This window comes from Bufo gargarizans, chromosome 6, assembly GCF_014858855.1.
Source record: "Bufo gargarizans isolate SCDJY-AF-19 chromosome 6, ASM1485885v1, whole genome shotgun sequence".
In the NCBI taxonomy this organism is placed as follows: domain Eukaryota; kingdom Metazoa; phylum Chordata; class Amphibia; order Anura; family Bufonidae; genus Bufo; species Bufo gargarizans.
Genome location: NC_058085.1, coordinates 310,339,505 through 310,483,683, shown reverse-complemented (window position 1 = coordinate 310,483,683; position 144,179 = coordinate 310,339,505).

The following is a 144,179-nucleotide window of genomic DNA, read 5'->3' as shown; positions in this document are numbered from 1 at the left end:
TTCGGCTTTGTCCAAGGATTTCTTCTTTGTCGCATGATGTGAACGAACACCAGAATCACAAGGTGACTGTTTTCCTCGAAGCAGACTTTTTGTTTTGTCATTTACTTAATGTGTGAATAATCACCGAACTGTTTAATGCAAAGACTTTGTTGTTGCCTCTATACTGCGTCCGCTAACCTGCCTACCAGAGTGAATCCCCACACCTCCTACAGTATTTTTCCAATTTTTGTAAATTTGCATTTTTGATAGAGATCTTCTTTAATTTAATCTACCTGATTATAAAATGTTTAGCCCCACATTCATGTCTCTAGTTTTCTCCTTCCATTTGGTCTTGTTTTTTGTGTGCTGTATTTATAAACTAAATAATTTTAAGCTATATATACTTTAGCATTTGATTTTTGATTGATTATTGTAATTTTTTTTATGGAGTGATTCTAAAAAAGTCTAACATTGTGTTTGTTTTTCTTATATCCTTCGCCATAGACATGTTTAATTGACTGTATTGTGGATTACAGGGATACCAAAAAGGGATAGCTTTTATATTTGGACACTTTTATTCTATAAAAATAATTTAATGGGAAAAAAAAATTTGCTAAATAACTTTAAAAAAAAACATTTTATTTTCTGTTTCCACTAGGGTGATTTGTAGTGTTAAAAATATTGCTTTAATATATGTTTACTTTTTAATTACGAGTTTCTTAATGTCTTAATTCTTAGTCTTTAAAATTATTTTCAGAAGAAACAATTACAAACACAGTTACTGTTACTATTTGGTACAACAGCATAGAAAAGGCATACCGGACATAATATGCATCTGGAGAATAGAATCAATTTTTGTACAATCCCATACAAGGAAATAAACAACGACTAATTGCAATCATCAGATGAGTTTAATCAGAACGACAGAGAAACAATCATCTGTAAATGGAATAAAAACAGATAAGAACAAATACTCGACAACAGTATGTATAAAAATATTACACAAACTAAAATAAATTTCTATAAAGTCCACTGTGTATGTAGATTTCTTTCCTTGGCGTCGCTGATCAGCTGTGCGAAGTTGGTTAATTTCACAAATATTCCCAATCCATTAAAAAGGAGATCGCGCTGCCTTCCGCGGACTCCAGTCTCCAAGTGTAGAAAGGGATGGTAACAGCTCTTTTTTCTGCAGCCCCAACACAGAACTCCAACAAAAAAAAAGATCTCAACCACGGATATTCCTTCTGCGGATTAAAAGGTTTCGGGGCACATAGTGAAGCTCCACCAGTTAACGTATCAATTTTTCTTTTATTTGCTCACAAGGGGAATAAAATAACAGGCATCAAATGCAAATGTCTGAATAACACTGCAACACCACCCGACCTGGGTTTCGCCAAACAAGCTTCGTCAGGGGTGAATGCTCCACCCTTCCTTGGGTGTCTTCTTATACAGGTAAAAAAAACTAATAAAAAACTGCAAGGCACACCCCTCCCTCATTGCCTCCAGTTTCATTTCTAAAACTCTTTTCCATATATTTTCCATAAAAAAACCTCTTACATACTAAAATATACAATCTATAATAAATAAAATATATGAATATCTCACGTAAAATTTCACTTATCCTTCTCATATCGTAATCCGTAATGGACCTCTAAATTCTTCCATTTATTTCATCCCATACCTATCATCATATAAACAGACACAATTTTCCTATTTAAACCAAACAAAGTTTTTTCATATACTAAAAATCACACAGTATGTACAACTTCACTTCCTCTATTCCTATTCAATTAGACAGATCAAAGTCCACATTTAAACCGCTGGGCTGCAGAGAATCCATCCTATTTGTTTTTTACCTGTATAAGAAGACGCCCAAAGAAGGGTGGAGCATTCGCCCCTGACGAAGCTTGTTTGGCGAAACCCGGGTCGGGCGGTGTTGCAGACATTTGCATTTGATGCCTGTTATTTTGTTCCCCTTGTGAGTATAATAAAAGAAAAATTAATACGTTAACTGGTGGAGCTTCACTATGTGCCCTGAAACCTTTTAATCCGCAGAAGGAATATCCGTGGTGGAGATCTTCTTTTTGTTGGAGTTCTGCAGGAAAAAGAGCTGTTTCCATCCCTTTCTACACTTAGAGGCTGGAGTCCATGGAAGGCAGCGCGATCACCTTTTTAATGAACTCGACAACAGTATATTATCTCATAGTAGAGTTAGGCAAACTTATATGAGCTGCCAATCCAAGCTCTCTGATCTATGGAAAATTTTGGATAGGAGTGTTGTTTTCAGGCAAAGAACTTTTCACATGCACGGGTTGAGTTAACCTGACCTATAGCTTCATTTATTTCGTACTGTGCAAAAGTTTTAGGTAGGTTTGGGGAAAAGCCTGCAAAGTAAGAATGCTTTCAAAAATAGAAGCACAAATGCAAAGGTGAAAGAACAAATGAGTATCTGGATCAAATCAATTATTTGGTGTGGTCACCTTTTGCCTTCAAAACAGCATCAATTCTTCTAGGTACACTTACACACAGTTTTTAAAGCAACTCGGCAGGTAGGTTGCTCCAAACATCTTGGAGAACTAACCACAGCTCTTCTCTGGATATAGGCTTGCTCAGATCCTTCTGTCTCTTCAAGTAATCTACGACAAAGTGGATGATGTTGAGATCAGGGCTCTGTGGGGGCCATATCATCACTTACAGGATTCCTTGTTATTTTTTACGCTGAAGATAGTTCATAAAGACATTAGCTGTATATTAGGACGGTTGTCCTGCTGCATAATATATTTAAATAATTTTTTAAAGCATTTTTCACCACTTCCCTAAATCTTTTGCACAGTACTGTATTTGGTTGCAACAAAGTTTTCCAGTGTCTGATAATCACTAATTTGGCTGACATAAGTATATAGGTGGGAAAACACCATTCTACAAGCAGGAACAATAAATAAATTATTAATAGGAGTTTAATTTAAACCACCTATTATACCACAGTCCACAGAAAATCTACTACTAAACGAGATAGACGAGGCAGCAAATCATAATGAGGTGGTTATTATGGGGGACTTCAACTACCCGGATATAGACTGGGAAACTGAAAGCTGTACATCTCATAAAGGAAACAGGTTCTTGGCAATAACCAAAGACAATTACCTTACCCAACTTGTTCAGGACCCAACTAGAGGGACAGCCATACTGGACTTAGTATTAACCAATCGACCTGACAGAACAACAGATGTGCAGGTTGGGAGACACCTGGGAAATAGTGACCATAAAGTAATAACCTTCCAATTATCCTTCACGCAAGCGTTTCTACGGGGAGGAACAAAAATACCAAACTTCAAAAAATCTAAATTTAGCCAACTAAGAGAGGCTATAGGCCTAACTAACTGGAACAAAGTCCTCAAAAATAAAGATACCACCACAAAATGGGATATTTTTAAAAGCATCCTGAAATCTAATTGTGAGAGGTAAATACCTTATAGGAATAAAGGGTTAAGGAACAACAAGAAACCAATGTTTTTCAATTATATAAATGGTAAAAAGTATAAATCTGAAGGTGTCGGCCCCCTACAGAGCAATGAGGGGGAAGTTGCAGAGAGCGACGAGGAGAAAGAAAAGCTAATAAATATTTTTTTTCTCCACTGTATTCACTGAGGAAATGCAGAATGTGAAAGTAAATTCCCTATTAAAAGTGACCTGTCTGACCCAGGAAAAAGTACAACAGCGACTTAAAAAGATTAAAATAGACAAATCGCCAGGACCAGATGGCATACACCCCCGTATCCTAAGAGAATTAAGTAATGTCATAGCCAGACCCTTATTTCTGATATTTACAGACTTTATACTGACAGGGAGTGTTCCACAGAATTGGCACATAGCAAATGTGGTGCCAATATTCAAAAAGGGTGCAAAAACAGACCCCGGAAAATATAGGCCGGTAAGTTTAACATGTGTTGTGGGTAAACAGTTTGAAGGTTTTCTAAGAGATGCTATCTTGGAGGATCTCAATGAAAACAAGCAAATAACATCATATCTGTCACGGAAGGTGTACAGAAAACTAGAAGACACAAAATGAAGATCCGACTGACTGGATCCAAAACTAAGGAACAAAAGGGAGAGCCCTGCATCAGACCTGGCTCTCTCCCTAACTGCTCAGCCTATGCGAAAATCCCAATGGTAGATGATCGCATATCCTCGTACCTCGACTGTATAACACCTGAACACCCTATAATAGTGAGGGGACATGACCACCGGCTCCCTACACTTGATACAGAGGGAGTCAGGGTCACCTGGGATCCAGCAAACAGGAAAACACAAATGAACGAACAAAACTTATCTGTAGAAGACTCAGTAGTAGCATCAGCATGCACACACTCCAGGAAGTAATATAAACCGCACAGTGATGCAGTATGGGGAGGGATTTAAAGGCATGCAATCAGTGCAACTACATGACAGCTGAGAGAGGCTAACGAGATGAGAAAATGAAAGCAAAACAAAAGGAACCTCAAGGAGGAGGTTCTGAAGGACGTCTGTCAGAGCTTCTCAAATGTCTGGTGGTGACAGTACCCCTCCTTCTACGAGTGGACTCCGGACACTCAGAGCCCACCTTCTCGGGATGGGACCTATGGAAAGCCCTGATGAGACGAGTGGCCTTAATGTCCGTCACTGGGACCCACATCCTCTCCTCAGGACCATAACCCTCCCAATGAACGAGGTACTGGAGAGAACCACGGACAACACGAGAATCCACAATCCTAGAGACCTGAAATTCAAGATTACCATCAACCACAATCGGAGGAGGAGGCAAAGACGGGGGTACAATGGGTTGGACATAAGGTTTTAATAAGGACTTATGAAAAACATTATGGATCTTCCAAGTCTGAGGAAGATCAAGACGGTAGGCAACAGGATTGATGACGGACAAGATTTTGTAAGGCCCAATAAACTTAGGACCCAACTTCCAGGAGGGAACCTTCAATTTGATATTCTTAGTAGACAACCACACCAGATCACCAACATTCAGGTCCGGACCAGGCACACGTCTCTGATCCGCCACACGCTTATATCTCTCACTCATGATCTTTAGATTATCCTGAATCTTTTGCCAAATAGATGACAAAGACAAGGAGAATCTGTCCTCATCAGGTAAACCAGAAGACCCCTCTCCAGAGAATGTCCCAAACTGCGGATGAAACCCATATGCACCAAAAAATGGTGACTTATCAGAGGACTCCTGATGACGGTTATTTAAAGCAAACTCAGCAAGGGACAAAAAAGAACACCAATCCTCCTGATTCTCCGCCACAAAACAGCACAGATATGTCTCCAGATTCTGATTGATGCGCTCTGTCTGACCATTCGACTGTGGGTAGAAAGCAGAAGAGAATGACAACCGAACCCCCAAGCGAGAACAGAAAGCCTTCCAGAATCTGGAAACAAACTGTGTGCCCCTATCAGAGACTACGTCCGAAGGAATACCATGCAATTTGAAAATGTGATCAATAAATGCCTGCGCCAGCGTCTTAGCATTGGGCAACCCAGGAAAAGGAATGAAATGCACCATTTTGCTTAAACGGTCCACCACCACCAGAATCACAGTCTTCCCCGAGGAACGAGGCAGGTCCGTAATGAAGTCCATGGACAGATGTGTCCAAGGACGGGAACGAATGGCTAACGGAAGGAGAGGACCTGATGGCCGTGAATGAGGGACTTTGGCACGAGCGCAGGTCTCGCAGGCTGCCACAAACACCCTTTTTTGGCAAAATACTAAATTTGCGGCCTTTGCTGCATCTGTCAGTGCGAAATACAAGCTTGAAATACTGCAATAATATTCTGTTATAAAAAAAACACCCATTTTGGGCAATAACCCACATCTGGGGCCTTTGCTGCATCTGTCATTGTGAAATACAAGCTTGAAATACTGCAATAATATTCTGGGTTTAAAAACACAAATTTCTGACAATACCCTACATCTGGGGCCTTTGCTGCATCTATCAGTGTGAAATACAAGCTTGAAATACTGCAATAAAATTCTGGGTTTAAAAAAAACACCAATTTTTGGCAATATCCTACATCAGGAGCCTTTGCTACATTTGTCAGTGTGAAATACAAGCTTAAAATACTGCAATAATATTCTGTTATTAAAAAAACACCCATTTTGGGCAATACCCTACATCTGGGGCCTTTGCTGCATCTGTCAGTGTGAAATATGAGCTTGAAATACTGCAATAATATTCTGGGTTTAAAAAAAACACCCATTTTTGGCAATACCCAACATCTGGGGCCTTTGCTGCATTTGTCAGTGTGAAATACAAGCGTTAGATACTGCTGTTATATTCTATTATAAAAAAAACACCCATTTTCGGCAAAATACATAATTTGAGGCCTTTACTGCATCTGTCTGTGTGAAATACAAACGTTAGATACTGCTGTTATATTCTGTTATTAAAAAACACCCATTTTTGGCAATGCCCTACATCTGGGGCCTTTGCTGCATTTTTCAGTGTGAAATACAAGCTTGACATACTGCAATAATATTCTGGGTTAAAAAAAACACCCATTTTTGGCAATATCCTACATCAGGAGCCTTTGCTGCATTTGTCAGTGTGAAATAGAAGCTTGAAATACTGCAATTATATTCTGTTATTAAAAAAAAAAAAAAAAAAAACATTTTGGGCAAAATACATAGTTTGCAGCCTTTGCTGCATCTGTCAGTGTGAAATCCAAGCTTGAAATACTGCAATAATATTCTGGGTTTAAAAAAACACCCATTTTGGGCAATACCCTACATCTGGGGCCTTTGCTGCATTTGTCAGTGTAAAATACAAGCTAGAAATACTGAAATAATATTCTGGGTTAAAACACACCCATTTTTGGCAATATCCTACATCTGGGGCCTTTGCTACATTTTTCAGTGTGAAATACAAGCTTGAAATACTGCCGTAATATTCTGGGTTTAAAAAAATACAAATTTTTGGCAATACCCTACATCTGGGGCCTTTGCTGCATTTTTCAGTGTGAAATACGAGCTTGAAATACTGCCATAATATTCTGAGTTTAAAAAAACACCAATTTTTGGCAATATCCTACATCAGGAGCCTTTGCTACATTTGTCAGTGTGAAATACAAGCTTAAAATACTGCAATAATATTCTGTTATTAAAAAAACACCAATTTTGGGCAATACCCTACATCTGGGGCCTTTGCTGCATCTGTCAGTGTGAAATATGAGCTTGAAATACTGCAATAATATTCTGGGTTTAAAAAAAAACACCCATTTTGGGCAATACCCTACATCTGGGGCCTTTGCTGCATTTTTCATTGTGAAATACAAGCTTGAAATTTAAATGTCCGGCGTCACGCACAGGGAGGGAAAAGGGAAAGCCCTGCCCAAGGGAGAGGGAAAGGTGGTGATCCCTGACTCACCTTGCGGCTGGCACCTGACTGCCCTGACGTCCCTAGATGGGTTCCTCACCCGTGCGGCGATCACGTGCCTAAACCCTGGCTTTCCCTAAACTGAGCCTTAGATAGTGAACGGGCCAGTGGGATCGCTAGTCTGCACCACTGACACTAAGAGGGAAACACCAGGGAGAGGACAGACAATACAGACAAACATATAAACCCAGGTGGGCGACCACAGCAGACCACAAAGGTCCAACAGGGATCCGGAGGGAAACGTTCTGGACCAACAACTAGAGAACGCAGCAACACAGCTCCAGTGGGTCAGTATAGAAGTCCAGGCAGGAAGCTCTATATCTGGCAACCAGAGAAGTGTGAGAGGGGAATATAAGGAGATTGGGACTGCTGGACAAGGAACAGCTGAGGAGAAGGAGCTACGGATCCCTGAGTGAGCCAAAAAGGGTTGCAAAGCAAACCCAGAAAGCTACCATAAGGAAACAGCCCTATCTTACATAGAGCGCGCAGCCAACCGCTGCGCGACTTCCTGACCCCGGGTATAACGGAGTCAGGCGTGGGTCTTGACACCCTCGTTACAGAAATACTGCAATAATATTCTGAATTAAAAAAACACCCATTTTTGGCAATACCCTACATCTGGGGCCTTTGCTGCATTTTTCATTGTGAAATACAAGCTTGAAATTTAAATGTCCGGCGTCACGCACAGGGAGGGAAAAGGGAAAGCCCTGCCCAAGGGAGAGGGAAAGGTGGTGATCCCTGACTCACCTTGCGGCTGGCACCTGACTGCCCTGACGTCCCTAGATGGGTTCCTCACCCGTGCGGCGATCACGTGCCTAAACCCTGGCTTTCCCTAAACTGAGCCTTAGATAGTGAACGGGCCAGTGGGATCGCTAGTCTGCACCACTGACACTAAGAGGGAAACACCAGGGAGAGGACAGACAATACAGACAAACATATAAACCCAGGTGGGCGACCACAGCAGACCACAAAGGTCCAACAGGGATCCGGAGGGAAACGTTCTGGACCAACAACTAGAGAACGCAGCAACACAGCTCCAGTGGGTCAGTATAGAAGTCCAGGCAGGAAGCTCTATATCTGGCAACCAGAGAAGTGTGAGAGGGGAATATAAGGAGATTGGGACTGCTGGACAAGGAACAGCTGAGGAGAAGGAGCTACGGATCCCTGAGTGAGCCAAAAAGGGTTGCAAAGCAAACCCAGAAAGCTACCATAAGGAAACAGCCCTATCTTACATAGAGCGCGCAGCCAACCGCTGCGCGACTTCCTGACCCCGGGTATAACGGAGTCAGGCGTGGGTCTTGACACCCTCGTTACAGAAATACTGCAATAATATTCTGAATTAAAAAAACACCCATTTTTGGCAATACCCTACATCAGGAGCCTTTACTGCATTTATCAGTGTTAAATACAAGTGTTAGATACTGCTGTTATATTTGATTATTAAAAAACCACCCATTTTGGGCAAAATACATAATTTGAGACCTTTACTGCATCTGTCTGTGTGAAATACAAGCGTTAGATACTGCTGTTATATTCTGTTATTAAAAAAACACCCATTTTGGAAAATTTGAATCAACGTATTTTTCCTTTAAAATGATACATTTACTCGGATTAAACGTTTGATCTGTCATCTACGTTCTATTACAAATAAAATATTGACATTTGCCATCTCCACATCATTGCATTCAGTTTTTATTCACAATTTGTTTAGTGTCTTAACATTTTTGCAATCCGTTTTGTAATATAAGAAAAAACATTTCCGAATCTAGATCGGAGGAGTCATCTGAGGGGGATCCTCATACTGGAGATGAGGAGAAGCAAGTGGAAAACTCCTCTCCACTAGAGGAGATTTTATTGATTGTTAAAAATAATAGAAAAGCGATACAAGATATTGCTGTTCAACTGGGGTCAGTACAGTCAGACGTACTTATTAAAAAAGATGATTTAATAAAGATTTCCGATAAAATTAAGGAATTAGAAAATACAGTGAATAATTTGGAGCAAGAAGTAAAAGTACTAAAGGCTGAGAACACTACAGTAAAAAAGGACTACAACTATCTGAAGAAAAAAACGGTGGACCTGGAGGATAGGTCAAGAAGATGTGGGTTGCGATGCGTCTTCCATTGAGGTGGGGAACGGAGTGAGGCTTGAGGAGTGTAGTATTTGGGTACTTTAGGATTAATTAATGACTATAAGAATACTTACATGGAATGTTCGGGGCCTTGGGGGGAAGGTAAAAAGACAGGCGGTTTTAGATTTGATACGGAGACATCTACCAGCTATTGTTAGTTTGGTTTAAACTCATTTTTCACAGGATACGATCCCCCGACTTGGCGGGAGATGGGCTACACAGGTTTATAATTCCACGTATATGAGTTACAGTATTGATTCACAAACAGATTAATTTTTTATGTTTGGCATCCTCTATGGATAAACAGGGGAGATATGTTTTTCTTCATGGTAGGCTTGATGGGAAGTTATGTATCTTGGCTTTTATTTATATTCCCCCCCCCCCCCCCCCCCATTTTCTAGCCAGGTACTGAAGCGTTTGATGACCTTTGTGGATCAGTGGCCTGATTGTTTGGTGATAGTCAATGGGGATTTCAATTGTGTGATGAACCCAGAGGTAGATAGGATCTCTATGGGAGTGAATAGGTGTTCCCGGCCCAGGGGTCTCCCTTGGCTAGGTTTTGCCAAGAGGTGCACCTCGTGGATGCTTGGGAATACCTATTCAAGGGAAAAAGAGCTTATTCTTGCGTTAGTAAATCTGGAAGCTCCATGTCTAGAATTGACCTGGCCTTGATAAATAAAGATTACTTAAACTGTATTAAATGGATGAAATATGAGGCCAGATCCGTTTCAGATCATGTTCCCCTTCTAATAGAGTTATATATGGTTGGTAATGACCCTAGAGTGAAACCCTCATTTAGATTGAATCCCCATTGGCTATCAATAATTGAAAATCATAATCAGATAGAAAAGGAGATTACTTCCTTTTAGGATAAGAATTATGCCTCAGCTAAATCTCCCTATGTATAGGATGCTTTTAAAGCGGTTATGAGAGGGATTTTTATCAGTACAATTGCAAATTTGAGTACACGCTATGCCATGAAGGAGTAAGAACTAGAGGAAGCAGCCGCTGCAGGAATGGCTAGATATGCCAAGGGAGAAAACAGAGGAAGGTAGGGAGGTTATGCAGAGGACAAGTCAGGCCCTTGCTGACTTTCTTCTGGACAAAGCTCAACAGAAACTATTCTTTAGAGGACAGAAATATTTATCCGAGGCAGGTCATCCTGGGAAGATGCTGGCTAGGGTAATAGCTAGCCAGGATCCAAAGAAAGAGATTCATAGTATCTCTACACCTGATGGTACTATTGTGGAAGATAAGGAGGGAATAATAGAAATATTCAAAAAGTATTTTTGTGAATTATATGAATCAGAGGGTGCTCTCTCGGAGGCCACGAGTAACTCATATTTGGACTCTATTTCCCTTCCAGTTCTTACAGACAGTAAAAAAGAAAGTCTGGAGATGGATTTGTGGCCCCAAGAGATAGAGGATGCAATGAAGGCCTATTCAGGTAATTCTTCCCCTGGATTGGATGGACTCCCATATGAGTTTTAGTTCTCCCCATCTGTGGAGAACACTTTCTGATTCAATAAAGGAGGGAGCCCTTCCAGAAACAATCACAGAGGCCGTGATTACAGTAATATTAAAGAAGGGCAAAGACCCTAATAACCTGGGGTTTTATAGACCTATTTCTCTCCTTAACACAGATGTTAAACTCTTCTCTAAAATTCTGACTATGAGGCTATCTAGCGTTATGACATTATATCTTACATAGTCTTTTTTCTAACCTACAGACGTTTGGAGGGCCTTCACGATCTATTTTGTCTATAGATGCGTCTAAGGCCTTTGATAGAGTTGAGTGTTTTTTTTTTTTTTTTTATGGAGAGTGCTTCATAGGATGGGCTTTGGCCTTAGGTTTATTAACATGATTAACATGATTACATTTCTTCCCACCGCAAGACTTAATATAAATGGCCACCTTACAAGAAGCTTCCCTATGTCAAGAGGCACTCGCCAGGGATGTCCACTCTCTCCCCTTTTGTTTGATATTTATATTGAACCCCTGGCTGCTAGGGTTAGACAATATTCTAGGATTTTAGGGTTCGGGTATTGGGAACGGAAGACTATATTTCTTTATACGCCGATGATATTTTATTTTATGTCCAACAGACACAACCTACCTTGTAAAATATTATTCAAACGATAAACTCCTTTGGAGAAGTTTCAGGCCTGGATGTAAATTGGGATAAAACTACGCTTATGCCATTAGAATTGCCACCATGCCCTTAGATAAATTGATACTCCCCAATAGGAGCCCTTTGAACACCTTGAAAATTTCCGAGACCTTTGAGTATCTAGGTATCACAGTCTCCCCTAGGGTGGAAGATTTTATTCCGCTTAATTTGACTCCACTGATAAATAAGCTAAGGTAAAAAATAACAACGTGGCTTCACCTACCTTTATCTAAGGCTGACAGAATATCTCTAGTTAAGATGGTGATTCTCCCCCAGTTACTTTATGTCTTTAGGAATTCTCCAGTTTAGATTGCGGATAGGTTTTTTAAAGTAATCGAAAGAATTATCAACGATTTACTCTGGGGGAGGAAACGTGTAAGACTTAAATTAGAGCACGGGTACAAGCCCTTGGAGAGGGGAGGAGTTCATCTCCCTTGTTTCAGGGGCTATTTTTTAGCTGCACAGTTTTGTTTTTTTCGCGACTAGAATGATAGTCCACTCTGTAGGGAATTGGCGAATAGATCTTCATACGATATTTTTTTTTACTTTATTGGAGTCTGATCAATTGACCAACCCTGATAGAGAATTTAGATCTGCCAGAAATCTTTTTATAAAGTCATGGTATTCTTTTAGACTTTGGTGTGGAGTGAAGGGTTCACTGGGATGCAGGCCTCAGTGGTATAATCAGCACTTACAAACTTTAGATGAATTAGCTAGGGATCAATACTGGCAAAAAAGTAATATTTTATATGTGACACAGGTACTAAGTAATGGAGATATTGTTTCCTTTATAAAATTGTCACAAAGAGAAAAATCACAGAAATTAATATGGTTTGACTATTTACAGTTAAGATCGGCACTATTGAGTATAAAAAAAATAATAAAAAATTAGGCTTGAAATACACACTTTAATGAGTGGATAGGGAACTTGGATCAAAAGATGAAGATTTCTCAACTTTATAAAAATTTACTTGTAGCTCGATTTGGAGTTCTTTCCTCCTCTGGCCAGAGGGCTTGGCAAAATGAATGTCCAATGCTCCATTTGGATGACCAGGAGAATGTAACTTTGAATTTAAAATTGGTTTCACACAATGCTAATCACGTTTTGGTACAGTTTAATATTTTACATAGACTTTATGTTACACCTCTATGGCTTAATAGATGTGGTATTAGGAATGACTCCAATTGTCCTAGGTGTGACGCTCCTGAAGCGGATTATTTACATATGTTCTGGTCATGTGCAGAACTGAAACAATATTGGGGGGGGGGGGGCGATTCATAAATATATTGAGGGAAAATTGAATGTGCAGATTCCCTTTACCGCGGAATGTTGGGTATAAAAAAAAAAAATTCTCTTGTTTAACCCTTTCATGACCAAGGGTCATTGATGCCCTAGTGTCCAGGTCAAAATTTACAAATCTGACATGCGTCACTTTATGTGGTAATAGCTTTGGAACACTTTTACTTATCCAAGCCATTCAGAGATTGTTTTCTCGTGACACACTGTACTTCATGATAGTCATATATTTGAGTCAATATATTTCACCTTTATTTATGAAAAAATCCAAAATGTACCCAAAATTTAGAATAATTCACAATTTTCCAAATTTAAATTTCTCTGCTTCTAAAACAGAAAGTGATACCTCATAAAATATTTATTACTTAACATTCCCCATATGTCTACTTTATGTTGGCATCATTTTGGAAATGTCATTTTATTTTGTTAGGACGTTATAAGGCTTAGAAGTTTAGAAGCAATTCTTACATTTTTAAGAAAATTGCCAAAACCCACTTTTTAAGGACCAGTTCAGGTCTGAAGTCACTTTGTGGGGCCTACATAGTGGATACCCCCATAAATGACCCCATTGTCGAAACTACACCCCTCAAGTTACTCAAAACTGATTTTACAAACTTTGTTAACCCATTAGGTGTTCCACAAGAATTAAAGGAAAATGGAGATGACATTTCTACCGTAAATTTCACTTTTTTGGCAGATTTTCCATTTTATTACATTTTTTTCTTTAACACATTGAGGGTTAACAGCCAAGCAAAACTCAATATTTATTACCCTGATTCCGCGGTTTACAGAAACACCTCACATGTGGTCGTAAACTTCTGTACGAGCACACGGCAGGGCGCAGAAGGAAAGGAATGCCATACGGTTTTTGGAAGGCAGGTTTTGCTGGATTGGTTTTCTGTACGCCATATGTTTTTTATTTTTCTGCAGATCGTCTTGTGCAGGGGCTTGTTTTTTGCAGAAAGTGTTGAGGTTTATATTGGTACCATTTTTGGGTACATAGGTTTTTTTGATCATTCATTATTACACTTTATGGGGCAAGATGACCAAAAAATTGTCTGTTTTGGAAAAGTTTTCATTTATTTAGTTTTACAGCGTTGATATGAGGAGTTAGGTCATGAGATAGTTTTATAGAGAAGATCGTTACGGATGTGGCAATACCTAATATGTATACTTTTTCTTATTTATTTAAGTTTTACACAATAATAGCATTTCTGAAACCAAAAAAAATTATGTTTTAGTGTCTAGAGAGCCATAGCCTTTTTATTTTTTGGGCGATTGTCTTAAATAGGGTATCATTTTTTGTGGAAGGGGGTGACGGTTTAATTGGTACTATTTTTTTGGCACGGTTTAAATTTTTTTTATGGTGTTTATCGGACGGGGTCTATCATGTGATATATTTATAGAAACGGTCCTTATGGACGCAGTGACACCTAATATCTGTATTTAATTTTTCATTTTTTTATAGGAAAAGGCCCTTTTTTATTTTTTTTACATTTTTTTAATTTTTATTATTCATTTTTATTATTTTCACTTTCTTATTTATCAAGTCCCTCTTGGATCATGAAGATCCAGTGGGGCTGATGGCTTTACTATACTTTGAAATGCTCTTGCATTGCAAAGTATAATACTATTAGATGCCCTGTAGGTGGCAACAGCGGACGCCATGGCAACCATCGGGCAATGCCATCACAGCGCGGCAGTCCCGATGGTTGAGAGAGGGAGCTCCCTCTATTAACCCCATGGATGCCGCAACCGCGGTATCCATGGGGTTACAGCAGAGTGTCAGCATAGAGCTGACACTCGCTGCTGATGGCGGCGGCTCAGGAATGGAGCCGTCGCCATCACACACAGCAGGGGGACCGGTGGCAGCACTGGAAAGGGGGGGTACGGCCACAAACATTGAGGGAGGCTGGGGCAGGAGGGGCGGGGAGATTGGAGGGGGCTGACCGCATCAGGGGCAGCCCGGGCAGACTACATGAATATGGATGGGGCATGCGCAGACAGGGGGGTGTTGGAGGCGCAAGATCGGGGGGCACAGATCGGGGGGGCACAGAGACACTACCTGATTTCAGGCTGTGATCTGCAGAGCGCAGATCAGAGCCTGAAGCCAGCATTGTTTTCACTGCCGCGATCCGATTGGTTAGTATGCACAGACTAACCAATCGGATCGATTGCCGGCAAGGGGCTACTCTGATTGGTCCCTTGCCGACATTACTGCACTGTATGCTGTCCGTGACAGCAGCAGTGCAGGGGCAGAAGCTTTAATCCAAGCGCTTTGCAGCGCTTGGATTAAAGAGCTGGTTTGACGTTTATAGAAGTGATAGCTGCACGGGGCATGTGCAAATATCACGTATATAAACGTATTGCAGTCGTGAAGGGGTTAAGATAATGTTTTTGTCAAGACTTCTGGTTGCACGTTCTTGGTTTTCGCTAAATAGCCCTACTATGAATACTTAGTTAAATCTGGTGAATATTGCTAAGATATATGAATATATTTTGTACAAGCAGAGAAATACTGAGAAAAAATGGATTAGAACTTGGGGAGACTGGAACTCTTAGAGCCTCCTCCTTTTTTCTCCACCCTTTCCCACCACTCCTCGGTCTTGCGACGGAGGGGTGGTGATGAAGGGAGGACGCATTGCAGGGGGGGGGGGAGGCATCTGGGGGCCGATAATTAAGGTGACATTTAAAAAAAAAATAATGTTATGTTTTATAAATTTGTTATCAATAGAAGTCTAATAAACTTTGTAAAAAAAAATAAAAAAAAATAAAGGTTATGCGAGTGACCTGTGTAGTTCGGAGGAAGAGGCAGTGGTCGCACAGAGCCACCAGCACAGTAGAAGAGGGAGCAGGGTGCAAAAGCGGAGTGGCCGTCCCCTAGAAAGTACGCCTGCTACAGCCCACTGCACCAAGGGACTGAGCACACCAAAGCCAATGTGCTGAGTGGTTTGCACACTGTGAAATTAGAGCCTGAAGCGAGGCATAAACATTCTCAACCTGAGTACAACCTGCATGACCAGGCATTTAAGTGCAAAGCATGAGCTGCAGTGGAGTAGACACCTCAAAAACAAAGAAATGTCTCTGGCTCCTCCTGCTTCCTCTTCTGCTAGAGTGTCGGCCTCTTCATCCACCTCTGGAGTGACAGTGGCACGTGCCACCCCGCAAACAGAGGCTCTGCCAGCAACACCACCACCTGGGTCACCAAGCATCTCCAAGCATGTCACACGGGAGTAAATGAGGAAGTACCCCCCTTACCCACCCACGATCCCTGGCCCTGAATGCCAGCATTTCAAAATGACTGGCCTTTTAAATGCTGTCATTCCATCTGGTGGAGATGGAGAGTTTTAAAAGCCTTATGGCTGTGGCTGTCCCACAGTACGTCGAGCTCAGCCGCCACTACTTTTCCAGGCAAGCCATCCCTTCCCTGCACAACCAAGTGGGGGACAAAATCAGGTGTGCACTGCTCAACGCCATCTGTGGCAAGGTCCACCTAACTACAGATACGTGGACCAGTAAGCAAAGGTCAGGGACGTTATATATATCCCTAACAGCACACTGGGTAAATGCAGTGGTGGCTGGGTCTGAGGCGTATAGCAGTTTGACGCATGTCCTTCCACCACCGAGGATTGCAGGGCGCTTCAGTTTGCCTCCTGTTGCTTCCTCCTCCTACTCTGCTTCCTCATCCTCTACCACCTCCTCATCCGGTCAGCGTAATACCTTCACCACCAACTTCAGCACAACCAGGGGTAAACGACAGCAGGCAGTTTTAAAACTTATCTGTTTGGGGAACAAACCCCACACCGCGCAGGAGCTGTGGACGGGCATGGAACAGACCGATAAGTGGTTGGTGCCAGTTAACCTCAAGCCCGGCCTGGCGCATGTGCTGAATTTGGTGGTGCAGAGGTTCCTTAAAAATGACCCCGATATGTCAAAGCTGCTGCATAAAGTGCGGGCCGTCATTACGATCTTTCGGCGTTCTCACCCTGCTGCTGCTCGCCTGTCAGTGCTGCAGCGTAACTCATATGCGACGTGCCCACAAGGTGGAACTTCACCTTGCACATGCTTGCCAGACTGTGCAAGCAGCAGCAGGCGATAGTGGAGTTTCAGCTGCAGCACGCATGTGTGAGTCGCTCTGCGGAACAGCACCACTTCACCACCAATAAGTGGGCCTCCATGCGAGACCTGTGTGCCTTGTTGCGCTGTTTCGAGTACTCCACCAACATGGTCAGTGCCGATGACGCCATTCTCAGTGTTACTATCCCACTTTTATGCCTCCTTGAAAAAACGCTTCAGGCGATGATGGAAGAGGTTGTGGCACAGGAGGAGGAAGAGGGATCATTTAATTGGATTTCATGCCATTCATTCAGAAGTGTCTCCGAGGGTGGGTTCCTGCACCCACAAACGCCAGGTACAAAATTGTCCAGCCAGGGCACAGTTCTGGAGAATGACGAGGTGGAGGATGAGGAGGAACCGTGTTCACAGCAGGGTGGCACCCAAACCAGCTCATGTCCATCACTGGTGCGTGGCTGGGGGGATACAGAGGACACAGACAATACACCTCCCACAGAGGACAGCTTTCGTTGCCTCTGGGCAGCCTGGCACACATTAGCGATTACATGCTGCAGTGTTTCCACAACGATCGCCGAGTTGCCCACATTCTAACTTGTGCTGATTACTGGGTGGCCACACTGCTGGATCCCCATTACAAGGACAACGTACCGCCCTTAATTCCATCACTCGAGTGTGATCGTAAGATGCGCGAGTACAAGCGCATGCTGGTTGACGCCCTGCTGGTGGCATTCCCACCTGACAGTGGGGGCACAGTGGAAGCACAAGGCGAAGGCATAGGAGGAGGAAGAGGTCGTCAATGCAGCTGGGGCACCGCCAGCACCTCAGAAGGCAGGGTTAGCATGGCCAAAATGTGGAAAAGCTTCAACCAACGCCACCAGCCGATAAGGAAAGTCTTAGCAGGTGGCAGCATTTCAGCAACATGGTGGAGCAGTATGTGTGCACACGCCTACACATACTGAATGATGGGTCTGCCCCCTTCAACTTCTGGGTCTCCAAATTAGGCACATGGCCTGAGCTTGCCCTTTACACCTTTGAGGTGCTGGCCTGCCCTGCAGCCAGTGTATTGTTTGAACGTTGGTTTAGCATGGCTGGAGGGGGTTATCACAGGTTATGTTTCCCAATATTTTGGGGTGTACCGTAATAAAAAAATAAAAAATAAAACTAAAAAGCAGTGTAGGCTACCTTCTCCTCCTCCACTGCCGCTTCCACCTACACCACCACATCCACAGCCTCCTCAACCTCCTACTCCATATGGACCTTGTCCTCCAAGATCAAGATTATTATTTTCTATTTTTACGTATTTCATGTTATTTTAAGTAATTTCCATATCCATTTGTTTGCAGAGCACTTGCCATGCTCTTAACCACATTTTGCAACCCTCTAGCCCTTTCCATGACTTTTTTAGCATCATTTTAGTGCTCCAAAGTTCGGGTCCCCATTGACTTCAATAGGGTTCGGGGTCAAGTTCGGGTCCCAAACTCGAACTTTTTTGTGAAGTTCGGCCGAACCCGTCGAACCCAAACATTCAGGTGTCTGTTCAACTCTAGCTTTTACCTCACAAGGGTTCTTTTTGCCTTCCTCTGGAACAACTTGCAGGATAACAGGCCGAACTGGATGGACAAATGTCTTTTTTCGGCCTTATATACTATGTTACTATGACATGGAAAAAAAATAAGTCAGTGTGCAGGAGCCCTAAGGTGGGCCCCCAGAATCAGTTACACTGGTGGGCCCTAAGTACTCCAGTTCAACACTACTTGTAAGCCAGGCTGATGTTCTCCCACCTGCCCAGTACGCCTCATGTATTTCTTGTATAATGACAGGCCTTTCATGTATACATGTATGCAGCAGCCTACAATGGAACAGGATCATCAAATGACAGGATCTTCCACACCCCATTTAAACTTCTCCTCCAGTGGCTGAAATCATTCCAAATGCAGGGTCCAGCAAATTGAGCCCCTCACTTAGTTTCTTTTCTTGAAGGTGAACCATTCCCTTTTGACATGACCAGCATCTTGTTTAGTAGCAGAGCTCGCCAGACTTGGGTGGTATCTACTACTACTGTACCGAGAAGGAGGAAGGCAGGAGCTGTGAGATCGCTTACTAGGTCTAACACTAATAATAAAAAAGATAAATGTATTGCAAGGGAATAATAGATGTATTATTTTATAAAGAAAGGTATTTTCATAAATCAAAGCCAAGCATAAAATTCAAAATTTGGGAGCAATAAGAATGGTTTTATAAGTGCTATTAAGTAGAATAAGTAGAATAAAAAGTCATCTGGCACAAAGTAAACTAATTACTTTCTGATCAGTTTTACATCTTGTTTTCACTTATAAATGAGCTAAATATGTAGGCCCTGATTAATCATCAACTGGCAGCGCGTTGCGGTCTATAAAAACCGCTGTCACTTCTGGAGGCTAATTTATGATGCCCAGTATTCTGCAGTCCATGCACATGAACTGAAATCTACACCTGCCCCTGGCTGGCATTGTTTTCAGTATCCTTCTACTCCAAGAAGCTGGTTTAAAAGAAGATAAATGTTGTAGTGCCACTGGCGTTGTTCCCTTTCCGTCCCCACCATTTTCCCAAAAAGGGGGTATGGTGAGGATTGGAAGGGGGGCAGAGAAACAAGTGGTGTTGCGACTTGCAACTTTTTCACACCAGAAAACTGGCAAAAATATATGATAAATAAAACCCATAGTGTATGCATTGTGATATTTTTAGATACTATGTATTATTAACCTATAGATGCTTTACGTTGTCCACAGAGACTTTTTTGTAGGAATAATTTATTTAGCTGTTAAAAGAACTTTTCTGCAGGGATTAAAGTTAATTAGAGTCACTGATATTGTTAATGGATTAAAAGCCTAACACATGAATGCCCTGAAAGAGTAAATTAACAGCTGCGCTACAAAACAATAGAAAAGACTGTTCACTCAATAGATGCAAATTCCCTTCTAAGTAAAATACATTTTTGTTTTTCATTTTATATAGCTTCCATGAGTTAAAATAACATACAATACAATAACAACATTTCTAATCTTTTTATAGCTGTTGTTTATCCTTGGTTTATCATATGGCATAAAATGTGATAACCAAAATGGCCCTATACATTTGTAATATTTTTTAGCTCATGAGCTCTTAATTTTGTGCATATGTGCTAACGCATCTATAGCCAAAATGCCATAGAATGACAACAAAACACTGACGCACTTTTACCGGTGATTTAGAGGTGCTGGCAACTTGCTTAAATCTATGCTGGTGTAGATTTAAGTAATTTTCTACGCCAAAAACAGACATAGGAAATGATGAGGACCCCACAGAATAGGGTCAATTAATTTCTAGGATAGGTTTCATTAAGAGCCAAAATTTTGTTCCTAAACAGAAGGACATTAGTTATACTACTCTCACCTAAAGAATTATTATGAACACCATACTAATACGGTATTGGACCCCCTTTTGCCTTCAGAACTGCTCAGGTAGCCCGTGGCATTTTAACGATGGCTAATTGGCACTAAAGGGCCTAAAGTGTGCCCAGAAAACATCCCCCACACCATTACACCACCACCACCAGCCTGCACAGTGGTAACAAGGCATGATGGATGCATGTTCTCATTCTGTTTTCAAATTTGGACTCTACCATTTGAATGTCTCAACAGAAATTGAGACTCATCAGACCAGGCAACATTTTTCCAGTCTTCAACAGTCCAATTTTGGTGAGCCTCTTTTTCCTATTTGTAGTGGAGATGAGTGGTACCCGGTGGGGTCTTCTGCTGTTGTAGCCCATCCGCCTCAATGTTGTGCGTGTTGTGGCTTCACAAATGCTTTGCTGCATACCTCGGTTATAACGAGTGGTTATTTCAGTCAACGTTGCTCTTCTATCAGCTTGAATCAGTCGGCCCATTCTCCTCTGACCTCTAGCATCAACAAGGCATTTTCGCCCACAGGACTGCCGCATACTGGATGTTTTTCCCTTTTCACACCATTCTTTGTATACCCTAGAAATGCGTGTGCGTGAAAATCCCAGTAACTGAGCAGATTGTGAAATACTCAGACCGGCCCAAATGGCACCAACAACGATGCCACGCTCAAAATTGCTTAAATCACCTTTCTTTCCCATTCTGACATTCAGTTTGGAGTTCAGGAGATTGTCTTGACCAGGACCACAACCCTATATGCATTGAAGCAACTGCCATGTGATTGGTTGACTAGATAATCGCATTAATTGAGAAATAGAACAGGTGTTCCTAATAATTCTTTAGGTGAGTGTATATCTTCTGCTACTGTAACAAATATATATATATATATATATATATATACACACACATATATACGCCAAATGGGCAAATGACAATTTCCTGACTATTAAGATGGTGGTCATCCCAAAGCAATTAATTCACCCAGATAGGACTCCTTGCAAGCCAGAATAGATAGTCTAGATATATACTGTATGCACTCATTACCATATGTACTGTATGCCCCACAGCCAGAGATACAGACCAGAGATACAGAACAATATGATTATATATATATATTTATATATATATATATATATATATATACACACACACATACATACACTTACATGGACTGAGGTCAATATACGTGAAGGATAAACTGAGGGTACTAACTACCAATTATCTATCATTGTCCCTTGCCAGAAACTAATAAATCAAAGTCAAGTAAACTCTAATTATCCATACCACATGGACTGTAAGGCACAAACCAACATTCTAGTTCTTACAGATGTAACTGTCAGATGGATAACCAGCACAAGCTGGTAGCAATAGTAACAACAAGGATAAAAGGTAATTTAACTATAAAGTAGATGGTCGAAAATGGTAAGCTTAGGCTAATACCAAGGTTAACAATATAGAATATTAGTAATCATGCTATGCAAATGATAAAATGCCATAATAAAAAATGAAGCTGCTAGGAGGCATATAGAATAGAAAAACGCCAGAGATATATAATATACTCACTAGATAAGAAAAGACAGTATGGATGCAATGCAGTAGCCACAATGGTTCTGGCATATACATGCCAACTCAAGCACAGTACCATTGTTACAACTGTAGGTAGGGACAGACAAAGACAGTGAGCTCTCAGGCTAGAACCCAGCCCACTTTCCCTACCTATTTGCAGTACAAATCCTAGATAGCTATGATCACAAATGGTCGAAGGTCCCTACGTTACTTAAGTGCAGAGACGGACTAACAAACAAGGACAGACAAACACAATATCAGAGATGTACAAAAATGGGTAAGAACCAGACACGCTATGCAGTACCAAAGGAGAGACAGAGAGTGGTCAGAAAATAAGCTGAGATCAGAACCAGATGGATTCCACAGTACCAAACAAACGACAAAGAGTGGTCAGAAGACAAGACGGTGTCAGAAGCACGAGCAATACAATTAAGCACAGGAGAAAGAACCAGGAACACAACTAGTGAGTCAAAGACTATCACTGGCAATAGTGTATGGTCAGGAAGGGATTTAAATAGCCCGTCGTCCCTGGATCCGAACCTGATAGGTCCATTGACTCGGCACTCCATTCGTCAGACAAACTAGACACAGTAATAAAGCAGTTAAACTCATCAGCCCACTGCTAGTATCCTACAGAGAAACAGAGCATTGCATTCTGTTACCAAGGATGCTGTCATGACACCAGGGAGTGGCTCAGCATCACGTCTCTCCATGCCAGGAGCTTGGATAGGTATGGTTGTTACAACCATTCTCATGATAATTATATAGCACGCCAACTCATACACTGTGCATACTCTCGCAATACTAAATTCCCTAAAATAGAATGTTTTGTTGGTAGTCGAACAATTAAAGGACTTAGAAAACCTCCAAAAATCACAAGCCTTACAGCCACTACATTTAAAGCAGCCGAAAAGGTCTCCAATCCAAGTGCCTATATTCCTAGGTCTGGAATAAGGGGTATATAATAGACAATCCTGTAAACTAAAGGTAACCTAGGGGCAAGAAGGGATCCCAGTCTGCTGTAAGTACTTATGTATTTAGATAGAACTTGTGTGACCTCTCATAGATTGCGACCTCTCTTCTGCCTTGCTGCTAATAGTTTGCTATTGGACATTACAGGGAGGAAGTGGGAACAGGAAAGGACTACAACTACCAGCATGTCCAGACTGTTATGTGATATCAGAGGACAATACAGAGGGGAAATACAGTTAGGTCCATAAATATTAGGACATCGACACAATTCAATTTTTTTGGGCTCTATACACAACCACAATGGATTTGAAATTCAACTAACAAGATGTGTTTTAACTGCAGACTGTCAGCTTTAATTTGAGGGTATTTACATCCAAATCAGGTCAACGTTGTAGGAATTACAACAGTTTTCATATGTGCCTCCCACTTGTTATGGGACCAAAAGTAATGGGACATAATACTAATCATAAATCAAACTTTCACTTTTTAATAATTGGTTGCAAATCCTTTGCAGTCAATTACAGCCTGAAGTCTGGAATGTGTAGACATCACCAGATGCTGGGTTTCATCCCTGATGATGCTCTGCCAGGCCTCTACTGCAACTGTCTCCAGTTCCTGCTTGTTCTTGGGGCATTTTCCCTTCAATTTTGTCTTCAGCAAGTGAAATGCATGTTCAATCGGATTCAGGTCAGGTGATTGATAGTGATGAGCGGCAGGTGCCATATTCGATTTCGACGAAATTCGCGAATATTCGATAGAATATTCGTTTTATATTCGTCGAAATCGAATATTCGTCATTATTCTTGTTATCGCGATTAATATGCGATTTAAATAATCGAATTTCGATTTTAACTTAAAGGCTACTCTCCTATTGAAATAGCAATGCGATTAATTCAAGTTATAAAAATCTAATTTCGATTTTAACAGCACTGCTATATTCCATATTCGTTAATTCTAGCCTAATATGGCATATAGCAGTGCTAAGTTAAAATCGAAATTCGATTATTATAACTTGAAAAAATCGAATTGCGATTTCAACGTAACTCTCAAATCCGATAGTACATTCTAGTATATGGAGTCGTTCCCATGGTGATGGGGACGCTCCATAAGCATGGAATATGGCTTCAATGGCTTGGTAGAATTAGCGAATTGACGAATATATTCGTTATATTCCACAAAACGAATATAACGAATGTATTCGTCATATTCCACAAAACGAAGATAACGAAGTATTCTGCATCTTCGTTTTAGCTACCTATTCATCAATTTCGCTAATTCTAGCAATGATATAGGAAAGTTGACTATAGAGACAGCTAAGTATAATTCGCTATGCGATTATATGACTGCTTTTTTTTATAAATAGTATAATTATAATAATTATCAGGTATTATAATTATTCTATTTATTTAAAAAAAAAGCAGTAATATAATCGCATAGCGAATTAAACTTAGCTGTCTCTATAGTCAACTTTCCTATATCATTGCTAGAATTAGCGAAATTGATGAATAGGTAACTTAAACGAAGATGCAGAATACTTCGTTATCTTCGTTTTGTGGAATATGACGAATATATTCGTTATATTCGTTTTGTGGAATATAACGAATATATTCGTCAATTCGCTAATTCTACCAAGCCATTGAAGCCAACCATATAGTAAACCAGGTCCAAGTTGGAATCGCAATTCGATTAATTCAAGTTATAATAATCGAATTTCGATTTTAACTTAGCACTGCTATAGACCATATCAGGCTAGAATTAACGAATATGGAATATAGCAGTGCTAAGTTAAAATCGAAATTCGATTATTATAACTTGAAAAAATCGAATTGCGATTTCAACGTAATTCTCAAATCCGACAGTACATTCTAGTATATGGAGTCGTTCCCATGGTGATGGGGACGCTCCATAAGCATGGAATATGGCTTCAATGGTTTGGTAGAATTAGCGAATTGACGAATATATTCGTTATATTCCACAAAACGAATATAACGAATGTATTCGTCATATTCCACAAAACGAAGATAACGAAGTATTCTGCATCTTCGTTTTAGCTACCTATTCGTCAATTTCGCTAATTCTAGCAATGATATAGGAAAGTTGACTATAGAGACAGCTAAGTTTAATTCGCTATGCGATTATATTACTGCTTTTTTTAAATAAATAGAATAATTATAATACCTGATAATTATTATAATTATACTATTTATAAAAAAAAGCAGTCATATAATCGCATAGCGAATTATACTTAGCTGTCTCTATAGTCAACTTTCCTATATCATTGCTAGAATTAGCGAAATTGACAAATAGGTAGCTAAAACGAAGATGCAGAATACTTCGTTATCTTCGTTTTGTGGAATATGACGAATACATTCGTTATATTCGTTTTGTGGAATATAACGAATATATTCGTCAATTCGCTAATTCTACCAAGCCATTGAAGCCATATTCCATGCTTATGGAGCGTCCCCATCACCATGGGAACGACTCCATATACTAGAATGTACTGTCGGATTTGAGAATTACGTTGAAATCGCAATTCGATTATTTCAAGTTATAATAATCGAATTTCGATTTTAACTTAGCACTGCTATATTCCATATTCGTTAATTCTAGCCTAATATGGTCTATAGCAGTGCTAAGTTAAAATCGAAATTCGATTATTATAACTTGAAATAATCGAATTGCGATTTCAACGTAATTCTCAAATCCGACAGTACATTCTAGTATATGGAGATGTTCCCATGGCGATGGGGACGCTCCATGAGCATGGAAGTCGGCAGAAGCGGCAACGGGCACTGACTGGAGCAGCCAGGAAGCCAGGAATCCAAAGGACAGGTAAGAACAACTTTAGGGAAGTGGGAAAGAAAAAAATATAACAATAAAAAAAAAAAAAAAAAAAAAAAAGAATATTCGAAATATCGAATTTATATCACTATATTCGAAATATTCGCGAATTAGCGAAGTGCCGATATTCGCGAAAAAAATTCGATATTCGAATATTCGCGCTCAACACTAGTGATTGACTTGGCCATTGAATAACATTCCACTTCTTTCCCTTAAAAAACTCTTTGGTTGCTTTTGCAGTATGCTTTGGATCATTGTCCATCTGCACTGTGAAGCACCGTCCAGTGAGTTCTGAAGCATTTGGCTAATATGAGCAGACAATATTGCCCGAAACACTTCAGAATTCATCCTGCTGCTTTTGTCAGCAGTCACATCATCAATAAATACAAGAGAACCAGGTCCATTGGCAGCCATACATGCCCACGCCATGACACTGCCACCACCATGCTTCACTGATGAGGTGGTATGCTTAGGATCATGAGCAGTTCCTTTCCTTCTCCATACTCTTCTCTTCCCATCACTCTGGTACAAGTTGATCTTGGTCTCAACTGTCCATAGGATGTTGTTACAGAACTGTGAAGGCTTTTTTAGATGTCGTTTGGCAAACTCTAATCTGACCTTCCTGTTTTTGAGGCTCACCAATGGTTTACATCTTGTGGTGAACCCTCTGTATTCACTCTGGTGAAGTCTTCTCTTGATTGTTGACTTTGACACACATACACCTACCTCCTGGAGAGTGTTCTTTATCTTGCCAACTGTTGTGAAGGGTGTTTCTTCACCAGGGAAATAATTCTTCGGTCATATACCACAGTTGTTTTCCGTGGTCTTCCTGGTCTTTTGGTGTTGCTGAGTTCACCGGTGCTTTCCTTCTTTTTAAGAATTCCAAACAGTTGTTTTGGCCTGGAGATGATCATCAAATGACCATCAAGTATGGTTGGTGGCAAAGGCTCCTTAGACCTTTAAGACGGTGGATGATCCAGTGATTGTGTTCCACATGCCCTCCCCATAATCCATCCCTTCTGATAAATGGCCCCCTTCAAACCTGTCACTAGAACAGGCTTCCCAAGTTCTGTGTTCCCCAAATATCAGAACCCCATTAGAAATGTGTGTATATATATATATATATATATATATATATATATACGGTGCTGCCCATAATTATTCATACCCCAGGCAAATTTTTACTTAAAGTTACTTTTTTTCACTACTTTTTTTTACTATTTTTTGACGGGAAATGACATAGGTGTCTCCCAAAAGATAATAAGACGATGTACAAGAAGCATTTTTGTGGGGGAAAAAAAAAAAAACATTTCTCAGCTTTTATTTACATCTGAGCAAAAATGATAAGATGTTCCGCACTGTGGAAAATCTCAGAGGACATGGTCTGGAGCCAAAAGTGACACCTGTGCTGGCCAGGAGGATAGTTAGCGAGGTGAAAAAGAATCCAAGGATCACCACCAAGGCCATCCTGGTGAATCTGGGCTCTGCTGGTGGCAATGTCTCAAGGCAGACAATCCAACGGACACTGCACACTGCTGGGTTCCACTTCTCCAGATAAGGCACACAAAAGCTTGCTTGGCCTTTGCAAAAGCTCATCTGGACAAAGAAGAAGACTTCTGGTCTTCTGTGTTATGGTCAGATGAAACTAAAATTGAATTGTTTGGTCACAATGATGTTTCCTTCATTTGGCGTAAAAAAGGAGAAGCCTTCAACCCAAAGAACACCACCCCCACTGTTAAACATGGTGGTGGGAACCTAATGCTTTGGGGGTGTTTTTCAGCCAATGGATGAGGGAACCTGATCACAGTAAACGGCACCATGAAAAAAGAGCAATACATGAGGATTCTCAACGACAACATCAGGCAGTCAGCAGAGAAACTTGGCCTTGGGCACCAGTGGACATTTCAGCATAACAATGACCCAAAACACACAGCAAAAGTGGTGAAGAAAGGGTTAGCAGACAACAACATTAACGTTTTGGAGTGGCCCAGCCAGAGTCCAGACCTGAATCCAATCGAGAATCTGTGGAGGGAGCTAAAGATCAGGGTGATGGCAAGAAGACCCTCCAACCTGAAAGATTTGGAGCTCATTGCTAAAGATGAATGGGCAAAAATGGAGACATGCAAAAAGCTGGTCTGCAATTATAGGAAGAATATGATTGCTTTAATAGCCAATAAAGGCTTTTCTATTGATTATTGAGAAGGGTATGAATAATTTTGGACTGGACACTTTTTGCTCAAATGTAAATAAAAGCTGCAATTTTATTTTTTTTCGCAATAATGCCTCTTGTACATCGTCTTATTATCTTTTGGGAGACACCTATGTCATTTCCCGTTAAAGTTACTTTTATTCAACCAGCAAGTAATTTTTTAAGTCAAAATTTGCCTGGGGTATGAATAATTATGGACAGCACTGTATTTCTGATTAAGATACCGTAAACCTTTCTGCACCAAGACATGACATAATTTCTGTGAAAAGAACATTCAGTCCACAGGTAAATTGTTAATCTCCATTCCTTGTTCTTTTGTGGAGGATTTAGTTGTCATTTTGAATCAGGTTTATATGGGTTTATTCTAAAACTATAAGCATAATCTGATGAAAATGTGTAAGAAATAGGTTAGTTTTTAATAAACAAAATATATCTCAGATATTTCCTTTAACTGGTTTAGGACTTTTGTGCAGTGTGTTAGTGCTCTGGGTAAATAAAAGATCTGAGCAAGATGTGCATTTCCACAGTGTGATTTGTACTTGTTCAGAATGTAATAATAGTATCTGGTACATTAGCAATGCACAATCCAGCAACAGTCAAAACAAAAATCGAAATGATAAATCAGCTTGGAGGGGATTTATTTTTAGAAAATAATTATTCTTTTATTCCTCCTCATAACGGCATGTTGCCAGATACTCGGATTCTTGGATACCTGGAGCGCAGCTGTGCTATTTTTAACTGCTTTGCTTTTCCTTTAAGAAAACAGGGGAAATTATTTGTTCAAGTACCTTCTTCAGCGGTACACAGAGAACGCAATCATATATGTTCCCAACCACAGGGACGTACAAGGACGAACATGGAAAAATTCTAAACACTTCAATTAGCATTAGAACTTCGCACTGTAAAACTCGCAAATATACCAGGTGCACACAGTAATTTGAGTCCATGCATAAATATGATTATATATTTTATTTTTAGATTTATTATGTTATATTTATTAAATCAGATACATCTGATTTTTGGTGTAAAAAGCAGATGAGCAGATAATATTGCCCGAAACACTTCAGAATTTCTCCTGCTGCTTTTGTCAGCAGTCACATCAATAAATACAAGAGAACCAGTTCCATTGGCAGCCATACATGCCCATGCCGTGACACTACCACTGCCATGCTTCACTGATAGGGGTGGTATGCTTAGGATCATGAGCAGTTTCTTTCCTTCTCTATACTCTTCTCTTCCCATCACTCTGGTACAAGTTGATCTTGGGTTTATCTGTCCAAAGGATGTTGTTCCAGACCTGTGAAGGCTTTTTTAGATGTTGTTTGGCAAACTCTAATCTGGCCTTCCTGTTTTTGAGGCTCACAAATGGTTTATATCTTGTAGTGAACCCTCTGTATTCACTCTGGTGAAGTCTTCTCTTGATTGTTGACTTTGACACATATACACCTACCTCCTGGAGAGTGTTCTTGATCTGGATCTTGATCTTGTTCTTTATCTTTATCAACTGTTGTGAAGGGTGTTTTTTTCACCAGGGAAAGAATTCTTCGGTCATCCACCACAGTTGTTTTCTGTTGTCTTCCGGGTCTTTTGGTGTTGCTGAGCTAATCGTTTTTTTTCCTTATTTTTAAGAATGTTCCAAACAGTTGTTTTGGCCACGCCTAATGTTTTTGCTATCTCTCTGATGTTTTTTTTTTTTCCAGCCTAATCATGGCTTTCTTCACTGATAGTGACAGCTCTTTGGATCTCTTCTTGAGCGTTGACAGCAACAGATTCCAAATGTAAATAGCACGCTTGAAATGAACTCTGGACCTTTTATCTGCTCATTGTAATTGGGATAATGAGGGAATAACACACACCTGGCCATGGAACAGCTGAGAAGCCAATTACTTTTCCCATTACTTTTGGTTCCTTACCAAGTGGGAGGCACATATGCAAACTGTTGCAATTCCTACACCGTTCACCTGATTTTGATGTAAATACCCTCAGAAAAAGCTGACAGTCTGCAGTTAAAGCACATCTTGTTAGTTTCATTTCAAATCCATTGTGGTGGTGTATAGCTCCAAAAATGTTAGAATTGTGTCGATGTCTCAATATTTAAGGACCTGACTGTACATGAAAACTGTGCACTATCTCATAAATTTGGTGTCACCACACAATGCAAGATAATTGTAGTGGATGGTACTCCTTGTGTGTCGCTGTCGGTGCTCAGTGGAGAAGATCAATCAAAATATGTAGAAACCATGGCACTCGATATTGGATATTCAAAATTAATTCATTTATTAATTGTCCATCCCAGGTAGGATCATTTATATTGCAAATGGCCAATGTTTCAGTCCAGCAGGACCTTGGTCTCGGCCTAGAATAGGTACATCATATTTTAGTACATCATAGTTAAGGACATATCCCATAACATAGATGGGCAATATATAGTATAGCAAACTGTCAAAATGTCAAGGTAAAAAGATGCCAAACATATGTATATAGACTACAGTATCATAGACGGAGCAGATAAGATGACACTTGGCAAGACATGGATGTCACGGGGTTCCAAGATCATTGTCTTCGTATTTCAACTAGGATTATTGTGAAGCCTGTATATAGGAAAATAGTCATAGGATATGCAATGAGTACAGGCTACCATGTAAGGACGAAACTATATGGTTCTTATATAGTCAGGTTACTATGCTTGGACAAAATATATATGGTTCTTATATAATCACAGAATAAGACTATTGACAAAACTATAGAGATAGTATAGTATAATATAATAGTGGCAGAAATTGTCACAGGTAGAACTTATCAAAATTACAGCTATGTCAATGCAATATACTATCTCCGTGTAGTGTTTTGGCACTATATAGGTAGAGAATCATTTGTCAAAGAATACAATCTTGTTGGCTGAGTGAATAAAAAAAAAAGTATAGGAAGTCAAAGCCAATCTAAGCAAGAGGTAAGACAAAATCATATTCATATTGTTCACAAAGTCGCTGCTAATTGGTAGTGGAGTTAAATGACAGGCAACAAATAGAGTCAGATCTGTAAGGGATAGCAAACTAGAGTTCCTGATACTTGATAGCAGGAACGAGCGGCAGTCAGAGTTGTGGGCAATGCGCACATAGTATAAGAGTTGGCAGTATCGAGCATAGGCTGAGATGGTGCCGTATTGAGCGCTGGTTACCAACCTTATTGCAGGAGATCTGGAGGCATCGGTAGGACTCATTGTGGACGCGCAACTTCCGGGTTTACATAGGGAGCCGGGGCGGTTTTGCGCATGCGCCGGCCCTTCGGCAATTGCCGAGGTGTCGCGAGAGCTATTACGTCACTCGCGCATGTGTATTCGCTCACAGTGCCGGACACAGAATGTCCGGAGATAGAGGTCTATTGTGCATGCGCTATCAGTTAGAAGATTGCGCATTATTCAAAATCACTGCATCATGGAGTTATACAAGGCATGGATAATGCTCCATATGTCATATATATTATATTATACTATTGGCTCAGTAATTCATTCTATGTATAGGAATCTATAGAGAGAAAAAAAACACTAATAATACTAGTAATGACTCTATTTTTATGTGATGGTATACTACCTGTAGTGGTGCGACTATGGGGGTCATTTTGTCTGTGAAGATAGGAGAAAAAGGAGGATTAGTATGGACGACATACATATAAGTAAACATATATCTCTATGATCCATATAAGACTACAATACTGCCAACTAGTAATAAAGATTGACAAATGGAAATCGACATAACGATATCAACCTGTGAAGGTCAATTGTGAGAAGTATGGTCCCAGTTCGTTCCTTGGGAATAAGGGTTATTCACAATGGTTACATATGAAAATCAAAGTCCCTGTTCATTCCATAGGGAGAAAGAGTCTTTAACTCAAAGATCCAAAAGGCCTCACGTTCCTTTAGGCGTGCAATCCGATTACCTCCTCTTCTTGTTTGTGGCACATGTTCTAATACCTGAAATTTGAGCTGATTGATTTGATGTTTGTTGGATAAAAAGTGGTGTGGAACCGGAAGCTCTGTTCTATTGCATCGAATGTCAGATTTATGTTTAGATATACGATCACGGACACACTGCGTCGTTTCGCCTACATAGGCCAAACCACACGGGCATTTGATAAGGTATATCACGAAGGACGATTTGCATGTGTAGAAGTCTCTTGCTTGATAGATTTTGCCCGAGTGGGGATGTGTAATCCTATTACCCTTAATAACATTAGTGCACTGGGCGCAATGGAGACATGGATTAGTGCCTGTCTTACGGGGAGCCAGAGTGGTTTGTCGCAATTGTGGTGTGGCTGGGCCAATGTCGGCGTGTACTAGGTGATCTTTGAGATTGGTGGGGCGTTTGTAGCACATACGAATCGGGTTTCTGAATTTGGACACTTTGGGATATGATCGTGCTAGTATGGACCAGTGTTTTTTTACTATATTTTGAATCTTTGATGCAAAAGGATGGTACGTGGTAACAAAGGGAATACGTGCGGAGGGTGAGACTCTAGTGGGACGTGGAGGAATCTGTTGTGCTAGGGTCAGCTCTTCTTCCAGTAACTTAGAGGGGTAGCCCCTATCAGTGAATTTGCTTGCCATTTCATGGAGGCGTTGTTCGCAGAGGGAAGGGTCTGCTACTATTCTAGTTACTCGTGTGAATTGAGATTGTGGTAAAGAGTGCTTGGTATTACGGGGGTGACAGCTGGAGTAGTGTAGCAGTGTGTTACGGTCCGTAGGTTTTCTAAAAAGATCAGTGGTTAGTGAGCCGGTTGAAGTTTTAAGTACCAGTGTGTCTAAGAAGATTATCCTGTCTGGATCTGTGTGGGAGGTAAAAGAGAGGTCCGGATCCTGTTTGTTGATATGATCAATGAAGTGGGAAAAGGAATTGCTGTCGCCAGTCCAGACGCAGAAGATGTCATCGATATATTGATGCCAGGTTAACGCAAACTGTTGAAAAAGGTGGTTGGGATAGATGTTGTCCTCCTCGAATTTTGCCATAAAGGCATTTGCATATGGTGGCGCCACATTTGCCCCCATTGCTGTACCCAGTTTCTGAATGTAAAATTCGTCGCCAAACATAAAGTAATTATTGTGTAAGACTAGTCGCAAAAGTGTAAGGCAAAAAGTTTGTGCATTGGGTGAATAATTGGAGGTTGAGAGAAGAGAGGAAACGGCTTCAATGCCCTTCTCATGGGCAATGGAGGTATATAAGCTATTTACATCCAGTGTCACTAGTATGCTGTCGCCTGGGATATTTTGTAACGAGGAAATGGTAGATAGAAAATGGGTCGTATCAAGTAAAAAGGAGCGAGTATTTTTGATTAGTGGCGTAAGTATTCTTTCTAGGAAGATGGAAAGTGGAGAGAGAATGGAGTCTGTTGATGCGACTATGGGTCTGCCTGGGGGATTTGTTAAATTTTTGTGAATCTTTGGTAATATGTAGAGGACGGGAGTGAAGGGATGCTCATTGAAGAGGAAAGTGTAGGTCGGTTTGTCGATGGTACCTAATTGGAGGTGGGAATCGAGTAGAGAGATAATTTATTTTCTCATGTGGAAGATGGGATTATGGGGCACCTTGCAATAGGTTGCAACGTCTGATAGTCGTCGTTTTATCTCCCTGACATAAGCTGTGGTATCCATAACTACGATGGCTCCACATTTATCGGCTGGTTTTATCGTAATATTTTTATCCTCCTTCAGTGTGTTGAGCGCAATCCGTTCCTCACTTTTAAGATTGTGGGGTATGTACAGAGATTTATCTTTTGATTCTTTTAGAGTACTGTCTATATCTTTTTTGACCAGGTCAATAAAGGCCTCAGCCGCATGGTAGTTTTTGGGGGGCATAAATGAGCTCTTAATCTTCAGGTTGAGGGATTTAATTGATAGATCCGGGGCTGTGGTCATTATTTGGGATGTTGGCTCTTGTGATTGCTGTTCAAAATGTGCCTTTAATCGGATGGATCTATAGAACCGTTGTAAGTCCTGTTCTAGGGAAAAGGAATGGAAAGAACCGGACGGGCAAAAGGAGAGCCCCTTAGATAATGTGTTTAATTCTGCGGGGGATAGTGTACGGGATGAAATATTAACTACTATGTCCGTACTGGTGAATGTGTCTGTATCCCTGATGGATTTCGATTGGCGTTTTCCCCTTCCTCGGCGTATGCGGCTGTTCTTCTCCTTTCTGGCAGATATCCGCGCTTGTGAAAAAAATGCCGATTCCGATACCCCGTTGATCGTTCGCTCCCCGAGAAGGATGAAGAGTAGCCGGTGAAGGTAGAGTAGTCGTTTCCCGTCGAAGTACTTTGCCACTGCCATCTATAGACTCGTTGTAGTTGGTAATCCTCTGAATCACGGAAGAACTTGTTGCGTTTGGTAGTTTCAAGGTATTTTTGAGGATTCGTTCCATCTTCTGTTTAAGATCAGCCCACTCTTCTGTCGGAATTGTGGAAACCAGTTGCTTCTCGATTGCTGTTAATTTTTCTTTGGAGTCGATGATGGATTTCTGTAAGAATTCTATGCTTAAGACAATAATGTCTAAAGAGCACTAGTTAATAATGGATTCGAACTTATTGCAGTATTCGCTGTTATTAGGAAATAGAGTTGGACGAAGATGCACCCGAAGGCCCCTCAGAATTTTCTTTTGTTTATAATATTCTGCCAAGGTGGTGCAGTGCAGTTCCGTAGCGATGAGTTTCTTTGAGTCACGTTCCCAATCCCATGACCGGAATTCACTAGGTAATATATGTAGAAAATCGCTTGACGTGTGCACTAGTAACACCATTTCCTCTGCGGTAGAATTTTCGTATGAGAAGGTGGATGTCGACATCTGGAGGGTGCTCAATCACACAGGAAACAAATCCAGAATATATGATAATTGTAGTGGATGGCACTCCTTGTGTGTCGCTGCTGTCGGTGCTCACTGGAGATCAATCAAAATATGTAGAAACCACGGCACTCGATATTGGATATTCAAAATTAATTCATTTATTAATTGTCCATCCCAGGTAGGATCATTTATATTGCAAATGGCCAACGTTTCGGTCCAGCAGGACCTTGGTCACGGCCTAGAATAGGTACATCATATTTTAGTACATCATAGTTAAGGACATATCCCATAACATAGATGGGCAATATATAGTATAGCAAACTGTCAAAATGTCAAGGTAAAAAGATGCCAAACATATGTATATAGACTACGGTATCTTAAATGATAAATGTCTCCCATAATCCCTGCTTTAGATGTTCCAATTGATGTGAATTATTGACAAGGCTAGGCGATATTTTTTAGGCCCAGATTAACTAATCCTATAATTGGCATGATAGAGCTGCACCAGATTTATCACAGGGGCTCAGTTTGGACAATAAATCTGATGCAGAGATGGACACTTTCTTCTGACTATGTACCACTAGTGTTGAGCGAGAATGCTCGGCCGAATACCTGTTCGGCTCGAGCATCATTATGCTCGGCACATGGCGGTACTCGACCGATTACTGCATGTGCTCGAGCTCCATGCTCGAGTCTCCTCCCCGCACGTTTTGCGGCTGCTAAGCAGCCAATAAACGTGCAGGTAAGTACTGCCATCACTGTAATGCCAGTAGCCATGTTGGCTACTAGCATTACAGTCATTGGCAGGCAGGAACGCGTCATCGGGTGCTATATAGCACCCGATGACGTAGGCTCGGCTCATTGTGAGTCAGGGAGAGCAGTGCTTAGGAAGGGACAGATAGTGTAGGTAGTGTGGTCGCAATATATTTAATAGAAAAATGTTTCAAAGACCCAAAAGTCCTTATAAGGACTATTGCGTGTGGTGGCAGGCTGACAGCAATATAATTTAGAAAGCATTTTTTTTTCCATACTATGCAATACTTTATCAATAGAGGGTGCCTGCAGTGACTTGTGACATCTATGCTTCAATACCTTCTGTGTGTCAGGGCCAGATATTGGGAAAAAATATTATTAACAACTAATATTTTTTTTTTCCCAAAATGTATCCACACTTTGCCTATAAACGGTGTCTGCAGTGAATTGTCACATCTGCGCTGCAATAGCGTGTGTGTGTGTCAGGGCCAGATATTAGGAAAAATATTTGCGAAAACAATTATATTTTTTCCATAATTTATCCACACTTTGCCTATAAACGGTGTCTGCAGTAAATTGTCACATCTGCGCTACAATAGCGTGTGTATGTGAACCAGATATTGAGAATATTTTTACTGACAACAAAATATTATTAACAACTAATATATTTTTTTTTTCCATAATGTATCCACACTTTGCCTATAAACGGTGTCTGCAGTAAATTGTCCCAGATATTGGGAAAAATATTACCGAAAACAATAATTTTTTTTCCATAATTTATCCACACTTTGCCTATAAACGGTGTCTTCAGTGAATTGTCACACCTGCGCTGCAATAGCGTGTGTGTGCCAGGGCCAGATATTGGGAAAATATTACTGACGACAAATATATTTTTTCCATAATTTATCCACACTTTGCCTATAAAGGGTGTCTGCAGTGAACTGTCACATCTGCGCTGCAATAGCGCATGTGTTTGTTAGTGCCAAATATTGGGAAAAATACTACTGACAACAAATATATTTTTTCCATACTTTATCCACACTTTGCCTATAAATGGTGTCTGCAGTGAATTGTCACATCTGCGCTGCAATAGCACATGTGTGTGTGTGTCAGGGCCAGGCATTGGGACAAATATTACTGACAACAAATATATTTTTTCCATAATTTATGCACATTTTCTATCAATGGTGTCTGCAGTGAATTGTGTGTCAGTGCCAGATATTTGGACAAATATTAGCGAAAACAATTATATTTTATCCATAATTTATCAACACATTTCCTATAAAGGGTGTCTGCAGTCAACTGTCACATCTGCAATGCAATAGCGTGTGTGTGTGTGTCAGCACCAGATACTGGGAAAATATTAGCGAAAACAATTATATTTTTTTCATAATTTATCCACACTTTGCCTATAAATGGTGTCTGCAGTGAATTGTCACATCTGCGCTGCAGTAGCACATGTGTGTGTGTCAGTGCCAGATATTGGGACAAATATTACTGACAACAAATATATTTTTTCCATTATTTATCCACACTTTGCCTATAAAAGGTGTCTGCAGTGAACTGTCACATCTGCGCTACAATAGCGCATGTGTGTCAGGGCCAGATATTTGGAAAAATATTAGCGAAAAGAATTATATTTTTTCAATAATTTATCCACACTTTGCCTATAAATGGTGTCTGCAGTGAATTGTCACATCTGCGCTGAAATAGCGTGTGTGTGTCAGGGCCAGATATTGGGAAAAATATTACTGATAACAAATATATATTTTTTTATAATTTATCCAACCTTTGCCTATAAATGGTGTCTGCAGTGCATTGTCACATGCAATAGCGTGTGTGTGTGTCAGGGCCAAAAATTGGTGAATGTCACCCAACAATGTAACAGACGAATTAGTGAAATGTATTTTCCTGTCCACTATGTAGAGCAGCGGTATATCACAGTCAAAAATTGTTTAATGTCACCCAGAAATGTAGCAGACGAATTAGTGAAATTTATTTCCCTGTTCGCTATGTAGAGCAGGGGTATATCACAGCCATAAATTTGTGAATTTCTCCCAACAATGTAACAGACAAATTTTTGTAAGTTATTTCCCTGTCCGCTATGTAGAGCAGTGGTATATCACAGCCAAATATGCAAATATGTCAACCCCTGAACTCAGAGATGGATTAACTATATTATTGTCCCTGGCACATATGCAGGGGCAGGTGTACTTCACAAAAAAATTGTTTTGTCGCCCACCGAACTAACAGACGGATTAAGTATTAAATTATTTAGATTTATTTTACATGTTGCATTGCGGAAATGTGGAAATGTCACCCCACACACAAAGAGATGGATTTGCTGAATTTATTGGCCTGGCTGTCACATATGCAGTGCAGGCCGCAGGGTTAGTTGAAAGACCAAACTGTGAATATGTCACCCCACAATCCAACAGATGAATTTAGTGTATTTATTTGCCGGGCTGTCACATATAATTTTCAATGAAACAGATGAATTTAACATTTTTTTTTCACCAACACAAATACAGCGCAGGCCGCAAAGGTACTTTATGGCAAAAAAGGTTCACTGGCACCAATCACTCATCGGTCTGTTCCATGCCCGTCCATATCTCCTGCGCGGTGTGGGGTTTGTCCCCCAAAAGGAAAAGTTTTAAAACCGCCTGCTGTCGTTTACCACTGGCTGTGCTGAAGTTGGTGGTGAAGGTGTTACGCTGAGTTGATGAGGAAGCAAAAAGAGCCAAAGAGAAATGCCCTACAATCCTCGGTCGTGGAAGGACAAGCACCAAACTGCTATCTGCCTCAGGCCCATCCGCCACTGCATTTACCCAGTGTGCTGTTAGGGAGATATAACATCCCTGACCATGCTTACTGGTCAACGTATCCGTATGGACCTTGCCACAGATGGCATTGCGCAGTGCACACCTGATTTTGTCCCCACTTAGTTGTGCATGGAAGGGATGGGTTGCCTGGAAAAGTAGTGGCAGCTAGGCACAATGTACTGTGGGACAGCCACCTCCATCAAATTCTTAAAACTGTCCGTGTTTACCAGACGGAATGACAGCATTTCAAAGGCCAGGAATTTGGAAATGCTGGCATTCAGGGCCAGGGATCGCGGGTGGGTAGGGGGGTACTTCCTCTTTCGCTCCAGTGTTTGGGAGATAGACATATGAACGCTTCCATGGGACATTGTGGAGATGCTTGGTGACCCAGGTGGTAGCGTTGCTGGCACATCCTCTGTTTGCAGGGTGGCAGGTGCCACTGTCACTCCAGAGGTGGATGAAGAGACTGAGACTGCAGCAGAAGAGGAAGCAGGAGGAGCCAGAAACCTTTCTTGGTTTTTGAGGTGTCTAGTTCACTGCAGCTCGTGCTTTGCACTTAGATGCCTTGTGCTCAGGTTTAGAACGTTTATGCCTCGCTTCAGGCTCTGATTGCAGGGGGTCAAGTCCTGGGAAAAAAAGTGTGGGAACTCACCCAAGATCCACTACCACCCCAAAATTCAGTGCAACATAAAACGTAAACAAAAACTGGAATTTGCGCTATATGTCTGTTCAGGCGTAATTCGTTGCTTTCATATTATAAGCTCCCCTCATATATAATTTACTTACAGTTCTGAAGACTCGGGGGTGCTGGCTGGCTTGGCCTCAGGAGTGCTGGCAGGCTTGGCCTCAGGGGTGCTGGCAGGATTGGCCTCAGGGGTGCTGGCAGGCTTGGCCTCAGGGGTGCTGGCAGGCTTGGCCTCAGGGGTGCTGACAGGCTTGGCCTCAGGGGTGCTGACAGGCTTGGCCTCAGGGGTGCTGGCAGGCTTGGCCTTTAGGGGTGCTGGCAGGCTTGGCCTCAGGGGTGCTGGCAGGCTTGGCCGGGCAGAAGGAGTGTGGGAGACTGAGGCCTTTTGTCTCCAAGCTGCTCCGGAAAAAAAATAATTTAATTACACCTCAGGTCAGACCACCAATCAGACCCCCAATGTTAATCAGACCTCAGCTAACAGCCCCAATAAGATCCCCAATGTTAATAAGACCCCAATAAGACCTCAGATCACACCTCAGCTCAGACCCCAATATGAATGACCCCCAATCAGACCTCAGATAAGAGCCCCATAGCAGCCACTAGTAGCCATATATCAGCCCCCAGTAGCCTCATAGCAGCCCCCAGTAGCCTCTCCATCAGCCCCTAGTGCCCCTCCATCAGCCCCCAGTGCCTCTCCATCAGCCCCCAGTGCCTCTCCATCAGCCCCCAGTGCCTCTCACCAGCGCCCCCCCAGTGCCTCTCCATTAGCCCCCAGGCCCCCCAGTCAGTGCCTCTCCATCAGCCCCTAGGCCCCCAAGTCAGTGCCTCTCCATCAGCCCCTAGGCCCCCCAGTCAGTGCCTCTCCATCAGCCCCCAGGTCCCCAGTCAGTGCCTCTCCATCAGCCCCCAGGCCCCCTAGTCAGTGCCTCTCCACCAGCCTCATAAAATAAAAAAAAACACTTACCCTCTCCTGCTCTTGGCCGCCGCTCCTCTCCTCCTAGGCGATGATCCTGCTGTCGGCTGTGCTGTGAAGGCTGCGCACAGTGTGACGTCACAGAGCGCCTCAGCCCTTATGCCTGTGCGCAGTCCTGCACAGCCGACAGATGAGGACTAGTGGAGTGGTGAAGTTCGGGTTTGCCGGGTTCGGCTGAACTTCAGGTCAAAGTTTGGTTCAGGACCCGAATTTGACCTGAACTTGACACTGAACCTGGACCCCATTAAAGTCAATGGGGACCCGCAGCTCCTTGTCAGAGGTCGGGTGCCAGGAATGTTTCTACAATGTTTGCATTGGTGGGCAGTGCGCCCTCCCCCCGTATTAAAATCATTGGTGGGCAGTGCACCCCCCACGGTATTAAAATCATTGGTGGGCACTGCACCCTTCCCAGTATTAAAATCATTGGTGTGCAGTGTGCCCCCCCCCCCCTCCCCAGTATTAAAATCATTGGTGGGCAGTGCGCCCTCCCCCCGCTCCCCAGTATTAACATCATTGGTGGGCAGCGTGCCCTCCCCCCCCCAGTATTATAATCATTGGTGGGGGGACGGAGCTAGCTGAGCATGGTGGTGGATGCTTATCCTTGAGCTCCTTATCACACCGCTCGGCCACATAGCTTTTTACAGCATATAACCTACTCGAAACATGGGCAAACTGTCCAAGGAGAGAGGCAAAGACTCAGAGGGTACACTGAGACCCCAGAAATCACAAAGGGTCTCACAAAATGCCGCGAAGGCGCTACTAACACACTGCTGATTACAAGATCCTACCTGGAACACTCTCTGTCGCAGGTCCTGTCTCCGGTGATGAAGGAGCTGGCGGACATAAAGATGGAGGTACACCAAATGGGGTCCCGAGTTGAGTCGCTCAAAAATTCCCAGCTTGCTATTACAGAGCATAGCAGAGGGCTGCAAACTCAAATGAAGTCGTTACGCACACAGCTGAATAATTCCTACCTTAGCCTGGAAGGCCAGGAGAATATGAGATGGCAAAAGAACGTAAGAATTAGGGGGATCCCAGAGTCTATCCCTGCTGAGGAACTTTTAGAGTGCATGCGCCAAATCTTTTCAACGCTGATGGGTCAGACACATGCGGACGCCATTGCTATCGAACAGGCCCATATAGCTCTTAGGCCCAAGCCTGCAGATGGAGACCCGCCAAGAGACACAGTCTGTGCACTCCTAAATTACCTGGACACAGCGGAGATCCTCAAAAAGGCAAGAGAAAAAGAGGACATTCTACTGGATACCCACAAAATCCAGATTTTCCAGGATTTAGCGGCTAACACACTTGCTAAACGGAGGGCCTTACGTCCCTTGACAGCGGAGCTGAGAGCAAAAAAATTGCCTATGAGATGGCTCTTTCCCTTTGGCCTGAGTACTTCAATTAAGGGCCGACAATACACAGTGCGTCACCCGGACGACTTGCCGAAGATCTGGGAGGCTCTTGAGATCTCCCATAGACATACCATCGTGGTTGCCAATAACTACCGCAGAAGACCTCCCTCATCTGCCCTCACCTGAGCCTTGGGCACTTTAATCTAAGGCCAAATCAACAAGGAAGAAACAGGCCTCTATGGACGGAAATTTAGCTCTATAGGGCAACAAAGCTACCAGTTGTAGCGTTTTGATCTCATTTTGGTCTTATAATCCACATATTTGCATACTGTTGGGTTCATGTTATAGTTGTTATAAGTGGCGTTGCCTTACCTGGACAGGCATTATGTAAAACCAGGTATGGAATGTAGAACAGGCTGAGGACCGAGATTGCTGGACGGGAGGGAGAGACTGCCTAAGTTGGCAAAACCCTCCTAAAAGCCTCCTTTATCCATCACTTGGAGGCGGTTCTCTCCCTCTGGACCTGCACTAGTCCATACCTATGTTTTCTGATTCGAGTAGGCCTGGAAATGCCCTCATACAGGTCGGATGTGTGTGGAGTCCCTGGTAATATCGGGCTCTACCACTGATGCCCCCCCCCCCCCCCCCCCCGGCCCTATACTATTTGATTGTTATTGCACTATTGCGCAGACATGAGCCGTTAGAGCCTCAGTGCTCTTCTTTTTCTGTTTATATCAATGTTTACCCCTGTCTCCCATCCGATGTCGACCTGCAAGCTAGTATCCCTGAGGCGGGTGTGCTAGATATTAACTGTTTAATAATATGGCTGAAGTAACTGTTTGCACACTTAATGTTAATAGTATGAATATCCCTCAGAAGAGAAGTCAAGTGTACCACACCCTTAAAAGAGAAAACGCTGACATACTCTTTTTACAAGAGACTCACTTTAGGCATCAACGTGTCCCTAATATGAGTAGTAAGTGCTTTCCTGTCTGGTACCATTCTACATATTCCTCGGCTGCTAGAGGAGTTTCTATTGGCATTAGCAAATATATACCATTTACCTTAACGGCTAAAATGGAGGACCCTCTTGGAAGGTATTTGTTTGTTAAGTCCTTAATAGCACTATAACCATGGCAAATGTATATGCCCCGAATGTTAAACCGATCCAGTGGTTTATACAGATGTTAGGCACCCTCCGGGAGTTCGTGGAAGGCTTATTGATACTAGGGGGTGATTTCAACTTAGCCTTAGATCACAGCATAGATTCCACCTCAAAAACCCCACTCCTCTCTAAGAAACAAGTACGTAGAATCCAATTGTCCCTCTCGAACTTGCGAATCTCAGATGTCTGGAGGGTCCTCAATCCAGAAGGGAGGGATTACACGTTCTTCTCGCAGGTACATGGTACCTACCAGAGGTTAGACTACATCTATATGTCCAATAGCTCACTCACTTCTGTTACAAAAGCAGAAATTGCACTGTCTCTGACCATGCTCCGGTCAAAGTTCAGTGGAAACTGAAAGACTTGCTCTCAAAAGTCTGAACGTGGCGACTCAACACCACGCTTTTAGAGGATGAGGTTAACAAGACCCAGATAGAGCAGAAGATCCAAGACTACTTTAAAGAAAATGACAGACCTCAAACCCCCATGCCCATGTTTTGGGAGGCCAATAAGGCAGTTATTGGAGGAGAACTGATTAGCCTAGGCTCCAGAGTAAAGCAAAGATCCCAACAGTTAAACTCCCTGCTGACACAGATCTCTACTCTAGAAACCTTACATAAAATAAAACAGACTGACGAAGTACAATGTACACTTAAGGCGCTGTGCCACCAGGTTAAAGACCTGTTAAATATTAAAACAGCCAAAATACTGCAATCTCTACGATTCAAGTATTTCAGTCATGGGGACAAGGGATCTAGAGTAATGATTAATCTCTTAAGAGCTCAAAAGAGCAAAACTTTTATCCAAGCTATTAAAACTAGAGTTGAGCGAACACCTGGAGGTTCGGGTTCGAGAAGTTCGGCCGAACATCCCGGAAATGTTCGGGTTCGTCCCGAACTTCGTCCCGAACCCGAACCCCATTGAAGTCAATGGGGACCCGAACTTTTCGGCACTAAAAAGGCTGTAAAACAGCCCAGGAAAGAGCTAGAGGGCTGCAAAAGGCAGCAACATGTAGGTAAATCCCCTGCAAACAAATGTGTATAGGGAAATGAATTAAAATAAAAATTAAATAAATAAAAATTAACCAAAATCAATTGGAGAGAGGTCCCATAGCAGAGAATGAGGCTTCACGTCAGCCACCACTGCAACAGTCCATTGGCATATATTTAGGCCCAGCACCCAGGCAGAGGAGGGAGGTCCCGTAACAGAGAATCTGTCTTCATGTCAGCAGAGAATCAGTCTGCATGTCATAGCAGAGAATGAGGCTTCACGTCAGCCACCACTGCAACAGTCCATTGGCATATATTTAGGCCCAGCACACACACAGGCAGAGGAGAGAGGTCCCGTAACAGAGAATCTGTCTTCATGTCAGGAGAGAATTAGTCTGCATGTCATAGCAGAGAATGAGGCTTCACGTCAGCCACCACTGCAACAGTCCATTGGCATATATTTAGGCCCAGCACACACACAGGCAGAGGAGAGAGGTCCCGTAACAGACAATCTGGCTTCATGTCAGCAGAGAATCAGTCTGCATGTCATAGCAGAGAATGAGGCTTCACGTCAGCCACCACTGCAACAGTCCATTGGCATATATTTAGGCCCAGCACACACACAGGCAGAGGAGAGAGGTCCCGTAACAGAGAATCTGGCTTCATGTCAGCAGAGAATTAGTCTGCATGTCATAGCAGAGAATGAGGCTTCACGTCAGCCACCACTGCAACAGTCCATTGGCATATATTTAGGCCCAGCACACACACAGGCAGAGGAGAGAGGTCCCGTAACAGACAATCTGGCTTCATGTCAGCAGAGAATCAGTCTGCATGTCATAGCAGAGAATGAGGCTTCACGTCAGCCACCACTGCAACAGTCCATTGGCATATATTTAGGCCCAGCACACACACAGGCAGAGGAGAGAGGTCCCGTAACAGAGAATCTGTCTTCATGTCAGCAGAGAATTAGTCTGCATGTCATAGCAGAGAATGAGGCTTCACGTCAGCCACCACTGCAACAGTCCATTGGCATATATTTAGGCCCAGCACACACACAGGCAGAGGAGAGAGGTCCCGTAACAGACAATCTGGCTTCATGTCAGCAGAGAATCAGTCTGCATGTCATAGCAGAGAATGAGGCTTCACGTCAGCCACCACTGCAACAGTCCATTGGCATATATTTAGGCCCAGCACACACACAGGCAGAGGAGAGAGGTCCCGTAACAGAGAATCTGGCTTCATGTCAGCAGAGAATCAGTCTGCATGTCATAGCAGAGAATGAGGCTTCACGTCAGCCACCACTGCAACAGTCCATTGGCATATATTTAGGCCCAGCACACACACAGGCAGAGGAGAGAGGTCCCGTAACAGACAATCTGGCTTCATGTCAGCAGAGAATCAGTCTGCATGTCATAGCAGAGAATGAGGCTTCACGTCAGCCACCACTGCAACAGTCCATTGGCATATATTTAGGCCCAGCACACACACAGGCAGAGGAGAGAGATCCCGTAACAGAGAATCTGTCTTCATGTCAGCAGAGAATTAGTCTGCATGTAATAGCAGAGAATGAGGCTTCACGTCAGCCACCACTGCAACAGTCCATTGGCATATATTTAGGCCCAGCACACAGGCAGAGGAGAGAGGTCCCGTAACAGACAATCTGGCTTCATGTCAGCAGAGAATCATTCTGCATGTCATAGCAGAGAATCAGGCTTCACGTCACCCAACATTGGAACAGTCCATTGGCATATATTTAGGCCCCGGCACCCAGACACAGGAGAGGTTCATTCAACTTTGGGTAGCCTCGCAATATAATGGTAAAATGAAAATAAAAATAGGATTGAATGAGGAAGTGCCCTGGAGTCCAATAATATATGGTTAAGGGGAGGTAGTTAATGTCTAATCTGGACAAGGGACGGACAGATCCTGTGGGATCCATGCCTGGTTCATTTTTATGAACGTCAGCTTGTCCACATTGGCTGTAGACAGACGGCTGCGTTTGTCTGTAATGACGCCCCCTGCCGTGCTGAATACACGTTCAGACAAAACGCTGGCCGCCGGGCAGGCCAGCACCTCCAAGGCATAAAAGGCTAGCTCTGGCCACGTGGACAATTTAGAGACCCAGAAGTTGAATGGGGCCGAACCATCAGTCAGTACGTGGAGGGGTGTGCACACGTACTGTTCCACCATGTTAGTGAAATGTTGCCTCCTGCTAACACGTTGCGTATCAGGTGGTGGTGCAGTTAGCTGTGGCGTGTTGACAAAAGTTTTCCACATCTCTGCCATGCTAACCCTGCCCTCAAAGGAGCTGGCATTGACACAGCTGCCTTGGCGACCTCTTGCTCCTCCTCTGCCTTGGTCTTGGGCTTCCACTTGTTCCCCTGTGACATTTGGGAATGCTCTCAGTAGCGCGTCTACCAACGTGCGCTTGTACTGGCGCATCTTCCTATCACGCTCCAGTGCAGGAAGTAAGGTGGGCACATTGTCTTTGTAGCGTGGATCCAGCAGGGTGGCAACCCAGTAGTCCGCACAGGTTAAAATGTGGGCAACTCTGCTGTCGTTGCGCAGGCACTGCAGCATGTAGTCGCTCATGTGTGCCAGGCTGCCCAGGGGTAAGGACAAGCTGTCCTCTGTGGGAGGCGTATCGTCATCGTCCTGCCTTTCCCCCCAGCCACGCACCAGTGATGGACCCGAGCTGCGTTGGGTGCCACCCCGCTGTGACCATGCTTCATCCTCATCCTCCTCCACCTCCTCCTCATCCTCGTCCTCCTCGTCCTCCAGTAGTGGGCCCTGTCTGGCCACATTTGTACCTGGCCTCTGCTGTTGCCAAAAACCTCCCTCTGAGTCACTTCGAAGAGACTGGCCTGAAAGTGCTAAAAATGACCCCTCTTCCTCCTCCTCCTCCTCCTCCTCCTGGGCCACCTCCTCTTGCATCATCGCCCTAAGTGTTTTCTCAAGGAGACATAGAAGTGGTATTGTAACGCTGATAACAGCGTCATCGCCACTGGCCATGTTGGTGGAGTACTCGAAACAGCGCAACAGGGCACACAGGTCTCGCATGGAGGCCCAGTCATTGGTGGTGAAGTGGTGCTGTTCTGTAGTGCGACTGACCCGTGCGTGCTGCAGCTGAAACTCCACTATGGCCTGCTGCTGCTCGCACAGTCTGTCCAGCATGTGCAAGGTGGAGTTCCACCTGGTGGGCACGTCGCATATGAGGCGGTGAGCGGGAAGGCCGAAGTTACGCTGTAGCGCAGACAGGCGAGCAGCAGCAGGATGTGAACGCCGGAAGCGCGAACAGACGGCCCGCACTTTATGCAGCAGCTCTGACATGTCGGGGTAGTTGTGAATGAACTTCTGCACCACCAAATTCAGCACATGCGCCAAGCAAGGGATGTGCGTCAAATTGGCTAGTCCCAGAGCTGCAACGAGATTTCGCCCATTATCGCACACCACCAGGCCGGGCTTGAGGCTCACCGGCAGCAACCACTCGTCGGTCTGTTGTTCTATACCCCGCCACAACTCCTGTGCGGTGTGGGGCCTGTCCCCCAAACATATGAGTTTCAGAATGGCCTGCTGACGTTTACCCCGGGCTGTGCTGAAGTTGGTGGTGAAGGTGTGTGGCTGACTGGATGAGCAGGTGGAAGAAGAGGAGGAGGAAGCCGAGAAGGAGGAGGTGGCAACAGGAGGCAAAGAATGTTGCCCTGCGATCCTTGGCGGCGGAAGGACGTGCGCCAAACAGCTCTCCGCCTGGGGCCCAGCTGCCACTACATTTACCCAGTGTGCAGTTAGGGAGATATAGCGTCCCTGGCCGTGCTTACTGGTCCACGTATCTGTGGTTAGGTGGACCTTGCCACAGATGGCGTTGCGCAGTGCACACTTGATTTTATCGGATACTTGGTTGTGCAGGGAAGGCACGGCTCTCTTGGAGAAGTAGTGGCGGCTGGGAACAACATACTGTGGGACAGCAAGCGACATGAGCTGTTTGAAGCTGTCTGTGTCCACCAGCCTAAATTACAGCATTTCATAGGCCAGTAGTTTAGAAATGCTGGCATTCAGGGCCAGGGATCGAGGGTGGCTAGGTGGGAATTTACGCTTTCTCTCAAATGTTTGTGAGATGGAGAGCTGAACGCTGCCGTGTGACATGGTTGAGACGCTTGGTGACGGAGGTGGTGGTGGTGGTGTTGGTGGTACATCCCCTGTTTGCTGGGCGGCAGGTGCCAACGTTCCTCCAGAGGCGGAGGAAGAGGCCGAGGCGGCAGCAGCAGAAGAGGCCGAGGCGGCAGCAGCAGAAGAGGTAGCAGGGGGAGCCTGAGTGACTTCCTTGGTTTTAAGGTGTTTACTCCACTGCAGTTCATGCTTTGCATGCAGGTGCCTGGTCATGCAGGTTGTGCTCAGGTTCAGAACGTTAATGCCTCGCTTAAGGCTCTGATGGCACAGCGTGCAAACCACTCGGGTCTTGTCGTCAGCACATTGTTTGAAGAAGTGCCATGCCAGGGAACTCCTTGAAGCTGCCTTTGGGGTGCTCGGTCCTAGATGGCGGCGGGCAGTAGCAGGCGGAGTCTCTTGGCGGCGGGTGTTCTGCTTTTGCCCACTGCTCCCTCTTTTGCTACGCTGTTGGCTCGGTCTCACCACTGCCTCTTCCTCCGAACTGTGAAAGTCAGTGGCACGACCTTCATTCCATGTGGGGTCTAGGACCTCATCATCCCCTGCATCGTCTTCCACCCAGTCTTGATCCCTGACCTCCTGTTCAGTCTGCACACTGCAGAAAGACCCAGCAGTTGGCACCTGTGTTTCGTCATCATCAGAGACATGCTGAGGTGGTATTCCCATGTCCTCATCATCAGGAAACATAAGTGGTTGTGCGTCAGTGCATTCTATATCTTTCACCGCTGGGGAAGGGCTAGGTGGATGCCCTTGGGAAACCCTGCCAGCGGAGTCTTCAAACAGCATAAGAGACTGCTGCATAACTTGAGGCTGAGACAGTTTCCCTGGTATGCATGGGGGTGATGTGACAGACTGATGGGGTTGGTTTTCAGGCGCCATCTGTGCGCTTTCTGCAGAAGACTGGGTGGGAGATAATGTGAACGTGCTGGATCCACTGTCGGCCACCCAATTGACTAATGCCTGTACCTGCTCAGGCCTTACCATCCTTAGAACGGCATTGGGCCCCACCATATATCGCTGTAAATTCTGGCGGCTACTGGGACCTGAGGTAGTTGGTACACTAGGACGTGTGGATGTGGCAGAACGGCCACGTCCTCTCCCAGCACCAGAGGGTCCACTAACACCACCACGACCATGTCCACGTCCGCGTCCCTTACTAGATGTTTTTCTCATTGTTATGGTTCACCACAACAACAAAAATATTATTTGGCCCAATGTATTGTATTCAAATTCAGCGGGATATAAATTTGAGGCCTAGTATTTAGGCGCTGGGTGACCGGTATGGATTTACTAACAGAATTAGACTTGGAAATGCACAGTAGCGTGTGTGAAGTTATTCTGAATGACCCTATGTGCACCTTGAATATTATATACCCTTTTAGGGATAGATTTCAAATAGCTCTGATACAGCAGAAACCACTAAATTTTTAAATTGCTAAATTGGGAATTGTATTTCAACCCAGAACAAAAAATGTGCTTTGACGGACACTAAATAACTTTCCCAGCCACAACAGGACAGCGGTAACGAGAGATTTAGCGGGATATAAATTTGAGGCCTAGTATTTAGGCGCTGGGTGACAGGTATGGGTTTAGTGACAGAATTAGACTTGGAAATGCACAGTAGCGGGTGTGTGTGAAGTTATTCTGAATGACCCTATGTGCACCTTGAATATTATATACCCTTTTAGGGATAGATTTCAAATAGCTCTGATATAGCAGAAACCACTAAATTATGAAATTGCTAAATTGGGAATTGTATTTCAACCCAGAACAAAAAATGTGCTTTGACGGACACTAAATAACTTTCCCAGCCACAACAGGACAGCGGTAACGAGAGATTTAGCAGGATATAAATTTGAGGCCTAGTATTTAGGCGCTGGGTGACAGGTATGGGTTTAGTGACAGAATTAGACTTGGAAATACACAGTAGCGGGTGTGTGTGAAGTTATTCTGAATGACCCAATGTGCACCTTGAATATTATATACCCTTTTAGGGATAGATTTCAAATAGCTCTGATATAGCAGAAACCACTAAATTATGAAATTGCTAAATTGGGAATTGTATTTCAACCCAGAACAAAAAATGTGCTTTGACGGACACTAAATAACTTTCCCAGCCACAACAGGACAGCGGTAACGAGAGATTTAGCAGGATATAAATTTGAGGCCTAGTATTTAGGCGCTGGGTGACAGGTATGGGTTTAGTGACAGAATTAGACTTGGAAATACACAGTAGCGGGTGTGTGTGAAGTTATTCTGAATGACCCAATGTGCACCTTGAATATTATATACCCTTTTAGGGATAGATTTCAAATAGCTCTGATATAGCAGAAACCACTAAATTATGAAATTGCTAAATTGGGAATTGTATTTCAACCCAGAACAAAAAATGTGCTTTGACGGACACTAAATAACTTTCCCAGCCACAACAGGACAGCGGTAACGAGAGATTTAGCAGGATATAAATTTGAGGCCTAGTATTTAGGCGCTGGGTGACAGGTATGGGTTTAGTGACAGAATTAGACTTGGAAATACACAGTAGCGGGTGTGTGTGAAGTTATTCTGAATGACCCAATGTGCACCTTGAATATTATATACCCTTTTAGGGATAGATTTCAAATAGCTCTGATATAGCAGAAACCACTAAATTATGAAATTGCTAAATTGGGAATTGTATTTCAACCCAGAACAAAAAATGTGCTTTGACGGACACTAAATAACTTTCCCAGCCACAACAGGACAGCGGTAACGAGAGATTTAGCGGGATATAAATTTGAGGCCTAGTATTTAGGCGCTGGGTGACAGGTATGGGTTTAGTGACAGAATTAGACTTGGAAATGCACAGTAGCGGGTGTGTGTGAAGTTATTCTGAATGACCCTATGTGCACCTTGAATATTATATACCCTTTTAGGGATAGATTTCAAATAGCTCTGATATAGCAGAAACCACTAAATTATGAAATTGCTAAATTGGGAATTGTATTTCAACCCAGAACAAAAAATGTGCTTTGACGGACACTAAATAACTTTCCCAGCCACAACAGGACAGCGGTAACGAGAGATTTAGCGGGATATAAATTTGAGGCCTAGTATTTAGGCGCTGGGTGACAGGTATGGGTTTAGTGACAGAATTAGACTTGGAAATGCACAGTAGCGGGTGTGTGTGAAGTTATTCTGAATGACCCTATGTGCACCTTGAATATTATATACCCTTTTAGGGATAGATTTCAAATAGCTCTGATATAGCAGGAACCACTAAATTATGAAATTGCTAAATTGGGAATTGTACTTCAACCCAGAACCAAAAATGTGCTTTGACGGACACTAAATAACTTTCCCAGCCACAACAGGACAGCGGTATTGAGAGATTTAGCGGGATATAAATTTGAGGCCTAGTATTTAGGCGCTGGGTGACCGGTATGGATTTAGTGACAGAATTAGACTGGGATATGGCCAAAAAATAACCACACTATTGCTGGTTAAATGCACTTGGTGACGGGCGCAGCTTGCCCCTGATGTAGTATATGGCCAAAAAATGAACAGACTATTGCTGGTTAAATGCACTTGGTGTCACAGCTTGACCAACCACACTACTGAGGGTTAAATGCACTTGGTGACGGGCGCAGCTTGCCCCTGATGTAGTATATGGCCAAAAAATAAACAGACTATTGCTGGTTAAATGCACTTGGTGTGACAGCTTCACCCTGATGTAGGCTTTAGCCAAAAAACAACCACACCATTGAGGGTTAAATGCACTTGGTGACAGGCGCAGCTTGCCCCTGATTTAGTATATGGCCAAAAAATGAACAGACTATTGCTGGTTAAATGCACTTGGTGTGACAGCTTCACCCTGATGTAGGCTTTAGCCAAAAAACAACCACACCATTGAGGGTTAAATGCACTTGGTGACAGGCGCAGCTTGCCCCTGATTTAGTATATGGCCAAAAAATGAACAGACTATTGCTGGTTAAATGCACTTGGTGTGACAGCTTCACCCTGATGTAGGCTTTAGCCAAAAAACAACCACACCATTGAGGGTTAAATGCACTTGGTGACAGGCGCAGCTTGCCCCTGATTTAGTATATGGCCAAAAAATGAACAGACTATTGCTGGTTAAATGCACTTGGTGTGACAGCTTCACCCTGATGTAGGCTTTAGCCAAAAAACAACCACACCATTGAGGGTTAAATGCACTTGGTCGCAGCTTGGATGCACTTGGTCGCAGCACCGCACAAGACACAAAATGGCCGCCGATCACCCCAGAAAAAAGTGACTGACAAACGGTCTGGGCAGCCTAAAAACAGTGAGTGAGCATTTGAATTTCAGCAGCTCAATGATGCACAGCTGCAGATCGATCGATTAATCAAGTGAAGTCCTTTGGAGGAGTTAATCTGCCTAATCTCGCCCTACTGTCGCATCCGCAACCTCTCCCTACGCTAATCAGAGCAGAGTGACGGGCGGCGCTATGTGACTCCAGCTTAAATAGAGGCTGGGTCACATGGTGCTCTGGCTAATCACAGCCATGCCAATAGTAGGCATGGCTGTGACGGCCTCTTGGGGCAAGTAGTATGACGCTTGTTGATTGGCTGCTTTGCAGCCTTTCAAAAAGCGCCAAGAAAGCGTCACAAAAGCGCCAAGAAAGCGACGAACACCGATCCCGAACCCGGACTTTTACGAAAATGTCCGGGTTCGGGTCCGTGTCACGGACACCCCAAAATTCGGTACGAACCCGAACTATACAGTTCGAGTTCGCTCATCCCTAATTAAAACTAAGGAGGGTAAGAAACTCATCACAACACCCGATATAGCGAGAGAGTTCTGTAGCTTTTACTCGTCACTATATAGCCTAGAAAAAGAGAAACTGACAGCAGATTCTGACCAACGCCACTTAGGTGAATGCATCGATTCCTTCCTTAAATCCATCACAATACCCACTTTATCACTCAGTAGACAATAGGTCCACACAGCTGCGGCCCTTTACAAATGTGGAGGTAGATAAGATGCTCGGCTCTATACCAACAGGCAAAAGCCCAGGCCCAGATGGTTACCCTATTTATTACTATAAGAAATTTAAACATATCCTGACCCCATACTTTGTGAGACTCTGTAATGACCTGCTACAAGGCTCCACCCTCCCTGCCCAAGCACAAGAAGCGCATATTACCATCATCCACAAGGAAGGGAAAGATCAGGAGCTGTGCGGTAGCTACAGACCCATATCTCTCCTAAACACAGATTTGAAGTGGTGGGCTAAGCTGCTAAGCCACAGGATTGCCTCCTTGCTTCCTAGCCTGCTTGGTGAGGAGCAGGTGGGATTTGTATTGGGCAGGGAGGGTAGACATAATGTTAGTAGAGTCTTACATGTGGCTTCTCATGCTCACGCTAAAAGAACGCCCCTAGTTCTGCTGGGAACAGACGCAGAAAAAGATTTTGACAGAGTGGCTGGAAATTTATGCGGAAAACTCTGGAAGCCTTTGGGTTCCCGGATAGATTTGTACAGGCAATATTCACGATGTACTCTTCCTCCTTGGCCCGTATATTGGTGAATAATACACTGTCAGACTCCTTTAGCATTGGAAATGGTACCAAAGAGGGATGCCCACTATCTCCTTCACTCTTCATATTAGCCATGGAAAGCCATAAAATTTAGACAGACCCCTCATATTAGAGGTTTGAGAATAAACAAAATTGAGCACAAAATGGCAGCGTTTGCCGACGATTTGTTAATGTTTATCTCAAACCCGGAAGAAGCCATGCCATATGCAATGGATATTTTTGAGGCATTTGGGAAAGCATCTAATTTCAAGATTAACTTTGACAAATCAGAGGCTCTAGGGATTTCTGTCTCTCCTCCCCAGATGAGAAGAATAAGAGACATGACCCCCTTTAAATGGCCTGCTAAAGCAATCAAATATCTAGGGATCATGATACCTGCCAATTTGAACCTACTATATCAACTCAACTACGCCCCCTAATTGGCTAAGATACAGACTACCTTAGCAGGATTCTCAAAGAAAATGCTTTCTTGGCTAGGAAGGAAAAATGCACTAGTCACATTCATCCTCCCCCAACTGTTATATTTATTTCGATCTCTCCCGATCTCCATACCTGGCGCATTTCAAACCAAATTGAAGTCTGTTTTTAGTAAGTTTCTGTGGGATGGTAAAAAAGCAAGACTACCCTACCCGCTTCTTACTAGGAAAAAGAAACAAAGTGGCATCTCTTTACCAGATGTTAACTTGTATCTACAGGCCATACACTCAGAAAGATGGTTAGCATTGACACAACCTGAGCCGGTCCCTATACATGTTGATATGGAAAAATCCCTGTTGGGGAGACTTATAGAATTCCTGCTTTGGTATAAAGCGCCCTTACCGAGTAAACAGGATTTACCATATGATCTAATCAGAAGCACAATCTATAGATGCCAAAATTCAAATGAGCTGAATATGGGGAAGAATAAATGGTCACCCCTGGCCCCCCTTCATATACTACCACAGATACTTGCAAAACGCCCTCTAGAGGTCACGAAAGTTTGGTCATCTGTAGCCCATCTTAGCATAGGGGATCTGTATAGCTCCAAAGATAGTAGGGATTTTTAAAAAGACATCACAGGCAATGTTAACATGCCGGGAGATATCCTACAAATTTGGGACTTTGAGAAATCCTGTACTAGATTTAAGAGATCCAATCATCTACCTCTGCCCGACCCTACATGGTTGGAGAAGTACATACTATTACCCGCCCTACCAGCTAAATACCTATCCATGGTATACAGACAGGTGTTAAGAATTGGGAACCCCCAAAGCCCCAACTATCTAAATAACTGGGAACGGGAGTTGAACATACAACTAGATGATAGTAGTAGAGCCTCCATTCTGAACAACTCTCATGGGTTCTCTAATTGCATCAAAATACAGGAAAATTCATTTAAATAATATCTAGGTGGTATAGAACTCCAGAATTCATACACCGAATAAACTTGTCTCCCTCAGACAAATGTTGGCAATACTCATCAGATATTGGTAACATCTCACACATTTGGTGGTTTTGCCCCAAAATGAGAGGGTTCTGGTCAGGGATTGAAGGTATAATTAATAAAATATGCCCTGGAAGGGTAAAGCTCTCTGCCCCATTAGTACTGTTTTGGTTACCAGAAGCAGATTTTAGACCAAGTAAATAAGACTTGGCCACCCATATGATCACTGCAGCAAAACTACTCATTCCGATACAGTGGAAAGAGGAGAATCCCCCGACTCTATCAATGTGGTATGAAAAGATGACGCACCTATGTCGCATGGAAGAATTAATTGGTTGGGAGAACAAAACTAGAAAGGCTTTCCTACAAGTATGGCAACCATGGTTAACAGATATAAAAGAGAAAATGGAGCTTGACGCAAAGGGATGAGTCATGATGCGAATAAGGGGTGTCCAAAGACTTATATGCTTCTATAGGGATTACTAACACATTTCAAATGCGGGTAAGAACTTGGTCGACAAGTAAAACTACCAATGATCTTAATACTGGGGAGGGCACACTGCCCACCAATGATTTTAATACCGGGGAGGTGCACTGCCCACCAATTCAAACATTGTAGAAACATTCCCGGCACCCGACCTCTAACAGAGAGCTGCCATCCATGCAATTAACCCCTCAGGTGCCACGAATGCCAGCACCCTGTCAGAGGTGCGTCCCCATCACCATAGAAACACCTCGGGTTTAGAATATACCATCGGATCAGAGTTTTCTCTAATCTGATAGTATATTTTAACTTTAAGCGTTACCTACCGAGGACCAGGAAGCGGTGAGTACAAATCCTTCACCGCTTCCTGGTCCTTTTGCCTGACGTTAAAGATGGACAGCCCTGAAATGGAACGGCGTTCCTGCTATGAAAAAAGTGCAGAAACGCAGTTCCCACACGTTCCCGCAGGACTCGAGCCCTGTTGCAAACCATTTGTGTCTTGTCGTCAGCACATTGTTGAAGAACTGCCATGCCAGGGAACTTCATGGAGCTGGCTTTGGTGTGCTCAGTCCCTTGGTGCAGTGGGCAGTAGCAGGCGTACTGTCTAGGGGACGGCCGCACCTCTTTTGCACCCTGCTCCCTTTTTTGCTGTGCTGGTGGCTCTGTGCGACCACCGCTTCTTCCTCTAAACTACACAGGTCACTCACATGACCTTGATTTCATGTGAGGTTGAGGACCTCATCGTCCTCCACATCATCTTCCACCCAGTCATCACCCCTGCCCTCCTTGTTAGTCTGCACACTGCAGAAAGCCACAGCAGTTGGCACCTGTGTTTCGTCATCATTCGAGACGTGGTCCTCCCATGTACTTATCCTGAAACATAAGTGGTTGGGCATCAGTTCACTTCTGGGGCAGGGCTAGGTGAATGGCCCTGGGAAACCCTACTAGCAGAGTCATCAAAAAGCAGAAGAGACTGGTGCATGACTTGGGGCTCAGACTGCTTGGCTGATTTGCAAGGGGGTTAGGTAAAAGACTGATGGCCATGGGCTGCAGGTGCCAACTCTGATCTTTCAGCAGGGGACTGGGTGGGAGACAATGTGAAGGAACTTGAGGCACTGTCAGCCACCCAATCGCCTGTACTTGTTCTGGCCTCACCATTCGTAGAGCGGCATTCAGGCCTACCAAATAACATTGAAGGTTCTGTCGCTTACTCGCACCTGAGGAAGGTGTTTCACTTGTGCGTGTAGCTGGCACAGATCGACCGCGTCCTCTCCCTGCAACCGGAGCTCCACCAACACCAGCAGCACCACAACTAGGGCCACGTCCCTTATTTGACGCTCTCCTCATTCTTTGCGTTCACCCACCAAACTAACAGATGGTTTATGTCAGGCGACAATGTAACCGACAATTGTCAACAATTAAGTTCACTGACAGTAAGGCTGTGCCGGTGTCATAAAGCGAGAAAATTTGTTGAGGTCACACAACAGTGTGACAGGTGAATTTAATACAATTACTTCATGGTCAGAAAAAATGTGAATTTGTCAACCAACAATGTAACAGAAGTATTGACTGGTTTTATTGGACTGTAAGAAATGCAGCGCAGGCCGCAAATGTACTATCTAGCACAAAAAGTGAGGGTTTTTTTCAGACGACAATGTAACAGCAGTATATAACGGTTTTATTGGACTGTCAGAAATGCAGCGCAGGCTGCAAGTGTACTTTCTAGCACAAAAAGTGAGTTTTTTTTCAAACAACAATGTAACAGCAGTATTTCACTGTTTTATTAGACTGTCAGAAATGCAGCGCAGGCCGAAAAGGTACTTTATGGAAAAAAAATATGATTTTTTCACCCACAGTCAAACAGATGGATTTACTGATTTTATTTCACTACCAGATTTGCAGTGCAGGCCGCAAAGGTACTTTATGGCCCCAAAAAAGTGTTTTTTTTTACCCACAGTGAAACAGATGGATTTACTGATTATATTTCACTATCAGATTTGCAGCACAGGCCGTAAAGGTACTTTATGGAAAAAAATATATGATTTTTTCACCCACAAATGAGATGGATTTACCAGATTTTTTTTCACTATCACAAATGCAGTGCAGGGCGCAAATGTACTTTTTAGTAAACAAAAATTTAATTTGTTCCCCCCTAGAATCAGGTCCTGTAGAAAGAGGAGGATGCCGGCTGTGCGATCAAGTGGATGAGGTGAGTTTTATTTTATTATTTTTAACCCCCCAGGGGAGGGAGGATGAAGGGGCCCACACACCTACCTGAACAGAGGGAAAACAGGGCCCGGGACGGAAGACAAGTGGGCAGCCTCAATGCCCATTATGACTATAATAAAGATGTAATACATGCGCTCTGCCCCCCCCCCCCCCCCCCCGTCATGGGCCCCATAGCAGCTGCGTGGTCTGCATATATGGGCAGTACGCCGTGGACCTCAGCTGATGCAGAACTTCCTAATACATACCTCAGCTGCTGCAGAACCTCTTAATACACACCTCAGCTGCTGCAAAACTTCATAATACACATCTCAGCTGCTGCAGAACCTCCAAATACACAACTCAGCTGCTGCAGAACCTCATAATACACAGCTCTGCTGCTGCAGAACTTCATAATACACACCTTAACTGCTGCAGAATCCCATAATACACACCTCAGCTGCTGCAGAACCTCATAATACACACCTCAGCTGCTGCAGAACCTCCTAATACACACCTCAGCTGCTGCAGAACCTCCTAATACACACCTCAGCTGCTGTAGAACATCATAATCTGATGCTAGAGAACATAAAAGGCTTTGATCACATTTGTGTTGGGGCCTCAGTCACAGATCAGGTCATAAATGCTGGACACAATTTTAAAGCCTGGCAGATGGAAACCCGTCAGATCTCATCATAGTCAGCGGGATCCGTCGGGTGTTGTCGTCCATGAAGCGCCAGATCCGGAACTCAAGATTATTATTGGAAATCAGGGAGCAACACAGGAAGAGGTAAAATTGATAGAACTACAACTCCCTGCATGTCCAGGCTGTTATTATCGAATACAAGTAGATATTACACAGAGAGAGTATAAGGCTGGGTTCATATCACCGTTTAGTTTTCCATTCTTCTGATCCGTCAGATGAACAAAAAAAAAGAAAAAACGGATCCTGCATTTTAAGCATCAGTTCTGCACATTTAGCATCTGTTTATGCCATTTCTGTCGGAGATCCGTTATTTTAGACAGAAAAAAGTCCTGCACACAAAACGGAAAACTAAACGGTGATGAGAACCCAGCCTAAGAAGAAAGAACTACAACTCTCATCATGTCCAGATTATTATAGGACATCATCTAGTTGTACCAGGTGATAGCTTTAAAAAGAAATAACTATAACCCCCAGTATGACCAGACTTATTATGGGGCATCAGTATACATTACAGAGAGGGAGTATGAGGAGAAAACTACAACTCCCAGCATTGCCAAACTGTACTAGGGCATACATTTAAATTACATGGAGAAGGATATAATAGGACAGAACCACAACTCCCAGCTTTTCTAGGATGTTATGGGTTATCCCAGAACACCACTAACCTCTCCTCCAGGCACCATACAGAGAGAGGGATACAATAGGACAGAAGAACTACAACTCCCAGCATTACCAGACTATACTAGGGCATACGTTTAAATTACATGGAGAAGGATATAATAGGACAGAACCACAACTCCCAGCTTTTCTAGGATGTTATGGGTTATCCCAGAACACCACTAACCTCTCCTCCAGGCACCATACAGAAGCTCCGCCCCTTCACAGGGATATGCCACAGGTCTAGGTCTCTGCACTGGTCACATAATGATGACATCACCAAAGGTCCTTTAGACTTCTTTTGCTCTGCTATTCCTTGGCTTCCTGCACTGGTCACATGGTTTTTGACATCGCCTAAGGTCCTTCTCCACCTCTTACATTCTCAGGTACCATACAAGTGTAATTAGTGGGCGAGGCCTATCCTCCACTGCGGGGCCCCCCTCCCCCAGGGGCCCCATAGCAGCTGCGTGGTCTGCCTCTATTGGAGGTACGCCACTGCCCAGAATCTAACAGATGGATTTACTGAATTGATTACACTCACATATGCAGCACAGGGGTACTTTACAGAAAGAAAAACGTGAATATGTCACCACCTGGGTCCCTGAACTCACAGAGGGATTTCCTATATTATTTTCCCTTCCCCTGGCACATATGCAGTGCAGATGCACTTAAAGAATGGGTATATGTTGCCCACTGAACTAAAAGAACAGGATTAAATTATTGCCCCTTGCACATATGCTGTGCTGGTGCACTGAACTTGCACAAAATGGCTGCCGCCGCCCACCTAACTAACAGAAGGATAAAACTTATTTTTCTATGTCACTGGGCTCAGGGCAGGGTACAAAAATATTGCATTGCACCCGCAAAAATCGCTGTAGAGAGTTTACAAGTTCTGATATCAGATTCTTTCCTATTCTCTCCCTCACAGCAGCAGCATCCTATCTCTACACTAGTAAGAGCAGAGTGACGTGCAGCGCGATGTGACTCCAGCTTATATAGAGGCTGGGTCACATGCTGCACTGGCCAATCACAGCCATGCCATTAGTAGGCATGGCTGTGATGGCTTCAAAGGGCACACGAGTTAAACACTCATTGATTGGCTGTCCTGCAGCCTTTCAAAAAGCGCCATTAAATCGCCAAACTCGAACCCGAACTTTTACTGAAATGTTCGGGTTTGGGTCCGGGGTAAAAAAATTGTAAAGTTCTGTACGAACCCGAACTTTAGAGTTCGGGTTTGCTCAACCCTAGTGATGACAGCTATCTCTGTATACAAATCCACAATGCTATCAGTCACTGATAGCACTTCCCACATAAACAATGAAGTCAGAAAAAGTTGAGATTTAAATGTATAAATTACTTTTATACTTTTATATTTAGATGTGCGTGAGCTGGCCCTTTAAGAGGCCGAGTGCACACACACGCTAGCCCTATTGTAAAAGCCAGGAGGCCTAACAGAAGATGTGCAAGCTGCATGCTGGCGGCTGGGAGAGATTTATATTTTATAATGGTTATTATGGAGTTTATATTTGAGTTATTATATAAAGGCAGGTGTAACGAACAATGTTATTTCTAGTTAGGGCTAAACAATAGGAACCTGTGATGAAGTCTGCGCTTGATTTCGTGTGACAAAGTTTATTTTATTGTGAGCGAAGAAATGACTGCCCCAGATTCTGTACAAAGCGTGCCCTGCCAAACGTTAATTGACCAAGAAAATAAAATGAAGTGTATTTCATATTGCATCTGGAGTAACATGCTGCGTTTCAGGGCTGGAACGTGACTTTTATTTCACAATGTGTATTGCCAGAAGGACTTTGGGGGGAATTTATCACTCATAGTGGTTTTGGTGTCAGTTTTATGTCTGTCTTTGCTTTGAGAGATTGAGCCAAATTTATGAAATGGCGCACAGAATAATACATTTGGCTCAAGTGAAATGTCTGTAAAAGTACACCAGGGGGTTCCCTGGTGTGGAGATGGCACTTTATTGCAATAAAAAAAAAAAAAAGTCTTGCATCATAATCGAGACTTAAATCAACCAATCACTTCGCTCTACTTCTAAAAGTGGCGAGGCTCACCAAATGTTGCAATTAGAGATAAGTGAATGAAAGTTGACGACGTGGAATTCGATCAGAATTTCCTCACGCTTCATGGTAACGAATCGCAGTTTTTCCTAAAATGGCTGCTCCACATGTTAGGACATGGACGAGGGATCACCCACAATGCTATGCATGCAGCCAATCAGCAGCCAGACAGCTCTGTGATGTCACAGCCCTATAAAAAGCCTCAGCCATCTTGGATTCAAACATTTTCCAGTGTACTTAGTGCAGGGAGAGACGTCAGCAGGCGCTAGGGACAGTGCTAGAAAATACTTTAAAACTTTTATTTTGCTGAATAGAAGTTCAGGGAAAGATCATTAGAAGTGTAGGGAAAGGATAAGGAGCAATTATCCCACACTATAAAAGGAGAACAGGGTTCAGTTGGGAAAGTTACAGCCTGGGTAATAGGAAAAAATCATATAACACCTTGCTGCACTTACTGGGGATCCAAATTGCCATTATACAGCTTCCTTCAGGTTTGAAATAGATGATACCTCTGTAATTCCAGCAAACCTTTCTTGTTATTGGGGATCAAGTGCTGTGTTATACAGCCATTAACAAGGTGTATTACTAGGAAATATTTATATTTCTTATGAGCCCTTGTGTGGTGCAGTTATAAGTTCTAAAGCCTTTTTTGGCGTGTATAAGTGGGGGGGGGGGAAGGTCTTATTAGCCGTGTGGTGAAGTGAGAAAATTACAGCCCTTTTTGGGGTGTATTAGTGGAAAAAAAGTATTATGTAACGAGGGGACACGTGCTTCCTTTGCAGCGCCGCTGGCGCCCTGCACAAGGAGAAGGTCAGGAACGCAGCCTACGTCCTCGTCTCCATGGCAGCAGCAGAAGAACTGAGCGCCGAGCTGAGTTGGGCTGTGTACTGTGAGTCACGTGACGCTGACCATGTCATGTGACTCACCAGCCAGGGCTATTTAAACAGGGACCTGCTGGCCACAGGTTGCCTGTGATTGGTCTTATTTCATTCACCAGAATATCGTCTGTTAGTGTTTGCTGTGTTTTGACCTCGGCTCTGTATTTTGACCTCGCTCTTGCTACCTCCTGCATTTGACGTGACCTCTTGGCTTTGACCCTGGCGTGAGTTTGACTTGATCTTGCTTTCCCCTTTTGTATTGTTGTTCCTCCTGGCTCTTGAACACGGCTCGTATTGACTTTGATATTTGATTAACCCCTCAGTGCCTACCTGTCACTTTGTTGGTTTCTTCTTTATTGAATTCTTACCTTTAAGGCCCTGCACGTACTCAGATTAGGGACCGCCATCAAGTTGTACACCGTCGCCAAGGGCGGACCATGCAAGTAGGCAGGGACAGAGGTGAGGGTGGAGCTCAGGTACGTGACAGAATCACAGGCCTTACCTTCATTATGGACCCGATGCGAGTGCTTACTGATTAGGTCCATAACATTGCTCAAATGGTGCAGGAGTTGGCGGAAAGGTTACAGCAGCAGGAATCGGTACAGACCCCATCTGTAGCTACCTCCTCCCTGCAGAATATCGAGCCCCATGTTAAGCTGCCGGATCATTTTTCAGGGGATCATAGATCTTTTCTTGCATATAGGGAAAGCTGTAAATTGTAGTTTCGTTCACACCCTCATTCTTCAGGGTCTGAACAACAAAGAGTAGGGATTATTATCTCTTTGTTGCAAGGCGACCCACAAGAATGGGCATACTCCCTCCCCACGGACTCCCCTTGTCTAGCTTCAGTGGAATCGTTCTTTCAGGCCTTAGGTATACTTTATGATGAACCTGATAGGGCGACTGTGGCAGAATTTTTGTTGAAGTCTCTTACTCAGGGGGACAGACCAGTAGAGGAGTACTGTACCCAATTCCGCAAGTGGTGTGTTCCCTCTGGCTGGAATTAGCCAGAACTCAAGTGTCAGTTTAGATCAGGGCTATATGAAAGTCTCAAAGACATGTTGGTCAGCTATCCCTGTCCTGACACATTAGAGCAGACTATGACCCTACCCGTTAGACTGGACCGACGCATCAGAGAAAGGCAGCGAGAACATCTGTTCTTTCCACAGGCGGTGGGCAAACCAGACTCCTTACCTATGAGAGTCAAGGTAAAAAATCATCTTGAAGAACCTATGCAACTTGGGATGACCAGAAGAGATCAATGACACCAAAGGGTTACATGCTTCTACTGTGGAGACTCTGGCCACTGGGTACGACTATGCCCCAAGGTCCCTTCCTCCGGGAGATCATCCAAATAGGACGTCCCGAAAGATAAGGTACTCCCAGCAGTGGGAAAAAAGAAATTACTAGTACCAGTGGTTATTTCTTTGGGTTCTTGTAAGGGTTACTGGGAGGCCTTTATTGATTCAGGCTCCGCCTCTAATTTTCTTGATCATAATTTTGCTCTCTCTATTGGGGTACCCATTTTGTCTCTCCCTAACCCAATCTACATTGTTGCTATTGATTCTACTTCTTTGGTGGACGGGACAGTCAAACTTTGTACTCCTGAGGTAACCTTGACAGTGGGGGCTTGTCATAATTAAATTTGTTCTTTTTTATATTAGAGAATTTACCCGTGGAGGTGGTTTTGGGCATGCCTTGGCTCCACATTCATAACCCTGTCATTAATTGGTCCACGGGTGAAATGGAGAAATGGGGACCTAAATGTAATTCATATTGTCTACCGTTTATTCAGGCTGGAATCACTAGTCAAAAACTCTTCTCCCATACATTTATGACTTTGCTGATGTTTTTTCCATATCTGATCCTGAGAACATTCCATCCCATAGATCATATGATTGTGCCATCAATCTCATTGCAGGATCCAAATACCCGAAGGGTCGTAGTTATAACTTGTCCGGTCCTGAACGAGCCTCTATGAGGGAATATCTGAAGAAAAGTTTAATAAAATGTCATATTAGACCCTCGGTATCACCTATTTGGGGCAGGGTTCTTTTTTGTGGAAAAAAAAAGATGGGGGTCTGAGACCCTGTATTGATTATAGAGAATTTAACAAAATTACTATTAAAAATCAGTACTCTTTGCGGTTGATTCCAGACCTGTTCAATCAGGTGCTTGGGGCCTATTCATTTAAGGGGGGCTTATAATCTGATTCGAATTAGGGAGGGAGACGAGTAGAAAACTGCCTTTAACACTCCTGAGGGTCATTTTGAATATTTGGCCATGCCGTTTGGTCTGAGTAATGCTCCGGCGGTTTTTCAAAATTTTGTTAATGATATTTTCAGGCAGTTTATTGGAAATTTTATCATTGTATATTTGGACGATATCCAGATTTTTTCACCGAATTGGGATTCCCATGTCACTCACACCAGACAGGTTCTGGAGGTCCTTAGAAAAAAACAATTATTTGCCAAAGAGGAGAAATGTAAATTTGGTGTACAAGAAATTTTGTTTTTGAGATATATCCTTATTCCTCAATCTTTTTTAAGATGGATGCGGGGAAGGTGCAAGCCATTCAGGAATGGGTGAGAACCTCTTCCCTTAAAGCGTTGCAACGTTTTTTGGGGTTTTCCAATTATTATCAAAAATGTATTAAACATTTTTCAGTGGTCGCTAAACCTCTTACCGACCTTACCAGGAAGAGGACGGATCAAGTGAATTGCCCATCTGAGGCCATAAAAGCCTTTGAAACTCTCAAGAAGTGTTTTGTTAACACCCCAATCCTGGTTCAGCTGGATCAAGAAAAGCCTTTTGTAGTTGAGGTCGATGCATCTGAAGATGAAGTAGGAGCGGTTCTCTCTCAGGGGTAATCAAATCTCACGAATCTGAGACCTTGTGAGTTCTTCTCTCATAAGTTCTCTCCCACTGAGAGAAATTACGACATTGTGAACCAAGAGTTACTCGCTATTAAATGGGCCTTTGAGGAATGGTGTCATTTTTTGGAGGGGGCTCAACATTGTGTTACAATTCTTACTGATCACAAAAATGTATTGTATTTGGAATCTGCTAAACATTTGAATCCCAGACAAGTAAGATTGGCATTGTTCTTTACACATTTAAATTTTGTATTACTTTCAGGCCAGGAAGTAAAAATGTTAAAGTATTGTCCCGAAGTTTTTGTGCTTTTAGACCTCCTGATACTCCTCCAGAACCAATATTGCCAGCAGGTATTATTGTGGCTTCGGTGTCCTCCGATCTAACTACTGAAATTGAGTCAGGGCAACACCTAGATAGCTCCGGTACAATCCTCTACAGATAAATTGTTTGTCCCAGGTCATTTACGCCTCCGACTGTTGGGTGAGTACCATAATTCAGTGTTTAGTGGACATCCGGGTATTAATGCCACCAAGGAGCTCATCTCCAGGTCCTACTGGTGGCCCACGTTATCTAGAGATGTCCACTCTTATGTGTCTTCATGTGAAGTGTGTGCCAGGTCCAAAACTCCCAGATCCCATCTGGCAGGTGCGTTACGACCACTACCCATCCCTAGTAGACCTTGGTCTCATATTTCCATGGATTTTATCACCGACTTGCCAGTCTCTGAGGGTAAGTCAGTGGTTATGGGTAGTGGTTGATAGGTTTAGTAAGATGGTGCATTTTGTTCCACTGGCAAAGCTGCCCAATGCTAAGACTCTGGTTTCTCTGTTTATAGATCATGTAGTATGTCTACACGGGATTCCAGAAAATGTGGTCTCGGATAGAGGCGTTCAGTTCGTCTCTAGGCTTTGGAGAGCTTTTTGTCTTAAGTGTGATATTTCTTTGTCTTTTTCTTCGGCATTCACCCTGAAACTAACGGTCAAACGGAATGTTTGAATCATAGTTACATAGTTAATACGGTTGAAAAAAGACAAACGTCCATCAAGTTCAACCAAGGGATAGGTGGGGATGCGAATCCCAGAAGGAAGTGAGACTCAGATTTCTACACGTTTTCATAAGCATTTATGTTTTTTACTTTTAAGAATTCGTCTAAACCCTTTCTGAATCAGTCTTTGGAGCAGTTTTTGAGATGTTATGTGCAATGAGCAGGACGGTTACACGGACGCCAAATTATGCAGTGGGTCAGGATATGATTATAGTAGTCTATAGTTAGTTTGTGACGCCAATAGCAGCGGGCGCAGGGTACTGTCACAGGGCCCAGGTTAGGAATGCCAGAGTGGTGTAATGTGTCTGTATGGTAGTGGTAATGGTGTCAACGGTGTCTCCTACCTGGGTACGGCTGGACTCCTGGATCCTGGCTCACTTGCAATAAATTGTGTGGTGCTAGTAGGAGTAATAGAGGAATTTGCAGCAGTAATTGAGATCCAGACCCTTGGATAAAGTTCAAACTTGTCTTTACTGGTTGTAGCTTTCATCCAAGCAAGATACAGCATTAGTCTTTGGTCCCAGCAGGTATTGGCAATGTGTGGCAGGAATGTATCTTCTGCTCTATCATGTACCTGGAGCTTTTGCAGGAAAGGCACGTCTGCTTAGTAGTTCTGTAATGTGGCAGGAATTTATCTTTTGCACTATCTTCTGCTGTCTTAGGGACTGACTTGATGAGGAGGAATTTAGCTTCTCCTGGGGTCTATGGACGTTACTCACAGCTATTGTCTCAGGGTATGCTTCTTCCTGTAACTGGAGGTGGCTTCTTGCTTTCTTCCAGCTGAGGCTGCAAGGCTCAGGCTGGGGATAATGATCAATTGTCTCAACCGAGACAAGATCCTGGCTTTGGATCCCTATAACTGGGAGCTCCTACAAACACACCCTACCCCTAGCAGGGGGTGGGTTACACTAACATTAACTTCCTTCTCTCCCCATGAGGCAGGATGTGGGTGCAGCCACTCTGCTCACAGAGGGGGGAGCTAAACTGGAATGAACTATTCCAGGCTAGAAACACTAAACTGTCACTAAGTCCCTGCTAACACATTGCTGCCACCTGCTGGTGAACATGGAAATTACAGCAATATATATGTAACAAGGTTTACAATGCACATTTGTGAAGGTATTATGTGAAATTACATTAGATGACAATGTAAATGCTCTTAACAGGTAAAAGAGTTTAGTAACACAACTCTGGGGTGTTACATGTTTCTGACAACCAATAGTACCCTTGGCCAAGTTCGCCATTAACAATCAGGTGAACTTATCCACTGGGGTGTCTCCTTTTTTTTGTAACCTTGGTTTCCATCCACGGTTTAATTCTTTTTCACTATCTTCCTCGCAAATTCCAGAGGCGGATAGGTTGGCTAGAGAACTGTGCACAGTCTGGGCCCAGGTTCAGTCGAACCTGAAAAAAGCTCAGGAGGTTCAAAAGATCAAGGCTAATAAAAAGCGCTCTAGTGGGGTGGATTTTAGGGTGGGTGAGAAGGTATGGTTATCCACCAAAAATCTATCTCTAAAAGTACCTTCAAATAAGTTTGCACCGCGATTTATTTGGCTTCATGAGATTGTGAATATTATTAATCCTGTATCTTTTAAACTAAGACTGCCTGACTCCTTTTGCATCCATAATGTGTTTCACAAATCTTTACAAAAAATATGTGTCACCTGTTTCTCCTTCACAAGAATTTCCGCCACCAGTGGAGGTTGCCAGGCAACTCGAATATGAGATCTCTAGGATTATCGATGTAAGAAAGGTCCAGAATTCTTGCCAGTATTAAGTCCATTGGAAGGGTTTCGGTCCTGAAGAGAGCTCTTGGGTACCGGCGAGTAAGATGCATGCTGCCAGATTGGTAAAAAAATTCCATCTTGCCCATCCAGAGGAGCCCACTCCAGTGACTATAGGTCTGGTGGCCCCTCGTACTGTAACTAGGGCCCTGCGACGCGTGCTTCCTTTGCAGCGCCGCCGGCGCCCTGTGCAAGGAGAGGGTCAAGAATGCAGCCTACGTCCTCGTCTCCATGGCAGCAGGCAAGCAGCAGAGGAGCTGAGCGCCGATAATGATGATCAGTTCTCAGCTGTGTTGGGCTGTTTACTGTGAGTCACATAAAGCTAGCCGCATCATGTGACTCACCAGCCAGGGCTATTTAAAAAGGCAGCCTGCTGGCCACAGGTTGCCTGTGATTGGTCTTATTTCATTCACCAGCATATCATCTGTTAGTGTTTGTTGTGTTTTGACCTCGGCTCCATATTTTGACCTCGTTCTTGCTACCTCCAGCATTTGGTGTGACCTCTTGGCTTTGACCCCAACATGAGTTTGACTTGATCTTGCTTTCCCCTTTTGGCGTGGGAGCTGGTGTTGTGAGCGGTCAGGCTCCTGGCTCAGAGTCCTTTGAGGAGGACATCCATGACGTGCCGACAGTACTCAATGATGACGTAGACAATCACAATTGGGAGCTAGGTGACAAAGGGGCTTCATCATCATTGGGAGAAAAGGGTGGCAGCTTGCGCGTGAGGCAGAAGCAGAGCCAGCAAGTCAGTAACGTGGCTGGGAGTCTGCAGGGTGCCAGCAGTGGGAGGTCGGGAGACAAACGTGCCGTGGGGTAGACCACCTGCTTCACAGGAGCCTACCGCCGCGGAAAGTACTGGTGCAGGGGTTCACGTAGGCAGCGGCGGTGGCAGTCAGTTAGTGCGGAGTGTTGGAGGTAAAATCACCTACTTGGGAATGAGGCAGTTTTTTCTTCAGCCGCCGGAGGAGGTGAACACGGCCATATGTAGAATCTGTGGGCAAAAGGTGAAGCGTGGCCCTGCATCAACATATGCAGTGTCACCATAAAGTGGCCTGGGAGAACCATGGTTCCGATGTGGTGGTCCAGCCTGCAGCAGCAACCGCTGCATCACCCAGTGTCACGGCTGTTTAAGGGTAACCAGAGCATACACAGTAAGAAGAGCTACTGACCGGACCCAAACTAGGGAAGAGAAAGGGTGACCCCTGTCAGACCCTCAACACTCTCCCTATGCTGCTAAAGCACATGCCCGGATCCAAATGGTGGAACGAGGCATGCCCGCGTACCTTAGACTGATGAGCCCTGTAACCCCTACAATAGTGGAAGGGGCACGGCCACCGATGCCCTGCTCAGAATATGGAGGGAACCGTGGCCACCTCAGATCCAGTCAGGAAATCACCAGGTACACAACAAAGTCTGCACACTTAGCTGATGGAGCTGTAGCCGCAGAGAAGACGGATCCAAGGGCCGCTGGCAATATCCAGAGTGCTTGCAGCGGCAGAACACAGGTCCAGAGAACTAGTAGCTTAAGAAGTGAAGATACTCAAGGTAGAGCTACAACTGAAAAGAGAAGTATAATCCACGCCCTGCAATAGGAGGAGGGGTGATTTAAAGGCAGGGAAATCAAACGCAGGAGAGACAGCTGGGAGTAAAGACCTCATCACAGGGGTGGAGAAACAGAACAGTGAGAACACCTCCAAACTCTAAGTGACATCATCACAGGGGTGGAGACACAGAGCTGTGAGAACGTCTCAAAGCTCTGGTAGTGACACCCAGTGGCATGCACCCGGTTTCAGGCAGTCAAGGCTCCACCACCACAGCCGAAGGAAGCTGTCTGTCCTTCCCATTATCTGCTGGTCCTGATGCTCCTGCTTCTCCTACTCCTTGTCAGTCATTCCATCAGCAATCGATCACTGAAGCGATTTCCAAGAGACAACAGTATGCGTGCACTCATCCAACGGCGTAGAAGCTGAACATTCTTCTGGCCAAGTTGCTGGTGCTGCAGTCACCCCCTTTCCAAATGGTGGACTCTGCACCTTTCAGAGAACTCATGGCTTGTGCCGAGCCGAGGTGGAGAGTCCCAAGCCGTCATTTCTTTGTCAAAAAGGCAGTACCAGCCCTGCTCAAATATGTAGAAGAGAAGGTGGGCCAGTCCTTGTGTCTGTCGGTGTCTGCCAAAGTGCACAGCAGTGTCGATGTGTGGAGCTGTAACTATGGTCAAGGACAAAATATGTCCTTTACGCCGTTGGTTCTGTGACAATATCCACCTCTGCCTCCTTATCCTCCATTGTGCCCTCAGCCTCCACTGCAGGGACAATTCACAGTGCTCCTCCAGCATACCACATGTGCAGGGCACGGCGGTGTCACGCTGTTCTACACCTCGTTTGCCTGGGTGAACGGAGTCATACAGATGAGGAACTGCTCCATGTCCTTCATCAAAATTTTTTATCCTGGCTTTCTCTGTGACAACTCAAAATCGGAACCATGGTGACCGACAACAGGAAGAACATGGTGTTGGCGCTGTGTCAAGGAGGGCTGAGCCATGAGCCCTGCATGGCACATGTGTTCAATCTGGTTGTCAAGCAGTTCCTAAAGTCTTCCACCCATCTGTAAGACATCCTAAAAATGCCCAGGTAACTGTGCATGCACTTCAGCCACTCTACACCACCAAGCACACCCTCTTTGAGCTTCAGCGACACAAATGGGGTCCCCCAACATAGGCTTATATGCGACGTTTCCACCTGTTGGAATTCCACTCTCCATATGTTGGACCGACTATACGAACAGAGAAAGGCCATAAACAATTTCTTGATGATCCAAGCAGACAGGAGTACTACCCTGTGTAACTTTGATGTCAGCCAGTGGCAGCTCATGCTTGACACCTGCCTTTTGCTCAGTCAGTCGCCAGGACTACGGGATGAACAACATCATTCCACTGCTTCATATACTGGAACAGATGCGGATACATCTGGCTGGTCAGGGGACTGGAGACATGGCGCCTACATCTCACTGCCACATTAGCCCTGTGGAGGATGAACTGGAGGAGGAGGAGGACATTGGAGCACAAGCAATGTGTAGCAAAATGGATGTTTTTTCTACACAGGTGACAGGATAAGAGCAGCAGGAGCAGCCGGAGGAGCAAGCGGGAGACGAGGCAGATGACCCAGACACACCGTGGCAGTATGAAGTGCAGATGGAGGTAGGGAGTCCCTCCGAGTCACTTGCACAAATGGCCTGATGCATGCTCACTTGCTTGGATAGTGACAGTCGAATTGTCACCATTCAGCAGAGGGATGACTTCTGGCTCTCCACCATGTTGGACCCTCAATACCGGTCCAAAATGGGGGCCTTTATTACACCCGCAGAGAGGGAGGACAAACTGAACTACTATTATTATTATTTATTATTAAAGCTCCATTTATTCCATAGCGCTGTACATATGATAAGGGGTGCACATACATAATACAGATAATTGCACTAATCATAAACAAGATGAGTTACAAACTGGTACAGAAGGAGAGAGGGCCCTGCCCGTGAGGGCTTACAATCTACATGGTATGGGAGAAGGAGACAGTAGGTGCGGGTTAAGTTGGTCATGGCGGTATAGTGGCAGCAGGGTCACTGGTTGTAGGCTTGTCTGAAGAGGTGGGTTTTCAGGTTTCTTTTGAAGGATTCCACTGTAGGTGAGAGTCTGATATGTTGGGGTAGCGAGTTCCAAAGTATGGGGGATGCACGGGAGAAATCTTGGAGTCGATTGTGGGAAGAGGCGATAAGAGGAGAGGAAAGAAGGAGGTCTTGTGAGGATCGGAGAGTGCGTGTGAGGGTGTATCGGGAAAGTAGCTCAGAGATGTAGGGAGGGGACAGGTTATGGACGGCCTTGTATGTATTTGTTAGTACTTTGAAGTGAATTTGTTGGGCAATGGGGAGCCAGTGAAGGGATTGGCAGAGGGGAGAGGCAGAGGAGTAAAAGGGTGAGAGGTGGATTAGTCGGGCAGCAGAGTTGAGGATAGATTGGAGGGGTGCGAGAGTGCTAGATGGAAGGCCACAGAGGAGAATGTTGCAGTAGTCTAGGCGGGAGATAATGAGGGCATGTACAAGCATTTTTGCAGATTCAAAGTTAAAGGGCTTCTGTCACCCCACTAAAGTGATATTTTTTTTTGGGCTAGTGAAATTAGTTATATTGCGATATATGACAATATAATTGTGTTACTTACTTTGATCCAGCAGTTTCTGCAAAAAACGAAGTTTTAATATATGTAAATTCAGTCTCTACCAGCAAGTAGGGCGGCTACTTGCTGGTAGCTGCTGCAGAAATCCGCCCCCTCGTCGTGTTGATTGACAGGGCCAGCCGGGATCTCCTCCTCCGGCCAGCCCTGTCGGCATTTCAAAAATCGCGCGCCTGTGTTGATTCGGCGCAGGCGCTCTGAGATGAGGAGGCACCAATGGCATCACCGAAATAGAAGACGTCATCGGCAACTCACAAGCCACACCCCCTTTCATTAAGAACAAAATTATATCACAAACCACATGACCCCTCCCAACCAATCATTACCCCTTTTCATCCTACTCTCAAAGGTCCTAGAACACAAACCTGTATTCATACGAGGCATGGTTTAAGATCAAAATCCACATTCATACCTCTCGGTTGTAGTGTGTCCAACCTGTAAATCCACTCAACCTATTTTTGGTTGATCTGTTTGATATTACCACCTCGCCAATGCAGCTTGACAAGTTCGACACCTACAAAATGCAAACCCCTAGGATCCTTATTGTGCGCTATCTTAAAATGCATAGATACACTGTGAGTTTCCAGCCCCTTTTTGATATTCATCACGTGTTCTTGGATCCTCACTTTAAGTTTCCTCAGAGTTCGACCCACATATTGGAGGCCACAAGGGCACTCCAACATGTACACAACCCCCACACACTCGCAGGACATAGACCCTTTAACCTTACACTCTAACTCTTTCTTGTTCAAATGCACACTCTGTGTGTACCTCCTTCTATTTTCCTTCTTCCTATTCCTACAAGGTAAACAAAAACTACACCAGGTGAACTTATTTCCAGCTTTCTGAGGATCTTGGTGGACAAAACTATGGACTAATTTGGTACGTAAATTTGCGGCTTTCCTGAAAATCATCTGTGGCTGTTCCGGAATTTCTAATCCAAGCACAGGATAATTCTTCAGGACAGCCCAATTTTTCTTGATTGCATTCTTAAGCATACAAATAATGATCAGCCGGCACTCCGTAATGAATGGCGTGGTGCTCGCGTCCGAGATAACGATCCCAGGATAATAGCAAAAAGAGACCGGCACTCACTGTTTCTTGAAGAAAGAAAATCTTTATTGTCACATTAGATCGTGACGCGTTTCGACTCTCGTCTGGAGCCTTTCTCAAACGTGAAGGATATAATACAAGCATTGGTGAACACACGGCATTTAAATAGCCCGCCTAGGCGGAAGTGACATCACATTACCATAGTTACAGAAATCAACATGGGACAGCTGTCCAATTACAATTCAAGGTAATGGAGTTAAATGAAACAAACAGGAAAAAAGGAAAGAAAAGATCCCAGCCGCAATCAATTAGCGATTCCTCTAATAGAAGTTACATAGCAATAGTAAGATTAATTGTAGAGAAGAATTAATGACATAATGATGCTGCTGGGATGTCTTCAAGTTTTCTAAAAGACAAGAGAAAACAAAATAAATAATGTGTTGATTTGCAATTATGGTAGAAACAACATATTACATTAAAGAATAACACACTGACAAGAAGGTAGAGAATTACAGGAAACTGTGGAGATCATACTCGCGGTTCAGGCCTTTGGGCTCTAATGTCTGCAAAGTGTGAATCCAATAGGACTCACGCTTCTTCAACATCTTAACCCTATCACCACCTCTACGTGGTTGTGGCACATGTTCTATGATCTGAAACCGCAACTGCGAGATGTTGTGGTTGTGATGCTCAAAATGATGCGGTATTGGTAAAAGTAAATTCTTTTTACGTATAGTAGACTTATGTTTAGAAAAGCGATCTTTCATACGCATAGAAGTTTCGCCTATATAAAGTAAGCCGCAGGGACACTTAAGTAGATATACAATGAAATTACTATTGCAAGTATAGAAACCCCGGATGGGAAATTGTTTCCCTGTATGTGGGTGTGAGAAAAATTCACCTTTAATCACACTAGAACAGTGTATGCAGCCTAGGCAGGGAAAAGTACCCTTTTTAGGTGTAGATAAGGTGGTTTGACGTTGTGCCATATGGGCACTACCAATATCAGCCCGCACCACCATATCACGTAAATTTTTATTACGTTTATAACAAATAAGTGGCCGGTTTTGGAATTCTTCAACAGAGGGATAAGCTCTAGATAAAATATTCCAATGACGGTTAATGATCAATCTGCATTTTTGGATCCAGGGATGAAATTTTGAGATAAAAGGGATACGGGATCTCTTTACATTTTTAACTGTAGGAGTGGCTTTATCTCTTTCCTGATTCAGTAAAGAGATAGGATATCCGCGATGTCTGAACCTGTCACTCATTTCTTCAAGGCGAGTTTCCTTGATGGTGGCTTCTGAGACAATTCGACGAACCCTCTGAAACTGTGAGTGGGGTAATGCCTTTTTAAGAGCAGGAGGATGGTTACTTGAATAATGTAAAAGTGAATTCCTATCAGTATGTTTGATATGTAAATCTGTAACCAACAATCCATCCAATCCTTTCATAATCACAGTGTCAAGGAAACTGATTCTATGATCATCATGATGTAGTGTAAACTGTAGTTCACTCCACACTGAGTTGAGGTAATCAGCAAACTCTAGAAGGGATCCAATGCCGCCGCGCCATACACAAAACACATCGTCAACGAATCTTCGCCAAAAAATGCAGTGTAAATAAAATAGACTATTAGAGTAAATGTGCTGGTCCTCAAACCACGCCATATATGTGTTTGCGTACGGCGGTGCGGCATTGGAACCCATCGCGGTCCCACAGCATTGTTTGTAAAATGTATCTTGAAACAAAAAATAGTTCTCATGTAAAATAATATCCAATAGATCCAAAAAGAACTTTTTTTTCACGTATAGTGTAAGAAGAGAGAGACAATAACCAATCAACCGCACGTATGCCTTTAGAGTGAACAATGGAAGTATATAATGAACATACGTCAAACGTTACCAATAAGTCATCATCCTGTAATGCCAATGTAGCAATCTGTTTTAGAAAATCATTAGTGTCAAGGATAAAGGAGGGCATGGTTTTAGTCAATGGTGTCAAAACTTTGTCTAATAAGATAGCTGGGGGAGACAAAATAGAGTCTGTTAAAGCCACAATTGGTCGACCAGGGGGCTGATCCAAAGATTTGTGTATCTTCGGAAGTGTGTAAAACACCGGCGTGACAGGATGATGATTAATCAAAAAACGGCCCAATTTTGGGTCTATCGTTTTATCTTGTAGATACATATCAACCAAGGCACAAAGCCTATTTTTAATGGAAAAAACAGGATCCCCTAGTAATGGTTGATAAACCGCAGTAACTGGCCCAGAATCTCAGCAGTATAATAATTTTTGTCCATAAGGACAAGAGCCCCACCTTTATCAGCAGGTTTAAGAATCAGAGTGTTGTCATGAATAAGATCATCAATAGCTTGTTTCTCAACCAATGAGAGATTATGGGTTAAATGACAACCACTTTGTCTTAAATCCTGCAAGGCACATGCGAGATCACGTTGGACAAGGGAGACAAAGGTCTCAACAGGATGATAAGACTTGGGCGGTTGAAAAGTACTTTTCAATCTTAAACCAAAGTCATGTAAATTAAGTGAATATTCATTATCATTAACATCTACATTAGCAGTTTTATCAGCATCTGCAAAATGTGCCTTCAGCCTGATGTTTCGGAAAAACCTTTGGCCGTCCATGTTTAATGAAAAACTGTCAAGTGAGGCTGTAGGACAAAAAGACAGACCCTTTTCAAGTACATTAAGTTGCACCACACTCAGGTTTTTGGATGAAATATTGAAAACTAAAGTTTGATGTGAGTCTGTACCTGAGAGCGCGTTGTCCTGGGAGCATCGAGACCGCCGATAATGACGTCCTGCTCGTCTGGTATTCTTCTTGGTGGGGGTCGCTGTCGGCGTCTTCCTAAAAAAAAAGGTCGTTGGGTTCCAGTGATGGAGTCGCTGCCAGACCCAGAAGACATGGAGCCTGTTCGACGCTGAGAACGAGGAAATAATGGAGTTGCTGTGCCTGATAGATCCTGCCATCTGTAGATGCGTTTACTTTGATAGTCCTCAGAGTCTCTGATAAACTTTTGCCGCTTAGTTGTTTCGATGTCCCTTTTGAGATCCGTGCAGATTTTATCAACCTTTGTCTTCAAGGTAGTTAATTCATCCGCTGGTAATGCGTCTTTTAACTGGGCTTCAATAGACACAATTTTTTGTTTGCTAGTAGCAATAGCCTCCGTGAGGAATTCAATGGTTAATACCATAAGATCTGTAGAACATTTGTTGAGGATATTTGCGAAGTGGGTGCATGCTGCATTCTTAAGCATGTCGGCATGTAAATTAAACTGTGTAATAAAAGAAAAACGAGAGTCTCTATATTGTGTCTGGGACTTTTTAAGATCTACTTCTCGACTCCCCTGTTCCTCTATTTCTTTCCCGCACCTATCCAAATATTCCTTACAATAGCCTTTCTCCAAGAAACGTCCCTTGATGACCTCAATTTTTGAACAATTCCAAAAAATCCTTTTTATTTTTCCCTTCGGTATGTTTCTTATCCAAGGGGTATAGTGACAACTGGAAGTGTCTATATAACCATTGATGTCCGTCTCCTTGAAAAAGGTTTTAGTTCTGAGCTGATGGTTCTCCACAAAAATCGTCAAGTCCAAAAAATTGACAGAGACATCACTGACCGTACTGGTAAAGGAAAGATTCCATTGATTCACATTGAGCTGATCAATAATATCCAGGAGACCCTGTTTCTCTCCTGTCCAGATAATCAGTCGTCGATATATCTCTTCCAACTTAAAAGCTCACCATGAGATGTAACTTTCCCAAGGACGGGCTCAATGGTCAAACGCTCCAGTACCTCATAAATATATTGGCGAAACTGCGGCCGAATTTCGCCCCCATCGCCGTCCCAGTTCGCTGGAGGTAGTAGTTCTCCTTATACCAGAAATAATTGTGACAGAGGCAAAAATCCACACATTCTAGGATAAAATCCCCTTGCTTCACTGTCATCACAGGATCATTCCTCAGCTCCTCATTAATGGCCTTAAGTCCCAGCGCTTTAGGAATAATGGCATACAACGATGCCACATCGATCGTGGCTAACCACATATTGACAGGGCAATTTTTAAGCTTTAAATGAATTCAACAACACTTCTGGAGTCTTTGAGGAAGGAGGGAATCAAAGGGACGTATTTCTGGAGATATAAGTCAACATATTCTCCCAGCCTACTTGTCAGGGAGTTGATCCCTGACACAATCGGTCTCCCGGGGGGGTTATTCAGGCTTTTATGTATCTTGGACAAAAAATATATTGCTGGGGTAACTGTAAACTTATTATTAAGATAGTCAAACTCTTTTTTACATAAAATACCATGTTTAAAACCCCTCTTCAAAAGTAGTTCTAATTTCCCTCTATAGTCTAATGTGGGATTCTTTCTCAATAGCTGATACGTCTCCCCATCTGCCAATAGCCTGAACATCTCTGCCTCATAGTTGTCAAGGTCCATAACGACAACTCCCTCCCCCCCCCCCCCCTTATCTGCCGGTTTAATAACAATTGCTTTATTATTCTCCAGATTTTTTAAAGCGATCCTCTCTTCTGGTGTAAAAATTTGTCTACCTGGTTTTGATCCCATTCTTTCTATCTCCTTCATAGCCCCTCTCTTAAAAGCTTCCAAACAATCATTGTCCTTATTTTTCAGAAAAAAAGATTTTTCCTTCAACTGTGAATGAACAAAACTACCCCTCCTTCTACATTTCTCAAAGGGGCCTGATTACTCAAAAAGTATTTAGCGATATTCAACCTGCGTACAAACTTATGAACATCAAGAAAAGCTTCAAACGTGTTAATACCGTGGGTGGGAGCAAATTTCAAGCCCTTCCCCAGAACCTCTTTCTCAGGTTCAGTGAGGACATAAGAACTTAAATTAAAAATCCCCATCAGGTTCCCCTGGTTAGCCACGATCGATGTGGCATCGTTGTATACCATTATTCCTAAAGCGCCGGGGCTTAAGGCCATTAATGAGGAGCTGAGGAATGATCCTGTGATGACAGAGAAGCAAGGGAATTTTATCATAGAATGTGTGGATTTTTGCCCTTTGTCACAATTATTTCTGATATAAGGAGAACTACTACCTCCAGTGAACTGGGACGGCGATGGAGGCGAAATTCGCCTCCAGTTTCGCCAATATATTTATGGGGTACTGGGAGCGTTTGACCATTGAGCCCGTCCTTGGGAAAGTTACATCTCATGGTGAGCTTTTAAGTTGGAAGAGATATATTGACGACTGTTTGATTATCTGGAGAGGAGAGAAACAGGGTCTCCTGGATTTCATTGATCAGCTCAATGTGAATCAATGGAATCTTTCCTTTACCAGTACGGTCAGCGATGTCTCTGTCAATTTTTTGGACGTGACGATTTTTGCGGAGAACCATCAGCGCAGAACTAAAACCTTTTTCAAGGAGAAGGACATCAATAGTTATATAGACAGTGCCAGTTGTCACTATACCCCTTGGATAAGAAACATACCGAAGGGACAAATAAAAAGGATTTTTGGGAATTGTTCAAAAATTTAGGATTTTAGAACACAGAGTGATGTCATCAAGAGACGTTTCTTGGAGAAAGGCTATTTAAGGAAGATTTGGATAGGTGTGGGAAAGAAATAGAGGAACAGGGAGTCGAGAAGTAGATCTTAAAAAGTCCCAGACACAAAAAAGAGACTCTCGTTTTTCTTTTATTACACAGTTTAATTTACATGCCGCCATGATTAAGGATGCAATCAAGAAAAATTGGGCTGTCCTGAAGAATGATCCTGTGCTTGGATTCGAAATTCCGGAACAGCCATAGATGATTTTCAGAAAAGCCGCAAATTTACGTACCAAATTAGTCCATAGTTTTGTCCACCAAGATCCTCAGAAAGCTGGAAATAAGTTCACCTGGTGTAGTTTTTGTTTACCTTGTAGGAATAGGAAGAAGGAAAATAGAAGGAGGTACACACAGAGTGTGCATTCGAACCAGAAAGAGTTAGAGTGTAAGGTTAAAGGGTCTATGTCCTGCGAGAGTGTGGGGGTTGTGTACATGTTGGAGTGCCCTTGTGGCCTCCAATATGTGGGTCAAACTCTGAGGAAACTTAAAGTGAGGATCCAAGAACACGTGAGGAATATCAAAAAGGGGCTGGAAACTCACAGTGTATCTATACATTTTAAGATAGCGCACAATAAGGATCCTAGGGGTTTGCATTTTGTAGGTGTCGAACTTGTCAAGCCGCATTGGTGAGGTGGTAATAATATCAAACAGATCAACCAAAAAGAGGTTGAGTGGATTTATAGGTTGGACACACTACAACCGAGAGGTATGAATGTGGATTTTGATCTTAAACCATGCTTCGTATGAATACAGGTTTGTGTTCTAGGACCTTTGAGAGTAGGATGAAAAGGGGTAATGATTAGTTGGGAGGAGTCATGTGGTTAGTGATGTAATATTGTTCTGAATGAAAGGGGGTGTGGCTTGTGAGTTAGCGGTCTATGATTGGTCTCTTTTCTTAGGTTGTAACGATTTATGGGAGTGGCTATGTATATGAATGTAAAACTATTACAGAGTTTTTAAAATAACATTATGTTTTTTTTTTTAGTTTTTAAAATAACATTTTATAATAATTTTATGGCTTATGATGTAATGTGGAACCACTTGTTTTTTGTATGTAATGTATTTATTTCTATTTTAATATATTTATTGTGGATTTGAGAGGTGGAGTATACACCCTCCTGTGGTTTAAATAGACCGCCCCGGAATGGGCGGATCAGATGCCCCTGACGAAGCTTTACGGAGCGAAACCCGGGTCGGATGTATGGGATTGGATATTATATACTGCCTGTTTTTTATTCACCTTTGTGAGTATAATAAATTCCTATCATTTCATATATGTGATGGTGCTTCACTATTGTGGTTACCCTTTGGTCCCTGACAGAGGCGAATGAGGGGATGTTTTGTGGCTTTCTGTGGCCTTACTGCTTCCCTATATCCACAGAGTATTGGAATTAGTCTAGAGTGGTGATTTTCCTGCCTTCTGGAGCAGCGCGGTCTAACTGGAAAAGGATTGAGAATTATGTGAATTGTACCCACTTCACAATTGGGACCTGCGACGCAAAATTAGGCAACGTACTAGAGACTTTTTATCTATTTTTTTTTTACCCAAACCTTGACAAAAGAGACTGGTATCTTCTGGCTACCTGCCTCAGCTACTATTCTGATGCTGCCACCCGTCTGATGCCACACAACTGATGCCAAGTGCTCATTCTTACACCCACCATTGTCAGCGGGTACTGTTATTGCCACCCACCTCCCCACTCTGTCACCTGGTCACTCTGTGGTCTCCTGATGCTTCTGCCACCTCACCACTCAGGTATCCTCATGCTAGTGATGCTAAATCCACACTCTGTCATTGTGCCACCCTGTAGCCTCCTCATGTTGCTGCCACCTCCACACTATGTCACCTTGCCATTCTGTAGCCTCCTCATGCTGCTGCTGCCACCTCCACACTATGTCACCTTGCCACTCTGTGGTCTCCTCAAGCTGCAGTTTTTTGGGGGGTTATTGTTCTGACAGATCAGAGGAAGGGTAAAATAATCAGTGACGTCAACACAAACTTACTGCTGACACCCTCTCCACTCTGTCAGGGGTGCTCTACTTGTATAAGCGTTGAATAGAACAGGTTCTGTAGACATCTTTATGGAATCAGCTGACGACGGTGTAACAGGAGTGCACTCTTTCACACTACAGTAGGATCTTGGGCCTCTGCACTGTTCATTATACCTGGCGCAAACATCGACCTGTAAGGCTGAGTTCACATTTGAGTTATATGGTCAGTTTGGGCAAATAAGTGAAGTGTGCAGTGATTCTAAGAGCGACGCCTGTCATGTGCGTGTCATACTGACTAACAGTATTGTTTCACTATTACAGCAGACTCCCTATGCGTGTTGCTGCAAGGGACAGTGTTCTACACCACTATACAGGAACACCAGCCAGCCAGGAAATAGCTGGGTTTTTTTTTTACGTGATTTACCGCAAATAAATTTGGATCTAATCAAATCTTTTCATAGAATTCGGCGAACCGGCCGAATCGAATTTTTGAGAAATCCTCTCATCTCTAGTTGCAATATTTGACCAAATGTCTCAAAAATGTGTACCAAATGTCTCACGCTAGCATTACTTACAGTATTTTTATGCCACAAAGCTGGCATAGCACGTTTGATAAATGTCCCTCTAAGGCCTCATGCACACGACAGTATTTTTTCACGGTCCACAAAAACGGGGTCCGTAGGTCCGTGATCCGTGACCGTTTTTTCGTCCGTGGGTCTTCCTTGATTTTTGGAGGATCCACGGACATGAAAAAAAAGTCGTTTTGGTGTCCGCCTGGCCGTGCGGAGCCAAACGGATCCGTCCTGAATTACAATGCAAGTCAATGGGGACGGATCCGTTTGACGTTGACACAATATGGTGCCATTTCAAACGGATCCGTCCCCATTGACTTTCAATATAAAGTCTGGAGTTCTTTTATACCATCGGATTGGAGTTTTCTCCAATCCGATGGTATATTTTAACTTGAAGCGTCCCCATCACCATGGGAACGCCTCTATGTTAGAATATACTGTCGGATATGAGCTACATCGTGAAACTCAGATCCGACAGTATATTTTAACACAGAGGCGTTCCCATGGTGATGGGGACGCTTCAGGTTAGAATATACAAAAAAAACTGTGTACATGACTGCCCCCTGCCGCCTGGCAGGTGCTGCCAGGCAGCAGGGGGCAGACCCCCCCCCCCCTGTTTTTAACTCATTGGTGGCCAGTGGGCCCCCCCTCCCTCCCCTGTAGTTAACTCGTTGGCGACCACGGATCACGGACACGGATGCCAATCTTGTGTGCATCCGTGTTCTTTCACGGACCCATTGACTTGAATGGGTCCGTGAACCGTTGTCCGTCAAAAAAATAGGACAGGTCCTATTTTTTTGACGGACAGGATACACGGATCACGGTCTCGGCTGCAAAACGGTGCATTTTCCGGTTTTTCCACGGACCCATTGAAAGTCAATGGGTCCGCGAAAAAAAAACGGAAAACGGCACAACGGCCACGGATGCACACAACGGTCGTGTGCATGAGGCCTTAGAGTCACACAATTTTTTTTTTCCTACAGAAGTCTGCACAAATGTAGCACTTTTCCAATTTTAATTGACCTCTGTTTTTTATTACACCACAGTTGTAAAACTCGATGAATATGCAGCAAACCCGAGAGGAGCCAGAGCGGAGGATGGGAGTGATAGTGGCTCTGGTTGTCACAATCATTCACGGTGGCTTTCCTCACAGCATTGCTCCCTAGGGCTTTGCAGTGAAAGTTCTGGGGTTCTTGCCTGATGGTAGTTGGGGTACCCGTGATGTTAAGTGTTTGTATGGGTGCAAGGCAGGGTGTGTAGAGTGCAAGGGCCAGCGTATGGTGCAAGACTCAGAAAATCAGGCAGAAGAATAAATGTCGTTGTTTACTCAAGTGTAAAATAGGAGTTGTAGTATATCCAACAATAGCAGTCACAATTCTAACTGGTCAAAGGAAAGAGGTTTGGTACTGTGTTAGCCAGTAGTAAGCAGTTTGATGCTCTCAAAAAGAGAAATGGTATACAATATTGTAGTTTCATACCTTTTAATGACTAACCAAAATAAATGATGTTATAAGGCAAGCTTTCAAGACTCTCAGGTGAAAATATTTCTAAAGAAAGATTGATATACACAGGAAAGAACAGAGAGGTGGAGTTCTAACTGTACATAGTGGAAATCTCTCCCAGATAGTGATGATTTAGGCAAAAATGGGAGTAACATAGTAACATAGTACATAAGGCCGAAAAAAGACATTTGTCCATCCAGTTCGGTCTGTTATCCTGCAAGTTGATCCAGCGGAAGGCAAAAAAAAAACTGTGAGGTAGAAGCCAATTTTACCCATTCCTTCCCGACTCCAATCAGGCAATCAGAATAACTCCCTGGATCACCGATCTCTCTCTAGTAGCTATAGCCTGTAATATTATTACACTCCAGAAATACATCCAGGGCCCTCTTGAATTCCTTTATTGTACTCACCATCACCACCTCCTCAGGCAGAGAGTTCCATAGTCTCACTGCTCTTACCGTAAAGAATCCTTTTCTATGTTTTTGTAGAAACCTTCTTTCCTCCAGATGCAGAGGATGTCCCCTCGTCACAGCCACAGTCCTGGGGATAAATAGATGATGGGATAGATCTCTGTACTGACCCCTGATATATTTATACATAGTAATTAGATCTCCCCTCAGTCGTCTTTTTTCTAAAGTGAATAGCCCTAATTTTAATAATCTTTCAGGGTACTGTAGTTGCCCCATTCCAGTTATTACTTTAGATGCCCTCCTCTGGACCTTCTCCAGCTCTGTTATGTCTGCTTTGTTTACAGGAGCCCAGAACTGTACACAGTACTCCATGTGTGGTCTGACTAATGATTTGTAAAGTGGTAGGACTATGTTCTTATCACGGGAATCTATGCCCCTTCTGATGCAACCCATTATCTTATTGGCCTTGGCAGCAGCTGCCTGACACTGGTTTCTACAGCTTAGTTTGCTGTTTATTAACTAGATCCTAGATCCTTCCATGTCAGTGTTACCGAGTGTTTTACCATTTAGTATGTACGGGTGACTTGCATTTTTCCTTCCCATGTGCATAACTTTACATTTGTCAGTGTTTAAACCTCATCTGCCACTTATCTGCCCAAGCCTCCAATCTATCCAGATCCCTCTGTAGTAGTATACTGTCCTCATCAGTGTAAATTACTTTACACAGTTTAGTGTCATCTGCGAAAATTGATACTTTACTATGCAAGCCTTCTACAAGATCATTAATAAATATATTGAAGAGAATAGGGCCCAATACTGACCCCTGAGGTACTCCACTAGTGACAGTGACCCAATCTGAGTGTGTACCGTTAATAGCCACCCTCTGTTTTCTATCACTGAGCCAGTTACTTACCCACATACAGACGTTTTCATTTTATATACTAACCTTTTATGCGGTACAGTGTCAAATGCTTTGGAGAAGTCCAGATATACGACATCCATTGATTCGTATTGATTCGAGTTATGACCCTTTTTGTACACTTTCTTGTTAAAGTCTCCATCAGTAGAATCTATGCCTAGCAACAATACTTTGGCAATAAAGGTTGTAGTGTCAACTGCAGGATACAGGGTTTTGCCAATATGTGTTCAGGTGGGAAGGATATCTTACAGGGGTCTCTCACAGCAGCACAGTCAGAATGGCTGTAGTAGCACTGTAGCTTACTGATTCCTATTCTCAGCCATGCAAAATGTAAGTTCTCCTGTATCTTCCTCTTTTTCTCCTCTTCTCATTCTCTCTTTCTGTAGAATTTGCAAAGATCGGTTAGTCTCTGTAGTTTTCTGAGCATAAGGCCTCTTGCACACTACCGTATGTATTTTGCGGTCCGCAAAAAATGGATCAGCAAAATATACGGATGACGTCGGAACAGCTGGCCCTTGATAGAATAGTACTTTCCTTGTCCATAATACGGACAATAATAGGACATGTTCCATTTTTTGCGGAACGGAAATACGGACATACGGAAATGGAATGCACAGTGAGTAACTTCCGTTTTTTGGGCAGGCCCATTGAAATGAATGGTTTCGCATATGGTCAGCAAAAAAACGGAACAGACACGGAAAGAAAATACATTTGTGGGCAAGAGGCCTAAGAGGGAGCATAGGTCACTGCTTCCTTCTCTTTGAAATCTCACTCTACACTCTCAAGCTAGGGTTGGAGCCAGTCACCACCTAGCTTCATACAAGGGCTGAGCCAAGGTTGTTAACCATGTCTGTGCCATCCATACATAGCTATGCTGTGTTCAATACATAACATTACATTACATAACAATATAACACATTACATAAGAAACCATTTGCAGATACCCCCCTGCTCTGGGGTACTGCAAAACACAGAGTAGACTGCTGCTAAGTGTTGACTATGTACATACAGCACTTATATGTTGAGAGAAGGAGCTAGATGACATTTTCTTTATAATAATGATGTGTTATTGTCAGTAAGACAATTCATGTTGTCCAGATTCAGAATATTTGTCCATTAATGCATTTCATGTTATTCCAAATGTTTGCAGCATGAAAGGCAAACATATTTTTTGATAAATTACACCAATTTGGTTTTGGCACATTATTTTTTATTGTATATAGAATCTAGGACAATCATTGCTCCTCTCACAATAGTAATTATTTGAAACGTCATCACAGTTTTCCCAGAACCCTCTTATCATCTAGTTAGAAGTACAGATTATTTTGTTGTATCTGTCTTTATAAAACATGAACTGAAAAAATTCTACATTTACACATTGACGTGTGACATAACTACTCATCTTGAGAGACAGACAATTGCCACATCAGGATGAGCATGCAGAACCTACACCATTCAACCCTTCGAATGCAATGATAAACTTGGATCTCAGTATTCAAAAGGAGCGACTGAGGTTTGACCCCCTTTCACAGGGAATACTTTTAACATGATTAAGGCCTATATCAGATATGGCCTGACAGACAATGTCTCATTGAAGTTATATATTCCAGTACACAAGTACAGCCTCAGTCAACAAAACAAAGCCTCATACTGGTATATTAAAAATAACAGAACTAATAAAAAGATGAAAAGGTTATGACCACCAGAACACAAAACAGAAAAAACTTGTTCTGTTCCTCAACCAGTCCAATTTCTCTTCCCTTGATTCTGTCCTGCAGAAACTCTAAATTTAGGTTTGGCTTCAGTGTAAGCAGGAGGTGGTGCATCTATACAATGGTTAGCAGATACGGAGGGTTGCTCTAGTTTTTCATGGAATGTTACTGTTAGTATTCATCATGGTAACAAAACAATTGTGAAAATTGTTGTTTATAAGCAGTGGTGCAATGTTACTAGTGCTATATTACAATAAATAGTGATGATTGTGGACCTTAAAAAAAGCACCCACAACCAATATATGCACAATAATGTCAAAGCATATTGAACCTTTTCATTATGGGCACTTCCGTCATGTGATTCCCACATTGACCATCAGACCAGAGCTTGTTCTCCTGCATAGACAGCAGGACAATCTCTCCTGATGTTCTGTGGTTGACTTTCTGTGAACTATATGATTTCACCATCATTTATCAAATCCCTCCTGGCAGTTCTTAAACACTTTCCTCTTTTCCAGACTGTGCCCTCCTTGTTCCACTGTATGTCCAACATGTATGGAGTGCTGCTGAAGATATTATTTCTTCCCTGTTGATAAGACAAGGGATGTACAGATATAGTAGGTGAGTCCCTACAATTAGTTGCAAATTTATATACTCCCCTCGCTTACAGTAAATGTTTATACAGTTTGCGATGTCTACAGAATTGCCTGTGTATGTAAGATATTGCTTCACACTGCTTCCCCATGACAGAGAGAAACCTATCATAAGTTGGAGTCAGGGGAAACAGTCTGAAGCTGCATCTAGAGATTCTGTACTGCATATGAATAGAGTTGAGCGGACACCTGGATGTTTGGGTTCGGCAGGTTCGGCCCAACTTGACCCTGAACCCGTACCCCATTGAAGTCAATGGGGAACTGAACTTTGGGGCACTAAAATGGCTCTAATAGAGGGCTGCAAAAGGCATCAAAATGTGCTTACTTATAATCCCTACACTGCGATTTATGCCTACATAATGTAATTAATCATTTTGGTCCAGTAGATTTTGTTTAAAACATGCTTTTAAAATATGCAAATTACCTTGCTACCAGCAAGTAGGGCGGCTACTTGCTGGTAGCAGCCGCATCCTCCGATCCTAAAGACGCCCCCTCCGCATTGTGATTGACAGGGCCAGGGAACGGAATCGTTCTCTGCTGGCCCTGCCTGTTTGCATTGAAAATCTGGCCGCTCCATCCTGAATGCGCCTGCGCCGGGTGTAGATGTGACGTCATCGGCGCAGGCGTATTGAGGATGGAGCGGCCGAGCAGGCGCCAGATTTTGAATGCACACTCTCTCCTGGAGAAGTAGTGGCAGCTGGGAACGACGTACTGTGGGACAGCAAGCGACATGAGCTGTTTGAAGCTGTCCGTCTCCACCAGCCTGAATGACAGCATTTCAAAGGCCAGTAGTTTAGAAATACTGGTATTCAGGGCCAGGGATCGAGGGTGGCTAGGTGGGAATTTACGCTTTCTCTCAAAGGTTTGTGAGATGGAGAGCTGAACGCTTCCGTGTGATATGGTAGAGATGCTTGGTGATGGAGGTGGTGTTGTTGGTGGCACATCCTCTGTTTGCTGGGCAGCAGGTGCCAACGTTCCTCCAGAAGCACAGGAAGAGGCCGAGGCAGCAGCAGAAGAGGGAGCAGGAGGGGCCTGAGCCCTTTCTTGGTTTTGAAGGTGCTTACTCCACTGCAGTCCGTGTCTCGCATGTAGATGCCTGGTCATGCAGGTTGTGCTAAGGTTCAGAACGTTAATGCCTCGCTTCAGGCTCTGATGGCACAGCGTGCAAACCACTCGGGTCTTGTCATCAGCACATTGTGTGAAGAAGTGCCATGCCAGGGAACTCCTTGAAGCTGCTCTGCTTTTGCACCCTGCTCCCGCTTTTGCTACGCTGTTGGCTCGGTCTCACCAATGCCTTTTCCTCCGAACTCTGAAAGTCAGTGGCACGACCTTCATTCCATGTGGGGTCTAGGACCTCATCGTCCCCTGCATCGTCTTCCACCCAGTCTTCCTCCCTGACCTCCTTTTCGGTCTGCACACTGCAGAAAGACGCAGCAGTTGGCACCTGTGTTTCGTCATCATCAGAGACGTGCTGAGGTGGTATTCCCGTGTCCTCATTAGGAAACATAAGTGGTTGTGCGTCAGTGCATTCTATGTCTTCCACCGCTGGGGAAGGGCTAGGTGGATGCCCTTGGGAAACCCTGCCAGCAGAGTCTTCAAACAGCATAAGAGACTGCTGCATGACTTGAGGCTCAGACAGGTTCCCCGATATGCACAGGGGTGATGTGACAGACTGATGGGCATGGGTTTCAGGTGCCACCTGTGCGCTTTCTGCAGAAGACTGGGTGGGAGATAATGTGAACGTGCTGGATCCACTGTCGGACACCCAATTGACTAGCGCCTGTACTTGCTCAGGCCTTAAGATCCTTAGAACGGCATTAGGTCCGACCAAATATCGCTGTTGATTCTGGCGGCTACTGGGACCTGAGGTAGTTGGTTCACTAGGACTTGTGGCTGTGGCAGAACGGCCACGTACTCTCTCTGCAACAGAGTCTCCACCAACACCAACACCACGACCATGACCGTGTCCCTTATTAGATGTTTTCCTCATAGTTAGCGTTTACAAAGCAAAGTAAAAAGTGGTTAAAAAAAATAAACCGCCAATAAAAACCCTGATGTAGGGTATTGCACAATTGTTATTATTTTTTAACTCTATATGACAGCGGTATTTGTGACCTAAATGTGACACTCACTTATACACGTCTTATCCCAGATGGCTTTTTTTAACCCAAGTATGCCAAAAAGCCGTATTTATGGCCTAAATGTGACAGTTACTTATGCTTGTCTAATCCCAGATGTGCAGTATATTAGAGGGTTATTTTACCCCAGTATGCCAAAGTCATATTTATGGCCTAAATGTGACAGTCACTTATGCATGTGTAATCCCAGATGTGCAATATATTAGAGGCTTTTTTCACCCCAGTAACCTAAAAGCTGTATTTCTGTCCTAAATGTGACAGTCACTTATGCTTGTCTAATCCCAGATGTGCAGTATATCAGAGGCTTTTTTCACCCCAGTATGCCAAAGCTCTATTTCTGGACTTGCAGATAGCCTGTTCTGGTGCACTATCGTTGCATAAAATGGCTGCCGATCATGTATTGATATTGACTAACTGAAGAAAAAAAAGTTTGTTTTCAGCAGTAGTTGGCTCAGGACAGGCTTAAAAAAAATTGTGCACTGCACCCACAAAACACTTTTTCTGTAGATCGCTGAGTACATAAACCAGTTCTTGATAAGATTTCTCCCTGATCTCTCTCTCACACCAGCTGCAGCCTCTCCCTACACTAATCCGAGCAGAGTGACGGGCGGCGCTACGTGACTCCAGCTTAAATAGAGGCTGGGTCACATGCTGCAGTTGGCCAATCACAGCCATGCCAATAGTAGGCGTGCTGTGCAGCCTTTCAAAAAGCGCCATAAAAATCGCCGAACACCGAACCTGAACCCAAACTTTTATGTAAATGTTCGGGTTCGGGTCCAGGTGCCGAAAACCCTAAAGTACAGTACGAATCCGAACTTTACAGTTCGGGTTCGCTCAACTCTACATATGAGTACTACAATGTGAGTTTGGAGACAGAAGTTCTGTCACTGATCTATCATTTGCTGCTTTTAGATAGGATTCAGAGCAGAGTAAGTGCAGTGCAAAGAGACTTGGTCACCTCTGTCTCTGCAATGCAAAAGGGTATAATGGGAAAAGTAAGCTGCATAGGAGAAACACCTGAGAGTGGAAGAACGAGCCAAGATAACAGACAGCCCATATATGTCACATCAATTATGATATGAACAGATATTTAATGAATAAGTAAATCCCATAAGAAATGCTAAATGAGATCAGCATGTATTGGGTGGAATGTATACACCCATACCAGCTTGTAAATAAGAACTAATTACTTCTAATTAAAATTCTAATTACTTGTAATGAAATATATGAGCTGCACAGAAGAAGTGGAGCAGAACGATTATAAGGACCTTCTGGAGATCAGTACTGAACACATAAATAATACCCCCATATAGTATTTATATAAATAGTTCTGCTCACCGACATCCCATTCTAAATCTATAAGCATTAATATGGAATTGCCCTTACTGCAGTTAGGGAGGTAATGTTCTCCCGACATTCACCAAAACCAATTTCACCCATCAGACTTCCAGATAGAGAAGTGTGATTCATGTCTCCACAGTCCAGTGATGGTGTGCTTTACACTCCATCTGATGCTTGGCATTGTGCTTAATGATGTAAGTCTTACAAGCAGCTGCTCGGCCATGGAAACCTATGCAATGAAGTTCTCGTCATGTAGTTTTTGTGCTGAAGTTGTACAAACATTGAGAAAGGCTTCATGTTGGAGCCAAAACGTTGCGTCACCAATGGGTGAATAAACCACTATTTTCCACATTATCCTAGAGTGCTGCTCTATTTTTTGGACTATATACAGTCAGGTCCATAAATATTGGGACATCGACACAATTCTAACCTTTTTGGCTCTATACACCACCACAATGGATTTGAAATGAAACGAACAAAATGTGCTTTAATTGCAGACTGTCAGCTTTAATTTGAGGGTATTTACATCCAAATCAGGTGAACAGTGTAGGAATTACAACAGGTTGCATATGTATCTCCCACTTGTGAAGGGACCAAAAGTAATGGGACATAATAATCATAAATCAAACTTTTACTTTTTAATACTTGGTTGCAAATCCTTTGCATTCAATTACAGCCTGAAGTCTGGAACGCATAGACATCACCAGACGCTGGGTTTCATCCCTGGTGATGCTCTGCCAGGCCTCTACTGCAACTGTGTTCAGTTCCTGCTTGTTCTTGGAGCATTTTCCCAGTTTTGTCTTCAGCAAGAGAAATGCATGCTCATTCGGATTCAGGTCAGGTGATTGACTTGGCCATTGCATAACATGGCAGAATATGTCATATATATTGCCCATATCATTTCCACACAACCCAACCCAAACACATCTGGTTATACATTTTATATATTTTTTTTAATAATACGCATAGACAGAGAGTGGAGTTAAAGGCCATGGCCTGTTTATTAACTTAATAAATAACATTATAACTTCAAACATAATCATAACAAAGTCCAGTCATAGACTCGGACTTACCTTCAGCAATACAAACAAATGTACACATAAACAAGTTCATCCCTATATCGGGGACGACTATCCTTACCACCCATCCGGCCCTAAGCCACTTCACAGAAGTGGCAAGGGCCCCACCCCACCCACAGCTAATTCAATCATAGCCTGCAGGTTTAAATTAAAAATATCATAACCGATGTCCGACAAATTAACACCATCCCGAAAAAACAGACCAGCCTCTCCACTCTCAAGATCCATATGCCTAAAAGCAAAACCCCCAACTGACGGCATAAACCTAGCCATAACCCTATTTATCCTTTTCCTTACTTTGTCCTTAAACTGCTGCCCAGCACATAACCTCCAGCACCTCCTTGGAATAATTTCAGAAAAAATCAACTTAGTGAGGGGGAAAAATCTGCTGAGCTCCAGCATGGACTGCTTCATCAGGAAGATCAGGTGCATAGTATCTCCTCCACCGATGTCATTCCCTCCTAAATGAATTATTAAGATATCTGGCGGGGGAAGAACATCATACAACTGCAGTACTAAATCCAACAAACCTGACCATCGAAGACCCCGCACACCGTTCCAGTGCAACTTGACAGCGTCTTCTTGCAAAGATAAATTGAGTCCGTAACAACGATCTGCGGCCCTCCTACTCGCCGAGTGCACAAAGGAGTGGCCCAGAATCCAAACCGACAAACCTGAAACTAGAATAAATTACTCAATTAATAAATGCGGTCTAACATACAATTGATAACGATTAGAAGACCAACGCCCAATCCGCTGTATCACGGATTCATGCAAGCCTGCTTGCGCCGCTGATGTTGCTGCCCCAATCCGAAAAGAATGTGAAGAAAAATACCTACCATTCAACTGCAGCATCTTTAAACATTTTGACAAAACAGCCCTAAATTGAAATTGCGACAGCGGTGACAAGTCCTGATGCACAAAAAAGGATGCCCCCGCCCCATCAGGGCGACAAGCCAAATAGCACTTCACCGCCTCTACTGGACATATACCTCTTTCCTGGATTGCCCCAATTCTCAACCTGCAACCCCTACCATCCTGATCCGTTTTCGACTTACAAATAAAGATCAATAATATTGAATCACCAACTACCACATCCCTCCGTGACAATCCCCCTCCGCTATACCTGGACCTGGGTAACAATTCGCCAATCCGCAAAGCCGCAAAAAACATTACAACAAATGCTGCCTTAAACAACACCGATTCGAACGTATCAAAACACAACAATTCAGCCGCATCACATAACTTCAATAATATCCCTGGTGTAATAGGACACCTCCCATCCTGCAAAACACCGCCAGCCTTATACCCCTTCAACAACTGCCGCACCACGAAAACGTCCGATAACGCTTTGCGCCCACATGCCTTAAGAAAAAATGAAACTCCAGCTAAAACCTTGCAAACAGACGCATAAGCTAACTTTTCTTCAAACAAGCTCAAGCAGAAGGACAACGCCACAGCATCATTAACCCCCAGAAGCGACCAAGACCTACCGTTCATAAAACGCTCCCACCTCTGCCATGACGACAAATAACTCCTCCAAGTCGCACTCGCCACCGAATGTCTCAACAGCTCCCAAACTACCGCCAGATCAGCCCCCATAGGTGCTCCGGACAGGGAATCCCTAAAGCATCTGCCCACGGAACCAAGCTGAAGAAACGCTGCATCTGTGAAGGGGATAACGCATCAGCAATGTCATTATTAATGCCCGGGATATGCACTGCTTTTATCCAAATATTCCAACGCAAACAAATAAGCACTAAATGCCTCAACAGTTTAACTACTAGCGGATTCTTAGACGACAGACAATTAACCGCAAACATCACCCCTTGATTATCCGTATGCAACCTAATGCGCTTATTCTTAAAGAAACTACCCCATAAAACCAACGCCACCACCACCGGAAAAAGTTCAAGTAAAACTAAATTCTTCAAAACGCCATTCCTCACCCAGGACTCGTGCCACGCCTCTGAACACCAATGTCCCTCCCAAAATGCCCCAAAACCTACACTCCCTGCTGCGTCCGTAAATAAGTTCAACTGAGGGGCATCCACAAACTCCTCCTGCCACATAGAGCGACCATTAAAACTCCCTAAAAATTCCAACCATAATTTCAGATCATCCTGTGCGTCACTGTCCAAAGTTACATGAAAACTAGGATTCTTGATACCTGCAATCCTCTGTGATAGCTGCCTGCAAAACACCCGCCCCATGGGCATTACCCTACAACAGAACGCCAACAAACCTAACAAAGACTGAACCTCCTTCACAGTAACCGAACGACGCAACAAAACTCCCTGAATCAAACCCGCCACCTTCTGCACCTTTTCCATTAGCAACCTCACTTCCCCCAAACCTGAATCTATAATAATACCCAAATACTCAATACAACAGGACGGCAAGACAGTTTTTTCAACAGCTAACGGAACCCCAAACTCAGAACACACCTTAAAAAACTCACCTAAAACATCAGAACATGCGGAATCCCCTGGAGGCCCCACAAATAAAAAATCATCTAAGTAATGAACTACACCTCCCTTCATAACCCGGACTGAAACTACCCACTCTAAAAAAGTCGAGAATGCCTCAAAATAAAAACAAGAAATAGAGCAGCCCATCGGCAAACATTTGTCAAAATAAAACCTCTCCTTAAAATAGAAACCCAGAGAATTGAAAGCCGCCGGGTGTATTGGCAACAACCTGAAGGCGGACTTGACATCTGCCTTGGCCAAAAGAGCCCCCACACCAAACGACTTTACCAGTGACACAGCAGCATCAAAAGTAAAATAACACACTCTAGATAGAGAACTATCAATTTCATCATTCAAAGAACCACCAAACGGGTAAGATAAATGATGAATCATTCTGAATGAATTAGGTTCCTTCTTTGGAACCACCCCCAGAGGAAATAACCTCAAATCCTCAAAGGGGGGCTCCACAAAAGGACCCGCCACTCTACCTGCTAAAATTTCAGCCCTCACTTTCACCTCCACAACATGCGGGTATTGCTCAACTGACGGCAGGTTCTTCACAATCTCACAACCCTGCCCAGAAAATGGCGGTATAATGAAACCTTCTGAAAAGCCCGAAATTAACAAATCAGCTATCTGCCGGTTTGGGTACCGACCTAACCAGGGTAGCATGCTCTCCAACTTTACTGGAGTCAACGCTTTTCTGAAAAAATTCCTTTGCCGACGGCTGCGTCGGCAAACTGGCTCTCTTAAAACATCTGGACATTGGGTGGCCCGCCCCACAGAAAGCACACTCGTGCTTGTATTTACATGTGGCGGGCCACTTACAATGCGAGTCATTATATGCGAAACATACCCCCCGCTTCATTACACTTGTAGAAGGAGAAGACGTTTTTGGAACCGCAACAGGCCTCTGCGGTAGTAATAAATTGAGCCATAAGCCCACATCTTTAGTACCCCAACGCAACTGAGGATATACCGCAATTTTCTGCCGAAAATTTTCGTCATATTGGAACCAGCCAAAACCACCAAAGTTCTTGTATGCTTCCAATACTATATCCACATGCTGAAACAGACCTGAACACTTCTCCGGCTGCTTCTCACCCACCACACTAGCAAAAATTCAAAACGCCTGAAGCCAATTGTGAAAAAATCTAGGAATGGGACGCTTCCTCTCCTCCTCTGATTTATCGTCCCTGCGCTCCATTTTAACAATAAAATCCTTAGAGGCAGGGAGGAGAGACAAAATATCAATAAAATCACCATTCCAGATCTTTTCCCTAATTGCTGCAGACAGGTGAAAACCCAACGGAGAAATAGAACATGGCATAACTTCTTTAAAACAGTCTTCTGCTATACCCTTAGCACGAGACCGCACAGGTACAGACAGAGGCTCTATCAAGCTATCCCCCTCTCCCATCCCCAAACCGTCAGCTGGCAGCCAGGCAGAAGAGACATTACCCAATAAACCACCAGCTGCAGCAGGGGACGAGGGGGGCTGAACCTGGGGGTGGCCAGACACCAGCCCCTGCAAAGAAGACAGTACTAGAGATAGAGAGGATATCACTGGAGCAAGTTGCCCCGGCCACTCACCAGACTGTTGTACCGGTCCAGGTAGGGATGACACCGCCATCTGAGAACTGGTCCCAGGAACTCCTCCTGCTGAACCTCCAGCCCAGCCACAAGCCGGCTGGCTTTCAGCGATCCCGATCCCAGGCCCCTCCGCACCCTGAGACTCCAAGCCAAGAGTTAAAAGCCTGTGGTGCCGCAACATGTCCAGGAGCCGGAAGTCGCACACTGGGTGATGTCATCTCCCGGCGCCCTCTCGCGATGCCATCCACAGGGATCCTGTTCCCGCGAGATCTCGGCCGCGCCTGCGCAGACGGGGAGGGAGAATATCTTCTATTGGCCCGCCGGCTCCTCCTCAGACGCAACTCCCGGACCGCACCAGCCTCCACCGGATCCTCCGCTCGCACCGACTCAGGAATCACCCCGTCCACACTCTGGACTGCTTCAAGCACAGGTGGCAGCATGGCAGACGGCACTGCAGGCAACCCCAACGGAACCAGCTCCGGAGCTCTCAGGCGCAGCAGGCATTCCCTGATCCAGGCAGGAGCTCCATCTTCCACCGCACGGCTCGCCAGTTCCTCAATTTAAAGCCTCCATCAGGTAAGCAGGCAGCTGGGCACGAACGCTCCACTTGACACCGCAGATGTATCCAAAAGGCACCGCCGCCTGTGACTCCCCCATTTTTATCTGAAAATAGCAGACTCCAGAAGCCAATCAGGGCCTATCTCCAGGTCCCCCGCAAAACTGCCCTAGCCCTAGCGTCCTCACAGGGCCACCTGAAAACCAATCATACTCTGGTTACTGGGCAAAGCACCTCTGCCCAGCAACCTTAACAAAACAGCGGGAAAACCTCCCGCCTGAATCCACTTAATCTGCCTAACAACTTCAACCACTGCACCCAGGTCAATCAAAGTTCAATCTGGCCTAATGCCAATTCAGCCATGGATCCCCCTCCTAATGGTCCGGGGGCTATTCATTCCACTTCTTTCCTTTTAAAAAACTCTTTGGTTGCTTTTGCAGTATGCTTTGGATCATTGTTCATCTGCACTGTGAAGCGCCGTCCAATGAGGTCTGAAGCATTTGGCTGAATATGAGCAGATAATATTGCCCGAAACACTTCAGAATTCATCCTGCTGCTTTTGTCAGCAGTCACATCATCAATAAATACAAGAGAAGCAGTTCCATTGGCAGCCATACATGCCCACGCCATGACACTACCACCACTATGCTTCACTAATGAGCTGGTATGGTATGCTTAGGATCATAAGCAGTTCCTTTCCTTCTCCATACTCTTCTCTTCCCATCACTCTGGTACAATTTTATCTTGGTCTCATGTGTCCATAGGATGTTGTTCCAGAACTGTGAAGGCTTTTTTAGATGTCGTTTGGCAAACTCTAATCTGGCCTTCATGTTTTTGAGGCTCACCAATGGTTTACATCTTGTGGTGAACCCTCTGTAATCACTCTGGTGAAGTTTTCTCTTGATTGTTGACTTTGACACATATACACCTACCTCTTGTGGAGGGTGTTTTCTTCACCAGGGAAATAATTCTTCGGTCATCCACCACAGTTGTTTTCTGTGGTCTTCCGGGTCTTTTGGTGTTGCTAAGAACAGCGGTGCGTTCCTTATTTTTAAGAATGTCCCAAACAGTTGTTTTGGCCATGCCTAATATTTTTGCTATCTCTCTGATGGGTTTGTTTTGTTTTTTTCAGCCTAAAGATGGCTTGCTTCACTGATAGTGACAGCTCTTTGGATCTCATCTTGAGAGTTGAAAGCAACAGATTCCAAATGCAATAGCACACTTGAAATGAAATGAACTCTGGACCTTTTATCTGCTCATTGTAATTTGGATAATGAGGGAATAACAGACACCTGGCCATGGAACAGCTGAGAAGCCAATTGTCCCATTACTTTTGGTCCCTCAACAAGTGGGAGGCACATATGCAAAATGTAATTCCTACACTGTTCACTTGATTTAGGGCTCTTTCACACTTGTGTTGTTCTTTTCCAGCATAGAGTTCCGTCGTCAGGGCTCTATGCCGGAAAAATCCTGATCATTCTGAATGGAGAGAAATCCATTCAGGATGCATCAGGATGTCTTCAGTTCAGGACCAGAACGTTTTTTGGCCGGAGAAAATACTGCAGCATGCTGTGCTTTTTGCTCCGGACAAAAATCCTGAACACTTGCCACAAGGCCGGATCCGGAATTAATGCTCATTGAAAGGCAATAATCCGGATCCGGCCTTAAGCTAAACGTCGTTTCGGCGCATTACCGGATCCGACGTTTTAGCTTTTTCTGAATGGTTACCATAGCTGCCAGGACGCTAAAGTCCTGTTTGCCATGGTAAAGTGTAGTGGGGAGCGGGGGAGCAGTATACTTACCGTCCGTGCGGCTCCCTGGGCGCTTCAGAGTGACATCAGGGCGCCCCACGCGCATGGATGACGTGATCTCATGGATCACGTCATCCATGCGCATGGGGCGCTCTGATGTAATTCTGGAGCGCCCCGGGAGCCGCACGGGCGGTAAGTATACTGCTTCCCCGCTCCCCACTACTACTATGGCAACCAGGACTTTAATAACGTCCTGGCTGCCATAGTAACACTGAACGCATTTTGAAGACTGATCCGTCTTCAAATGCTTTCAGTTCACTTGCGTTTTTCCGGATCCAGCGTGTAAATGGAGTACACAACGGATCCTGACAACGCAAGTGTGAAAGAGCCCTTAGATGTAAATACCCTCAAATTAAAGCTGACAGTCAGCAGTTAAAGCACATCTTGTTTGTTTCATTTCAAATCCATTGTGGTGGTGTATAGAGCCAAAAATGTTAGAATTGTGTCGATGTCCCAATCTTTATGGACCTGACTGTGTATATACAGTACAGACCAAAAGTTTGGACACACCTTCTCATTCAAAGAGTTTTCTTTTTTTTTATGACTATGAAAATTGTAGATTCACACTGAAGGCATCAAAACTATGAATTAACACATGTGGAATTATATACATAACAAAAAAGTGTGAAAGAACTGAAAATATGTCATATTCTAGGTTCTTCAAAGTAGCCACCTTTTGCTTTGATTACTGCTTTGCACACTCTTGGCATTCTCTTGATGAACTTCAAGAGGTAGTCACCTGAAATGATCTTTCAACAGTCTTGAAGGAGTTCCCAGAGATGCTTAGCACTTGTTGGCCCTTTTGCCTTCACTTTGCGGTCCAGCTCACCCCAAACCATCTCGATTGTGTTCAGGTCCGGTGACTGTGGAGACCAGGTCATCTGGCGCAGCACCCCATCACTTTCTTTTATGGTCAAATAGCCCTTACACAGCCTGGAGGTGTGTTTGGGGTCATTGTCCTGTTGAAAAATAAAGATGGTTCAACTAAACACAAACCGGATGGAATAGCATGCCGCTGAAAGATGCTGTGGTAGCCATGCTGGTTCAGTATAACCCAACAGTGTCACCAGCAAAGCACCATCACACCTCCTCCTCCATGCTTCACGGTGGGAACCAGGCATGTAGAGTCCATCCGTTCACCTTTTCTGCGTCGCACAAAGACACGGTGGTTGGAACCAAAGATCTCAAATTTGGACTCATCAGACCAAAGCACATATTTCCACTGGTCTAATGTCCATTCCTTGTGTTCTTTAGCCCAAACAAGTCTCTTCTGCTTGTTGCCTGTCCTTAGCAGTGGTTTCCTAGCAGATATTCTACCATGAAGACCTGATTCAGGCTACTTTCACACTTGCGTTCGTCGGTCCGCTCGTGAGCTCCGTTTGAAGGAGCTCATGAGCGGACCCGAACGCCTCCGTCCAGCCCTGATGCAGTCTGAATGGAGCGGATCCACTCAGACTGCATCAGTCTGGCGGCGTTCAGCTGTCCGCCTGGCCGTGCGGAGGCGAGCGGATCCGTTCAGACTTACAATGTAAGTCAACGGGAACGGATTCGCTTGAAGATGACACCATATGGCTCAATCTTCAAGCGGATCCGTCCCCCATTGACTTTACATTGAAAGTCTGAACGGATCCGCTCAGGCTACTTTCAGACTTTGAAATTTTTCTAAGTTATTAATGCAGACGGATCCGTACTGAACGGAGCCTCCGTCTGCATTAATATGATCGGATCCGTTCAGAACGGATCCGATCAAGAGCAAGTGTGAAAGTAGCCATACACAGTCTCCTCTTAAAGGGACACTGACAGGGCCAATAAGCATATTGAGGTATATATATGGCAGTACAGGTCTTATAATGGGTATTACAATCATATAAGTATCCCCCCTGTCCACATTATACATACAGTAAACTTAAGTTTTATAACCTGCTCCAACGGTCTTCAATCTGCCCAAGGGGCGGCGTTTCACCTCTCTTGTGCCCAGCCAGCCTCCCCCAACTGCCGCTTTGAAGCGCCGCCCAGCTCATGAATATTCAGTTTGCTGGGCGGCTTCTGCGGTCCCCGCTCTGAAGCGCTGCGCTTAACAGTGCCCGGCGCATGCGCCGGATCTTGTGAAGTCCGGTACAGTAAGCGCCGCCCAGCTTATCAATATTCACTTCTCTGGGCGGCGCTTACTGTCCCCGACTTCACAAGATCCGGCGCATGCGCAGAGCACTGTTCAGCGCAGCGCTTCAGAGCGGGGACCGCAGAAGCCGCCCAGCAAACTGAATATTCATGAGCTGGGCAGCGCTTCAAAGCGGCAGTTGGGGGAGGCTGGCTGGGCGCAAGAGAGGTGAAACGCCGCCCCTTGGGCAGATTGAAGACCGTTGGAGCAGGTTATAAAACTTAAGTTTACTGTATGTATAATGTGGACAGGGGGGATACTTATATGATTGTAATACCCATTATAAGACCTGTACTGCCATATATATACCTCAATATGCTTATTGGCCCTGTCAGTGTCCCTTTAAGGCCTCATGCACACGGACGTTTTTCTTTGCGGTCCGCAAAAACAGTTTCCGTTGTTCTGTGGCCCGTGTCCGTTTTTTTCTTCTGTGGGTCTTCCTTGATTTTTGGAGGATCCACGGACATGAAAAATGAAAAAAAAAATCTAAGTCAAGTTTGCCTTTGAAATGATAGGAAAAAACGGACACGGATCACGGACGCGGATGACAATCTTGTGTGCATCCGTGATTTTTCAAGGACCCATTGACTGGAATGGGTCCATGATCCGTTGTCCGTGAAAAAAATAGGACAGGTCATATTTTTTTCAGGGACTGGAAACACGGATCACGGATGCGGATGCTAAACTGTGCATTTTCAGATTTTTTCCACGGACCCATTGAAAGTCAATGGGTCCGCGGAAAAAAACGGAAAACGGAACAACGGCCGCGGATGCACGCAACAGTCGTGTGCATGAGGCCTAACAGTTGTTCTAGAGATGTGTCTGCTGCTAGAACTCTGTGTGGCATTGACCTGGTCTCTAATCTGAGCTGCTGTTAACCTGCGATTTCTGAGGCTGGTGACTCGGATGAACTTATCCTCCGCAGCAGAGGTGACTCTTGGTCTTCCTTTCCTGGGGCGGTCCGCATGTGAGCCAGTTTCTTTCTAGTGCTTTATGGTTTTTGTCACTGCACTTGGGGACACTTTCAAAGTTTTCCCAATTTTTCGGACTGACTGACCTTCATTTCTTAAAGTAATGATGGCCACTTGTTTTTCTTTAGGGCTCTTTCACACCTGCGTTATTGTCTTCCGGCATAGAGTTCCGTCGTCGGGGCTCTATGCCGGAAGAATCCTGATCAGTTTTATCCTAATGCATTCTGAATGGAGAGCAATCCGTTCAGGATGCATCAGGATGTCTTCAGTTCAGGACCGGAACGTTTTTTGGCCGGAGAAAATACCGCAGCATGCTGCGCTTTTTGCTCCGGCCAAAAATCCTGAACACTTGCCGCAAGGCCGGATCCGGAATGAATGCCCATTGAAAGGCATTGATCCGGATCCGGCCTTAAGCTAAACGTTGTTTCGGCGCATTGCCGGATCCGACGTTTAGCTTGTTCTGAATGGTTACCATGGCTGCCGGGACGCTAAAGTCCTGGCAGCCATGGTAAAGTGTAGTGGGGAGCGGTGGAGCAGTATACGTACCGTCCGTGCGGCTCCCCGGGTGCTCCAGAGTGACGTCAGGGCGCCCCACACGCATGGATGACGTGATCGCATGGCACGTCATCCATGCGCATGGGGCGCTCTGACATAATTCTGAAGCGCCCCGGGAGCCGCACGGACTGTAAGTATACCGCTCCCCACTACTACTATGGCAACCAGGACTTTAATAGCGTCCTGGCTGCCATAGTAACACTGAACGCATTTTGAAGACGGATCCGTCTTCAAATGCTTTCAGTTCACTTGCGTTTTTCCGGATCCGGCGTGTAATTCCGGCAAGTGGAGTACACGCCGGATCCGGACAACGCAAGTGTGAAAGAGGCCTATTTTAGGTGCTTTTTTTCTTGCCATAATACAAATTCTAACAGTCTATTCAGTAGGACTATCAGCTGTGTATCCACCTGACTTCTCCACAACGCAACTGATGGCCCCAACACCATTTATAAGGCAAGAAATCCCACTTATTAAACCTGACAGGGCACACATGTGAAGTGAAAACCATTTCAGGTGACTACCTCTTGAAGCTCATAAAGAGAATGCCAAGAGTGTGCAAAGCAGTAATCAAAGAAAAAGGTGGCTACTTTGAAGAACCTAGAATATGACATATTTTCAGTTGTTTCACACTTTTTTGTTATGTATATAATTCCACATGTGTTAATTCATAGTTTTGATGCCTTCAGTGTGAATCTACAATTTTCATAGTCATAAAAAAAAAAGAAAACTCTTTGAATGAGAAGGTGTGTCCAAACTTTTGGTCTGTACTGTATATATATAGTATTTACAAGGACTTGAAAGGTTTCTAATACAACAGAATAATGGTATTTCACAGATTTTTTTTTGCCATTAAACTTTTTGTTTTCAGACCATGAACATTCAATTTTTATGCTCCTCTTCTCATGAGACATGCATTATTGACTAACACTACAGTGGACACCAGTATGGAATGGCATTACTAGCGCATAGCACCAGGACCTGAACTATATGACTCGTGTTTTAAGACGCAGTGGGTTACAGTACTGCATCCTCTGGAGGTATTGTTCTGCCCTTTACCTTGTCTTGTAACTTATATGTAACATGCAAATGTAATCCTTGCAGTCTATAGTATCTGTGGCTTTCCAGTTACCCTGAGACGACTAGTGCATAATGGGAGTTTTACTTTTCGTAACACCTGAAGAGCCATAGATTGAACATCCGTTGAGTATCCGTAGCATTTCTAGGGTCAGGTCAGGAGGGAGTCGTGAGCTATGATATCACCTATTGTAAATGGAGGATCCAGGTTATCTATACAGAGGTCATATCTGTCATTGTAATTCTGCCCATGATGATAATACAATGGCTACTGAAAAGTTACCTTTACAGAACAGGTGGCATATTTTAGGTCTAGTGGGCAGTGCAAAAACTGCATGACTTAAGATTTTTTTTTAAAATACACTGATATAAAATGTGAAAAATCACCAAAAATGTTAAAATAAATAAGTTTTGCATAAAAATATATGAACAAAAGTTAATTTTCTTATGACACATATCCTTTAAAAACTCTGATAGCCTACAACTCCCAGCATGCCCTGACATGGGTGCTGTAGTTTTAGTTTTAAAGAGGACCTTTCACCATTTCTGTCCTGACATGTCTGTTTTAATAGCTTCATACATTCCCCGTGTCATCACAATTCTGGAGCATCTATTCTTATTGCTCTATGTTGTGCCATACCTTTATTATTTCTACTAGAAGTTAATAATGAATTGCTAGCAGTCTGCAGTAAGGGTACAGAGGGGAGGTAACCAGTTGGGGGGGAGGAGTGTACCTGCACAGATTCACTCTATCCAATCAGTGCTGCCATTGTCAGACTGTGCAGGTACACCCCCCAACTTGTTACCACCCCTCTGTACCCTTACTGCAGACTGCTAGCAATTCATTCATAACTTCTAGTAGAAATAATAAAGGAACGGCACAACATAGAGCCATAAGAATAGATGTTCCAGAATTGTTATTACATGAGGAATGCATGAAGCTATTAAAACAGACATGTCAGGAGTGGTGACAGATCCTCTTTAAGCTATAAAGCCATAGGTTGAAGATCATGGCTTTAGACAACAGTCAGAATAAATGCCTTGGTTGCGAAATCATTTTATGTTCTCAGTACGTACTGATTGACACCTGCAATTACAACATCGTATTCCGTGCGTTAGCTTCTCTACAGACATCTCATCTTAGAAAGACATAAAAATTGGAATATCTCTTTTGTGGCACATAAAAGCGGAATAAATTAATGTTTGGTAACATGGATATCATTGTCAAAGATAAAACTAGCAATTTATGTCTGATTGGTAAGTTAATTTTCAGGGTAATATTTCCAGTGATTTGGAACAATATCTCTAGTCATAAAGCTATAAAGGTCGAGAGTTTAGAATACAATTTTCCTCCTTTCTCATTCTTATGTTTCTTCTCAACAGAAATGATATTTCAGAGATCGTGTGCTCACTGCTCCATCTACCACATGTTATAGCCATCTTAATAGAGTTGAAAGTCATTTTATCAATGGTAAGGTTTTCTTAGATAATAAAACTGCTATTAAGTGTTAGCAGGCTGTATTTGCACAGAATATTTAGCTTTTACCCTTGGTGGCCTTTGACTGCATTAAGCATTAGCACAGAAGGTAAGTTAAACTAAACTGCACAATTACTGCTTTACAGAAGTCCTTGAAATAACATTGGCTAAAAAGTATTGCAGTCGGTAATGTCTGCTAGCTACAACATTTTACAGAGTAAACCTTTGCTATGTTTGCTAAAGAAATTGTTTTCTTGATACATAATTGGTGCTTTTATTCTCCTTCATAAATAAGCATGATGGTGCGTTCAAAAATCACAACATAAATGACTTTGCTTAGACTTTAACCACCTTATATAGTAACATACCTACCTACTTCTAAAAAGCCCATGGAGGGGCTACGCGCACCGCTGCAAATCTTTTGACACTAAGCCACATCTCTAACTCTGCCTAGTGCCAATCCATACTTACCAAATCGCACCCAGTCCCCTTAGTGTCCCCACACAGTAGTTTTGCGCTGTTAGTGCCCCCTCACAATAGTTATGTACTCTTAGTGCCCCCACACACAGTAGTTATGTACGCTTAGTGCCCTCTCACAGTAGTAATGCACCCTTAGTGCCCCCACACAATAGTTATGCAACCTTAGTGCTCCACAAATGGCTATGAACCTTTTGTGCCCCACACACAGTAGAATGATCCCTTGGTGCATCCACACACAGCAGAATACCCCTTAATAACTGTGCTGCTACAATGCCCATGGGTGCCAACTAGAGTTGAGCGAACACCTGGATGTTCGGGTTCGAGAAGTTCGGCCGAACATCCCGGAAATGTTCGGGTTCGGGATCCGAACCCGATCCGAACTTCGTCCCGAACCCGAACCCCATTGAAGTCAATGGGGACCCGAACTTTTCGGCACTAAAAAGGCTGTAAAACAGCCCAGGAAAGAGCTAGAGGGCTGCAAAAGGCAGCAACATGTAGGTAAATCCCCTGCAAACAAATGTGGATAGGGAAATGAATTAAAATAAAAATTAAATAAATAAAAATTAACCAAAATCAATTGGAGAGAGGTTCCATAGCAGAGAATCTGGCTTCCCGTCACCCACCACTGGAACAGTCCATTCTCAGATATTTAGGCCCCGGCACCCAGGCAGAGGAGAGAGGTCCCGTAACAGAGAATCTGTCTTCATGTCAGCAGAGAATTAGTCTGCATGTCATAGCAGAGAATGAGGCTTCACGTCAGCCACCACTGCAACAGTCCATTGGCATATATTTAGGCCCAGCACCCAGGCAGAGGAGGGAGGTCCCGTAACAGAGAATCTGTCTTCATGTCAGCAGAGAATTAGTCTGCATGTCATAGCAGAGAATGAGGCTTCACGTCAGCCACCACTGCAACAGTCCATTGGCATATATTTAGGCCCAGCACACACACAGGCAGAGGAGAGAGGTCCCGTAACAGAGAATCTGGCTTCATGTCAGCAGAGAATCAGTCTGCATGTCATAGCAGAGAATGAGGCTTCACGTCAGCCACCACTGCAACAGTCCATTGGCATATATTTAGGCCCAGCACACACACAGGCAGAGGAGAGAGGTCCCGTAACAGAGAATCTGGCTTCATGTCAGCAGAGAATCAGTCTGCATGTCATAGCAGAGAATGAGGCTTCACGTCAGCCACCACTGCAACAGTCCATTGGCATATATTTAGGCCCAGCACCCAGGCAGAGGAGGGAGGTCCCGTAACAGAGAATCTGTCTTCATGTCAGCAGAGAATTAGTCTGCATGTCATAGCAGAGAATGAGGCTTCACGTCAGCCACCACTGCAACAGTCCATTGGCATATATTTAGGCCCAGCACACACACAGGCAGAGGAGAGAGGTCCCGTAACAGAGAATCTGGCTTCATGTCAGCAGAGAATCAGTCTGCATGTCATAGCAGAGAATGAGGCTTCACGTCAGCCACCACTGCAACAGTCCATTGGCATATATTTAGGCCCAGCACACACACAGGCAGAGGAGAGAGGTCCCGTAACAGAGAATCTGGCTTCATGTCAGCAGAGAATCAGTCTGCATGTCATAGCAGAGAATGAGGCTTCACGTCAGCCACCACTGCAACAGTCCATTGGCATATATTTAGGCCCAGCACCCAGGCAGAGGAGGGAGGTCCCGTAACAGAGAATCTGTCTTCATGTCAGCAGAGAATTAGTCTGCATGTCATAGCAGAGAATGAGGCTTCACGTCAGCCACCACTGCAACAGTCCATTGGCATATATTTAGGCCCAGCACCCAGGCAGAGGAGGGAGGTCCCGTAACAGAGAATCTGTCTTCATGTCAGCAGAGAATTAGTCTGCATGTCATAGCAGAGAATGAGGCTTCACGTCAGCCACCACTGGAACAGTCCATTCTCAGATATTTAGGCCCCGGCACCCAGGCAGAGGAGAGAGGTCCCGTAACAGAGAATCTGTCTTCATGTCAGCAGAGAATTAGTCTGCATGTCATAGCAGAGAATGAGGCTTCACGTCAGCCACCACTGCAACAGTCCATTGGCATATATTTAGGCCCAGCACCCAGGCAGAGGAGAGAGGTCCCGTAACAGACAATCTGGCTTCATGTCAGCAGAGAATCAGTCTGCATGTCATAGCAGAGAATCAGGCTTCACGTCACCCACCACTGCAACAGTCCATTGTCATAAATTTAGGCCCAGCACTAGTGTTGAGCGGCATGTCCCATATTCGAATTCGCGAAATTTTGTGAATATTCGAAAGAATATTCGTAAAATATTCGCGATTATTCAAATTCGTTATTATTTCGCATATGCGATAATTCGAATTATCGCATAATACATATGCTATGCAAAATTCACATGTGCGCTAATGAAATCGCCTTACGAAGATTCGCAACTCAATTCAATCACTAATGTATGAATGCAATGCCCTTTGCCTCTGTTCTGGGACAAGTGTAGATATTCGCATGTGCGCTAATAAAATCGCCTTACGAAGATTCGCACCTCAATCACTTTCTAGGGAATGTGAGACTTTTGGGAATCAATCGAGATACAGTGGGGGGTGATGACAGTAGTTGACAGAGTACAGATCAATGTAATCTGTAAGGTGGAAAGTAAAATAAAAAATACGAATATTCGTAAATCGACTTTTACGAAGTTCTACGTATTCGCGAATATGGTGCTATACTATATGAATGCACAGGCCTTTGCCTCTCTGTTCTGGGGACAAGTGTAGATATTTGCATTTGCGTTAATAAAATCGCCTTACGAAGATTCGCAGCTCAATTCAATCACTAATGTATGAATGCAAAGCCCTTTGCCTCTGTTCTGGGACAAGTGTAGATATTCGCATGTGCGCTAATAAAATCGCCTTACGAAGATTCGCAACTCAATTCACTAATGTATGAATGCAAAGCCCTTTGCCTCTGTTCTGGGACGTGCCGATATTCGCATGTGCGCTAATAAAATCGCCTTACGAAGATTCGCGCCTCAATCACTTTCTAGGCAATGTGAGTAAGATCTGAGCTGTTGGACCTTTGGGAAACAATCAATTATATGTGTACTGTAATTTTGTGGGGGGGGGGGGGGAAACAAAAAACGAATATTCGTTTTTACGAATATATAGCACTATATTCGAAATATTCGCGAAATCGCGAAGTTGCGATATTCGCGAAAAAAATTTGCTTTTCGAATATTCGCGCTCAACACTACCCAGCACCCAGGCAGAGGAGAGAGGTCCCGTAACAGAGAATCTGGCTTCATGTCAGCAGAGAATCAGTCTTCATATCATAGCAGAGAATCAGGCTTCACGTCACCCACCACTGTAAGAGTCAATTTTCATAAATTTAGGCCCAGAACCCAGGCAGAGGAGAAAGGTCCCGTAACAGACAATCTGGCTTCATGTCAGCAGAGAATCAGTCTTCATATCATAGCAGAGAATCAGGCTTCACGTCACCCACCACTGCAACAGTCAATTGTCATAAATTTAGGCCCAGCACCCAGGCAGAGGAGAGAGCTCCCGTAACAGAGGATCTGGCTTCATGTCAGCAGAGAATCAGTCTGCATGTCATAGCAGAGAATGAGGCTTCACGTCACCCACCACTGCAACAGTCCATTGGCATATATTTAGGCCTAGCACACAGGCAGAGCAGAGAGGTCCCGTAACAGACAATCTGGCTTCATGTCAGCAGAGAATCAGTCTGCATGTCATAGCAGAGAATGAGGCTTCACGTCACCCACCACTGCAACAGTCCATTGGCATATATTTAGGCCTAGCACACAGGCAGAGCAGAGAGGTCCCGTAACAGACAATCTGGCTTCATGTCAGCAGAGAATCAGTCTGCATGTCATAGCAGAGAATGAGGCTTCACGTCACCCACCACTGCAACAGTCCATTGGCATATATTTAGGCCTAGCACACAGGCAGAGCAGAGAGGTCCCGTAACAGACAATCTGGCTTCATGTCAGCAGAGAATCAGTCTGCATGTCATAGCAGAGAATGAGGCTTCACGTCACCCACCACTGCAACAGTCCATTGGCATATATTTAGGCCTAGCACACAGGCAGAGCAGAGAGGTCCCGTAACAGACAATCTGGCTTCATGTCAGCAGAGAATCAGTCTGCATGTCATAGCAGAGAATGAGGCTTCACGTCACCCACCACTGCAACAGTCCATTGGCATATATTTAGGCCTAGCACACAGGCAGAGCAGAGAGGTCCCGTAACAGACAATCTGGCTTCATGACAGCAGAGAATCAGTCTGCATGTCATAGCAGAGAATGAGGCTTCACGTCAGCCACCACTGCAACAGTCCATTGGCATATATTTAGGCCTAGCACACAGGCAGAGCAGAGAGGTCCCGTAACAGACAATCTGGCTTCATGACAGCAGAGAATCAGTCTGCATGTCATAGCAGAGAATCAGGCTTCACGTCAGCCACCACTGCAACAGTCCATTGTCATAAATTTAGGCCCAGCACCCAGGCAGAGGAGAGAGGTCCCGTAACAGAGAATCTGGCTTCATGTCAGCAGAGAATCAGTCTTCATATCATAGCAGAGAATCAGGCTTCACGTCACCCACCACTGTAAGAGTCAATTTTCATAAATTTAGGCCCAGAACCCAGGCAGAGGAGAAAGGTCCCGTAACAGACAATCTGGCTTCATGTCAGCAGAGAATCAGTCTTCATATCATAGCAGAGAATCAGGCTTCACGTCACCCACCACTGCAACAGTCCATTGGCATATATTTAGGCCTAGCACACAGGCAGAGGAGAGGTTCATTCAACTTTGGGTAGCCTCGCAATATAATGGTAAAATGAAAATAAAAATAGGATTGAATGAGGAAGTGCCCTGGAGTCCAATAATATATGGTTATGGGGAGGTAGTTAATGTCTAATCTGGACAAGGGACGGACAGGTCCTGTGGGATCCATGCCTGGTTCATTTTTATGAACGTCAGCTTGTCCACATTGGCTGTAGACAGGCGGCTGCGTTTGTCTGTAATGACGCCCCCTGCCGTGCTGAATACACGTTCAGACAAAACGCTGGCTGCCGGGCAGGCCAGCACCTCCAAGGCATAAAAGGCTAGCTCTGGCCACGTGGACAATTTAGAGACCCAGAAGTTGAATGGGGCCGAACCATCAGTCAGTACGTGGAGGGGTGTGCACACGTACTGTTCCACCATGTTAGTGAAATGTTGCCTCCTGCTAACACGTTGCGTATCAGGTGGTGGTGCAGTTAGCTGTGGCGTGTTGACAAAAGTTTTCCACATCTCTGCCATGCTAACCCTGCCCTCAGAGGAGCTGGCCGTGACACAGCTGCCTTGGCGACCTCTTGCTCCTCCTCTGCCTTGGCCTTGGGCTTCCACTTGTTCCCCTGTGACATTTGGGAATGCTCTCAGTAGCGTGTCTACCAACGTGCGCTTGTACTCGCGCATCTTCCTATCACGCTCCAGTGCAGGAAGTAAGGTGGGCACATTGTCTTTGTAGCGTGGATCCAGCAGGGTGGCAACCCAGTAGTCCGCACAGGTTAAAATGTGGGCAACTCTGCTGTCGTTGCGCAGGCACTGCAGCATGTAGTCGCTCATGTGTGCCAGGCTGCCCAGGGATAAGGACAAGCTGTCCTCTGTGGGAGGCGTATCGTCATCGTCCTGCCTTTCCCCCCAGCCACGCACCAGTGATGGACCCGAGCTGCGTTGGGTGCCACCCCGCTGTGACCATGCTTCATCCTCATCCTCCTCCACCTCCTCCTCATCCTCGTCCTCCTCGTCCTCCAGTAGTGGGCCCTGGCTGGCCACATTTGTACCTGGCCTCTGCTGTTGCCAAAAACCTCCCTCTGAGTCACTTCGAAGAGACTGGCCTGAAAGTGCTAAAAATGACCCCTCTTCCTCCTCCTCCTCCTCCTCCTCCTGGGCCACCTCCTCTTCCATCATCGCCCTAAGTGTTTTCTCAAGGAGACATAGAAGTGGTATTGTAACGCTGATAACGGTGTCATCGCCACTGGCCATGTTGGTGGAGTACTCGAAACAGCGCAACAGGGCACACAGGTCTCGCATGGAGGCCCAGTCATTGGTGGTGAAGTGGTGCTGTTCTGTAGTGCGACTGACCCGTGCGTGCTGCAGCTGAAACTCCACTATGGCCTGCTGCTGCTCGCACAGTCTGTCCAGCATGTGCAAGGTGGAGTTCCACCTGGTGGGCACGTCGCATATGAGGCGGTGAGCGGGAAGGCCGAAGTTACGCTGTAGCGCAGACAGGCGAGCAGCAGCAGGATGTGAACGCCGGAAGCGCGAACAGACGGCCCGCACTTTATGCAGCAGCTCTGACATGTCGGGGTAGTTGTGAATGAACTTCTGCACCACCAAATTCAGCACATGCGCCAAGCAAGGGATGTGCGTCAAATTGGCTAGTCCCAGAGCTGCAACGAGATTTCGCCCATTATCACACACCACCAGGCCGGGCTTGAGGCTCACCGGCAGCAACCACTCGTCGGTCTGTTGTTCTATACCCCGCCACAACTCCTGTGCGGTGTGGGGCCTGTCCCCCAAACATATGAGTTTCAGAATGGCCTGCTGACGTTTACCCCGGGCTGTGCTGAAGTTGGTGGTGAAGGTGTGTGGCTGACTGGATGAGCAGGTGGAAGAAGAGGAGGAGGAAGCCGAGAAGGAGGAGGTGGCAACAGGAGGCAAAGAATGTTGCCCTGCGATCCTTGGCGGCGGAAGGACGTGCGCCAAACAGCTCTCCGCCTGGGGCCCAGCTGCCACTACATTTACCCAGTGTGCAGTTAGGGAGATATAGCGTCCCTGGCCGTGCTTACTGGTCCACGTATCTGTGGTTAGGTGGACCTTGCTACAGATGGCGTTGCGCAGTGCACACTTGATTTTATCGGATACTTGGTTGTGCAGGGAAGGCACGGCTCTCTTGGAGAAGTAGTGCCGGCTGGGAACAACATACTGTGGGACAGCAAGCGACATGAGCTGTTTGAAGCTGTCTGTGTCCACCAGCCTAAATGACAGCATTTCATAGGCCAGTAGTTTAGAAATGCTGGCATTCAGGGCCAGGGATCGAGGGTGGCTAGGTGGGAATTTACGCTTTCTATCAAATGTTTGTGAGATGGAGAGCTGAACGCTGGCGTGTGACATGGTTGAGACGCTTGGTGACGGAGGTGGTGGTGGTGGTGTTGGTGGTACATCCCCTGTTTGCTGGGCGGCAGGTGCCAACGTTCCTCCAGAGGCGGAGGAAGAGGCCGAGGCGGCAGCAGCAGAATAGGCCGAGGCGGCAGCAGCAGAAGAGGTAGCAGGGGGAGCCTGAGTGACTTCCTTGGTTTTAAGGTGTTTACTCCACTGCAGTTCATGCTTTGCATGCAGGTGCCTGGTCATGCAGGTTGTGCTCAGGTTCAGAACGTTAATGCCTCGCTTCAGGCTCTGATGGCACAGCGTGCAAACCACTCGGGTCTTGTCGTCAGCACATTGTTTGAAGAAGTGCCATGCCAGGGAACTCCTTGAAGCTGCCTTTGGGGTGCTCGGTCCCAGATGGCGGCGGTCAGTAGCAGGCGGAGTCTCTTGGCGGCGGGTGTTCTGCTTTTGCCCACTGCTCCCTCTTTTGCTACGCTGTTGGCTCGGTCTCACCACTGCCTCTTCCTCCGAACTGTGAAAGTCAGTGGCACGACCTTCATTCCATGTGGGGTCTAGGACCTCATCGTCCCCTGCATCGTCTTCCACCCAGTCTTGATCCCTGACCTCCTGTTCAGTCTGCACACTGCAGAAAGACGCAGCAGTTGGCACCTGTGTTTCGTCATCATCAGAGACATGCTGAGGTGGTATTCCCATGTCCTCATCATCAGGAAACATAAGTGGTTGTGCGTCAGTGCATTCTATGTCTTTCACCGCTGGGGAAGGGCTAGGTGGATGCCCTTGGGAAACCCTGCCAGCGGAGTCTTCAAACAGCATAAGAGACTGCTGCATAACTTGAGGCTGAGACAGTTTCCCTGGTATGCATGGGGGTGATGTGACAGACTGATGGGGTTGGTTTTCAGGCGCCATCTGTGCGCTTTCTGCAGAAGACTGGGTGGGAGATAATGTGAACGTGCTGGATCCACTGTCGGCCACCCAATTGACTAATGCCTGTACCTGCTCAGGCCTTACCATCCTTAGAACGGCATTGGGCCCCACCATATATCGCTGTAAATTCTGGCGGCTACTGGGACCTGAGGTAGTTGGTACACTAGGACGTGTGGATGTGGCAGAACGGCCACGTCCTCTCCCAGCACCAGAGGGTCCACTAACACCACCACGACCATGTCCACGTCCGCGTCCCTTACTAGATGTTTTTCTCATTGTTATGGTTCACCACAACAACAAATATATTATTTGGCCCAATGTATTGTATTCAAATTCAGCGGGATATAAATTTGAGGCCTAGTATTTAGGCGCTGGGTGACCGGTATGGATTTAGTGACAGAATTAGACTTGGAAATGCACAGAAGCGTGTGTGTGTGAAGTTATTCTGAATGACCCAATGTGCACCTTGAATATTATATACCCTTTTAGGGATAGATTTCAAATAGCTCTGATATAGCAGAAACCACTAAATTATGAAATTGCTAAATTGGGAATTGTACTTCAACCCAGAACAAAAAATGTGCTTTGACGGACACTAAATATCTTGCCCAGCAACAACAGTACAACGGTGGGTAACGAGAGATTTAGAGGGAATTAAATTTGAGGCCTAGTATTTAGGCGCTGGGTCACCGGTATGGATTTAGTGACAGAATTAGACTTGGAAATACACAGTAGCGGGTGTGTGTGAAGTTATTCTGAATGACCCTATGTGCACCTTCAATATTATATACCCTTTTAGGGATAGATTTCAAATAGCTCTGATATAGCAGAAACCACTAAATTATGAAATTGCTAAATTGGGAATTGTACTTCAACCCAGAACAAAAAATGTGCTTTGACGGACACTAAATATCTTGCCCAGCAACAACAGTACAGCGGTGGGTAACGAGAGATTTAGAGGGAATTAAATTTGAGGCCTAGTATTTAGGCGCTGGGTCACCGGTATGGATTTAGTGACAGAATTAGACTTGGAAATACACAGTAGCGGGTGTGTGTGAAGTTATTCTGAATGACCCTATGTGCACCTTCAATATTATATACCCTTTTTGGGATAGATTTCAAATAGCTCTGATATAGCAGGAACCACTAAATTATGAAATTGCTAAATTGGGAATTGTACTTCAACCCAGAACAAAAAATGTGCTTTGACGGGCACTAAATAACTTTCCCAGCTACAACAGGACAACGGTAACGAGAGATTTAGAGGGATTTAAATTTGAGGCCTAGTATTTAGGCGCTGGGTGACAGGTATGGGTTTAGTGACAGAATTAGACTTGGAAATACACAGTAGCGGGTGTGTGTGAAGTTATTCTGAATGACCCTATGTGCACCTTCAATATTATATACCCTTTTTGGGATAGATTTCAAATAGCTCTGATATAGCAGAAACCACTAAATTATGAAATTGCTAAATTGGGAATTGTACTTCAACCCAGAACAAAAAATGTGCTTTGACGGACACTAAATATCTTGCCCAGCAACAACAGTACAGCGGTGGGTAACGAGAGATTTAGAGGGAATTAAATTTGAGGCCTAGTATTTAGGCGCTGGGTCACCGGTATGGATTTAGTGACAGAATTAGACTTGGAAATACACAGTAGCGGGTGTGTGTGAAGTTATTCTGAATGACCCTATGTGCACCTTCAATATTATATACCCTTTTTGGGATAGATTTCAAATAGCTCTGATATAGCAGGAACCACTAAATTATGAAATTGCTAAATTGGGAATTGTACTTCAACCCAGAACAAAAAATGTGCTTTGACGGGCACTAAATAACTTTCCCAGCTACAACAGGACAACGGTAACGAGAGATTTAGAGGGATTTAAATTTGAGGCCTAGTATTTAGGCGCTGGGTGACAGGTATGGGTTTAGTGACAGAATTAGACTTGGAAATACACAGTAGCGGGTGTGTGTGAAGTTATTCTGAATGACCCTATGTGCACCTTCAATATTATATACCCTTTTTGGGATAGATTTCAAATAGCTCTGATATAGCAGAAACCACTAAATTATGAAATTGCTAAATTGGGAATTGTACTTCAACCCAGAACAAAAAATGTGCTTTGACGGACACTAAATATCTTGCCCAGCAACAACAGTACAGCGGTGGGTAACGAGAGATTTAGAGGGAATTAAATTTGAGGCCTAGTATTTAGGCGCTGGGTCACCGGTATGGATTTAGTGACAGAATTAGACTTGGAAATACACAGTAGCGGGTGTGTGTGAAGTTACTCTGAATGACCCTATGTGCACCTTCAATATTATATACCCTTTTTGGGATAGATTTCAAAGAGCTCTGATATAGCAGGAACCACTAAATTATGAAATTGCTAAATTGGGAATTGTATTTCAACCCAGAACAAGAAATGTGCTTGAACGGACACTAAATAACTCGCCCAGCTACAGCACTAGGGACAGATTTAGCTGGATATAAATTTGAGGCCTAGTATTTAGGCGCTGGGTGACAGGTATGGGTTTAGTGACAGAATTAGACTTGGAAATACACAGTAGCGGGTGTGTGTGAAGTTATTCTGAATGACCCTATGTGCACCTTCAATATTATATACCCTTTTAGGGATAGATTTCAAATAGCTCTGATATAGCAGAAACCACTAAATTATGAAATTGCTAAATTGGGAATTGTACTTCAACCCAGAACAAAAAATGTGCTTTGACGGACACTAAATATCTTGCCCAGCAACAACAGTACAGCGGTGGGTAACGAGAGATTTAGAGGGAATTAAATTTGAGGCCTAGTATTTAGGCGCTGGGTCACCGGTATGGATTTAGTGACAGAATTAGACTTGGAAATACACAGTAGCGGGTGTGTGTGAAGTTATTCTGAATGACCCTATGTGCACCTTCAATATTATATACCCTTTTTGGGATAGATTTCAAATAGCTCTGATATAGCAGGAACCACTAAATTATGAAATTGCTAAATTGGGAATTGTACTTCAACCCAGAACAAAAAATGTGCTTTGACGGGCACTAAATAACTTTCCCAGCTACAACAGGACAACGGTAACGAGAGATTTAGAGGGATTTAAATTTGAGGCCTAGTATTTAGGCGCTGGGTGACAGGTATGGGTTTAGTGACAGAATTAGACTTGGAAATACACAGTAGCGGGTGTGTGTGAAGTTATTCTGAATGACCCTATGTGCACCTTCAATATTATATACCCTTTTTGGGATAGATTTCAAATAGCTCTGATATAGCAGAAACCACTAAATTATGAAATTGCTAAATTGGGAATTGTACTTCAACCCAGAACAAAAAATGTGCTTTGACGGACACTAAATATCTTGCCCAGCAACAACAGTACAGCGGTGGGTAACGAGAGATTTAGAGGGAATTAAATTTGAGGCCTAGTATTTAGGCGCTGGGTCACCGGTATGGATTTAGTGACAGAATTAGACTTGGAAATACACAGTAGCGGGTGTGTGTGAAGTTACTCTGAATGACCCTATGTGCACCTTCAATATTATATACCCTTTTTGGGATAGATTTCAAAGAGCTCTGATATAGCAGGAACCACTAAATTATGAAATTGCTAAATTGGGAATTGTATTTCAACCCAGAACAAGAAATGTGCTTGAACGGACACTAAATAACTCGCCCAGCTACAGCACTAGGGACAGATTTAGCTGGATATAAATTTGAGGCCTAGTATTTAGGCGCTGGGTGACCGGTATGGATTTAGTGACAGAATTAGACTGGGATATGGCCAAAAAATGAACAGACTATTGCTGGTTAAATGCACTTGGTGTGACAGCTTCACCCTGATGTAGGCTTTAGCCAAAAAACAACCACACCATTGAGGGTTAAATGCACTTGGTGACAGGCGCAGCTTGCCCCTGATTTTGTATATGGCCAAAAAATGAACAGACTATTGCTGGTTAAATGCACTTGGTGTGACAGCTTCACCCTGATGTAGGCTTTAGCCAAAAAACAACCACACCATTGAGGGTTAAATGCACTTGGTGACAGGCGCAGCTTGCCCCTGATTTTGTATATGGCCAAAAAATGAACAGACTATTGCTGGTTAAATGCACTTGGTGTGACAGCTTCACCCTGATGTAGGCTTTAGCCAAAAAACAACCACACCATTGAGGGTTAAATGCACTTGGTGACAGGCGCAGCTTGCCCCTGATTTTGTATATGGCCAAAAAATGAACAGACTATTGCTGGTTAAATGCACTTGGTGTGACAGCTTCACCCTGATGTAGGCTTTAGCCAAAAAACAACCACACCATTGAGGGTTAAATGCACTTGGTCGCAGCTTGTGCTGGCGCACCACAAGACACAAAATGGCCGCCGATCACCCCAGAAAAATGAGACTGACAAACGGTCTGTGCAGCCTAAAAACAGTGAGCAATTGAGGATCAGCAGCTCAATGATCCACAGCTGCAGATCGATCAGTTAATCAAGTCCTTTGGAGGAGTTAATCTGCCTAATCTCGCCCTACTGTCGCAGCCGCAACCTCTCCCTACGCTAATCAGAGCAGAGTGACGGGCGGCGCTATGTGACTCCAGCTTAAATAGAGGCTGGGTCACATGGTGCTCTGGCCAATCACAGCCATGCCAATAGTAGGCATGGCTGTGATGGCCTCTTGGGGCAAGTAGTATGACGCTTGTTGATTGGCTGCTTTGCAGCCTTTCAAAAAGCGCCAAGAAAGCGTCACAAAAGCGCGAAGAAAGCGACGAACACCGAACCCGAACCCGGACTTTTACGAAAATGTCCGGGTTCGGGTCCGTGTCACGGACACCCCAAAATTCGGTACGAACCCGAACTATACAGTTCGAGTTCGCTCATCCCTAGTGCCAACCTTACAATACTAAACCCACTTTGTTGTGGGAAGTATTAAAGCCACTTTATTTAGTGCCCACCTTATAATAGTGTAGCCTCTAGCCCATGTGCTCTCTTACTCAGCTGAGCAGGTGCGATGACGTCACTTTACTGTGTCTGCTGGGAGGGAGAGCATCAGCCTAGAAGCAATGGTTCTAAGAAAAATTGGCTCAGCAATACAGTATCGAAGCAGTTTCACAAAAACTCCTAAACCTCTTTAAAAATGTATAAAATATGAGGTATAGTAAGTTACAGTAAATCTACATCCATCACTCACTACAAAGGATCAGTTTAGCACGTCACTTAGACACAAAATATGTGCATAATTTAGAAAGATACAGTATAATAAGTGGAGACGTACATGTTCTGTAGTGTTGAGCGAGTCAAAGTATCTAAGGTGGTCTTCGATCAGAATTCCAGGAAAGATTTGATTTACGGCGAAGCCAAATATCTTTGCACTTAATGTTAACGAATCAATTTTCCATTTAAATGGCAAGTAGAACAAAAAAAATACATGCCTCATCCATTTGCGCGCAAAGAGGCTGCCATGGCTATCTTGATTAAAGATACCGAGCAAAACCTGGCACGTGATGACGTCCCCGCGTGATATTTTGAGCGGTATCTTTAATCAAGATGACCGCGGTGGCCATTACACGATCAAATGGATAAGTTGTGTTATTTTTTTTTTTTTACTGGATTAACCGCTGAAAGCCCTCAATGTTAATCTCAGATACCACAATCAGTGGTGAGCGCGGCATCTGAGGGGTTCAATAACAAGGGGTGGTACCATCACAGTTCCTCATCATTGCGCCTACTACATACAAAGAAATGTCCATCTCAAAACATGTATAATTCCCTTTGTATATTGTGATGCCTTCTCCAGGTGACGGTGCTTCCCTTAAGATTGGGAATTTCCCTTTCCAAACTTTACATACGGTCTTATTAATAGTCTGATTCACGTACAGGCTGATAAAACAAGAATAATGGTTGGGATCTAGGTGGATGGGTACAGTCACCAGTTGGGGCCTGGCTGTAGAGCAGATGATACATCCTGAGCTAAATTCCTGGGATGCTGTATATTTCATCCATTCCAACCAAAAATTGCTATCAGAGAATCCTGTTTCCACAGCCAAAGTTTCCTCCATTGTATATGGGGCCCTGGCTCAACTCTCCCCTGAGAGAAGATAATTCCCTGATAAGGAGTCAGGCCTCTCTACCCTGGCTTCAAGATCTCCTAATTAGAACTATACAAGGGGGCATTAGGGAGACTGCTTGATGTTTGATACCTTCCCACTTAGTAGAGCAAGCCTCAGGAAGGGGCCAAAAACATTAAAAGTGTCCTGTCTGACCCAGGAAGAAGTACATCAGCGACTTAAAAAGATTAAAATAGACAAATCGCCAGGACCGGATGACATACACCCCCGTATCCTAAAGGAATTAAGTAATGTCATAGCCAGACCCTTATTTCTGATATTTGCAGACTCTGTACTGACAGGGAATGTCCCACAGGATTGGCGCATGGCATATGTGGTGCCAATATTCAAAAAGGGGCCAAAAACAGAGCCTGGAAACTATAGGCCGGTAAGTTTAACATCTGGGTAAACTGTTTAAAGGTTTTCTGAGAGATGCTATATTAGAGCATCTCAATGGAAATAAGCAAATAACGCCATATCAGCATAGCTTCGTGAGGGATCGGTAATGTCAGACTAATTAAATCAGTTTCTATGAGGAGGTAAGTTCTAGACTTGACAGCGGCCAATCAATGGATGTCGTATATCTGGACTTCTCCAAGCATTTGACACTGTACCACATAAAAGGTTAGTATATAAAATGAGAATGCTCGGACTGGGAGAAAACATCTGTATGTGGGTAAGTAACTGGCTCAGTGATAGAAAACAGAGGGTGGTTATTAACGGTACACACTCAGATTGGGTCACTGTCACTAGTGGAGTACCTCAGGGGTCAGTATTGGGCCCTATTCTCTTCAATATATTTATTAATGATCTTGTAGAAGGCTTGCATAGTAAAGTATCAATTTTCACAGATGACACTAAACTGTGTAAAGTAATTTACACTGATGAGGACAGTATACTACTACAGTGGGATCTGGATAGATTGGAGGCTTGGGCAGATAAGTGGCAGATGAGGTTTAACACTGATAAATGTAAAGTTATGCACATGGGAAGGAAAAATGCAAGTCACCCGTACATACTAAATGGTAAAACACTCGGTAACACTGACATGGAAAAGGATCTAGGAATTTTAATGAACAGCAAACTAAGCTGCAAAAACCAGTGTCAGGCAGCTGCTGCCAAGGCCAACAAGATAATGGGTTGCATCAGAAGGGGCATAGATTCCTGTGATAAGAACATAGTCCTACCACTTTACAAATCGCTAGTCAGACCACACATGGAGTACTGTGTACAGTTCTGGGCTCTTGTAAACAAGGCAGACATAGCAGAGCTGGAGAAGGTCCAGAGGAGGGCATCTAAAGTAATAACTGGAATGGGGCAACTACAGTACCCTGAAAGATTATCAAAATTAGGGTTATTCACTTTAGAAAAAAGACGACTGAGAGGAGATCTAATTAATATGTATAAATATATCAGGGGTCAGTACAGAGATCTATCCCATCAGCTATTTATCCCCAGGACTGTGACTGTGACTGTGACCAGGGGACATCCTCTGCGTCTGGAGGAAAGAAGGTTTGTACACAAACATAGAAAAGGATTCTTTACGGTAAGAGCAGTGAGACTCTGGAACTCTCTGCCTGAGGAGGTGGTGATGGTGAGTACAATAAAGGAATTCAAGAGGGGCCTGGATGTATTTCTGGAGCTTAATAATATTACAGGCTATAGCTACTAGAGGGGGGTCGTTGATCCAGGGAGTTATTCTGATTGCCTGATTGGAGTCGGGAAGTAATTTTTTATTCCCCTAAAGTGGAGAAAATTGGCTTCTACCTCACAGGTTTTTTTTTTTGCCTTCCTCTGGATCAACTTGCAGGATAACAGGCCGAACTGGATGGACAAATGTCTTTTTTCGGCCTTATGTACTATGTTACTATGTTACATATTTCCCCAGGTCTACTTTCTGTGGGTTCTCTAGGGCCAGAATCAGAGGGTGACACTCTCCTGGCTTTGCCTTTGTCAGATCACACCGTTCTTTCCATGATCTTTCTTTGTCAGAAAAATGCAGTCTATTCACCAAAGGTGTCCCCTTGTCATCTTTTCAAGGATCCCCAATCTGTTCCCGTATTTGCTATCACATCTCCACATCAGGGACACCATTAATATCCCTCTCTACTTACGCAAATGTAATACTGAACTCCCTTTCACGCATACACCTTTCCTTGATGCATTAATGTACAATTTGCCACTTCACAATAGTCAAACTCAAACTCAAGCACCTGTATTAAAGCACTACAGTCGTGGCCAAAAGTTTTGAGAATGACACAAATATTAGTTTTCACAAAGTTTGCTGCTAAACTGCTTTTAGATCTTTGTTTCAGTTGTTTCTGTGATGTAGTGAAATATAATTACACGCACGTCATACGTTTCAAAGGCTTTTATCGACAATTACATGACATTTATGAAAAGAGTCAGTATTTGCAGTGTTGACCCTTCTTTTTCAGGACCTCTGCAATACGACTGGGCATGCTCTCAATCAACTTCTGGGCCAATTCCTGACTAGAGTTGAGCGAACACCTGGATGTTCGGGTTCGAGAAGTTCGGCCGAACATCCCGGAAATGTTCGGGTTCGGGATCCGAGCCCGATCCGAACTTCGTCCCGAACCCGAACCCCATTGAAGTCAATGGGGACCCGAACTTTTCGGCACTAAAAAGGCTGTAAAACAGCCCAGGAAAGAGCTAGAGGGCTGCAAAAGGCAGCAACATGTAGGTAAATCCCCTGCAAACAAATGTGGATAGGGAAATGAATTAAATTAAAAATTAAATAAATAAAAATTAACCAAAATCAATTGGAGAGAGGTTCCATAGCAGAGAATCTGGCTTCCCGTCACCCACCACTGGAACAGTCCATTCTCAGATATTTAGGCCCCGGCACCCAGGCAGAGGAGAGAGGTCCCGTAACAGAGAATCTGTCTTCATGTCAGCAGAGAATTAGTCTGCATGTCATAGCAGAGAATGAGGCTTCACGTCAGCCACCACTGCAACAGTCCATTGGCATATATTTAGGCCCAGCACACACACAGGCAGAGGAGAGAGGTCCCGTAACAGAGGATCTGGCTTCATGTCAGCAGAGAATCAGTCTGCATGTCATAGCAGAGAATCAGGCTTCACGTCAGCCACCACTGCAACAGTCCATTGGCATATATTTAGGCCTAGCACACAGGCAGAGGAGAGAGGTCCCGTAACAGACAATCTGGCTTCATGTCAGCAGAGAATCAGTCTGCATGTCATAGCAGAGAATGAGGCTTCACGTCAGCCACCACTGCAACAGTCCATTGTCATAAATTTAGGCCCAGCACCCAGGCAGAGGAGGGAGGTCCCGTAACAGACAATCTGGCTTCATGTCAGCAGAGAATTAGTCTGCATGTCATAGCAGAGAATCAGGCTTCATGTCAGCCACCACTGCAACAGTCCATTGGCATATATTTAGGCCTAGCACACAGGCAGAGGAGAGGTTCATTCAACTTTGGGTAGCATCGCAATATAATGGTAAAATGAAAATAAAAATAGGATTGAATGAGGAAGTGCCCTGGAGTCCAATAATATATGGTTATGGGGAGGTAGTTAATGTCTAATCTGGACAAGGGACGGACAGGTCCTGTGGGATCCATGCCTGGTTCATTTTTATGAACGTCAGCTTGTCCACATTGGCTGTAGACAGGCGGCTGCGTTTGTCTGTAATGACGCCCCCTGCCGTGCTGAATACACGTTCAGACAAAACGCTGGCTGCCGGGCAGGCCAGCACCTCCAAGGCATAAAAGGCTAGCTCTGGCCACGTGGACAATTTAGAGACCCAGAAGTTGAATGGGGCCGAACCATCAGTCAGTACGTGGAGGGGTGTGCACACGTACTGTTCCACCATGTTAGTGAAATGTTGCCTCCTGCTAACACGTTGCGTATCAGGTGGTGGTGCAGTTAGCTGTGGCGTGTTGACAAAAGTTTTCCACATCTCTGCCATGCTAACCCTGCCCTCAGAGGAGCTGGCCGTGACACAGCTGCCTTGGCGACCTCTTGCTCCTCCTCTGCCTTGGCCTTGGGCTTCCACTTGTTCCCCTGTGACATTTGGGAATGCTCTCAGTAGCGCGTCTACCAACGTGCGCTTGTACTCGCGCATCTTCCTATCACGCTCCAGTGCAGGAAGTAAGGTGGGCACATTGTCTTTGTAGCGTGGATCCAGCAGGGTGGCAACCCAGTAGTCCGCACAGGTTAAAATGTGGGCAACTCTGCTGTCGTTGCGCAGGCACTGCAGCATGTAGTCGCTCATGTGTGCCAGGCTGCCCAGGGATAAGGACAAGCTGTCCTCTGTGGGAGGCGTATCGTCATCGTCCTGCCTTTCCCCCCAGCCACGCACCAGTGATGGGCCCGAGCTGCGTTGGGTGCCACCCCGCTGTGACCATGCTTCATCCTCATCCTCCTCCACCTCCTCCTCATCCTCGTCCTCCTCGTCCTCCAGTAGTGGGCCCTGGCTGGCCACATTTGTACCTGGCCTCTGCTGTTGCCAAAAACCTCCCTCTGAGTCACTTCGAAGAGACTGCCCTGAAAGTGCTAAAAATGACCCCTCTTCCTCCTCCTCCTCCTCCTCCTGGGCCACCTCCTCTTCCATCATCGCCCTAAGTGTTTTCTCAAGGAGACATAGAAGTGGTATTGTAACGCTGATAACGGTGTCATCGCCACTGGCCATGTTGGTGGAGTACTCGAAACAGCGCAACAGGGCACACAGGTCTCGCATGGAGGCCCAGTCATTGGTGGTGAAGTGGTGCTGTTCTGTAGTGCGACTGACCCGTGCGTGCTGCAGCTGAAACTCCACTATGGCCTGCTGCTGCTCGCACAGTCTGTCCAGCATGTGCAAGGTGGAGTTCCACCTGGTGGGCACGTCGCATATGAGGCGGTGAGCGGGAAGGCCGAAGTTACGCTGTAGCGCAGACAGGCGAGCAGCAGCAGGATGTGAACGCCGGAAGCGCGAACAGACGGCCCGCACTTTATGCAGCAGCTCTGACATGTCGGGGTAGTTGTGAATGAACTTCTGCACCACCAAATTCAGCACATGCGCCAAGCAAGGGATGTGCGTCAAATTGGCTAGTCCCAGAGCTGCAACGAGATTTCGCCCATTATCACACACCACCAGGCCGGGCTTGAGGCTCACCGGCAGCAACCACTCGTCGGTCTGTTGTTCTATACCCCGCCACAACTCCTGTGCGGTGTGGGGCCTGTCCCCCAAACATATGAGTTTCAGAATGGCCTGCTGACGTTTACCCCGGGCTGTGCTGAAGTTGGTGGTGAAGGTGTGTGGCTGACTGGATGAGCAGGTGGAAGAAGAGGAGGAGGAAGCCGAGAAGGAGGAGGTGGCAACAGGAGGCAAAGAATGTTGCCCTGCGATCCTTGGCGGCGGAAGGACGTGCGCCAAACAGCTCTCCGCCTGGGGCCCAGCTGCCACTACATTTACCCAGTGTGCAGTTAGGGAGATATAGCGTCCCTGGCCGTGCTTACTGGTCCACGTATCTGTGGTTAGGTGGACCTTGCCACAGATGGCGTTGCGCAGTGCACACTTGATTTTATCGGATACTTGGTTGTGCAGGGAAGGCACGGCTCTCTTGGAGAAGTAGTGCCGGCTGGGAACAACATACTGTGGGACAGCAAGCGACATGAGCTGTTTGAAGCTGTCTGTGTCCACCAGCCTAAATGACAGCATTTCATAGGCCAGTAGTTTAGAAATGCTGGCATTCAGGGCCAGGGATCGAGGGTGGCTAGGTGGGAATTTACGCTTTCTATCAAATGTTTGTGAGATGGAGAGCTGAACGCTGGCGTGTGACATGGTTGAGACGCTTGGTGACGGAGGTGGTGGTGGTGGTGTTGGTGGTACATCCCCTGTTTGCTGGGCGGCAGGTGCCAACGTTCCTCCAGAGGCGGAGGAAGAGGCCGAGGCGGCAGCAGCAGAATAGGCCGAGGCGGCAGCAGCAGAAGAGGTAGCAGGGGGAGCCTGAGTGACTTCCTTGGTTTTAAGGTGTTTACTCCACTGCAGTTCATGCTTTGCATGCAGGTGCCTGGTCATGCAGGTTGTGCTCAGGTTCAGAACGTTAATGCCTCGCTTCAGGCTCTGATGGCACAGCGTGCAAACCACTCGGGTCTTGTCGTCAGCACATTGTTTGAAGAAGTGCCATGCCAGGGAACTCCTTGAAGCTGCCTTTGGGGTGCTCGGTCCCAGATGGCGGCGGTCAGTAGCAGGCGGAGTCTCTTGGCGGCGGGTGTTCTGCTTTTGCCCACTGCTCCCTCTTTTGCTACGCTGTTGGCTCGGTCTCACCACTGCCTCTTCCTCCGAACTGTGAAAGTCAGTGGCACGACCTTCATTCCATGTGGGGTCTAGGACCTCATCGTCCCCTGCATCGTCTTCCACCCAGTCTTGATCCCTGACCTCCTGTTCAGTCTGCACACTGCAGAAAGACGCAGCAGTTGGCACCTGTGTTTCGTCATCATCAGAGACATGCTGAGGTGGTATTCCCATGTCCTCATCATCAGGAAACATAAGTGGTTGTGCGTCAGTGCATTCTATGTCTTTCACCGCTGGGGAAGGGCTAGGTGGATGCCCTTGGGAAACCCTGCCAGCGGAGTCTTCAAACAGCATAAGAGACTGCTGCATAACTTGAGGCTGAGACAGTTTCCCTGGTATGCATGGGGGTGATGTGACAGACTGATGGGGTTGGTTTTCAGGCGCCATCTGTGCGCTTTCTGCAGAAGACTGGGTGGGAGATAATGTGAACGTGCTGGATCCACTGTCGGCCACCCAATTGACTAATGCCTGTACCTGCTCAGGCCTTACCATCCTTAGAACGGCATTGGGCCCCACCATATATCGCTGTAAATTCTGGCGGCTACTGGGACCTGAGGTAGTTGGTACACTAGGACGTGTGGATGTGGCAGAACGGCCACGTCCTCTCCCAGCACCAGAGGGTCCACTAACACCACCACGACCATGTCCACGTCCGCGTCCCTTACTAGATGTTTTTCTCATTGTTATGGTTCACCACAACAACAAATATATTATTTGGCCCAATGTATTGTATTCAAATTCAGCGGGATATAAATTTGAGGCCTAGTATTTAGGCGCTGGGTGACAGGTATGGGTTTAGTGACAGAATTAGATTTGGAAATGCACAGTAGCGGGTGTGTGAAGTTATTCTGAATGACCCTATGTGCACCTTGAATATTATATACCCTTTTAGGGATAGATTTCAAATAGCTCTGATATAGCAGAAACCACTAAATTATGAAATTGCTAAATTGGGAATTGTATTTCAACCCAGAACAAGAAATGTGCTTGAACGGACACTAAATAACTCGCCCAGCTACAGCACTAGGGACAGATTTAGCTGGATATAAATTTGAGGCCTAGTATTTAGGCGCTGGGTGACCGGTATGGATTTAGTGACAGAATTAGACTTGGAAATGCACAGAAGCGTGTGTGTGAAGTTATTCTGAATGACCCTATGTGCACCTTGAATATTATATACCCTTTTAGGGATAGATTTCAAATAGCTCTGATATAGCAGAAACCACTAAATTATGAAATTGCTAAATTGGGAATTGTATTTCAACCCAGAACAAAAAATGTGCTTTGACGGACACTAAATAACTTTCCCAGCCACAACAGGACAGCGTTAACGAGAGATTTAGCAGGATATAAATTTGAGGCCTAGTATTTAGGCGCTGGGTGACAGGTATGGGTTTAGTGACAGAATTAGACTTGGAAATACACAGTAGCGGGTGTGTGTGAAGTTATTCTGAATGACCCAATGTGCACCTTGAATATTATATACCCTTTTAGGGATAGATTTCAAATAGCTCTGATATAGCAGAAACCACTAAATTATGAAATTGTTAAATTGGGAATTGTATTTAAACCCAGAACAAAAAATGTGCTTTGACGGACACTAAATAACTTTCCCAGCCACAACAGGACAGCGTTAACGAGAGATTTAGCAGGATATAAATTTGAGGCCTAGTATTTAGGCGCTGGGTGACAGGTATGGGTTTAGTGACAGAATTAGACTTAGAAATACACAGTAGCGGGTGTGTGTGAAGTTATTCTGAATGACCCAATGTGCACCTTGAATATTATATACCCTTTTAGGGATAGATTTCAAATAGCTCTGATATAGCAGAAACCACTAAATTATGAAATTGCTAAATTGGGAATTGTATTTCAACCCAGAACAAGAAATGTGCTTGAACGGACACTAAATAACTCGCCCAGCTACAGCACTAAGGACAGATTTAGCGGGATATAAATTTGAGGCCTAGTATTTAGGCGCTGGGTGACAGGTATGGGTTTAGTGCCAGAATTAGACTTGGAAATACACAGTAGCGGGTGTGTGTGAAGTTATTCTGAATGACCCAATGTGCACCTTGAATATTATATACCCTTTTAGGGATAGATTTCAAATAGCTCTGATATAGCAGAAACCACTAAATTATGAAATTGCTAAATTGGGAATTGTATTTCAACCCAGAACAAGAAATGTGCTTGAACGGACACTAAATAACTCGCCCAGCTACAGCACTAAGGACAGATTTAGCGGGATATAAATTTGAGGCCTAGTATTTAGGCGCTGGGTGACAGGTATGGGTTTAGTGACAGAATTAGACTTGGAAATACACAGTAGCGGGTGTGTGTGAAGTTATTCTGAATGACCCAATGTGCACCTTGAATATTATATACCCTTTTAGGGATAGATTTCAAATAGCTCTGATATAGCAGAAACCACTAAATTATGAAATTGCTAAATTGGGAATTGTATTTCAACCCAGAACAAGAAATGTGCTTGAACGGACACTAAATAACTCGCCCAGCTACAGCACTAGGGACAGATTTAGCTGGATATAAATTTGAGGCCTAGTATTTAGGCGCTGGGTGACCGGTATGGATTTAGTGACAGAATTAGACTGGGATATGGCCAAAAAATAAACAGACTATTGCTGGTTAAATGCACTTGGTGTGACAGCTTCACCCTGATGTAGGCTTTAGCCAAAAAACAACCACACCATTGAGGGTTAAATGCACTTGGTGACAGGCGCAGCTTGCCCCTGATTTAGTATATGGCCAAAAAATGAACAGACTATTGCTGGTTAAATGCACTTGGTGTGACAGCTTCACCCTGATGTAGGCTTTAGCCAAAAAACAACCACACCATTGAGGGTTAAATGCACTTGGTGACAGGCGCAGCTTGCCCCTGATTTTGTATATGGACAAAAAATGAACAGACTATTGCTGGTTAAATGCACTTGGTGTGACAGCTTCACCCTGATGTAGGCTTTAGCCAAAAAACAACCACACCATTGAGGGTTAAATGCACTTGGTCGCAGCTTGTGCTGGCGCACCACAAGACACAAAATGGCCGCCGATCACCCCAGAAAAATGTGACTGACAAACGGTCTGTGCAGCCTAAAAACAGTGAGCAATTGAGGATCAGCAGCTCAATGATCCACAGCTGCAGATCGATCAGTTAATCAAGTCCTTTGGAGGAGTTAATCTGCCTAATCTCGCCCTACTGTCGCAGCCGCAACCTCTCCCTACGCTAATCAGAGCAGAGTGACGGGCGGCGCTATGTGACTCCAGCTTAAATAGAGGCTGGGTCACATGGTGCTCTGGCCAATCACAGCCATGCCAATAGTAGGCATGGCTGTGATGGCCTCTTGGGGCAAGTAGTATGACGCTTGTTGATTGGCTGCTTTGCAGCCTTTCAAAAAGCGCCAAGAAAGCGTCACAAAAGCGCGAAGAAAGCGACGAACACCGAACCCGAACCCGGACTTTTACGAAAATGTCCGGGTTCGGGTCCGTGTCACGGACACCCCAAAATTCGGTACGAACCCGAACTATACAGTTCGAGTTCGCTCATCCCTATTCCTGACTGATAGCAACCCATTATTTCATAATCACTTCTTGGAGTTTGTCAGAATTACTGGGTTTTTGTTTGTCCACCCGCCTCTTGAGCATTGACCACAAGTTCTCAATGGGATTAAGATCTGGGGAGTTTCCAGGCCATGGACCCAAAATTTCAACGTTTTGGTCCCCGAGCCACTTAGTTATCACTTTTGCCTTATGGCACGGTGCTCCATCGTGCTGGAAAATGCATTGTTCTTCACCAAACTGTTCTTGGATTGTTGGAAGAAGTTGCTGTTGGAGGGTGTTTTGGTACCATTCTTTATTCATGGCTGTGGTTTTGGGCAAAATTGTGAGTGAGCCCACTCCCTTGGATGAGAAGCAACCCTACACATGAATGGTCTCAGGATGCTTTACTGTTGGCATGACACAGGACTGATGGTAGCGCTCACCTTTTCTTCTTCGGAAAAGCCTTTTTCCTGATGCCCCAAACAATCGGAAAGAGGCTTCATCGGAGAATATGACTTTGCCCCAGTCCTCAGCAGTCTATTCACCATATTTTCTGCAGAAGATCAATCTGTCCCTGATGTTTTTTTGGAGAGAAGTTGCTTCTTTGCTGCCCTTCTTGACACCAGGCCATCTTCCAAAAGTCTTGGCCTCACTGTGCGTGCAGATGCGCTCACACCTGCCTTCTGCCATTCCTGAGCAAGTTCTGCACTGGTGGCACTCTGATCCCGCAGCTGAATCCTCTTTAGGAGACGATCCTGGCGCTTGCTGGACTTTCTTGGACGCCCTGAAGCCTTCTTAACAAGAATTGAACCTCTTTTCTTGAAGTTCTTGATGATCCTATAAATTGTTTATTGAGGTGCAATCTTAGTAGCCACAATATCCTTGCCTGTGAAGCCATTTTTATGCAAAGCAATGATGGCTGCACACGTTTCTTTGCAGGTCACCATGGTTAACAATGGTAAAACAATGATTTCAAGCATCACCCTCCTTTTAACAGCCTGACATAATTATCTCCAGCCTTGTGCTCGTCAACATTCTCACCTGAGTTAACAAGACGATTACTGAAATGATCTCAGTAGGTCCTTTAATGACAGCAATGAAATGCAGTGGAAAGGTTTTTTGGGGATTAAGTTAATTTTCATGGCAAAGAAGGACTATGCAATTTATCTGATCACTCTTCATAACGTTCTGGAGTATATGCAAATTGCTATTATAAAAACTTAAGCAGCAACTTTTCCAATTTCCAATATTTATGTAATTCTCAAAACTTTCGACCACGACTGTAGTATTTACCCACAAGGTATACAATGGCTGCGTCCCCTCACCATCCCAATATCAGCAAGAAAGGCGATAGCATTTTTGACAAATATCTGGCTCCAAGCCTGGAACCTTCTTGCAGTGTAAATCCACGTTTTCTTGCCCTCAAGTTTCACTGAGGTGGGAGTGGTCAACGGAGCTTGCAAGGGACCATCAAATCTGGGTTCAAGAGTCTTTCTGACGTGCTTCTTTACTAGAACCCAATCTCCTGGTTGAAGGGTATGACTTCCAGGACTCTGGCTAGGATTTGAAAGTGAAGAAAATACTCGAAAATGTAGATCAGTCAGGTGTTTACATAGGCAGACAAACAATCATATTGCAAAGAAAGTTCTTGGGGAAAATACTGTCCTAACCTGGGGGCACTACCAAATAAGATCTCAAAAGGGGACAGCTTCTCCTTCCCTCTAGGGGTATGTCTGACACTGAATAGGGCAATAAGAAAAGCCTCTGGCCATGGCCTTCCAGTCTCTTGTGCCATTTTCAACTTTTCTTTGTGGTCTGTATGGGGTATGTAAAGCAAAATACACAATTTTACAGCCCTTGCTGCATCTCTACGTGTGAAATTTAAGCGTTATATACTGCTGTCATATTCTGTTATTCAAAAAACACCCATTTGAAAAAACTCAATTTGCGGCCTTGTCTGCCTCTGTCAGTGTGAGATAAAATCTTGAAATACAGCAATAATATTCTAGGTTTAAAAAAACACTCATTTTGGACCAAAATCTTAATTTGCAGCCTTTGCTGCATCTGTCAGTGTGGGATACATGCGTTGGATACTGTTGTTCTATTCTGTTATTAAAAAAACACCCATTTTGGGCCGAAAACTAAATTTGCGGCCTTGTCTGCATCTGTTATTGTGAGATACACCCTTTAGATACTGTTGTTCTATTCTGTTATTAGATCCTAATTTTGAGAAATATGAGGAGAGTGTCAAATTAGGGATGTAGCCCCAGTTGTGGTGCTGCTGGTGGAGCTCCTGTTGCAGGGAGAGGACGTGGTCGATCTGTGCCAGCTACATGCACAAGTGAAACACCTTCCTCAGGTACGAGTAGGCGACAGAACTTTAAGTGGTATTTGGTCGGGCCTAATGCGGCTCTCCGAATGGTGAAGCCAGAACAAGTACAGGTGATAGTAGATTGGGTTGCTGACAGTGCCTCAAGTTCCTTTACATTGTCTCCCACCCAGTCTCCTGCTGAAAGATCAGAGTTGGCAACTGCAACTGATGTCCATCAGTCTTTAACCTCACCCCCTTGCAAATCAGCCAAGAAGTCTGAGCCCCAAGTCATTCAGTTTCTTCAGCTTTTTGATGATTCTGCTAGCAGGCTTTCCCAGGGCCATCCACCTAGCCCTGCCCCAGAAGTGGCACCGATGCCCAACCACTCATGTTTCAAGATGAGTACATGGGAGGACCACCGCAGCACGTCTCGGATGATGACGAAACACAGGTGCCAACTGCTGTGGCTTTCGAAAGTGTGCAGAACGACAAGGAGGGCATGGGTGAAGACTGGGTGGAAAATGATGTGGGGGACGATGAGGTCCTCGACCCCACATGGAATTAAGGTCATGCCAGTGACCAGTGTAGTTCGGAGAATGAGGCGGTGGTCGGACAGAGCCACCAGCACAGCAGAAGAGGGAGCAGGGTGCAAAAGCGGAGCGACCGTCCCCTAGACAGTAAGCCTGCTACTGCCCACCGCACACCAAAGCCAGCTCCAAGGAGTTCCCTGGCGTGGCAGTTCTTCAGACAATGTGGTGATGACAAGACACAAATGGTTTGCACGCTGTGCAATCAGAGCCTGAAGCGAGGCATAAACATTCTCAACCTGAGCACAACCTGCATGACCAGGCATCTAAGTGCAAAGCACGAGCTGCAGTGGAGTAGACACCTCAAAAACCAAGAAATGTCTCTGGCTCCTCCTGCTTCCTCTTCTGCTGCAGTCTCGACCTCTTAATCCACCTCTGGAGTGACAGTGGCACCTGCCAACCCGCAAACAGAGGGTCTGCCAGAAACACCACCACCTGGGTCACCAAGCATCTTCACAATGTCCCACCGAAGCGTTCAGGTCTCCATCTTCCAAACACTGGAGCGGAAGAGGAAGTACACCCCTACCCATCCACGATCCCTGGCCCGGAATGTCAGCATTTCAAAATTACTGTCCTTTGAAATTCTGTCATTCCGTCTGGTGGAGACGGAGAGTTTTAAAAGCCTTAAGGCGGTGGCTGTCCCACAGTACGTCGTGCCAGTCGCCACAACTTTTCCAAGCGCGCCATCCCTTCCCTGCACAACCAAGTGGGGGTGAAAATCAGGTGTGCACTGTGCAACGCTATCTGTGGCAAGGTCCCCCTAACTACAGATACGTGGACCAGTAAGCACTGTCAGGGACATTATATCTCCATAACAGCACACTGGGTAAATGCAGTGGCGGCTGGGCCTGATGCGGATAGCAGTTTGGCGCATGTCCTTCCACCACCGAGGATTGCAGGGCGCTTCAGTTAGCCTCCTGTTGCTTCCTCCTCCTACTCCGCTTCCTCATCCTCTACCAGCTCCTCATCTGGTCAGCGTAACACCTTCACCACCAACTTTAGCACAGCCAGGGGTAAACGACAGCAGGCAGTTTTAAAACGTAACTGTTTGGGGGACAAACCCCACACCGCTCAGGAGCTGTGGACGGGCAATGAAGAACAGACCGATGAGTGGTTGGTGCCAGTAAGCCTCAAGCTCGGCCTGATGGTGTGCAATAATGGGCAAAATCTCGTTGCAGCTCTTGTACTAGGCGGTTTAATGCACATCCCTTGCCTGGCGTCTGTGCTGAATTTGGTGGTGCAGAGGTTCCTTAAAAATTACCCCGATATTTCAGAGCTGCTGCAGAAAGTGCGGGCCGTCTGTGCTCGCCTGACAGCACTGCAGCGTAACTTCGGCCTTCCCGCTCACCGCCTCATATGCAACGTGCCCACAAGGTGGAACTCCACCTTGCACATGCTGGCCAGACTGTACGAGCAGCAGCAGGCGATAGTGGAGTTTCAGCTGCAGCACGCATGGGTGAGTTGCTCCATGCAAGACTGGTCCTCCATGCGAGACCTGTGTTCCTTGTTGCGCTCTTTCGAGTACACCACCAACATGGCCAGTGCCGATAACGCTTAGCGTTACTATCCCACTTCTATGCCTCCTTGAAAAAACGCTGCTGGCGATGATGGAAGAGGATGTGGCACAGGAGGAGGAGGAGGAAGAGGGATCATTTCATAGGATTTCAGGCAGTCATTCACAAGTGGCTCCGAGGGTGGGTTCCTGCACCCACAAATGCCAGGTACACAATTGTCCAGCCAGGGCACAGTTCTGGAGGATGACTAGGTGGAGGAGGAGGAGGAAATGGAGTAGGAACCATGTTCACAGTAGGGTGGCACCCAAACCAGCTCAAGGCCATCACTGGTGCGTGGCTGGGGGGATACAGAGGACACAGACGATACACCTCCCACAGAGGACAGCTTTTCCTTGCCTCTGTCTCCGCAACAACTGCCGAGTTGCCCACATTCTAACTTGTGCTAATTACTGGGTGGCCACGCTGCTGGATTCCCGTTACAAGGACAACGTACCGTCCTTAATTCCGTCACTGGAGCATGATCGTAAGATGCGCGAGTACAAGCGCACGCTGGTAGACGCGCTGCTGGTGGCATACCCACCTGACAGCAGGGGCACATTGGAAGCACAAGGCGAAGGCAGAGGAGGAGGAAGAGGTCGCCAACGCAGCTGGGGCACCACCAGCACCTCAACAGGCAGGGTTAGCTTGGCCGAAATGTGGAAAAGCTTTGTCGGCACGCCACAATAACAAGCACTACCAGCTGATATGGAACGTCTTAGCAGGAGGCAGCATTTCGGCAACATGGTAGAGCAATATGTGTGCCTACACGTACTGAATGACGGGTCTGCCCCCTTCAACTTTTGAGTTTCCAAATCGGGCACATGGCCTGAGCTTGCCCTTTATGCCTTGGAGGTGCTGGCCTGCCCTGCAGCCAGTGTATTGTCTGAACGTGTGTTTAGCATGGCAGGGGGCATTATCACAGACAAGCGCAGTCGCCTGTCCACAGCCAATGTGGACAAGCTCATGTTCATTAAAATGAACCAGGCATGGATTCCACAGAACTTGTCCGTACCTTGTGCAGAAAAGACATTTATACTGTCCTTAACCAGCCATTGTTAAACTACAGCGCAATTGCTCATTGTTGTATTTTGGATATTTCAAACTCTTTTGGAGAGTACCCTAATTTTAAAAAAATTTAAAAATTAAAACCAAAAAACTGTATTGGCTACCTCGTCCTCCTCCACCGCCGCTTCCACCTACACCGCTATGTCCACAGCCTCCCCAACCTCCTACCCCATATAGACCTCCACCTAATCAAGATTTTTATTTTTTGTACGTATTATTTTTTTTTTTATGTCATTTCACTTATTTGTCTGTTACATTTTTTCGGGTGAAATTCACCAATTTTTGGCTGTAAAATACCCCTGCTCTACCTAGTAGACAGGTTAATAAATTTTGCAAATTTTTCCGTTACATTCTTGGGTGACATTTTACCATTTTTGCCGTGAATAAACCCCTGCTCTGCATAGATGACAGGGAATTAAATTTGTAAAATTTGTCTTTAATTGGCCCTTTCATTCGATCCTTCCGCTTTAATAACTTGTCCCACATTTCAGCTCGATCACATTGCAGGCATTGACCTCCTTTGGATGTGGTATCCCTTTCTCACGCTCCCTCTCCGGCGTGGAACCCTGATTCGCCAATAACCGTGATCAACATTTTAGGCTCAGAAAAGAACATCGAAAGTTGATAGAGAAGATATCCAAATGGATCGTGAACATCACAGGGACGTGCGACATGGTGGGGCAGTATGTGTGCACACGCCTACACGAACTGACTGATGGGTTTTCCCCCTGCAACTTCTGGGTCTCATGGCCTGAGCTTGCCCTTTACGCCTTGGAGGTGCTGGCCTGTCCTGCAACCAGTGTATTGTCTGAACGTGTGTTTAGCACAACTAGAGGGGGTTATCACAGGTTATATTTCCCAATGTTTTGGGGTGTACCTTAATTTTAAAAAATTAAAATAAATTTAAAACCGAAAAGAAGTGTAGGCTACCTCCTCCTCCACCGCCACTTCCACCTACACCGCCACATCCAACCTCATACTTCATATGGACCTCGTCCTCCTAGATCAAGATTATTATTTTTTATTTTTACATATTTTATGTTATTTTAAGTCATTTCTCTATCCAGCACTTGCCATGCTCTTAACCACATTCTGATGCCATTTGCAGCCCTCTAGCCCTTTCCATGACATTTTTAGAGCCATTTTAGTGCTCAAAAGTTCGGGTCTCCATTGACTTCAATGGGGTTCGGGTTCGGGGTCAAGTTCAGGTCCCGAACTCAAACTTTTTGTGATGTTCGGCCGAGCCCGAACATCCAGGTGTTTGCTCAACTCTAGTTATGACATTAATGGTGTACTGCACCCTATGTGTACTCTGCTTGTTGGGGTTATCTATAACAATATCTAGCATGCTTCTGAGATATATGTTTTAATTGAGATTTTGGACCAATAAACAAATTGATATTTTTATATTTTGCCTTGGTCGATTTTTCCTGTTGTGGTTTTGTATATGGTGTGGAGCAAGACTACTCACTTTTCATGTGGGCATATGTAGGTGTTATTAGTTGCACAGACTGCCAGAGGATGCGCCTAAATTCATGTTGAGACTTTGCCTCGTCATAAATTGGGAGCATCCCTCCGGCAGTGAAAGGGATATCAAGACGAGTGCAGAAAGTGTCAAACTTGATAAATCCCTCCATAAATGTTTTCATCTTAAAATAGAATATTTTGTTTGATTGGAAATTATAATGTATCCTAATTTTGTCCAAATTATGTCAATGTAAATAAACTTTTTTTTTATTCAAAGGCCTTTTCTGACTTTTATAAATAAAATGGCCTTTGCCTTTAATTTCGGTCAAAAATTATTTTATTTTAATGCATCTTCATACACTACATAAGAATAACATATTGCAAAGATGTAATAAATTCCAAAACTAATATTAAAGAACTCACATGCTCCCAATTAAGCCATTCAAATATGAATTATTCCAAATACAAAAGCCCTGATTTTAAAATATGTTAAGCCTATAATTACTGGCTCAAGCTGAGCATGGTGATTCCAAGCAGTAGAAAATGACATTGGAAATCACATGCCATGTACTGTATGTTATATCAACGGGCAAAAAACCCTGAATGTTAAAGAACTGTCAACATCAGGGAACTTCATTTATTAACAAGGTGGTCATTGCTTTGATTAAAGAGACTATACTCCGGTTGTAATTTAGATTGATGCATTTGGCTAACCTTCAATGCCAGTTTTTGGTCGTCTGAAAGTGATTGTCATTTGATTAATGCCAAAAGCATTTTTCATGTACCTTTAAACACAAATCATTTCAAACAAATGTTCAACTATATGGAAGTTTTAATATGTCTTCATATTTTAAAATGTTGATATTGCATAATTATGCTACATTTACTATGCATTTAAAGGGAACCGGTCATCAACTTTATGCTGAACTCACTGAGGGCAGCATGAAGTAGTGACAGAAATGATGATGTCAGCGGTGTGTCCCTCATGAGCTAAAAGTAAGTGGTTGCTGAGAACCAGCATCATAATCATTGCAGCCCAGGCCTGGAAAAGAGTCAAATCTACCTGAGAAGAGTCCTGGTTATTCATAATCTCCTGCTCTCCTCGCCCATCTGCTAATGATTGGCAGCTCTCTCCTAGAGAGAAAGGGAGAAAACTAGGTAGAAGACTGTCAGTCATCAGCAGGTGGGCAGGAGAGCAGGAATTCATGAATAACCATGACTCTTCTCAGGTGGCCGTGACTCTTTTCCAGGCCCTGTCTGCAATTATTCTGAATGATGTTGGTTCTCAGCAACCACTTAAGCCTCATGCAGACGTCCGTGGAACACGGTCCGTGAGATACCGGACTGGCATCCTGCTTAGTGCAGGAGCGCACGGCGTCATTAGTTGCTATAACGCCGTGCACTTTGTGCCGCCTCCACAGCACAGTAATACACTAGTATAGATCATACTAGTGTATTACTGTACTTTGGCGGCGGCACAAAGCACACGGCGTTATAGCAACCAATGACGCTGTGCGCTCCTGCACTAAGCAGGATGCCAGTCCGGTATCTCACGGACCGTGTTCCACGGACGTCTGCATGAGGCTTTACTGTTAACTTTTATATTAAAGACCACTGAAACTCACCTGTCTCTACTTTAAGCTGCCGTTAATATGGGCAGCATAAAGTTGATGGCAGGTTCCCTTTTAATCTATCATTTTCTAGCTGCTTCATAGATGACAGTGTGAACCACAGGGCTGTTGCCTTAGGCCTCTTTCACACGGCCGTGCGCTGGCGAGCCTGTGCTGCGGACCGCAAATTGCGGTCCGCAATGCATGGGCACCCACCGTGGGGCAGCCGTATGTGGATCACGGACTAATTCACTTGAATAGGGTCCGTGATCCGTCCATTCCGCAAAAAGATACAACAAGTTCTATATTTTTGCAGAACAGAAGCACGGAACAGAACACCACGAAAGCACTCCGTAGTGCTTCCGTGGGGTTCTGTTCCCTGCTTCCGTTCCGCACCGCATCTCTGGATTTGCGGACCCATTCAAGTGAATGGGTCCGCATCCGTGATGTGGAATGCACACGGCTGGTAAACTGTGTATTAGGTCAGTAAAAAAAAAAATCACAGGGACATGCACTACTGTGATGTGGACCAAGCACGCCCATTGAAGTCTATAGTTTTGTGAAATTCACTGACACACATCCGTGTTGCATCTGTTTTTCACTGAAGACTAATAGGAGATTCTTTGGAAATTAATTTTCAGCTGAGCAACGTCAGTAAATTACGGATGACACACAGATGGTAAAAATGGACACATGTACCAACCACATATCTTTCACGGACATCTTCATGGGTGAAACACGTACGCTTTTTTCATGGACGTGACACTGACATGGAAATGTGAATGAGGCCTCAGTGTTTGGTCAGTGATTTCATCAGTGATTGTGAGCCAAAACCAAGTGTGGGTCAAAAACATAGAATAGGTACAAATCTTTCCATTATACATTATATCTGTTTAGCTTTTTGGTTTCGGCTCACAATCACTGGTAGAAATCACTGATCAAACACTGACTGTGTGAATGCAGTCTTACATTAGGAGTAGAGATGAGCAAAGTTTTGGAAAATTTGATTCGGCTGCTTCGCCAAATTTTACAAAACAATTTGCTTTGTTACAAATTACTTTGTCACAAAGCAAATTTTTTTGTAAGTAGCGTGTGCAATGACAGGGAGCTGCGATAGCACCACTCCCCATCATTGTACCGATTAGATACCGTGTTTATACATGATCGAGGCATCTGAGAGTAATAATAATGTGTAAAATTAACATTAAAAAAAGTAAATCATACTTATCGCCTACATTTGCACACGACAGGCTGGCCGCCTTCATCTTGCTTGAAGATCTTGCGTGGCCCGAGATGACAGCATCACGCTAGCTGGCGTGGTGACGTCATACATCAACACATATGGATTTCGGCTGAGATCTTCAATCAAGATGACTGCGACCGGCTCGTTGTGAGCAAATAGAGGAGGTAACTATGATTTTTTTATTTATTTTTTTACACTATTTCAAGTTAAATCCATTCGCTACCACTGGAGCATGAGGAAATTCGACTTCGAGGCGAATCAAACTTATCCTGAAATTCGGATATAATTCCACTTTGTTGGATTCGATTTGCTCAACTCTCTGATTAGGAGACAGTAGACATAAGGACTTATGAACTGTAGACTTGCCCCAAGTTGGACCTAATGAAGAGACTTCTGCAGACTTGAAATATGTTGCTCTGATGTTTCTGTAATAAAGCTCTGATGGTGTTTGTAACCACCATTGAACTCTGTTCTATTGGAGCCTAATCCAAATCCACAGGTTCCATTATTTATAAATACTGTATACGAGTGTCAGTGTTTCCAGGGCTTAGTCAAGGTGCTGAATCTTCTTAAAAAGTCCAGTCCTATACAGAGACTTACTAAATGTGCTCCATCGTATGGCGGCTTATCGGCAATGCTCCATGGAAAACAAATATGCAAAGATGTATCTCCCAAGAAAGAGAACCATCGCACCAGCGCCACCTATTGGAAGTGACTCCCTATGAGTCAAGATTCGACTTTCCAACAAGCCTTGGGATTTGACAAGCCAAATATCGATCCATACACTGTACTGATGAGGGGCAACCCCCTTCCCGCGAAACAGCTGTGTACTGATGGATATCTGGCCTAGCTATATTCCCTTATACAAATCCCAAGGCCTGTTGGAAAGTCAGATCTTAACTCATAGGGGAACATTTCCAATAGATAGTGCTTCAGGGGAAAATGGCAAACATTAGTCTACTCATATAACCCTTTAAATAGACTCTTGAATTTAAAGGTGTTTTCCAAGAGTTTAATACTGATGACCTATCCTCAGTATCTGATCGTGGGGGTCTAACACCTGAAACCCCGACGATCAGCTGTTCGAGAAGGCACTAGAATTTGCAGTAGTGCCGTGGCCTTCTCCAGCTTTTCCTAGGCCAAGTGCTGACACATTCATCGGTCATGTGGTCTTGGCGTAGCTCAGCCCCATTAAAGTGAATGGGGCTGAGCTGCAATACTAAGCAGAGCCGCTATATAATGTACACTCACCTAAAGAATTATTAGGAACACCTGTTCTATTTCTCATTTATGCGATTATCTAGTCAACCAATCACATGGCAGTTGCTTCAATGCATGTAGGGTTGTGGTCCTGATCAAGACAATCTCCTGAACTCCAAACTGAATGTCAGAATGGGAAAGAAAGGCGATTTAAGCAATTTTGAGCGTGGCATGGTTGTTGGTGCCAGACGGGCCGGTCTGAGTATTTCACAATCTGCTCAATTACTGGGATTTTCACGCACAACCATTTCTAGGGTTTACAAAGAATGGTGTGAAAAACATCCAGTATGCGGCAGTCCTGTGGGCGAAAATGCCTTGCTGATGCTAGAGGTCAGAGGAGAATGGGCCGACTGATTCAAGCTAATAGAAGAGCAACGTTGACTGAAATAACCACTCGTTACAACCGAGGTATGCAGCAAAGCATTTGTGAAGCCACAACACGCACAACCTTGAGGCGGATGGGCTACAACAGCAGAAGACCCCACCGGGTACCACTCATCTCCACTACAAATAGGAAAAAGAGGCTGCAATTTGCACAAGCTCACCAAAATTGGACTGTTGAAGACTGGACAAATGTTGCCTGGTCTGATGAGTCTCGATTTCTGTTGACATTTAAATGGTAGAGTCCAAATTTGGCCATCCCTCATGACCATCATGTACCCATCCTCTGATGGCTACTTCCAGCAGGATAATGCACCATGTCACAAAGCTCGAATCATTTCAAATTGGTTTCTTGACAATGAGTTCACTGTACTAAAATGGCCCCCACAGTCACCAGATCTCAACCCAATCGAGCATCTTTGGGATGTGGTGGAACGGGAGCTTAGTGCCCTGGATGTGCATCCCTCAAATCTCCATCAACTGCAAGATGCTATCCTATCAATATGGGCCAACATTTCTAAAGAATGCTATCAGCACCTTGTTGAATCAATGCCACGTAGAATTAAGGCAGTTCTGAAGGGAAAAGGGAGTCCAACACCGTATTAGTATGGTGTTCCTAATAATTCTTTAGGTGAGTGTATATTGCTGTGATTGGTGAACATGGAGAAGGCCGCAACACTCACAGGAGCATCTGTGCCTTCTCAAACAGGTAATCGGCGGGGGTTAGGGTATTGGACCTCCACCAATCAGATACTGATCACCTATCCAGAGGATAGGTGATCAGTATTAAAGTCTCGGAAAACCCCTTTAAATGGATGTCTTCATACTCAGCAGATTTGGTTGCAAACATTTTCTGCAACTGAAAATCTGTTTCATTCAACTGAATGGGATTGTTAAAGCGGCAAGCACATGGATATCTACAAGGCCCATTCAGGGGAGTGGAACAGATTTTTGGTACCAGAAAATTTCTGTGAAACTATTGTATGTGAAGGTAAATTTTGAATTTAAATAGGGCAATGCAAGTGTATGCCAGAGATATATGGGTGGCAATAGCAGCTATGTGTCATATTGATTAATTTTATATTTATTAATACCATTGCAGTCTGCTTTTGTAAATTCAATAAAAAAAAATAATTAAAAAAAAATGCATGTTACTCAGTTAACTTTACGTTGTATTGTCTTTGCTAAGGTTCACTGCAAAACTGAGAAGTATTTATCAATTTAATGAAAGCTGTGATTTTGGCAGGAGAAGGGGAATTTATCTCAAGAGGGAAAAGATTCACTACGCTGTGTTCCTGTAAGTAAGTGAATAAGAAGATACTCCTTTGAAGTTTAATTCTCCCATTTATGTGAACTTGTGAACCACTCTTGGGTCTGCACATATTTATATATGACTTTAATAAAAATTGGATGATTTTATTTTGTTACAGTTCCACATTTAAAGGGCATATGTATCTATGAAACTGGCTGACCTGTTACATGTGCACTTGGCAGCTGAAGGTATCTGTGTTGGTCCCAAGGGCGTAACTACCATAGCGGGAGACCATGCGACTGAGGGAGCCCAGTTGAGATCATCTCCTCTTCGACTGGGGTGAAAACTTGATCAGGACTCTACCCTCTAAAGCAGGCATGCTCAACCTGCGGCCCTCCAGCTGTTGCAAAACTACAACTCCCAGCATACCTGAACAGCCTACAGCTATCAGACTACAGCAGGGCATTGTGGGAGTTGTAGTTTTACAACAGCTGGAGGGCCGCAGGTTTTCTAAATGGGTTCATTTGTGGGGTGTTTCTACTGTCTGGGCATTGTAGAACCTCAGGAAACATGACAGGTGCTCAGAAAGTCAAAGTGCGTAAATTAATTTTTTTGCACCATAGTTTGTAAACACTATAACTTTTACCCAAACCAATAAATATACAGTTATTGCATTTTTTTTTATCAAAGACATGTAGAACAATACATTTTGAGAAAAATTTATATAGAAATGTATTTTTTTTAAAAAAAATTTTACAACAGAAAGTGAAAAATGTCTTTTTTTGCAAAAATTTCGGTCAATTTCGATTACTATAAAAAATAAGTAAAAATATCAGCAGGAATGAAATACCACCAAATGAAAGCTCTATTAGTGAGAAGAAAAGGAGGTAAAATGTATTTGGGTGGTAAGTTGCATGACCGAGCAAAAAACCGTGAAAGTAGTGTAGTGCAGAATTGTAAAAAGTGGTCTGGTCATTAAGGGGGTTTAAGCTAGGGGAGCTGAGGTGGTTAACAAATGACCCCCATAGTCATTTCTATTTCTACCAAGAAAAACAGAGGAACAGATCAACAAGAAATAAAATAAAAAATCTCTGTTAAAAACAGCGTCAGTCTGTATTTGTCAGATACGAGTGAATCATTATAATTAGAGATGAGCGAATCAAAGTTGATGAAGTGGAGTTCAATCTGAATTTCACGAAAAATTTGATTCGCACCGAATCCGAATTTCCTCACGCTTCGTGGTAACAAATAAAATGGCTGATGCACGTGTTAGAACATGGAGCAAATAACTCTGAGAAAGAGGGATCACCCACAATGCCATGCATGCAGCCAATCAGCAGCCAGCCCTGTGATGTCACAGCCCTATAAATAGCCTCAGCCATCTCGGATTCTGCAATTTTTCCAGTGTGCTTAACGCAGGGAGAGACGTCAGTAGGTGCTACGGACAGTGGTAGAAAAGACTTTATTGTGCTGAAAAAATGATTTACAAGTTCAGGGAAAGATTAGTCAAGGTGTAGGGAATGCATAGGGAGGCATCATCTACATTATAAAAGAACAGGATGCAATAGAAGAGTGTACAGCCTGGGTAATAGGAGCGATTCTATTACACCTTGCTGCACTAATTGTGGATCCAAATTGGTGTTATACTGCTGCTTTTAGTTTTTTTGCACTATATGATGCATCAGTAATTCCAGCAAACCTTGCTTGTGATTGGGGTGCAAGTTCTGTGTGATACAGCCATTTAAGGGGTATATTATTAGGATAAATACAAACGTCCTATTAGCCGTCCTGGGTTGATTTTTTTTTACTTTTTTGTGGGAGTGTATTAATAGAAAAAGAAAAAAAGAAAAAATATATGTTATAATAGCCGTTCGGCGGTGAAGTTACATTGTACTACAGCCATTTATGGGGTGTATTTATAGGAAAGATACTTAAGTCCATTAGCCGTTCTGCGTTGATTTGACATTATTATATTTTTTTGGGGGGGTGTATAAATAGGAAAAAAAAAAGGGAAAAATATGTCATAAGTGCCATTCGGCGAATAAGTTACATTGACCTACAGCCATTTACGTGGTGTATTAAAATGAAATATGCGTACATCCCATTAGTTTTGCATTCTCTGGTGAATTGTGATTATATATTTTTTTGGGGTGGGAGTTCATTAATCGGCAAAAAATTTATATATGTCTTAATTGCCATTCAGCGGTGAAGTAGCATTGTACTACAGCCATTTAGTGGTGTACAAAAAGGAAATATACGTACGTCCCATTAGCCATTCTGCAGTGAATTGTGATTAATTTGTTATATTTCTTTTTTGGGGTGTAGAAATAGGAAAAAATACATGTCATAATTGGCATTCAGCGGTGAAGTTACATTGTACTACAGCCATTTACGTGGTATAGTAAAAGGAAAAAAGGAAAGATACGTACGTCCCGTTAGCCGTTCTACAGTGAATTGTGATTGTGATATTTATTTTTTGTGGTGTAGTTATAAGAAAAAGAATACGTCTTAAATGACCTTCTGCAGTGAATTGTGTTTTTTTTTTTTTTAGGGGGGGGTAACATTGCACTACAGCCTTTTTTGGGGGGTAATATTTTAGTTTTCATTAAATTCTTTTATCATACAGTATGTCATACAGACAGATGACAGGCCCTTCAAAGGAAACCGGCAGTGGGCAAAATGTTTCTGTCGCAGGCAGCAGAAGAAAGGGGAGCGGCAGCAGGAGTCACAGCTAGAGGCCTAAGCTCCCAGTGTCATCTAGCGGTCGTATCTTGACCAGAAACAAAGCGGTGCTTGAATGGTTGACTCGGTCTTTGACTTTTTTGCAAGTGACATCAGACACCCCCAGCCAAGAGTTGGTGAGTTCCTCTGACACGACGCTTAGTTGGCATGGCCCGGGAGCAGGCCATGTGCCCCACCTATCCTGAACCTTCCTTTGTCATTTTCTGTTCCCTCAGCGCGAGAAGTATTATTTGCCGTAGGCTCGGCTCCACTTTCCAGCGAGGACGAACTACTAGAGGACAGTCAGCAGCTACTGCCCAGCCAAGATCTGGAGGAGACATCCGCTGCTTCCTCCGGTAGGCGGGCAAGTAGTGATGATGATAGTCGCGTGGAAGCAGGTGTTGCGAGCGGTCAGGCTCCTGGCCCTGAGACGGTTGAGGGGGACATCAGTGACATGCAAACAGTAGCAGATGATGATGATGATAATGTAGCCGATCACACTTGGCAGACGGGTGAAGAAGGGGCTTCATCATCAGAAGAACGGGGTGGCAGCTAACGTGTGTGACAGAGGCTGAGTCAGCAGGGTAGCAGCAGTGGGAGTTTGGGAGCCAAACGTGCCTAGTGTAGACCACCCGCTTTGCAGGAGCCTACCGGCCTGGGAAGTAGCAGTGCAGGTGTTCACAGAGGCAGCGGTAGCAGACAGTCAGTGCAGAGTGTCAGGGGGAAAATGCCATACTCTGCGGCGCAGAAGCTGAACGTGCTCCTGGCCAAGTTGATGGTGCTACAGTACCTCCCTTTTCAAGCGGTAC